General features: G+C 38.1%; 7 protein-coding genes and 2 long non-coding RNA genes across 13 annotated transcripts; 7 read left to right on the top strand and 2 right to left on the bottom strand.

The window, feature by feature from the left end:
• The first annotated feature begins 10,223 nt into the window (after nt 1-10,223).
• On the top strand, nt 10,224-13,242 carry LOC121998018. The gene is made up of 4 exons (XM_042552735.1): nt 10,224-10,590; nt 11,729-11,936; nt 12,569-12,626; nt 12,706-13,242. Exons 2-4 carry the CDS (start codon nt 11,740-11,742, stop codon nt 12,967-12,969), a joined length of 519 nt encoding a protein of 172 aa, XP_042408669.1. The 5' UTR covers nt 10,224-10,590; nt 11,729-11,739; the 3' UTR covers nt 12,970-13,242.
• Nucleotides 13,243-13,428: 186 nt separating this feature from the next.
• LOC121995308 (calmodulin-binding receptor-like cytoplasmic kinase 1) lies at nt 13,429-16,266 on the bottom strand. Its single transcript, XM_042549081.1, has 10 exons — nt 16,097-16,266; nt 15,421-15,993; nt 15,307-15,330; nt 15,098-15,208; nt 14,692-15,027; nt 14,507-14,622; nt 14,169-14,429; nt 13,893-14,093; nt 13,767-13,808; nt 13,429-13,686 (listed from the first exon to the last, which is right to left on the bottom strand). The coding sequence occupies exons 1-10, from the start codon at nt 16,179-16,181 to the stop codon at nt 13,681-13,683; spliced, it is 1,755 nt and encodes a 584-aa protein (XP_042405015.1). The 5' UTR covers nt 16,182-16,266; the 3' UTR covers nt 13,429-13,680.
• A 24,042-nt stretch (nt 16,267-40,308) lies between these two features.
• On the top strand, nt 40,309-42,497 carry LOC121998000 (transcription factor bHLH77-like). The gene is made up of 8 exons (XM_042552710.1): nt 40,309-41,137; nt 41,219-41,446; nt 41,549-41,614; nt 41,683-41,751; nt 41,826-41,894; nt 41,985-42,143; nt 42,215-42,281; nt 42,345-42,497. Exons 1-8 carry the CDS (start codon nt 40,334-40,336, stop codon nt 42,368-42,370), a joined length of 1,488 nt encoding a protein of 495 aa, XP_042408644.1. The 5' UTR covers nt 40,309-40,333; the 3' UTR covers nt 42,371-42,497.
• A 4,970-nt stretch (nt 42,498-47,467) lies between these two features.
• LOC121995307 (pirin-like protein) lies at nt 47,468-48,959 on the top strand. Its single transcript, XM_042549080.1, has 7 exons — nt 47,468-47,502; nt 47,577-47,710; nt 47,789-47,827; nt 47,899-47,927; nt 48,005-48,067; nt 48,143-48,246; nt 48,343-48,959. Exons 1-7 carry the CDS (start codon nt 47,468-47,470, stop codon nt 48,812-48,814), a joined length of 876 nt encoding a protein of 291 aa, XP_042405014.1. The 3' UTR covers nt 48,815-48,959.
• Nucleotides 48,960-48,975: 16 nt separating this feature from the next.
• On the bottom strand, nt 48,976-50,172 carry LOC121998023. Of its 3 annotated transcripts, XM_042552739.1 has the most exons (4): nt 49,913-50,118; nt 49,558-49,830; nt 49,347-49,496; nt 48,976-49,251 (listed from the first exon to the last, which is right to left on the bottom strand). In XM_042552739.1, exons 2-4 carry the CDS (start codon nt 49,708-49,710, stop codon nt 49,195-49,197), a joined length of 360 nt encoding a protein of 119 aa, XP_042408673.1. In that variant the 5' UTR covers nt 49,711-49,830; nt 49,913-50,118; the 3' UTR covers nt 48,976-49,194. The 3 variants fall into 3 exon arrangements, with proteins under 3 accessions (XP_042408673.1, XP_042408675.1, XP_042408674.1); XM_042552741.1 differs by having other exon boundaries at nt 49,347-49,487; nt 49,558-50,172; XM_042552740.1 differs by having other exon boundaries at nt 49,009-49,242; nt 49,558-50,104.
• A 262-nt stretch (nt 50,173-50,434) lies between these two features.
• Nucleotides 50,435-69,677, top strand: LOC121997988 (phospholipase D gamma 1-like). Its single transcript, XM_042552693.1, has 10 exons — nt 50,435-51,926; nt 52,912-53,028; nt 53,948-54,142; nt 56,778-57,023; nt 57,106-57,174; nt 57,281-57,428; nt 59,861-60,009; nt 68,212-68,379; nt 68,680-68,877; nt 69,151-69,677. Exons 1-10 carry the CDS (start codon nt 50,487-50,489, stop codon nt 69,442-69,444), a joined length of 3,024 nt encoding a protein of 1,007 aa, XP_042408627.1. The 5' UTR covers nt 50,435-50,486; the 3' UTR covers nt 69,445-69,677.
• A 491-nt stretch (nt 69,678-70,168) lies between these two features.
• Nucleotides 70,169-88,147, top strand: LOC121997994 (probable trehalase). The gene is made up of 11 exons (XM_042552702.1): nt 70,169-70,938; nt 71,655-71,774; nt 82,542-82,657; nt 82,762-82,862; nt 82,936-83,045; nt 83,678-83,750; nt 84,978-85,142; nt 85,248-85,335; nt 86,364-86,463; nt 86,577-86,790; nt 87,821-88,147. Exons 1-11 carry the CDS (start codon nt 70,367-70,369, stop codon nt 87,905-87,907), a joined length of 1,746 nt encoding a protein of 581 aa, XP_042408636.1. The 5' UTR covers nt 70,169-70,366; the 3' UTR covers nt 87,908-88,147.
• Nucleotides 88,148-134,354: 46,207 nt separating this feature from the next.
• On the top strand, nt 134,355-136,952 carry LOC121998031. Of its 2 annotated transcripts, XR_006116427.1 has the most exons (5): nt 134,355-134,645; nt 134,733-134,771; nt 136,457-136,525; nt 136,600-136,683; nt 136,790-136,952. It is a non-coding gene; the product is annotated as an uncharacterized LOC121998031 (long non-coding RNA). The 2 variants fall into 2 exon arrangements; XR_006116426.1 differs by having other exon boundaries at nt 134,359-134,645; nt 136,600-136,952.
• A 5,258-nt stretch (nt 136,953-142,210) lies between these two features.
• LOC121998025 lies at nt 142,211-143,928 on the top strand. 2 transcript variants are annotated; one of them, XR_006116418.1, is made up of 3 exons: nt 142,237-142,396; nt 142,703-142,810; nt 142,958-143,928. It is a non-coding gene; the product is annotated as an uncharacterized LOC121998025 (long non-coding RNA). The 2 variants fall into 2 exon arrangements; XR_006116417.1 differs by having other exon boundaries at nt 142,211-142,396; nt 142,703-143,928.
• Nucleotides 143,929-144,179: the final 251 nt, after the last annotated feature.

Below are 144,179 nucleotides of genomic sequence, written 5' to 3'. Positions count from 1 at the left end.
AAGTTTTTTTTAAAAGAATTTTTAACGTTTTTTTTAAAGAATTTTTAAAGTTTTTAAAATAATTTTTAAAATAATTTTTAAAGTTCTTTAAAATAATTTTTAAAGTTTTTTTTAAAGAATTTTTAAAATAATTTTTAAAGTTTTTAAAATAATTTTAAAAGTTTTTAAAAATAATTTTTAAATTTTAAAAGAATTTTTAAAAAAAAATTTAAAGTTTTTAAAAGAATTTTTAAAGTTTTTAAAAGAATTTTTAAAATAATTTTTTAAAGTTTTTTTAAAGAATTTTAAAAATAATTTTTAAGGTTTTTAAAAGAATTTTTTTAAATAAATTTTAAAGTTTTTTTAAAAAAAATTAAAATAATTTTTTAAAGTTTTTAAAATAATTTTTAAAGTTTTTTAAAAGAATTTTTAAAATTATTTTTAAAGTTTTTTTAAAATAATTTTTTAAATAATTTTAAAGTTTTTTTAAAAAAATTTAAAATAAATTTTAAAGGTTTTTTTAACATAATTTTTAATTTAATTTAATTAATTTTAATTCAATTTTATTTTAATTGATTGAGTCCTTAGTCATCTCACCCGATCTATGTTTTTAATCAGGGAATCCTATAATTTCGTGAGATGAATTAGGTTCAATTTTAGAGTTTGGTTTAACTTTGTATTAGATTCAGGTTTAGTTTTGGGCTCAACAAATAGGCATTCTCTGGATAAACTTCTGGGTTATGGTGAGTCACTTGGACATCATTAGAGTAACCATGGCTTCGAGGTTTTCCAAATAGTCCTATCCACTAAACTTAATACCAAATCTTGGTCTAACTAGTTAGGATCCATAAAGGGTAGCTTCGGTTAGTTCCATTTAGTCAAATGCACCAGGTCGAAGCCATATCTTCCTAGACATGCATAGACTAAGTTTCCCTAACGTACTATCATCCAAAATTTCACCAGTACCATAGGTCAAGTTAAACTTGGTCCCTTTCTAACTAGTCCTAATTACCATGCCGGGTAGGTTCGTTTGGGTTACCCTGTCGGGTAGGTTAGTTTTGAAGGTGCCAGCTATTCTGGAGCCTCCCCCTGAATTATTGACCTTTATTTTTTATTTTTAGTTCTTGGTTTATGTCTGTTATTTTTATAGTTATTATTGACTTGATGATATCCTAAGTCTTGGTGGGGTTTAAGATATTTAGATTTTGAATTTGTTGGTCTAGGTTTGTATTTTGGTTTTTGAGTTGATTTGTTTAATTTTACATAATATATTTTTTCTTTAGGTATGTAGTATTGGTTAAGTCCTACTTGCATGGTTAAGCACGCTTACGGAACCCAAGCTTTACTTGATTGTTTGTGTTGGATTATTAACAATTTAAATGTTCTATTTGAACTTGACTTGTAGCCAAGTCCGGTTTTGTTGTAAATTACTTTTTGATTGTTTAAAATTAGATCTAAATTCTTAGATCTTGTTATAAATTTTTCTAAGAGATATTTTAATTTATTAATTTCTATTTTTAGTGATAAATTTTCCTCTTTAAGAGTTAGGTCTTGACTTGGATTTGAATTTTTGATTTGTTCCTTGGGGTTTTGATTTTCCTCAATGAGCAATTTGTTTTCTTTTTCTAATGTAATTAATTTACTATTCAGACATGCAATAATTTTAAAAAAAAAATTCTATCCAAATTAAATTTTACCTCTTCGGGACCTTCGGAAACGAGTACGGACTCGTGGCTCGATTCGAGTTTGGACCCGTCTTTCGATTCTTCGTCTAATTTGTCTTCGAGGGCCATCAGCGCGAGGTGGCTTTGGTACTTCTAATCTTCGGCCTCCGATTCATCCGAGGAAGAGTCGTCCCAAGTCGCTTTGAGAGCCTTCTTCTTGGATGTCTTTGTCTTGTCGCTCTTCAGTTTCAGGCACTCGTTCTTGTAGTGGCCCTTCTTGTTGCATCCGAAGCAAGTCACGTTTCTCGGTTCGTTTGGGGAGTTGATCTTTTGCAGGTCCTTCTTGTTGAAGCTTTTCTTTCTCATGGTGAACATTTTCCTTACCAGATTCACCAGGCATTCTTCTTCTTTAGAGTCCTGGTCAGACTCATCCTCAACCTTAGGCTTGGTCTTTGTTCTTTCCTTGGATGAACCTGCAAACAAGGCTACACCTTTCTTGGCCCCGGCGTTAGTTTGCTCGTGTAGTTGTAATTCACAAAACAGTTCATCTAATTTTAATTTAGATAAATTTTTAAAAATTTTGTAGGCATCCACGATAGATGCCCATAAATTATTACGCGGAAAAGCGTTTAAAACATACCTTATTAAATCCCGATTCTCCATTTGATGGCTTATTGCATGGAGTCCGTTGAGGATGTCCTTGATCCTCGCGTGAAGCTGACTCGCCGTCTCTCCTTCCTGCATTTTAATGTTAAATAATCTATTTAAAAGAAGGTCATGTTTTGTTACCTTGGCGTCGCTTGTTCCTTCGTGTAGTTCGATCAGCTTGTCCCATAACTCCTTAGCGTTTTGATGTGGTCCTACCCGGTTCAGTTCTTCCTTAGTCAATCTGCATTATAGTGTATTTAGGGCCTTGAAGTCTGTTAACGCTTTCTTCTTCATGTCCGGAGTCCACTGTTCTAGTTCCAGTGGGATTCCGGAGTTGCCGGCCGGCACCTTGTAACTTCTGGTGACGCTAAGCCATTGGTCGAAATCCGTCTTCAGGTAGACCTCCATCCGTTTCTTCCAGTGCGGAAAATTATCCCCGTTGAATAGGGGAGGGCGTACTGTGCTGAAGCCTTTAAGTTGAGACATGATTCTCCTTCACACAAGTAAACAAATAGATAAAGAGTCTCAAGACTTGGTCTTGGATTAGTAGTGCGGAATAAAATTAAGGTAATTTAAAAATTGAATTAGTGTTGCACCAATTCAGATTGATTGAGATGAAAATTTTTTAAAAAGATAATAGTACCAGTTTGGAATATTACGAAAAACTGAAAGCCAAAGAAACAGAAAAAAAAGGAACTGGTTTCACCCCCTGTCTGATTGGTGGTTGCACCAAATCAGAGCGATACCTGCTCTGATACCACTTGTTAGATCGTGAATTTCGCTAAGGGGGGGGTGTGAATAGCAATTAAAAAAAATTTGTAGAGCGCACAGCGGAAAAGTAAAGACAAAAGGCGTAAAGCAAGGCTAACAAAAGTCATTTTTTACTTGGTTCAGAGCCTGTGTCGACTCCTACTCCATGGCCCGCACACAAGGGTGCTTTTGATGGGCAATCCACTAGCAATTCGAAATAATTGTTTACAATTAAAGTACAAGAATGCTAATAGAAAAAACAATACTGACAAAAGGGAAGAATTAAAAGAATAGCGCGTTGTCAGAGTATCTTCGCAGCGTCACAGGAGCACAAGAGAGTGAATCATGAGTTGTTTCGCTGTTGTGTCGAGTTTCAACCTTTATCCTCCTTATATAGGAGGGCCGGGGTGCCTGGATCCTTTCGGGCGCCTTGAATATGACGTAGCCGAGCCAACCAGGGATCTCCACGAGACGAAGTGACGTTTGGGGATAAAATTCATCGTCGGGCGCCCGGACCCTTGTTTTCCAACAATTTCCTTCCTGCAAGAAAACGTTAGTCCGAGGCAAATATATACCCTACAAAATAGAGCGTAAGCACAGTTTATCATCAAATAAAATATTAATTAGATTCCGTCTCCTCGAGACCGGAATCTAGTCACGATCTCGACTTAGATATCCAAAATGGATCTAAGTCGGATCGACGCCTAATGTTCCCTTCCCGGGAATACGCCCTCACAGTCACTCCCCTCCAGTGACTTACCTTCACCTACCTGTCAGACGTCCGGTCATCCCTTCGATTCGTCTGGGCTTCGTGCCAGCTATCCGGTCAGCCCGTCGACCTAGTTGGACTTCATGCCAAACGTCCGATCAGCCCATTGACTCGTTTGGACTTCGTGCCAGCTATCTGGTCAACCCGTCGACCTAGCTGGGCTTCGTGCCAGACATCAGGTCAGCCCGTCGACCTGTCTGGGCTTCTCCTGCACACTCGATCAGAGTGTTAGATAACAATAAAACTAACTTAACCTATTTTGTCATTCATCAAAACTTGAGTTAAACCGTTAGTGCTAACCACACCAACAGAAAGGACGTGTCAGAAAAGTGTGCCTGATGCCATACTCGAACAATCCGAGTATATCCCTGACGTGACAGTGGAAGCTCCCACCGTATGATTCTCTGCCCGACCATGCAGCTTGTCGGTGACACTGGTCCCTAGAAAGATATCGCCAACTATCCCTTTTGTATGTTATTGTGCCGAGCGGGAGAGTCGCTCGGCCAGTTTGTCGTCTGGGTGATACAATGGTCAGGCCGAGCGTCCGCTCGGCCAATGATATGCTACCCGACTCCGTCCTGCAAGCGAGGGAGCCCTGCCTGTCGGGTCGAGACTGTGTCCACTGTTTAGCCGAGGGGGACGACCGCTCGCCCTTGTTCCTCCCTGCTTGAGCTTTATGAGCATCGGAAGCTCGGTATCTGACCGAGCTTTCGAAGTGTCAGACCAGCTACTCTTCATGCTGACCGGGAAGGTAGCTCGCCCGATCGGCCTCATGCCTAGGACGTTGACCACTTTGACCTCCTGCTGGACGGACCCCACCTTACCACCGGATCATTGACCAAAAACACAACCGATCAACATCTTCAAGTAAAGTCTGATCGGCATCTCCAAGAAAAAGCCAATCGGAAAAAATCAAAAGGGACACATCTAACTGGCAAGGCAAGTCCGATCAGCAAAAGTCAAAATAAGCATCCGATCGGAAATCCGAAAGGACCAAACTTTCAATCCGATCGATAGCTCCCAAATAGCTCCCGTTGTAGGAATTTTAAATTGTGGCAATTTCAGGCAGCAAATCCTTTTGGCATCTCCATTTGGGATAAATTTCATTCTATCATCCACTTGGCAGCTCCAACCGGCAGCTCAGCAATCCCAAGCAGCTTATTCATCCCTATTTAGCAACTTGAGATTATTCGCTCAGGTCAGTTCAATAGATAAGTTTAAAATTTGATTTTTTGCACTTTAAAATTTAAAATATATCCCTATTTTGGGTTTACACCACCTAGCTCCAAGGCATTTAGATTATACACCACAACTCCCAGCTCCAAGGTATTCAGATCATACACCGTACCTCCCAGCTCCAAGGCATTTGGGTTTTACATCATGCCTCCCAACTCCCAGACATTCGGGTCATACATTGTGTCTCCTAGCTCCAACGTATTCGGGTCATACACCATGCCTCCCATCTACCAGACATTTAGGTCATACACCATGCCTCTCGGCTCCAAGGCATTCAGGTCGTACACCGTGCCTCTCAACTCCAAGGCATTCAAGTTATATACTATGCCTCCCAGCTCCTAAGCAATCGAGTCATACATCGTGCCTCCCAACTCCAAGACATTTCAGTCATAGACTGTGCCTCCTAGCTCCCAAGCATTCGAGTCAAACACTGTGGCTCTTAGCTCCAAGGCATTCGGGTTATATACCGCGCCTCTACTCTCCAAGACATTTGGGTTATACACCGTGTCTTCGCTCTCCAAGGCATTTGGGTCATACATCGTGCCTCAAACACCGTACCTCCACTCTCCAAGGCATTCGAGTCATACATCGTGCCTCCACTCTCCAAGGCATTCAGGTCATACACTGTGCCTCCACTCTCTAAGACATTCGGGTTATACATTATGCCTCCACTCTTCAAGACATTCGGGTCATACATTGTGCCTCCACTCTTCAAGGCATTTGGGTCATACACTGTGCCTCCACTCTCCAAGATATTCAGGTTATACATCGTGCCTCTACTCTTCAAGGAATTAAGGTTATACAGTACTGTGCCTCCAACGTTGTGCCTCCACTCTCCAAGGCATTCAAGTCATACACAGTGTCTCCACTCTCCAAGGTATTCGAGTCATACACTGTGACTCCAACGTCGTGCTTCCATTCTCCAAGACGTTCGGGTCATACACTATACTTCTAATGTTGTGCCTCTACTCTTCAAAGCATTCAGATCATACACTGTGCCTCTTCTCTCCAAGGCATAAGGCCATACACTGTGCTTCTAACGTCATTCTCCACTCTCCAAGGCATTCGGATCATGCACCGTGTCTTCATTCTCCAAGGCATTTGGATCATGCACCGTCTCCAGTCTCTAAGGCATTCGGGTCATGCACCGTGCCTCCAACATAATGCCTCTATTCTCCAAGGGATTCGAGTCATACACCGTGACTCCACTCTCCAAGGCATTCGGGTCTTACACCGTGCCTCCAATGTTGTGGCTCCAATCTCCAAGGTTTAATCTTAGACTCTCGTGTCATTCAGTCGATTTATAAGCTTGCATGGCTCATGCACCCAACGACTATTCGACCGGTTATCCTAGACTCTTGCGCTGCTCGGTCAAGTTATAAATGAGCTTGCCCTCGTGGTTATGTCATAGATTCTCGCCCCAGCGGCGAGTCATAAGCATGTACAGCTCAGGCGCCCAATGACCATCCGATCGGTTATCCCAGACTCTCGCTCCACCTGACCAAGCTATAAGCGAGCATGCCCTTGCGCCTATATTCCAGACTCTCATGCACCTCAGCCGAATTATAAGCGAGCTTGCGCTCGCACCTATGTCCCAGACTCTCGTGCCGCTCAGCCAAGTTATAAGCGAGCTTGCCCTCGTGCCTATCTCCCAGACTCTCGTGTCGCTTAATCGAGTTATAAGCGAGCTTTCCCTTGCGCCTATGTCCTAACTCTCGTATCGCTTAGTCGAGCAATAAGAAAGTTTGCTCTTGCGCCTATGTTCTAAACTCTCGTGCCGCTTGGCTGAGTTATAAATAAGATTGCCCTCGTGTTTATGTCCTAGACTCTTGTATCATTCATTCGAGTTATAAGCGAGTTTGCCCTCGTGCCTATGTCCGAAACTTTCATGTCGCTCGGCCGAGTTATAAGTAACCTTGCCCTCGCGTTTATGTCTCAGACTCTCACCCAAACTGTGAGTTATAAACATGCATGACTCATGTGAATTATTCACTTGAGCATGGTTTCTAGCGCTAATTCACTTGGCATGACCTTCAACATCAATTCACTTGGGTATAACTCCTAGCATTTTCACTTGGGCATGACTCCCAACACCCATTTACTTGAACATGGCTCCCACCTGACCGGTACCCTTCTCCGCTCGCTCGACACTCATCACATATCATTGCTCGCTCAACACTCAACACATAGCACCACCCACTTGACATTCCTTACATATTGTCACCCAATCGACACTACTTACATATCGTCACCCAATCGACACTACTTACATATCGTCGCCCGCTTGGCACTACTTAGATATTGCAGCCCGATCGACACTCATAAATCACCGTCCGCTCAGCACATGTGTATCCTCAGCTGATCAACCCTCATCAACAAATCGCCGCCTGATTGACACTTATAAATCTCTGCCTAATCGGTACATGCGTATCCCCAGCCGATCAACACTCATCAACAAATCGTCGCCCGCTCGGTATTTATAAATCGACACCCACTCGGCATTCCTTATATATCGTCATCCGCTAGGCACTACTTACATATCACCGTCCAATTGACACTCATCATCACATGTTGCCCACTTGTCACACGTTTATACCCTGCTGATGGACACTCATCAACAAATTGTTGCCTGCTCTGCACTCATAAATCACCGCCTGCTTGACACAATCGTATACACAGCTGATCGACACTCATCAATAAATTTTCACCCGCTCGACACTCATAAATCGCCTCACGCTCGACATTCTCCATTTCCATCGCCTGTTCGGCATCGTGTTCAGTACTCGCTCGGTACTGTTACTATCGCTCACTTAGTATCGCCATAGTTACTCGCTCAATGTTATGCAACAAGTCCAACGGTCTAACTTTGTGGTCGAGAGCGATTCAGCCTTTATGATAGATTGTCTAGTTAGTGAGACTCGCATCTCCTTCGAATTGATTTGAAAGGGAGGCTTGTGATATGACATGTTATGAATGACCCCAAAGGTAATGTGAAGTTGATAGTCAAGATGACGTGACAGTCAAAATCGAGGTGAGGTTGTAGTCAAAGTCATGGTGTACATATCTGAATAAAACACCTCTCAGAAGCAGGATTCCTAGTATAAACTCGAGCGGCTATAGAGTCGACCGGACCTACGGAACTCAACTCCTCACTCATTAACAAGGTTTCCAACATAAACCTGGCTAGCTACAGAACTGGTCGGACCTACGGGACTCAACTCATCACTCCTCATGAACAGGGCTTTTAGCATAAACCCGGGCAGCAACAGATCTGGGCAGACCTACGGGGCTCAACTCCTCACTTCTCATGGGCAAGGTTCCTAGCATAAACTCGGGCGGCCACAGAGTTCGCCGGATCTACGGGGCTCAGCTCCCTACTTCTTATGGGCAAGACTCCCATCATAAACCCGAATGGCCACAGTGCCGGCCGGACCTACGAGACGCAGCTCCTCAGTTCTCATGAACAGGGCTCTCAGTATAAACTCGGCCGGTAATAGATCCAGTCGGACCTACGGGACTCAACTCCTCACTTCTTATGAACAGGACTTCCAGCATAAAATTGGTCGGTCATAGAGCTAGCCGAACCTACATGACTTAGCTCCCCACTTCTCATGGGAAAAATTCCCAGCATAAACTCGAGCGACCATAGAGCCAACAGGATCTATAGGGCTCAGCTTCCTACTCCTCAAAAGTAGGGCTCCTAACATAAAATCGGGTGGCCACAGAGTCGATTGAATCTAAGGGGCTCAGTTTCTTACTTCTCATGGGCAAGACTGTCATCATAAACCCAAGCGACTACAGAGCTAACCGGACCTATAAGACTCAACTCCCCACTCCTCATGAATAGGGCTCCCAGCATAAACTCGGTCGATCATAGGGTCGACCGGATCTACGGGATTAAGATCCTCACTCCTCATGAATAGAACTTCCAGCATAAACCCGGGTGGCCACAGAGCCGGCCAGACCTACGGGACTCAACTTCCCACTTCTCATGGGCAAGTCTCTTAGCATAAACTCGAGCGGCCACAGATCCAGCCGGATCTACGGGGTTCAGCTCCCCATTCCTCAGAAGTAAGGCTCCCATCATAAACTCGGGTAGCCACAAAGCTAGCTGGATCTACGGGGCTCAACTCCACACTTCTCATAAGTAAGGCTCCCAACATAAACCCAAGCGACCACATAGTTGATCAGACCTACAAGACTCAGCTCCCCGCTCCTCGGAAGCAAGACTCCCAGTATAAACCCGAGCGGCCACAGAGCTAGCCGGATCTACTGGTTCAGCTCCCAACTTCTCATGGGCAAGACTCCCAGCATAAACTCGAGCGGCAACAGAGTCAGCCAGATCTATGGGGCTCAGCTCCCCACTTCTCAGAAGCAGGGATACCAGTATAAATCCGGGCGGACACAGAGCTAGCCGGACCTACTGGGCTTAGCTTCCTGCTTTTCACATAGGAATGATTCTCATCTTAAATTCAATCGGTTTCAGACCGATCGAACTCCCTCTAAGAGATAATATTATCAGATAATTGTAAAAATCTATCAGAGAATGTTCTATTATTGACATATACATATAATGGAACCTTCCTCTACCTAGAGGAAGATTGTTATACATCATCCATTATTCGATATATTCAAATATCTGACCTTATCTGACGTCTTATTATTGTAAAACTTACATTAAAAGTATTTGTACTAGACTTTCATTTTAATATTCTCGTTAACTCTATCTATATAGATAGGTCAATTACTTTTAGCTTAAGGTCCACAACTCGCAACTCAAATTCTTTCTCCACCAACACTCCTATCATTTTATCAATAATCAATTCACACAGTTGGCAGACCGGATCACTCAAGTTGTTGCTCGTCCTAATGAATCTTGGATACACGCCAATTAACTGAGTCAAACACAAACGGTTTCTCCCTCTTCAATTCTGCGCTCTTTCCGTTGACGCTTCTGTAACGGCGTTTTGGTACCGTCTCCCAATTTGAAAGCAGTTAGAATGGTGTGAGACGGCCGTTGATCAAAAGTAACGGCGGAGCACGGCCCCGTGGTGGAATCATCGTATCGCGGCCACGCGCGCGTGGCTAACAGGGTGGCCGACCGAGTCGCTTCCCGACTCGGTCGAATCGAGTTTAATTAAGCACAAATACTGTCCTTAAAAAGGGGGTTAACAATTAGAGATTTATGAGATTGTTTGAATATGAAGAGGCATAACCTACGAGAGGCTCTCATTGCGGGTGTTGTCAGGCGGCGACGGGAGAGAGCATCTCGGCGTCGCTTGCGGCGACGAGGAAGAGAGAAGGGAAGGAGGAGTAGGGGAAGGTTTTCCTCGTTTCTCCTTCCCTCACGCTTTTCCAGCTTCCCCCCTCCCTCTATTCCCCTGCGAGTGGCTTCTCGGTGGGTGCGATGAAGAGCATCGGTATCTTCGCAGTACGATTTCTTAGATCCTGTTGGGATTTCGAGCAGCGGCTCGAGATCTGCTGATTTTGTGACTAAGAAGAGCTAGATCTGGCGTTACGGAGGCGTTTGGATTCGATATTAAGGTATAGAAGGGGAGCCTTCTTTTTCTCCCTGTGAGCATTCGAGCTGCGGTGAATACATGTTATTCTTTATTGCATACTGACAAAAATTTCTCGAATCCGCTATCGATATGTTAATTGTTATGTTGTTTCAAATCTCGCGTTACTCTTTTAGAGTTTCTGATATGTTTCTAATCTTAGCGTTACCTACAGGAATGATCCTTAGTTTGGATCTTGTAATCTATTGATAATTCAATATTCCACTGCCAGATGATTCACTTAAAAATCTGAAATTGGTTTACATAACAAAAAAAAACTAACTTTCTAGTGGCTATGCGTTGTTCTTTATTCCTAAGGCTCATGCTACGAGTAGCTGTAATAGTCTGTTTCAGAATTAAGTGGTTGCTACTTTTGGGTCAGACCTATAATTTCCAATAAGCAGTATATTATTAAGAACAAGATGTTGTCTTTGTATTTTTTTTTCTTTACAAAGTGAAGTTTGATGTTTATTGTATGTGAAAATTTTATAAACAGGTGGATAGGTTTTCTGCCTGTGTGAGTTTCTTTACCTTATTTATAGTTTATCTTATCTCTACGCCTATGTTGAGTTAGCTGATGTACTATATGTAGTAATTAATTAATTTATCAACTAATCTATTTATCATCTTTTGACTTGCTTGATAGAATAATTAATTTTTTTGTCCTATCTTTGACTGGAACTAGGTGAGAATTTTTATTGAAGATGTTTTGATGTATTTTTTTGGTGGGAAATCTTCTGTAGCCTGGTTTACCAAGAACAATGTTCCCTTAATTATATCATTTATCCACGGTTTTTAGTTGAAAAATCTTAAAATAACACAAGCTAAGAAAATGAAATCATGATACTGTCCTAAATCATCTATTGCTGGGCTAAGCTCCTTTAAGCCTTGATTTTGATGGATTAAATTGATAATGAATATGTATGTTTCAAGTTGAAAGAAAATACAAGATAAAGCTATTTCTTAAAAAAAAAAAAAAAAAGTAGTGGCAAGCAAAGTTAACTACAACTCTTGATATTTTGTGCGCTAATAGTGTCATTTAATCTGTAAGATTTTGTTACAAGTTTTCAATATCATTTCATGTGGTTTTTTTTAGTCAAATAATTCTTTGTTTTGTGATATAGGAAACATTTAAATGGAGAACTATCCAGGAAGAGTTAATGGTGCTGGACAATTTTATCCTGATCGAATTTCTGATAGAAAATCAAGGTTTTGGCAAATTGATAACCAACCAATTTCAAAATCTGAAGTTATTTGTCCTCAACCTTGTCGACCTACAAGAGTGTCTTGCTTAACTAATACTCTCAGTAGAGCTAGTTCAAAGTCAAAGGGGTGAGTTTAAAATATATTAATTTATTAGGTTGCTTGTTCTTTCTAAAGTTGGTATCGACTAGTATATAACAATTTACATGATGATCATGTGCAACAAATTTTAGCCTTCTTTTAATAGAATTTGAATCTTGTAACAGCATCAATTTATGGGAAATATTCATCTTTTATTTTATAGAGTTTGTGAATTGTGGTAATTTCCTACAAAGACTAATGTTTTCAGATACATCCCTACAGAACTTCACATTTTAGCCAGAATTTCACTTCCATTTGTAAGCGCACTGAGTGGTGATATATAAGTGTCTAAAATTTAAATGTTAAGCATCTGATGATTCATTCTCTGCGATGTTGCTTATTTGGTATGAATTGTGTTAGTAATTGAAGAAGCTAAATCCATAAGATAAAATATTGATATGGAGTTTTTTTCCATATGAATCAAACAGTATATGTAGTTCCTTAAAAAATATTTATATCTTCCTGTTTGAGTTAATCAATTTGAAAATTGACTTCATTTTACCTTGTGGTTGTTTCTTGTTTTTTATTTAAACTCCACAATCATTGTTTTACTTTCCCAAAGGTAAAAAATGATTATAAAGTGGAAAGCTTTCAGATGATAATGCTATTTTATTTTGCAGTGTGAAGCCAATGTACAGGATGGATTGTGCTGCTGAGATTCTTGATCTTTTGAACCAGGTAACTAACTCCTACTGTGTTGCATAATCTTTCCTTTCTAGTAATTGTTCTACAATATAAAATATTTATTTGCTGGCAGGATGAGTGGGACAATGATGGATTCTTCTGTGGTTCTCCTCCCGTGCGTGCCAACAATCCAGTTATCCATGACCCCCAGTTTGTCGTAGCATCCCAGTCCTTGGCTTCTTCCATCGGCAATTCGCCCAGTGTGATGCAAGCTGGAAGACTTGAGAGAGGCTCACCAACATGTGGTTCTTCAGTTGGGGGCAGTCCTAAGGTGAGAATTGAAGGATTTGCTTGCAGCAACCCGGGGAAGCATCATGTTGCACCAGCTTTAGCTTGAGCTCTTATAACAAAAAATCTTGAACTGATTGCCTGTGTAAATTTGCCATCTAGTCCCGAATTTCGTTATGTACCTTAGCGATCGCCGATGTCTAGTGATGATCCTATCCCAGCTGTTGAAGCTGTCGAAACACCAGTCTCGAGTCGAGTTTGGTTTTGTAAATATTTGAGGTTTTAAACGCAAGGTATGTGTATAGTAACCATGTCTTATCGATCTGGAAGTAATGACATGTAGTACGACATGCTAATGTAAATCTAAACAAGTTTCTCTGTATCAGATGTGTGATCCATCATCCAATTCTTCAGTTATTCTCTAATTTAATTAAATAAAAACATCTACTAAACGAAGGCTCCTCCTATAATACAAATGAAAACTACGTTACCTCATTAAATGCATGATCGTCTGTAGCTACTATTCACATGTTCTTTTATATGAAACAAGAGACCTGTATAATTTAGATTACTCCATGCATCAAAAGACTGTAAACTTGTGTAGCACAACAAAAAAAAGTGGAAATCAAACCCTAATCAACAAAGTTCAATCATCTATTCACAGACAACGAAGCCAGAAATAACCTAATTTTGTTACCAACAAAAAGAACAGCACTAGTCACTTCAACTTCAGCTACGAATATAATTCAGCCATGGAAGCGCGATTCCACTGATTTCCTCCATTTATTCTTTCCTTCATCCGAAGGCACTCCAATCTAACTCAAACCTATCCAAAAGAAACAGAATGATCTTAGATTCATGATAAACCAATGTTTTACTAGAATAAAACTCGTATCACTTCTCCACCTCAATTACTTCTGGAGATTGAAATTGTCTGCTTACTTCAAGCTGCATAGTAATCCATCATCACACATATATCAGTAGAAATAATAGAAATTTTAATGAAGAAAGACAAAGCGTTGTTGATCCAACCATTTTGTTCTGTGTGTTACTGCATGTTTTCTCTAGTTCTTCAACAAGGTCCTTGATCCGTGGACGCCCTTTGCTCGAACCTGACGCACAGAGAACAGCGACGCGCAAGATCGACTTGAAGTCGTCCAAGTTCACTTGTCCCTGGAGGCACGGATCAACAAAGTCAGTGAGCGGCCGCTTCCCTGACGACGCATCCCTGGCCTGTACGCATAGTTTTCAAGCAATCAGCAGATCAGCTGACAGATTAGACACTGCGATGCTACTTTGGTTTCATACCGCTCTGGTCAGAGAATCTCGTGCCTGGGTGTTCAGTTCGATCACTTTGCGCCCTGACAAAACTTGCAAGATCACGATTCCGAAGCTGTAGATGTCACTGGCGCAGGTGAGGTTTCCATTCGACATGTACTCAGGATCCATGTAGCCAATGGTCCCTTTGATGTCAGTGAAGCACTGGGTCTCCTTCATGCCCACCATCTTCGCCAGGCCGAAGTCGGAAAGTTTGGGTTCCATCTTCTCCGTCAGGAGAATGTTGGTGAGCTGAAAACCAAACACAAAAGACCGAATTCAATCAACTAGAAAGTTTGCCATCCAACAAGCTCCAGAAAAATCTCCACCTTGATGTCTCTATGGACAATGCATCCATCAGGGTGGGTATGAAGAAACCTCAGCGCAACCGAACAATCTCTCAATATCTCAACCCTTTTTTCCCACGGAAGAGAACTCTTTCCTCCTGCAGGAAAACCAAGTCAGTACTGCTCCGCCATGCATTCTGAGACCAACTGCTATGGCAGGACTATACTTAATTTCTGTGCCAAGTTGCCATTTGAGCAGAACTCGTAGACCAGAAACCTATCCCCATTCTCATCGCAGTAACCGAGGAGGGAGACGAGATTGTGATGTCGAACTTTGGAGAGGCCTTCGACTTCCCGAGTGAACAAGAGGTTGGTGGCGGCGGTGTAGATGTGCTTGATCGCCACGAGCTGCCCGCTGGGAAGCACACCTTGGTGGACTCGGCCTGCACTGCCTGCGCCCAGGAATCCGCCACTGCTATAGTTGATTGCCTTCTCAATCTCTGCTTTGGAGAATCGGTAGAGGCCGGACCATGCGCTGGTCTCTTTCTCTGCTGCATCGCTGCCTGCAACTTAAGAACATTTATTTGTATCATTAACCATGTTCCTAATCTCCGAATGAGCGCGCATGAGTACCTTTTTTGTGTTCGCGCCGTTTCCTAGTCTTAATGATCCTGTACAAAGCGATGAGAAGGGAAAACGCCATCGCTGCAATCAGGATCGCCAGTATGTATATGACCAAATCACCTGAGCAAGCAAGAAATCCAAACGCACGAGAACAGTTAATTAATTGCTAGATGCAATGATAATGGCGAGGAAGACTCTCAGTGAATCATGGCACTTACGCTTTCTACTCGCCGATGTGTCATCTAAAAGGAAACAAGAAGAAAAACTTGTTGAATTAGATAGCAGAAGTCGAAAGCTCAGGAACTGTCCACATGTGCGAAACAAAAATCTACCTTGGGAATCCATGGCCGCCAAGCACCGGTAGTAGTCATCAGTCCAAGTGTCGTTGGCGATCCTAGAAGAGGCAACTGCTGTAACGGTGGCGACGCTACAAACTGCCTTCTCGCTGTCATTGTCATCAACCTTGAAATGCTTGACGACGGCCTGTATCGCGTCGGAGATCCTATCGGTGCAGTTCGAACAAGCGGTCAGAAAGTTTACAGGATTGATCTCCGAACAGGTGGCGATGACGTCGAAAGCAGGGGCAACGATATCGGTAAGCGAGGAGGGAGTGAGGGCGGCGCAAGCAGAGTTCGGTTGGTGGAGTTGGTCGAACCCACAGGAAGTCAAGGAGGAATCGACACGGAGAGAAAGGAGGGCGGTGCAATCGTCCCACCGCTGCTGATCCAGAAGAATGGGTTGGTCAGGCGATGAGGAGTTGGCGACGGCTCTCGACAAGAAATTGAGGCCATGGCGGCAGCATCGGGTGGTGTTGACGTTGTTCCACACTCTCACTTGCCAAGACTCTGGATGAACACATTCGCCTACGGGACTGTAAGGGAAAGCCTTCAAATCCAAGCCGCAATCTGTCGGAAACAAATCTCAACAATTTATTCGACTTTTTTTTTTTTTTTTGTATAATACTAATAATAATTAACCAGGGAATGAAAAATCTAATGCGTAAAAGACCTGCAGTTAATTTGGTAAGCTGTTGCTGAGCTCCAACAATGGCGAGGAAGTAAGAGAGGATGCAGAGAAGCACTGAAATCTTCATATTCTTGTTCGCAGCTTGCTTTTGAAGATTGATCGAGGAAGCGACGGCGTGTGTACCTAAGCATGGAAAACATTATGATTTTGAGGAAGGAACAATCTACCCATTTTTTAGGCTCCAAGAGCTGTTGCCACTATATATAAAACTCTCTTCCTAATTGTTCTCGTCTTTTAGAGGCCTTGTTTAGATCGATTTCTCAGTACGTTGCATTGTAATAATACGGTTGAGAGCGAGATGTTTGGCTTCTCTCTACGTTTGCAAGTATTAAAGCATTCTATTATAAAAGATCATATTGACTTGCTCACGTCATGCCTGAGTCACCCTACCTTGCTACCCAGGATTAAGTTGTTGATTTATATACAACACTAAAATTGCATTCAATTTTTGTTTCTCTGAATTTTTAGTGTTGGAGCAGACATGCCCGTGCCATACAGATCTTCGACGAGTGCAAAAAGAAACACGATTGTGCCACCGGACACGAATTAGTTGTGTCCAGATCTATTGGAGCAGACATGCCCATGGCACGGGCATGCCCCGTTCTGGAACTCTAAGCTGACTCGAGCATGCCAATGGCACGGGTATGGTCAGGGACACAACCGTGCTATGCCTTGTGCTGGAGGCGTCGAGAAGTTGCAGGATTTGTAGGATTTTATGGTGTTTCCTGTAATATATGGTATTTTAAGATCAAAACTATCATGTATAGCTTGGATTGTATAAATAGAATAATTGCAATTGATCTAAACCTAATTCTAATAGAGAGTTCTTGGCTATTTGTGGAATAGATACATCGCTGAACCAGGTAATTCGTTGTTGCTTGCTCTCCTCTCTCAATTCATCTTCCTCTTCGATTTTTTCTTCAGTGATTCTTTTTGTTTGTTGTGGCACTATCTCAACAATTGGTATCAAAATCAAGATATTATATTTGAGATCTCTTCTGTGAAATTTGATATGGTAAAATTCGACAGAACTAGAAATTTCAATTTGTGGCAGGAGGGGGTTAAAGATATGTTGGTGCAACAAAACATAATAAAGGTGCTAGGTAAAAAGAAACAAAGAAACTAGAAGCGATGAAAAGGTCAAATTGGGAGGAACTACACAAGCAAAAGTGATAACAATGATTAGACTTTGTCTAACGAATGATGTGATGTATTATATTATGGACGATGAATCATCGATGAAAGTTTAGCAGAAATTAAAAATCGATATATATTCAAATCTCTGACAAAATAGCTCTATCTTAAGTAGAAATGGCACATATCTAAGCTAACATATTAATCTTTTCAATCAAATCGTAAATGATTTGAAATGGGTTGATATGAAGATCGAGGACAAGATGCTAATTATGTTGAATTCTTTATTGTCATCTCCTACATACAAGTTTTTCGTTATGACTCTAATGTAAGGAAAGGAAATCCGAAGAAGTGACATGTGCTCTTTTAAAATTTATCAGCAGAAAAAAGCTAGTGATGCGACATCTCAAACTGAAAGACTCATTGTGAGAGGTAGCCAGGAACGTGGTAGGAGTAAGGCCAAGTGCAGAGTAAAGGGTCACTTTAAGAGATATCATCCAAGGAAAAAAGCAAGTCACTCAGAGAGTAAAGACGGTTTATCGAAGACTGCAAATATTGTAGAAGAAGAAAATTCAAAGAGTGGGGATGGTGACATGCTTTCTGTTTTGTCTAGTTCAGAGCAATTGTCAGATTCTTGGATCTTGGATTCAACATGCTCACATGATGCCTAAAGGTTGATAAATTTTGGTTATATTCTTATGGGCAACAATGCATCGTGTAAAGTCATTGGAATAAGAAAGGTTAGAATTAGGATGTTTGATAGTGTGATCATAACATTGGGAGATGTTAAACATATATCATATCTAAAGTGATCCTGATTTCATTGGGCATGTAGGATGATAGCGGTTGTTATTACAATCTGTGAGCCAAGTAATAAAAGTCAGTAAAGATGTTCTGATAGTGATGAAAGAACATAAACTAGCAAGGAACATCTATAGATTGCTTGATATTACAATTGTAGGTGGAGCTATCGCTATAGAATTTGAATTAGATAAGACAGTCTTGTGACATATGAGACTGGGTCACATGAGTGAGCGTGAGATGCTAGATCTTCATAAAAGAAATTTATTGAAAAGTATTAAGACGTGCAAACTTGAGTTCTGCAAGTATTGTGCTCTTGGAAAATAAAACAAAGTGCAGTTCAAGACAACTACACACCAGACGGAGGGAACTCTGGACTATTTTCATACAGAGCTCTATGGACCGACTATTGTAGCATCACATGGAGAACATATATATTTTATGAGTTTCATTGACTATTTCTCATGAAAAGTTTGTGTACTTCATGCTTCACAAGTTAGAAATATTCTTAAAGTTCAAGATATGGAAAACTGGAATAGAGAACTAGACTAAAAAAAGATCAAATGTCTTAAATGAGATAATGATACTGAGTATATAGATTTAAAGTTTCAAGAATTTTGTGAGCAACATAGAATTAAGAGACACTTCACGGTTCATATGCCACCATAGCAAAACGGTGTAGCAGAAAGGATGAACAAGATAATAATCGAGAGAGCTCAATATTTCAGGTTAAATACAGGGCTTGTGAAGAACTTCATAGCAGAGATAGTAAACATGACATGTTTTTTGATCGATCGATCACCGAGACAACACTAGATGACAAAGTTTCAAAGGAGGTATGGACGAGAAATCTTATTGATTACTCTAGTCTGAGAGTATTTGGATGTCCATCCTACATGCATGTTTCTAATAAAGACATGTCAAAGCTAGATGCAAAGTTTGGATAGTATATTTTTCTAGGTTATTAGAAAAGGATTCCATGTTTCAAGCTTCGAGATCCGAAGGTAAATAAGGTGATGATTAACAAAGATATGATATTTGATGAAAGCAACAAGGTAAAAATTACCATACGTAATTTTTATCAAAATTTTTAGAAATACTAAAATTATCATGCACATTATTATGAAAATTCTCAGAAATATTATCATGATTAAACATATTATTTCTGTAAATATTAAATTTACTAACCTTATTCAAAATTTTCCTTACTGGCAGTTGTTCTTATAATGTTTGAGGTCTTGGCATTTGAAGCACTTAATGTGCTCTTTACTCCTCCTAGCTCTTGACATTAGTTCCTCCTTTATCGCCGATGATATCATCCGAATCTTAGGAGTAAGTCAGTGGCGCTCTCTCTTCATACACTTAAAATAAATAATATACAATTTAAAATTATACCTTTCTTAATCTTCTCTCCTTCAATCTTTGGCCTCTTTTGCTCTCTTGACAGATAGTCCGATCGAGAACCAACAGGCTTTGATATCAATTATAGATCCGTGGTCATCGATAGAGAGAGGTGAATATCGACTGTCGTTCTGTGCTCATTTCATTGTGTTTGTTTGATCTATCAAATTAATATGTAACGAAGTATACAATAACAAAAATAAAATAGAAAATATGAGGACTTTTACTTGATTCTTATCCCCCATAGTTAGTACATTCAAGACATACACACTCAAGTGTGAGTCCACTAGTAATCTCCTTTCCGGAGGCGGAGAAACTCATCTCACAAGTTGTATATACAAGCACAAGTATGAAAAGTAAAACACATATACAATATAAAAGCAAACCAACTAGTCCTTAGTCGGTCCGGAAGTCCTTAGCACAGCGTACTCCTCTTGGAGCTTCCCCGATCGCATGAGCAGCGTGTTGTAACCTTTATTTCGAGTATAGAGTAAGAAATAATTGATAGAAGTGATATCTGATGCTTTGATCATGATTGCATATATAAAGTATTTTCAGGGTACCCCCAGCTTAGCGTCTATCTGCCCGAAGTGGCTGCAGATTATATGATTGGACTCGGTCTATTCCAAGGGCTCGGACGTCGGGGGTGCTCGGAGATACTCGGGGTGCCTAGATCTAATCCAAGCGCCCAAAACTGTAAGGGATGCCAGGAGCATTCCGGGGTGCCCAAAACACCCAAACCTATCCGGGTTGCTAGCTGCATCTGGTTTGTGTCTGTCTGCTCCCCCAGCCTTGCTTTTCACTTTAGGTTCCTACAAGACAAGTATACAACAATAAACAAGTAACCTAAGCATTAACTATAGTCTTTCTGACCTACTAAGCTTACCTTCTCTACCTAGGGCTTACTCCCAAAGATTTTCTTTATCAAGCACTTGGTCACTCTTGACATGCTTGGACTTACTTTTACCTAATCTTAAATTAAGACTTGTCACTTGGTATATTTCTCATGTTATATGAGAAAAAAAAAATTAAGTGTCAAGGGTAAAATTATAAATTCTTAACTTACTGGATTTTATCACAAAAGTGTAATTAAAATATCTCATATGAACTTTTCTCTTTCTCGTGACATTTTCTTCCATCTCCTATTTATATTCTTTCCTAAGCCCATCTCTAACGATGAGTGGGCTTTTGGCTTTTTCTTGTGGCCCCACCACAAATGAAGAAAAAGACTTAGAAGCTGAGTTCAAAATATCAACGGTAATTTATCAAATCACGCACCTAGATATCTTAATTGACCAAAAGGCATATGTTACTTTGGTATTTACCAAAGGACGCACTTTTTCAAGTGCACTTCCCTTTTTATCCTTCTGACCAATCAAACTTTTTTTTTTGTCGTTTTTCTTTTCTCCCTCTTCTCTTTCCTATCTCCTCTTTCATCAATGACATTTAAAATTTAGTTAATTTTTTGATAACATTTTAATACATTTAGATAAACTAAAATAAACTATGAATAGTAAATTTGAACTCCTTGCAACATCAAGAATCTACAGGAACTGAAATGGGTGTAATCTGAGGTCTCTAGGTCCATAAGTGGGTTTCGGTCAAAACCCACTGATGGACCTAGAGAGCTTCGATTGCACCCATTTCAGTTTCTATGGATTCCTGGTGTTGCAAGGAGTTCAAATTTGCTATCCATTATTTATTTTGACTTTTAGAAGGTGTTAAAATACAAGAAGAAAGAATCAGCAAAAAAAATTCATATCAGGCCCACGTTGGGCCTGATATGGAATCATATCAGGCCCAACGTGGGCCTGATATGATTCATATCAGACCTAACGTGGAGCCTTTTTGCTGATTCTTTCTTCTTATATTTTAACTGTTAGGACCTTCGGATGCGGCTAGAGAGGGGGGGTGTGAATAGCCGACCCCAAATTCTCGTTTCTTCCTACAATTTGAGTTAGCGCAGCGGAAATAAAAGATAGAAACGAAACGGAAGAATATCAAACCTCAAACGCGACGATATAACGAGGTTCGGAGATGATACTCCAACTCCTCGGCGTGTCCGTAAGGTGGACGAATCCTATCAATCCGTCGGTGGATGAGACCCCGGAAAATCGGCTAATAAAAACTCCTTCTGGGTGGAGAAACCTCGGCACAATCTCTCTTGCAATAGCAAGATCAGAAATACAACAAGAAGCCAAGAAAAATATGAATGTAAAAACACTAGTTTGCTTGCCTTCTCGTCGACTGTTGATGAAGCAGCAACTTCACGGATGCCAACCACAGCAGCAACTGATCAGTTGGAGACCCAGCCAAGGGAAGCTCACACGAAGCTTCAGTAATAGAGAGCTCAGCAAAGCTCAGATCGCAGGAGCAAGAAGAAGTCAACCATAGAATCTCTAGAGGCCCTCCACCTCCACCTCTTGATTTATATGAACCTGCGAAGAAGACACAGAAATCTAGCCGTTGTGACTCAATGGCTAGACCTGGACCGATCAGGCTCCACCCTGATCGGTCCAGGCCGGATCTGATCGGTCAGGGGACTGATCAGGCCCTAGGCTGATCGGTCCCCAGACCGATCCCAACTCTCACAGAGAGTTGGTTGTCGAGCCCTGATCGGTCTGTGGATCGATCAGGCTATAGGTGGATCGGTCCACCGACCGATCCCTCCTATTCCTTCTCCCAATCTGTTTGGTTACTGATTGGTCACCAGACCGATCAGATGACCCACAGTGAGAATCAGTGTATCACTGGATCGGTCAGCAGACCGATCCAGATACCCATAGTATACTGGATCGGTCAGCAGACCGATCTAATTTCCCAGCCTTAAACCTAAAACCTTCCTGATCTAGAGAACGAGCTACCGAGCCCTCTCTGACCTAGTCCGGAGAACGAGCTACCGAGCCTTCTTCGACTTCCACGTCCGGTCCAGAGAACGAGATACCGAGCCCTCTCTGGCCTAGTCCGGAGAACGAGTTACCGAGCCCTCTCCGACTTCCACGTCCGGTCCAGATAACGAGCTACCGAGCCCTCTCTGACCTAGTCCGAAGAACGAGCTACCGAGCCCTCTCCGACTTCCACATCCACTCCAGAGAACGAGCTACCGAGCCCTCTCTGACCTAGTCCAGAGAACGAGCTACCGAGCCCTCTCCAACTTTGTCCAGTCTAGAGAACGAGCTACCGAGCCCTCTCTGACCTAGTCCAGAGAACGAGCTACCGAGCCCTCTCCGACCTAGTCCGGAGAACGAGCTACCGAGCCATCTCTGACCTCTCATGCCAAGCTTCCATACTTGGACTTTTCCCGTGCCAAGCTCCCTGCTTGGACTTTTCCGTGCCAAGTCTCCATACTTGGACTTTTCCCGTGCCAAGCTCCCTGCTTGGACCTTTCCGTGCCAAGTCTCCATACTTGAACTTTTCCCGTGCCAAGCTCCCTGCTTGGACCTTTCCGTGCCAAGTCTCCATACTTGGACTTTTCCCGAATCAGGTCAACTCAAGTTGGGTCAACCAGGTTAACCTTGACCAAAGGTTGCACCCACAATCCCCCAAGTTCCTATTCTTGTCAAACATCAAAATATAACTACTCCATTCTTGTCAAACATCAAAATATACCTCGAGCCAGGTCAACTTGAGTCGGGTCACCCAGGTCAACCTTGACCTAAGGTTGCACCAACAATCTCCCCCTTTTTGATGTTTGACAAAAACCATAATCAAGTTAGGTTAACCCGATAACCTAACTTAGGTTTTCCAATAGTTCTCCAATGTTCTTCCTTGAACATTCTCTGAACATTCTCCCCAAACTCCAATGTTCTTCCTTGAACATTCTCTGGACATTCTCCCCCTTTTTGACACACATCAAAAGGAGTGAATCAAGGTCAAAAGTTTTTTCCTAATGAAAGTCTCATACCTTTCATTGAAACCCTTAATTTCCCCCTTGATACTAAAATCAACAATCAACTTAGTGATAATCCCATATCACTCATCCTCAAAAATCTTGACAAGTAAAAACTCCCCCTAAAAGTCAACTCCCCCTTGACCAATAGGTAAAACTTCCCCTAAAGGTCAACTCCTCCTTGACCATTAGGTAAAACTTCCCCTAAAGGTCAACTCCTCCTTGACCATTGCACTAACAATGTCTTGGAGAGTTTCAACCTTTAGAAATCTAAAGCACCAACTTCCATAGCTGAAATTTCAGACAACAGTCGAAAATCAGCATTTTGGCATGCTCTGATCGGTCACCAGACCGATCAGGACTCCACTGGATCGGTCACCAGACCGATCCACACTGCCCTGGATCGGTCCAGACGGTCACCAGACCGATCAGAATCTTCTCTGATCGGTCCACAATTCTCTGATAAGAATTTCTGATTTTTCTCCCGAAATTCAGAAACCCCTAAAAAATTATATAAAATTTCTAAAATTGTAAAATTTTGAGGATACATTACTCATAACATATATTATCATGGAAAAATATTTTTCTATGAAAATAACTCCCATTTTTTAATCTTGATACAAAGTTCGAAAGACTTTGAAATAGCTCAAGGTTAATCTATCTTTGTATCAACTTGCTCAATGATGAATGCTATTACTAGAAAAACTTCATCAAGGTTTTTCAAATCAATTTTTAAATGATCTTAAACCATTCAATTTAGGATCACAATCTTAGGGCTAAATATACATGACTTGTACACAAGTTTTCCCTATGATCCTCAAATTCGAATTAGGCTCATCTAGGTACAAGAACTATGCACCTTGATCCTAACTCATAATCCTAATATCTCACACACATCTAAGGTGTATCAAACACATCCAAGTCAATTTTGATGTGAGATATGGGTTTAGGTCATCTTAAGCTAAGTTCTCATGCATTTTCTAAACAACAATTTGATCTCCATATCAAATTGTGTTTCTATCCTTAAATCAAATTAATTGATCATAAATGCAAGAGATGATGACATGGCATAAAATAATATCATAAGTGGAAACATGTGCCAATGTCATGATGTAATGTCATCAAGTATGAAACTTAAATAAGGCATGACATATAACTAACCTAAGCATTATCATGACATTTCAAATGATAATAAATATGATGTCATGACATGGCATATGACAAACAATGTATGGCAAATAACATATAAAGGTATAGAAAATACCTAATTCTAGCCTTAGTTATCATTTTTGATAATTTTGATCATTTTACTATAAATTCTATATTCCTAAGTGTAATAGACCTAAAATCATATACTAAAGATTTTTAGATCACTATGTGCCAATTAGATTGACCCTAGAAAACTCCTCAAATGTGGTTGGCACATCCTAATCACCTTAGGAATAATTTTTAATTTCATTTTCAAGGCTTGATTACACCTTGAAAATTCCTAAAATACCACCTTTTGCCATGAGTAGGTTAACTACCTATCCAATTAAGGTTGGCACACCCAAAACTATCTAGCGTGAAGGAATCACACTCCTAGGAACCCAATACCTATTTGAGCTCATTGGGTTCACTAAATATTCACTAGGGATGACTTCCCTAGCAACCCTCCTAATGACCCTCCTAGGCTTTAAAGCCTTGGTCATTTGGGACTCATCAAGATCAACTCTAGGGGTGACTCCCCTTGTGACCTTGGTGATGGTCTTCTTATCCCTAGGTCTTGTTCCATAATCGAATGGAACATTATGATAAGCGGGCTTGACCACTTGAGACTTAGGTTTGTGACCCAAACCTCTCATATCCTTGGGCTTTGATTTTTGACCCTTAGACCCTAGAGTTGACTTCTCCAAATTCTTAAGAGCCTTTTCTAAAGTGTCAAGTTTTGACCTCAAGACTTGATTTTCCTTCTTTAATACCTCAAGCTTTAATTTTCCATTTTTCTTTGAGGTATTCCTAGGCATATGTCTAGTTGTTTTGGGATTCCTATCTAGGTTTTCCTTAACCTTAGATGAGTTAACTCTAGGGTTGGCATTTCTAGCATTGTCCTTATCTAGGCTAACATGTTTGGCACCTAAGCACATGTATCGGTTTTTATGGTTATCATGCTTATCACTATTGACAATTGCAATAAAACTACTAGCATGTGTCTTATTAGAATTGCAAGAATGTGCCTTAAAGGATACCTTAGGGTTTGCCTTGGCTCCCCTATAGATGTGCTTGGTCTCTTGTCCTTGTGAGGTTGCCTCCCCCTTGGACATTGACTCCTATAATGTCCCCTTTGCTTGCATTGGAAGCACACCACGTGCTCCTTGCCCTTGCGTATCGGGACTCCGGCTTCCTTGACTTTTGGTGCCGGTGGAGTCTTCCTAATCCTCTTTGGACATTTACTTTTGTAATGCCCATATTCCCTACACTCAAAGCACATTATATGTAATTTACTTAAAATTAAGTTGCTTGAGTTACCTAGGGTTGAGGATGGATATAAGCTCTCTCCTTCATCCCTTCCGGAGGTAGAGGCTTCTTCTTCTTGCTCCAGTCTTGAAGAAGAACTCTCCTCCTCTTCTTCCTTAGATGTTGAGTAGCCCTCAACTTCTAATTCCATACCTCCATGATGTGAGCTACTTGGCTCACTTGACTCCTCTTCATGACTTGAATTGGAGCTCTCCTCATGGAACTTAGCCAAGTTGTTCCATAACTCCTTGGCATTGTTGTATCTACCTATCTTACACAAGATATCATTAGGTAATGAAAATTCAAAGATTTTCGTTACCTCGTCATTGATTATGGATTGGTGGATTTGTTCCTTCGTCCACTTCTTCTTCTCAAGAGGTTCTCCTTCTTTATCCACCGGAGGAATAAAACCTACTTGTACACAATTCCAATTTACTAGGTTAGTCAGAAGAAAATACTTCATATTTCCTTCCAATACGCGAAGTCATCGCGATCGTAGAAGGGTGGAATCGTGACGTCTTCTCCAAGTTGATCCATTCTCTAGCTCGTGCTCCCCCGGGTGTTAATCCGACGAAGAGCGACCTTGCTCTGATACCACTTGTTAGGACCTTCCGATGCGGCTAGAGAGGGGGGGTGTGAATAGCCGACCCCAAATTCTCGTTTCTTCCTACAATTTGAGTTAGCGCAGCGGAAATAAAAGATAGAAACGAAACGGAAGAATATCAAACCTCAAACGCAACGATATAACGAGGTTCGGAGATGATACTCCTACTCCTCGGCGTGTCCGTAAGGTGGACGAATCCTATCAATCCGTCGGTGGATGAAACCCCGGAAAATCGGCTAATAAAAACTCCTTCTAGGTGGAGAAACCTCGCCACAATCTCTCTTGCAACAACAAGATCAGAAATACAGCAAGAAGCCAAGAACAATATGAATGTAAAAACACTAGTTTGCTTGCCTTCTCGTCGACTGTTGATAAAGCAACAACTTCACGGATGCCAACCACAGCAGCAACTGATCAGTTGGAGACCCAGCCGAGGGAAGCTCACACGAAGCTTCAGTAATGGAGAGCTCAGCAAAGCTCAGATCGCAGGAGCAAGAAGAAGTCAACCACAGAATCTCTAGAGGCCCTCCACCTCTTGATTTATATTAACCTGCGAAGAAGACAAAGAAGACATAGAAATCTAGCCGTTGTGACTCAACGGCTAGACCTGGACCAATCAGGCTCCACCCTGATCGGTCCAGGCCGGATCTGATCGGTCAGGGAACCGATCAGGCCCTAGGCTGATCGGTCCCCAGACCGATCCCAACTCTCACAGAGAGTTGGTTGTCGAGCCCTGATCGGTCTGTGGACCGATCAGGCCATAGGTGAATCGGTCCACCGACCGATCCCTCCTATTCCTTCTCCCAATCTGTTTAGTTACTGATCGGTCACCAGACCGATCAGATGACCCACAGTGAGAATCAGTGTATCACTGGATTGGTCAGCAGACCGATCCAGATACCCATAGTATACTGGATCGATCAGCAGACCGATCCAATTTCCCAGCCTTAAACCTAAAGCCTTCTTGATCTAGAGAACGAGCTACCGAGCCCTCTCTGACCTAGTCCGGAGAACGAGCTACCGATCCCTCTCCGACTTCCACGTCCGGTCCAGAGAACGAGCTATCGAGCCCTCTCTGGCCTAGTCCGGAGAACGACCTACCGAGCCCTCTCCGACTTCCACGTCTGGTCCAGAGAACGAGCTACCGAGTCCTCTCTGACCTAGTTCGGAGAATGAGCTACCGAGCCCTCTCCGACTTCCACGTCCGGTCCAGAGAACGAGCTACCGAGCCCTCTCTGACCTAGTCCGGAGAACGAGCTACCGAGCCCTCTCTGACCTAGTTCAGAGAACGAGCTACCGAGCCCTCTCCAACTTCGTCCGGTCTAGAGAACGAGCTACCGAGCCCTCTCTGACCTAGTCCGGAGAACGAGCTACCAAGCCCTCTCCGACCTAGTCCGGAGAACGAGCTACCGAGCCCTCTCTGAATTCATCCAGTCCAGAGAACGAGCTACCGAGCCCTCTCTGACCTCCCATGCCAAGCTTCCATACTTGGACTTTTCCCGTGCCAAGCTCCCTGCTTGGACTTTTCCGTGCCAAGTCTCCATACTTGGACTTTTCCCGTGTCAAGCTCCCTGCTTGGACCTTTCCGTGCCAAGTCTCCATACTTGGACTTCTCCCGTGCCAAGCTCCCTGCTTGGACCTTTCCGTGCCAAGTCTCCATACTTGGACTTTTCCCGTATCAGGTCAACCTTGACCAAAGGTTGCACCCACAATCCCCCAAGTTCCTATTCTTGTCAAACATCAAAATATAACTTCTCCATTCTTGTCAAACATCAAAATATACCTCGAGTCAGGTCAACTTGAGTCGGGTCACCCAGGTCAACCTTGACCTAAGGTTGCACCAACAATCTCCCCCTTTTTGATGTTTGACAAAAACCATAATCAAGTTAGGTTAACCTGATAACCTAACTTAGGTTTTCCAATAGTTCTCCAATGTTCTTCCTTGAACATTCTCTGAACATTCTCCCCAAACTCCAATGTTCTTCCTTAAACATTCTCTGGACATTCTCCCCCTTTTTGACACACATCAAAAGGAGTGAATCAAGGTCAAAAGTTTCTTCCTAATGAAAGTCTCATACCTTTCATTGAAACCCTTAATTTCCCCCTTGATACTAAAATCAACAATCAACTTAGTGATAATCCCATATCACTCATCCTCAGAAATCTTGACGAGTAAAAACTCCCCCTAAAAGTCAACTCCCCCTTGACCAATAGGTAAAACTCCCCCTAAAGGTCAACTCCTCCTTGACCATTAGGTAAAACTCCCCCTAAAGGTCAACTCCTCCTTGACCATTGCACTAACAATGTCTTGGAGAGTTTCAACCTTTAGAAATCTAAAGCACCAACTTCCATAGCTGAAATTTCAGACAACAGTCGAAAATCAGCATTTTGGCACGCTCTGATCGGTCACCAGTGTTAGAGTGTATACTAAAAGCCTAGCTTTTGGTATAAACATTTATCTAGAAATAAGAATCACATTGGTCAAATGACTACATTTATGATAAATGTAGTTGTTCAATTAATTTATATTGTACATAACATGGTGTGTGGTGTCACACACAGAAGATCATGTTATCAGTACCTTATAAATTATAAACAGTAGCTCACGACCAAGATGGAAAGGAACAAACCATTGGAAGGTCGTAGTGTAATTAGGTATTAGTTTATCTTAACTATATAATTACACTAGTACACTTAAAGTGTATTGAGTAGGACCATTTGAGGTCGTTCCTTTTATACTGACTTCATAAAGGAACAAAGACCTCAGTTATTATGGAAGCGTGTGCTCTTAATCCTAATATAATAACAAGCACATATATTTGATATTTATTTCTTTAATTTATCAATGGGTGAGATTTAGTTCAATAAATCAATAAGCCCGATAAGTTGGGAAATGATATCACTTATAGTGTGTGTTGTTGATTATAGAAGGAAACTGTGTCCTAGTGATCTAGGTTGAGAATGTCCCCAAGAGGAGCTCATAAGGATTGTCATGTTAAACCCTGCAGGTGGACTTAGTCCGACATGACGATGAAGTTGAGTGGTACTACTCTTGGAGCTAGATATTAATTAAGCGAGTTGTCAGTAACTTACTTAATTAGTGGACATTTGTTATCTTAAACATAGGGAGACTAACACACTCATGATAAGAAGGAGCCCAAAATGTAATTTGGGATTGGTGCGGTAGTTTAATAATAGTTCTCTAGTGGAATGAATTATTATTGATAAAATTAAGTTGTGTGTTCGGGGCGAGCACGGGATGCTTAATTTTATCGGGAGACCAAAACCAATTCCTCCTCCCGGTCCCTATCGTAGCCTCTTAATTATAGAGTACTATACCCACCTATACCCACCTTCTTACCCATCCTATAGGAGTCGGCCAAGCTAGCTTGGAGACCAAGCTAGGGTCGGCCATGGGTATGTTCATGGGTGAATTCATGTGGCCGACCCTATTAAATAAAAAGGAATTTTAAATTTTAAAATTTTTCTTATGTGGATAATATAATTTAAAAGAGAGTTTAAAAATTTAAATCCTTCCTTTTATAAGATTCTACAAAAGATTAAGAGAAGAGTTAAAATCTCTTTCCTTATTTGTAGATTAAAAGATTGATTTTAATTTTGGTAAAAACTTTCCTTTTAATTATATTCATGATTTAAAAGAAAGTTTAAAAATTAAAAATTCTCTTTTATTAGTTTCTACAAAAGATTAAGAAAAGATTTAATATCTTTCCTTATTTGTAGATTGAAAGGAGATTTTAATTTTTAGAGATAACTTTTATTTTTAGAAATTATCCACATGTTTAAAAGAAAGATTTTAATTTATAAAATTTCTTTTTATTAACCAATCATGAAGGGATTAAAATTATTGGAGAAATTTTTATAAATTTCTAGAAACAAATTAGGAAGTTTTAATTTTTGTTTTAATTAAAACTCTCCTTGTTTTGGGAAGAAGAGTGGCCGGCCATTATAATTTGAAAAGAGAAAATTATTTTAATTAAATAAATTTTCCTTTTCAATGGCAAAAGAATTAAGGAAGTTTTTATTAAATTTTCCTTATTTGTCAAGACCAAGGATTATAAAAGAGGGGGTAGAGGAGGCTTCAAGGTGAACAACTCTATTCTATTTTTCCTCTCTTTTCTCCTTGGGTGTGGCCGGCCCTTTCTTTCCTCTCCTCTCCTTTGTGTGGCCGAAACCTTCTCATGGTGGAGATATCTTTGGTGGCCGGATCTAAGAAGGAGAGAAAAGAAGCCTCTTTTCTAGCATCCCTTGGAGCATGGTGGTGGTGGCCGAACCTCTTCATCCTAGGAGAAGTTTTGATGGCCGAAACTTGTAAGGAAGAAGAAGGTGCTTGGTGGTTCTCATCTCGGAAGATCGTTGCCCACACAACGTCCGAGGTTAGAAGAGGAATACGGTAGAAGATCAAGAGGTCTTTCTAAAAGGTATAACTAGTAATTTTTATTTCCGCATCATACTAGTTATTTTTGGAAATAATACTAAATACAAGAGGCATACGATTCTAGTGTTTCGAATTTGTTTTCGATATAGTGTTTCTTTGTTTTTTTTCTTGTGATTTAATTGTTCTTTTCGGTTGACCTAAAGTTATTTTAGGAAATTAAATATTAGCTTTCTATAAAAAGTTTTGTCTAGTCGGTGGTGGTTGCTCCCATATCCAAGAAGGTCATGTGCCTCGCCATGTCAGTACTGGGAACCAATTATGGAAATTAATATTTAATGGAATTAATAACTTAAGGTGACTTGGGTCGAACGTGTTAAGTTCCGCAGGAGATCCAAGTCAAAACCTAAAAGAACAAATAGATTAAGTTTTGGATCAAACGTGTTAAGTTCCGCAGGCGATCCAAAATTTAATTTAAAAGAACACATGGTAGCTAGGAAAAGGTTCAGACCTTTGTACAAAATTTTTGTACAGTGGAACCTCTAGGTTTTCCGAGTAGCAACCAACAACCAGACTGATCAGGACTCCACTGGATCGGACACCAGACCGATCCACACTGCCCTGGATCGGTCCAGTGACCGATCCAGACTTCCCTGGACCGATCAGAATCTTCTCTGATCGGTCCACAATTCTCTTATAAGAATTTCTGATTTTTCTCCCGAAATTCAGAAACCCCTAAAAAATTATACGGAATTATACGGATCCCCTTATCCTTTCTCCCGAACTCCATTGCCTCCTGATCGGTCTACAGACCAATCAGTAATTCTCACAGAGAGTTACTGATTGGTTACTGATCGGTCTGGTGACCGATCCGATAACCATAGTATCACTGGATCGGTCAACAGACCGATCCAATGCCTATGTAGGTTTAGAGCTTCCCAGCCCTAAACCCTAAAGTCTTCCTAGTCTAGAGAACGAGCTACCGAGCCCTCTCTGACCTAGTCCGGAGAACGAGCTACCGAGCCCTCTCCGACTTCCACGTCCGGTCCAGAGAACGAGCTACCGATCCCTCTCTGACCTAGTCCGGAGAACGAGCTGCCGAGCCCTCTCCGACTCCGTTCGGTCCAGAGAACGAGCTACCGAGCCCTCTCTGACCTAGTCCGGAGAACGAGCTGCCGAGCCCTCTCCGACTCCATCCGGTCCAGAGAACGAGCTACTGAGCCCTCTCTGACCTAGTCCGGAGAACGAGCTGCCGAGCCCTCTCCGACTCCGCGTGCCAAGTTTCCATACTTGGACTTTTCCCTTCCACCTGATCAACCTTGATCAGTAATCAATCTGAGTTTAATTAATATCTGATACAAACTTAAATCAGTGTCAACATCAAAACAACGGCCAGGTCAGACTGCATCAACAACAAAGCCATCTATATAATGGTAAGTCTAAACATATATGTCGTAGGCATAATACTATTAGACAACAACTCTCAACGAGAGTTATCACTGTTGACTATGTGAAGTCAAAAGATAATCTAACAAATCTATTAACCAAAGGGTTAAACAGAGAGTTAGTTGTAAGCTCATCGCGAGGGATAGACTTAATGCTAATGGGAAATGTTAGTGCAAAGAAAATCCAACCTATGCAGACTGGAGATCCCAAGAACTAGGTTCAAAGGGACAACCTAATTGTATCGATAAAATTACTCATTGTGGGGGAACGACCCAATAGATCAATGAAGGATATAGGTTGAGCATATGACTTTTAATGATCCAAGAAGAGTAATATGGAATACTCGTAAGAGATCACCTATATGAGAAAGAAGTGGGGTCGCTTTGAAGAGAATTGGAGGCACAATTCTTAGAACTTCTCACAAAATCAAATGTGTTCATGACCAAGAATGAACACACTCATGAGAACTAAATTATATCAGTGAGAGTCTTGGGTGAGATATGTCAATGTTTATACAGACAACAGAACAGCTCAAGGACATCGTATCTACTGTTAGCCAGTAAACAAACAAATCTTCACAAGCGAAGGTTCAAAGGGTAAAATCTACCTGTCCTATACTAAACTCAACTGTTGAATGCTATCACAGACTATATTTTCATTCATGTGGGAGATTGTTGGATATATGTAAATAGAGAAGAGGTGAAAAAGGAAAGAAGTTTCATTGTAAATGGGACTTTAGTTTCACATTGAGAGTTTCAAGGCATATTAGTTGGTTTTTATTGATTCACATGCATTGATGATGTGAACAAATGCATAAGAAGAAACTCTCTCTCGTGCGTGTTGGAACAGGTAGGGCCGACAAGAGGGAGATTGAGTTTATCTGTCAAAAAGTAAGATAAAACCTTTCTTGACCGTTCAACTCAAATTAGCAGTAATAGTATAATTAAAATAAACAACAAGAAAATGAAAGAAGAGACGCAGGGTTTACTTGGTTACAATCTAGGTGGTTAATTCAAGGACAAATGAAAGCTCTAAAAATCTCCTTCGGTGAAGGCGGAGAAGCCTCTTATATTCGTTAATTGCTCAGACTATTGCTAGGAAAATAATACAGGAGTTGCATTATATTTCCTAGGTCCAACGGTCTTTTTATAGCCCTTGGAAAATCTTATCTGTGGTATGAAGGTGTCTTCCATAGGGCTGGAAGGCACCTCCAGCGAGGCGACAAAGGATAAAACTTTATCCTTTAGCAACTGTTAAAATTAGCCTAGTCGAAGGCATCTTCCATAGGGCTGGAAGGCACCTTCGTACTGTTCATCGAAGGCGTCTTCCAGCCATGGAAGGTGCCTTCCACAGTGAAGGCGTGGAGGCGACTTCAACTCCCTTTGAAGGCGCCTCCAGCAGCATTTTCAGCCTTCTTTTGATCTCCTACTGTTATGATTGTTGGGTGATGTCGGTGAACCGAAATAGGGCTCACCCAAATCCAATTTCCGGCCTTCTCCTCAAGCAGGCTTCCGCTCTGACTTCTTATCCCTCGGACCGCTGCACGCATCCTTCTCGTCCGCTGGTGTACTCTTCTGCAGCACCTCATCCCTCAAATGCACCGAGCCCGTCGACTCTCTCCCGTGCCATCATTCTCGCTAGTCGCGTCTTCCGCTCGACTTCCCATGCTCCTAAGCTCCTATACACTTAGACATAAGTTTAAATACCAACAGGACCTAACCTAACTTGGTTGATCACATCAAAACTACTACAGGGTACCAATAATCTCCCTCTTTTTTATGTGAACAAACCCAAGTTAAGTTAGGGTAATTAAAAAAAATTCTAATTTTTGCAAGTAACAAATTTTCTAAGTAAAATTATTAGAAAAATATTCTAAAAAAAATTACTAAAAGAATTTTTCAAGTAAAAATTTTTAATCTTTTTGCAAGTACCCTATAGACTTGTTCTTCCCTACTCCTCCTTTTGATCACATTAAAAATGGGGTTCATTTAAAAGTCTAAGGATAAAAAAAAATTCTAACTGTTTTAAAAAGATAAGAATTAATTAAAAAATATTAAATTAATTTTTAACAAAGAATTAAGATATTTTTATAACTTGTAAATGCTTAATAGTTACTCAATTAAATACTTATTTCAATAATTAGCTTCCAGACTGTGGCGATACACTATGTCTTCTTGGATATTGGAATAACAATCACTTTCTAGACAAAGTCTCTTAAATAAATTTAATATTTAATTTACTCTGAAAAGTCATAATTTAAAAACATTCAATCCAAATATGATTTTGGAATCCAATATTGGTTCCTTCCTACTGAGTTAATTAAACATTTCTTAGGTATGTATTTCTGTGAAATTTTCCTAATTTAACCCTTATGGTATTTAAGGTACCAATTCAATCTACTATATTTTCTAATATATTGAATATTTAAGCATGTATGATTTTTCAAATTTTCTATTTCATTTTTCAAGCTTTCATTTTCATTTTTTATTTTAGCATAGTCTTCTAATCGACAAGATTTAGCTAGAGTTGACTATAATTCTTTAACTTCTTTTTCTAATTTACAACAATTCTTTGTTAATAATTTAACAAACTGAAATAATTTATCAGGAGGAAGAGACCGTACCTGACTTACCTTGTCGATCCCGTGATCCGAAGCTCTCCTTGAAGTTCTACTTTCTTTCGATGTCACTCCCCCTTCATCGATGCTTTCAATGCTCATTTCGGACGAGCTTGCTTCGTCTCCTTCTTCTTGGTGACTTGCCACTAGCCAAGTCCGACGATGGCTTCAATTTCTAATTCGGTCGACGTTTCGTCCTATGTTGCCTTCATATTCTTGTACTTATTCGCTTAGGTCAACTTCTTGTTCTTGCTCTTATCCTTGTCTTTTAATTTAGGACAGTTATCTTTCACATGCCCTTCTTCATTGCAGTGGTAGCATTTGATCATTCTTTTTCTACCCTGCACTTGATTAAATCTTTTAGTTTTAAATAACTTTTTAAATTTACGTACCATTAGTGTTATTTCATTATCATCGTGAGAAGATTCTGAATCTTGTTCGTCCGCCTTTGCCTTTAAGGCAATGTTATGCTTCTTCTTTGGACCTACACATCTCATTTCATGGACTTCAAAAGTTGAAAATAATTCTTCTAAAGTAGTTGAATCTAGATCCTTAGATATATAATAAGCATCTATTAATGATGCACATTCAATATTTCTAGGGAATGTGTTAAGAGCGTACCTTAGGAAATCTCGGTTACTTACCTTTTCTTCGAGATTCGTGAGTCCAGTGATGAGCTCCTTGATCCTTGAGTGAAGGTATGCAATGGTTTCACCTTCTTCCAATTTGATATTACTGATCTAGTTTCTGAGCAGATCCCGTCTCGCGAGTTTCACTTCCTCGGTTCCTTCATGTAGTTCCAGGAACTTCTCCCAGAGCTCCTTTGTAGACTCATAGGCTCCAATCTGGTTAACTTCTTGTGGCGGTAAGACGCTTAGCAGATGGAACTCTGATTTGTTGTTTGTTATGAAATCAACCTGCTCCTTTTTGATCCAGTGGTATTTTTCTTTACCTTCGGGTGGTACGAAACCAAATTCCATTATTGAAAGTAAATCAAAATCAATTTTGAAAAATACCTCCATCTTCTTCTTCCAGTTGGTGAAATCCCCCTCGAACTTCGGTGGGTAGATGCTTGATCCGGCCATCTCGTGTGCTTCGTTCGGCGGTTAGTCCTGCTGAAGCAAACTTGGCTCTGATACTATAAGTACCTCGTGGAGGTTTTGATGTGATCAACCGAGTTAAGTTAGGTCCTATAGTTATTTAATGTCTTGTGTCTAAGTGTGCAGGAACTTAGGAGCACAAGAAGTCGAGCGTAAGACGCAGCTAGCGAGAAGGACGACACGGGAGAGAGCCGACGGGCTCGGTGCGTCCGAGGGACAAGGTGCTGCGGAAGAGTACGCTGGCGGACGAGAAGGAAGCGTGCGGCGCTTCCGAGGGATGAGAAGCCAGAGCGGAAAACTGCTCGAGAAGGCTGGAAGTTGGGTTCAGGTGAACCCTATTCCGGATGGCCGAAATCACCGAAGCGAGCGGAGCTAGAGCAGAAAACTCAGACCGAGGCGAGCAGAACCAGAGCAGAGGACCCGGATTGAAAATTTCAATCATGTTGACTTTGTGGGTCCGGGCGCCCAGAGTCCGGGCACCCGAAACCTAAATTTTATCACCATCAATGTGGACTTTGACCGACATGTCGATGATAGAATTCTATCCCACTCCAGGCGCTTGGAACCCTTTTAGGCGCCTCGACCAAGACTATAAATATAGTCATGGTCCCAAAATCTAGAACAACAAGTATTTTTGATAAAAAAAAAAAAAACACTTGTGCGCTTCTCTTTGTTAGTTTAGCTTCATTTTGCTGTGCGTTAATTTTTGTAAAGAGACTTCTCCGCCCGAAGGAAATCTTCATAAGTGTGCTTCATTTTCCTTTGATTAGCAATCTTCTGATTGCAAATCAAGTAATTCTCTTTGTGTCTCTGTCTTTTTAATTAGTCTCTTAGTTCTTAATACAAGTGTTCATAATTAAGCTATAAGTCAAGAAAGGGTTGAGTTTGTTTGTGCAGGACAATTCACCCCCCCCCCCCTCTTGTTGCCCATCAAGGGACCTACAGATACGACTTGTTGGAACAGGTAAGGTCGGTAAAAGGGAGATTAAGTTTATCTGTCAAAAAGTAAGAAAACACATTTCTCGACCATTCAACTCAGATTAGTAGTAATAGTATAATTAAAATAAACAACAAGAAAATGAAAGAGAGACGCAGGGTTTACTTGGTTACAATTTAAGTGGTTGTTAATCCAAGGACAAATGAAAGCTCTAAAAAATCTCCTTCGGTGAAAGCGAAGAAGCCTCTTACACTCGTTAATTGCTCAGACTATTGCTAAGAAAAGAACACAGGAGTTGAACGCGCCTCCAGCAGCATTTTCAACCTTCTTTTGCTCTCCTGCTACTCCGATCGTCTGGGTGATGTTGGCGAACTGAAATAGGGCTCACCCGAACCCAATTTCCGGCCTTCTCCTCGATCAGGCTTCCACTCCGGCTTCTCGTCCCTCAGACGCACCGAGCCCGTCAGCTCTCTCTCGTGTCGTCCTTCTCGGTAATCGCGTCTTCCACTCGACTTCTCATGCTCCTAAGCTCCTGCACACTTAGACACAGGGTTGAACACCAATAGGGCCTAACCTGAATTGATTGATCACATCAAAACTACCACGAGGAACCAACAATGTGTCGGTGCCAGGGGGTGTAAATTCAGGGCCTAAATTGCACTGAACCAAGTTGACTCGTGTGTCAGCACTACTTGCGCGTGCTGAATGTCGGACCAATCAGGGTAAAATTTTTCCAAGTGGAATGAACCAATATTTTGCCACATAAATCATTTTGTTGCATATTTAAGTGTGTAAATAACCGAGTGAAATGTTGGTGTTTCACAGCTCAGTGAGTAATGATCATTAATTGATCATTAGTATTGCCAATTGGTCTGAACTCCTATATAAGGAGGCTGCGAACACAAGCAAAAGACACACACGGAAAAGCTTAAGCTCTCCACCTACGTTCCCCCTCCTCCTCTGTTGTGCATCTCTTGCTTGACAGGGTACCAGTGATAGCAGTCGAGTGTCTCTCAGTTCGCCGTGACCACCAATACTTGGTGTGTATCACGATTAACTATTGTATCTTGGAAAACAGACGACTCGAGAAAACCTCGAAGCACGGCCGAATGTGGGGTGAATCTACTTTAAGAAAATTGCATCCATTGTAGGCCTCGGTTCGCTTCACCAACTCGGCCGCTATGCTAGCTCAATCGCTCTACTCGCTTGGGCCGCTCTGTCGCTCGGGCTACTCTACATTTAGGTTGCCTTGTCTTTAGGTCACCCTGCCTTCTATTGTTAGGCTGCTCTGCTCGGTCGGCCACTCGGCCTGGTCAACCTGATCTGCTACTCTGCCCGTTTGACCACATTACTTGGTCGATTGTTGTGTCCAATCGGCAACTCGGCTTGGTCGGCCTGATCTACTACTCTACCTGCTCGACCACATCACATGATCGACTGTTGTGGCCAATTGGCCACTTAGCTTGGTCAGCCTGATCTGTTATTCTGCCCACTCGACCGTACTACCTGGTCGGCTTCTCTGCCCATACTACCCAGTCGGCTTCTCTGCCCGGTCATCCACTCAACTTGATCAATCTCTCTGTGACTCGGCTACACTGCCACTTGGCCCCCTCAGCCTGATTAGCCGTTATGCCTGCTCGGTCGATCTACTTGTTCGACCGCTCTACCTACTCGGTCGCTCTGCCTGATCTGCCCGTTTGGCAAAACCTGCTCCTACTGATAGCCTGAAATTATTAGCTCAAGTCATCTCGATAAATTAATTAAATTTAATTTGATATAATTTAAATTTGATTAACTTTCTAAAATCTTTGATAGATTGCCCAACACTTATATAGGAAATCTTACCGTTGGTAGCATATTTGAGTAATGGTCATTCAATGCTCGAAGGATAATGCTTAGGTAAATTTTTCTGGATCGGCTCGATATTCAATGTGTGTAGAACGCTAATCATCTAAGTTTAGTGGAATTCAAGTCTTGAATTTGTACTCCTATGGACCGTGCATGGGAAAAATTTTCTTCACACATATTCCTAATTTCAATAATTATGATTAATCATAAATCAACTTCATAGCTACTCAACTTCTAATATGAGATTAATATCCCATTACAATGGAAGACATTTTCATTTATCACTTTTTCATTCACATTTGAAATGTTTCAACCCAAACTTCCAGCCGTCACGTCGCATGAGAAAACCATATCACTGATCCATAAACAAAACACCTAGCTCTCTCTAATCATCGTGCCTTTTGATTCTTCCTGCCACGGCCTATAATAAAACGTAAAACTTCACCCTTTCCAATGACACTCCCTTATCCGGAGGGAGCCGAATGCCCCCTCCTTTAGCTCCTTTAAGCTACACAACACATGCCTCTATGTATTCCAATGATTGAACTGCATGTTATCCGCCACAGTGAGGGGGGTGGACTTACGCTTGAGGTGCATGAACCTTAAAAGGTCTCAACCTCAGGGATGGAGCTTAAGTTGCATCAGCCGTCAGGTTGTGCACATCGATAGATGATGGATGTGTGTGGGGAATGGGTGAGCAGTTCTTCTTATATATGATTAAGTTGAGCGATGCAGAGTGGTAGTTAGATCTTGACCAGATTCTCTCTCTATCTTTCTATTTATTTATTGATCAATCTTTGAATTGGGCCTTCCTGCTACTGTACTAGACAATTGGAGGATATAATTTGAGCTCCTTTAACAGATTGATGATGCTGGTTGTCTGAAGAGGTTTTTGACCTTGTGTGAGATATTAAAATGGCGAGATGGCACACAATCGAAAGCCATCACCTCTTAAGAGATTAAAAAAACAGTGCCACATGAGAAGTTTGGTGAGAGCTAAAAGTAAGAGCCAGCTCCTCTTCAAGAGATATTGAATTTTAGACTGTAAAGCGAGCCTTGATGCTTCATCCTCTCTCTCTCTCTCTCTCTCTCTCTCTCTTTCAGAAAACAAAAACTTGAAAGAAACAAATTAAGATGATGGCACTGATCGATCAAAGTCTAAAATTTGAAGAGAACAAAAGACAACCGACTGTGCGTCTGTCCGTCCTTTTGCTCAAGAATGTTGTTCAAGAAATATGTGACTTTGAATGCCAAAGAAGTTAATCGTGTGTGGCCACACCGAGACATGGCATGTCTCTGGCTACACCCAAAATAAATAGTAGCTCTGAATTAAATAGTGTAACCAATTCATTAATACATTAAAAAAATATTATTATTATTATTTTAATAAATTATAATAGACTAGATGATCTAAACTTATTTATTTTTTAAAAATATAATTAATCAAGAATATAATAACTGGTAAAGTGAAATTACAGTTACGTCCTTACCTGCTCTGCCATCAAAATCGCTCCTCTCGAACTTTCCACTGAATTTGTCCCTCTCCCTTCCCGATGGAAAAGGAAACTTTTTGGAGCTCCAACGGACATTCCGGCGACGGCCAGCCACCGCCGGCGATGCGCTCTGGCTCGTCCAAGCAATCAGCGCGCTGCTTTCATAACCTCATCTGGAAGCAGCCTCTGACCCACGACGCCGACTTGGAGTCGGCGCTCAGCTCTCTTGTCTCGTCCCCGGCGCCGTCCCACCCGATGCTTTCATCCGATCGCGCCGTCATAGGAGAGCTCATCGGTCGGATGGAGACCATATGCAACTCCGATGAGATGTCCACGGGCTCTCAATGCCATAGCGCCAAAAATTCTTGCTACAGCAGTCCCTTGAACTCCCCTCCGCGGCTTAACCTTTCCGCCGTGGATCACCGACATGGCCGGGGAGGCCTACCAGTTCTCTTGAATCCAGATACTGGAGCCCTCTGCATGCCGTTCTCGGACGACCAATGGTTTGCGGATCGAACCGCGAGTCTTTCTCGCTGTGGAGGAATGTTCTCCCCCGACTTCGAAGGGAAATTCCGGCTCCCGGAGACTCCCGTGCAGCTCCCGGGGGCCTCGAGCAGCAAGTCTCTCACTGGATGTCGTACGGGCGGCGCCCAACTGGAGATGGAGACGAGGTCTCAATTTGGAAGACTTCTAACACTGCAGGGGGCGGAGGTCGGCGATGGGCAAGAGGAATCGTCGACCTCCGACCGGGTTACAGCGGAGGCAACTTCCTTGAACTTGAGAGGGATCAGCGACAGCAATTCGAAAAAAAGAAAGGTCCCTGCAAAGGATAAAGGAAAGGAATCCGCCACCAATCTTCCAAATGTACTATCAAATTTCCTGTCCATGCTGCTTCTTTCGCCAAAATTTTTGCAGTTAAATTTAAATTGACAATTTCAAGTGAAGATGGCAGAGAATTCTGATGCGAAGAGATGCAAATCAGGCAAAACAAATGACGCCGTAGAGAATTCTAGTGCTGCAGAGGAGGCCACGACGAAGACTGAGCAAAACGGAGATACCGGTCAGACATCCAGCAAAGATTACGATAGTAAGCCACCTGAGCCACCGAAGGACTACATCCACGTAAGAGCAAGAAGAGGACAAGCCACTGATGCCCACAGTCTAGCTGAGAGAGTGAGTAGACAAGGAATCAATATTCATCAGCCACTTGTGTTTTCTGTTTCAGAGAGACTGCAATATTGCAATGGATTCATCGCGCTCTTTCTCTTTCGCCAGGTGAGAAGAGAGAAGATCAGCAACAGGATGAAGTTCCTGCAGGATCTCGTGCCCGGTTGCAACAAGGTACTGAACTCGCCGCCTTGCGAGTTTCAGCAATTTCAGATCTTTCCCTACTAAAATTTGGATCGCAGGTTACTGGTAAAGCCGTAATGCTCGACGAGATCATAAACTACGTGCAGTCGTTGCAACAGCAAGTCGAGGTATGAATCAGAGTTGCAGATCGATCTTATGAGCTGGAAATTTTACCTGAATCCCTTTTATTCTGCTCTTTCAGTTCCTCTCCATGAAGCTGGCCACGCTGAATCCTCAATTCGAAAACATGGAAAACCTCCTTCCGAAAGAAGTAAGTTTCTCGCAATCTCCCCGTCATTCTTCCTTAGTTCATCAGCTCAAGCGATTCCAACCTTACTTCGGTGTGTACCTGTTAATTTAGAAGTACCAAGTGAGTGGGGCAACGCCAGGGCCACTTTATCCATCAGAAATGGCCATTGCAGCGTATCCATGTGCAGACCTCGAAGCCCAGTTCTTGAATCCTCAGACTCAAACAATGCAATTAGCTGCCATGGATGGACTTGCGGATGCTACCCCTCAGGTAAATAAGCCTAGTGCTTATCGATCATCTAACTAGATCTTTAACAGAAGACTGTTTAATTATCGTTTCAGCTTGCGGAATTTTGGGAAGGCCTGCAGACTGCTGCTCAGATCAGCTTTGGACACGACCATTTGTGTGGTAAGTATATGGAATAGCTCATTTTCTGGTGCAGAACTCTGATTGGGGCGTCTGTATAACCAGGAGACTGCTGCAGAACAAGATCATAAACTTTTAAGGGCGAATATTTCATTTCTTCTAGCACGAGGTTTGTAACAATTGAAAGCCTGGGAGTGGAGGAGCATTGTATGAAAAATATCTGATTTGAAATATATTGAGGCAGTGTTCTTTATGTAATGCTTCTGACGATAGTTGGCTGATGATTTTTTAAAATAGCATTATTTTTTTTTACCGATTAACCGAAAACGTCAATTGAACGGATTTAATGCGCGATGTGAGGGAAGCAATGACAAGATACATTCCTCTTAGGGCTTCTGCTGATTTCTAAAGATGTTTGTGAAACGGAAAAGTTGAAAAAAAAATTCTAGTATAGTTGTAAGATTTTAGGATTTTAGGAGTGAGTGAAATTTTAAATTTATTTTTTCATTTCAAAATTAATAATACGAGTGAGATATTAATTATGGTAAAAGGTGAATACGTTCATCCTCAACGTCCTTATCAATCTGTCCGAAGATTAATACGGTGGAGATAAATCACGGGCGGTTACTAGCCTTTAGAATAGTGACTAGCACATAAGATGAGTGAGATATTAATGATGCATACAAAAGTTGATAATGTAGAGTTCATTAAAAAAAAAAAATTCAACTTTTGTAGAGTTCATAAAAAAAAAGTTACGGGAACGAGCATATTCGTCTTTTGGTACAATAAAAAAAAACTATAAGTATGTTTTTTTTTTGTTTTTTTTGTGTTATTGAGAGAGTGGCACAAAATTTTGTTATTAATGAATCACATATGTAAGTTTGTAAAATATTTATTTTACGTAAGAAAGTTTCAAAATAATTAAATCATATATTTATTTTTGATTTTATCCTTATTAGTCGAATGGTATTATGGAGCAGTCGAATTGATTTAGTTCTGTATTAAACATCTAATTTTTAACGACTGAGTTTTGAAATCAGTCGAACTGATTTATCTTTTATTATTTTTTTATTTTTTAAAAATTAAAATTGATTTTAGATTAAATAGGTTGATAAACTAAATAATCTCGGATTGATATGAAACTAGTTCATATATATGTGTTCGTGATTATATTCATGCCCTCAAATGTCAATTTAACGTTTCGTAAAACCAGCTGATATAGGTTATGATAGATCGGCCTGGTGAATGAAGGAGGGGTTTAGATCAAGGGAGATAAAAAAAATATATTACCGGGCGACCTTAAGCTGAGCGAGCGCTCACGCTCTTATATATATCTCAACCGGGCTAAAAAGCTCGCCTGAGCGTAAAGGTATTTTGTCTTATATATAATTCTTATCATATTACCGGCCGACAACGGGCCGAGTGAGCACCCACGTGCTCATATATGTTCGACCGGGCTGTAAAGTCCACCAGAGCATAAAAGTATTTAGTCTTATATAAGATTCTTAGCATATTATCGGTCAATCGCAGGCCAAGCGGGCGCCCCATGCGCTCATATATGCTCGGCGGGGCAAAGTCCGGCCGAGCGTAAAGACATTTTGCCTTACATGCTCTCAACATATCACCGGTCGACTGCAAGCTGAGTGAGCACCCACGTGCTTATATATGCTCGACCGGGCTGAAGAGTCCGCCCGAGCGTAAAGACATTTTACCTTATATATAGCTCTCAGCATATCACCAACCGACCGCAAGCCGAGCGAGCACCCACGTGCTTATATATGCTCGATCAGGCTGAAGAGCTCGCCCGAGCCTTATGACACGTTCCTAATATACGGTCGGCTTGAGCGATCGACCGAGACATATTTAACAGAAAGCATTCTCAACAATATATACGACCGACTTGAGCAACCGACTGAGACATATTTAACAGAAAGCATTCTCAACAGTATATATGGTCGGCTTGAACGACCGACCGAGACATATTCAATAGGAAGTATCCTTAACAGTATATATGGCTGGCTTAAACGACCGACCGAGATATATTCAACAAGAGGTATTTTTAATAATATATATGGTTGGCTTGAATGATCGACTGGGACATGTTTAAAAGAATATTTAACGAAAAATATCTTCTAGAAGCTTCTTCAATTATAATAACATGTCACCGTTATAAATACAAGTCATAAACGACAAAATGGGTACATCTGGGGTACAGAAAATATTCCTTGAAGGATTATTACACGAAGTATAGAAGATGACTTCATCTCCTAACAAACTTTATCGAACCGGGGACCACCTCACGACTACGGAGGTCACGTGAGGTGGTATAAAAAAGGGAGGATCTTCTCCGTTGGCAGGGTACGCAAGTTCTAGCATTTAAACTCTGTTTTCACTTCAGTTACTCCTCTTCTCCTTCTTCTTCTTCCATCTGTGAGAGGAACTGACTTGAGCGTCAGAGGACCTAACCAGGGATCCTCACCCCGGTCTTAGGTCACTAACGCTTTGTTAGCTCGTCTCATTGTGTGCAGGAGCGTTGAGGAGTTTCTTCAGATTTTCGGAGTTCGTCTTTATCAGAGGTCATCATCATTCATCGAAGTCATTGCTTATCTTTGCATATTTCAGACAGGATCACCGGCTGATGTACCAAATGATCTCAGATTAACATGAAGCAAGTTCTTATTGTTCCTCTACCTCCATTGATTATATCTATACCCTCAAAAGTCAAGTTGACTTAATATATTAAGAGTAATGATTCATTGAACACTAATATATTTGAAAAATTTAATTCATATTTAAAAAATTATTACTCTAAATATATTAAGTTAAATTGACATTTGAGGGCATAGATATAATCAGAAGAGGTAGACGAACATATAAAAACTTATTTCATGTTAATCCGAGGTAATTTAATCCATCAACCGATTTTGGGCAAAATCGGCTGATGGACCAAATGACCTTGGATTTACATGAAATAAGTTTTTATATATTTGTCTACCTCTCTTGATTATATCCCTGCCCTCAAACTTCAATGTGACCCAATATATTGAGAAAAATAATTTGTTAAACATAAATATATTTGAAAAATTCAATTAGTGTTCAAAAAATAATTGTTCTCAATATATTGGGTTAAATTGAAATTTGATGGCATGAATATAATTAAAAGAACTAGCCGAATATATAGGATCTAGTTTCATATCAATCCGATATCGTTTAATCCATCAACTGATTTTGAACACGAATTAAATTTTTTAAATATTTTTTATTTTAAAAAATTATTGCTCTTAATATATTGGGTTAAATTGAAATTTGAGAGCATGGATATGATAGGGAAAACTAGTCGAACACATAGAATCTAGTTTCATATCAATCGATTTTGTCCAAAATCGGTTGATGGACCAAATGACCTCAGCTTAACATGAAATACATTCTTATATGTTTGTCTACCTCTCCTGATTATATCCATGTTTTAACTTTAATTTGACCTAATATATTGAGAATAATATTTTTTTTAACATGAATTGAATTTTAATCTAAAATCGATTTTGATTTTTTTAAAAAATTTAAAATAAATCAGTTTAATTGATTTCAAAACTCATTTAATTGATTTGATTAAAAATTCACATTTCAATATAGAACCAAATCGATTTGATTTCTCTATAACACTAGTCAACTGATAAAGAGTAAAATAAGAAATAAGTATGTGATTTGGTATTTCAAAATTTTCCTATATGAAATGGGTATTTTATAAACTTATGTACCTAGTTCAGTAAAAAGTTGTAAATTTTTATATTTTTTATGTGGTATTAAATTGATATATTGGAGAGTAAAAAAAAATCATATAAAGCTCTAATCTCCAACCCTAAGCCTTTGAATTTTATTTTGTTCTAGTATAATTTGGGTCAAAACTATATAGCCCCCTAGGTAATGCAGGTAATGTAGCAGTAAAAGGCATGATGGTTAAGTTATGTAACAGGGTTTAATTCTCTCACACAATAAATTATACACTCGCGATGCTCGAACTACTAATGATATTGGACCACCATGTGAAGAGTAGCTTGTGCTTTTGAATTTACCCAATGAACAAACCAAGAGGAAATCTGCTCACCTTTAAGATTAATCAGACGGAGTTGATTTTGCTGATGCTAAGTTGATGTATCACTAGCAATTCAACAATAATAATAATAATTTAGTCTTATCCTATTAGATGGTATCGACTATATCATTTTAAATTTTATCTCTTACTATATAATCATTTATAGTTAAATAAATTTTACCATATTTTATTATTATTAAATAAATATTTTTATTTTTTTCTTTCTTATTTAATATATTTATCTATTATAATTTTATATTGACTAATTGAAATATTTATTAATCATGTAAATATACATCTATTATTTTAAATGTGTCTATCAATATCAGTACTTTCAAATTTATCGTGAACCAAGAGGCAACCCTGACATAGTATTACCTATACATGGATTTTTTTTTAAAAAAAATATATATTAAATTTTGATTAAAAGTGAGTATTTTAATATACAAAGTATTTATAGTAATTTTTTATTAAATTGGAGAAATTTTATTTATGTTGTCACTACAATTGTTACCAAAAATGGAGGATCATCAAAATCATTGGAATAAACGGAAGCTAAATATATGGAATGCTATTTTTTGTTTGTCATTATGGTATGCTATTAATTATATATAATTTTTATGGGTGTACCTTCCTAAATTTATCCTACTAATAATTAACTCCTAGATATATATATTATTAAAATAACTAGAAAATATTAACTGATAAAATTCATCATTATCACGTCTTTGGATTTTTTAAAAAATAGAAAATATTTTTTAAAACAGTTACAAGTATTTTTTTAACAACTATATATATTTCTTTAATTTCTTTTTTTGATGGTTGCTTTAATTTTGACAGTCATTTTGCTATCAAATGCATTATTTTGCTTCCTCAGTTTCCATATTGTTAGACTTTCCCCTCCATTTCTATTAAATACAAAGATCTAAACAAATAAACTTCCCTATTTGCGGAATTACATTTTTTTTTATTGAGAGATTTTCTAGGTACATCTCCTTTATTTTGGTTTTCTTTCTGATCCTCTTCATATCTTCGGGCTATATATTGCATTCTTGATAATAAGATATAAGACAAGCAGCAGGATCTTTCCTTCTCTCCCTGATTCCCATCTCTCCCTCTCAAAGGGATATAGAAAATGGACCACGAGACGCCAAGCCTTGAAGTTCCCAGGCAAATCATGAAGGTGGCCTTTGCCCAGCAGTGTCCGCTAGAGAGCGATGACATCACCATCAAGAAAAGTATAGGAAGGTGCTCAGCGTCATATTCCATTTACTTCCAATCCTCTCCTTTAAATTCCATGTCAAGAAGTGTCGGTGTTGGAATTGCAGGGAAGATGCTAAATTCTTGGATCCTTTCATCCTGTTAGACGAGTTCACTGGTTTGTAAGAAAAGAAGAGCCCAGTTTGTGTTCAAATTTGAGCTATTTCTAAAAGTTTCAACTTTTTTGTAATTGCAGTCTCTTCACCTGCTGGATTTCCGGATCACCCTCATAAAGGTCTGTACTGCTCATGTCTGTCGTGTAGTTTACTTGTCAGATATCTGAAAAGATCAACAATTCCTTGACAGGTTTTGAAGCAATAACTTACATGTTAGAGGTAATAGCTAGCTAACGACTTATCTCTGTGAAATTTATGAAAATTGTGATTGGCGTTGAATTGTACTGTTGTTGCAGGGAGCCTTTGCTACCCAAGACTTCAATGGGCACAAAAGCATTCTGAAAGCAGGAGATGTGCAGGTGATTATATTGTTTCCTGCAACTCATCAAATTTCGCCTCTGAATTTATTGATGTGTGATTCTTTCCATCTTCAGTGGTTGAACACGGGCCGAGGGATCATTCACTCTGAGATGAGTGCCGCAGAAGGCCAAAATAAAGCATTGCAGCTATGGATCAATCTCTCCTCCGAACACAAAATGTACTGTTTTCACTCTTTTGTTTTGTTTTATTTTGTTTTTTTTTTCTTTGGTTCATGTTGTTGATGGGAATTGGCATTATTGATTCGTAAGAAAAGGCTGGAGCCACGGAGCATGGAAGTCGAGAGCAGGGACGTGGCCAGGGTCGAGAAGGGAGACTTCAACGTTGCCGTAATCGTCGGAGAATCGCACGGTGTACGCTCGGCGGTCGACACTGTCACGCCGATCATGTTCCTGGATTTTACGCTGAAGCCGGGCGCGCAGGTCCGCCAGGGCGTTCCACGGTCGTGGAACGCCTTCGCCTACGTCCTCGAGGGGGAAGGGGTGTTCGGCCACCCTAGCGCTCCGCCCGCAACGGAGTTTCAGGCGGTGCTGCTGGGCGACGGCGACGGGGTCGAGGTTTGGAACCATTCGTCGGAGAAGTCGCTGAGGTTTCTGTTGATTGGCGGCCTGCCGGTGGGGGAGCCGGTGGTGCATCGAGGGCCCTTCGTCATGAACACCGAGGCAGAGGTGGAGGAGGCGATTCAGGACTTCCGAAACAACCGAAATGGATTCCAACGAAGGAGCTAGTTAAAGAAATTATACATTGAAAAATTAGAATAAAATAAAAGATGGCAAGAACAACTTGTGATCTCACTTGGAATTTGGATGCCCATCACTTAATTGTCTTTCTTAGGGTAAATTATATACTTTAGTTTGGTTTTATTATGAGATAAGGGAAAGTTTGACAATTGCAAGAGAAAACTGGCGCTTAATCAGAGAAAAAGATCAAAGAGTTCCAGTACACGTTTAAATAATTGGGGAAGTCACAGGGAAAACCAACACCACCACTATAGCAAAATACACCAAAGAGATGTTCCTCCCTGCTGTCGAGATGAAATGACTGTCTGACGTACAGCAAACTGAATGCAGAAGCAAGAAACGATCATGACACTCGTCATACAAATCTGCTAGGCAACACAGCTGAGGCCCAGACAAGGTGGCCACAGCCTCCAATTCTGCGTCCACTCCGACACACCAAAGAAAAAAAACAAAACAGTTCAAGATCGGTGGAGTCGACCATGGTTAGTTATTGAGTGTTCATGAGTTTAGTTTACGATACCCTCTTTGGCTTTCGGCAGATGAGCTCAGGTGGGATCTTGTAGAGATCCTCGTCCACGGCCTTGGGAGCTCTCCTAGGCATCCTCTCTGTCGCCACTCTCGCTTCACACGCTCGCTGCTTCCCCTCTTCCCCACGTCCTTCCTTCCTCACCTGAAATATCCTTCAACACAATGCCTGATGCAGACGAAGGTGCGCGTGTAGAATTCCATACCTTCTTTTGGCAGACGACGGGTTTCACCGGGGCTGCCGCTGCTTCATACTGGACAAGCTCTCCATCTGTTGATTCAAAGCGCTGAGTGATGGGCAGACCGTCGGAATAATCCCAGTTGCCAAACGCCGGAATCTGGCGCCTTCCCCTCACCATCTCTTGCAACCACTCAACAATTTAGCCGCTCATATTCATAGAGTAGCATTCTCTTCTCTTCTCTTCTCAGGTACCTGTTGGGCGGTCTTTCATGCATAGCTAAATTGTAACAAGATGCATCTGTTGATTTGACACGACTGCAGTTCAGTCCTCTTAAAGTGGAGGAGCAGGGCAGGCTTAATTAGAAGGGAAACTGTCCTACTCTACGGAAGGCCCGGTCAGCTCGATCAACGCGCTCTCTCTCGCTCGTCTGCTGGTGCAGAGTGCGTCTGGATGTAGAGGTCTTCTTCACCCACTTTCCCGTCGCATGCCCACATGTGAAACCTTTACCTCGAGGATATCACGTTTTACGAATTCAAACAAATCAACAAAGGCACTGCGATGTGCATCGTTGGATTGTAGGAGCTTCTTTTTAATGAAAAACTAATATAAAGCAGCGGCGACGAGTCAATCATGCCGGTTGGACCATCCGATCGTCCAATATAAATAATATAGTTGTTTAATATAAAAAAGTTTTTTTTAAAAAAAATAATGATTAAATTGGGTAGAAAATCATAATTCAATGGTTTGTCTTTCTTCGGTCAACTCAAATTTTGGGACATCCCATCCCATCGCAGCCGTTCAATGCGAGACTCATCTACGGCTAGAGACAAGTGCCAGAAACGACCCTCCACCACAGCCAAACCAACCAACAAGAACTAACGCACCAAAACAATATGCGACCGGAGGCGTTTACTTTCTTTAACGACCTCGGCGCGCGCGCGCTCTCTCTCTCGATGGATCATCGTAAGAACGACGGCGATGCATACCCTCACGGCTTTGGCTTCCCGTATCAACAACATCCGCCCCCTCGCCACCTCTTCCCCTCCAATTCCTTTTCCGGCGGCGGCTCCGTCGCCATCCCTCCTACTTTCCAGCACATCAATCACTCCGGCTCCTTCCGCCATCCTCCTCTGCCGGGGCCCTGCCCTCCTTACCACATTCCCCATTTCGTTCCCTTCGATCCCAATCCCCCCTCTTTCCACCACCACCATCACCAGATTCACCACCACCACCACCACAGTGTTGTCTTTCCGTCTCACTCCATCAGCTTCTCCGATTACGAGGCGTCATCCCAGCATTCTAGGCATGCATCCTTGGCCACCTCGTCGCCGATCGAGGTTCTTCCCGATGGCCGCCTCCAGGATATGGTGGTGTATGGTCACCCGGTCACCTCCCTCCATGGCAGCTTTTCTTCCCCTCACTTCGCGACTCTCCCTAGCCCCTCCGCCGGATCGCATCGCCTTCACGGGGCAAGCTTCGATGGGCAACCAATGGTTCCTTTCGCCGGCCGCAAAGGCCAGGCGTCCCTAAAGGTGCTTCTACTCCACGGAAGCCTCGATGTGTGGGTTTGTGAGGCGCGGTTCCTCCCCAACATGGAGCAATTCTCCAAGACTCTGGGAGACATGCTCGGTCCGCGGCTAACCAGCACCTTGAGCGGTAAGATGAGACAGTTGCCGTCGATCACCAGCGACCCCTATGTCACCATTATGGTGTCTGGCGCCACGATCGGCCGTACCTACGTGTTGAGCAACACCGAGAATCCTGTTTGGATGCAGCATTTCAATCTCCCAGTAGCGCACCATGCTGCTGAAGTTCAGTTCTTGGTCAAGCACAACGACATCGTTGGCGCACAACTCATTGGGACGGTTTCTATCCCGGCAGAATGGATTTACTCCGGTGAGAGGTTGGAAGGATTTTACCCAATTCTTGATTCAAATGGGAAACAATGCAAGGGAGGAGCTGTTCTCAAGTTATCAATTCAGTATTTCCCGGTGGCGAAGCTCACCATGTACCATCATGGGATTAGTGCTGGTCCTGCTGACTGCGGTGTACCGGGAACATACTTCCCTCTGAGGAAAGGTGGGAATGTCACACTTTACCAGGACGCCCATGTCTCAGATGGTTGCCTTCCAGAGCTGAAGCTTGAAAACGGGATGAATTATGTTCATGGGAAGTGTTGGCGTGACATTTATGATGCAATCAGCCAGGCCCGTCGCTTGATTTACATCATTGGATGGTCAGTTTTTCATGCAGTTCGTCTGGTAAGGGATACTGATCACGATTCATGCCCTACTCTTGGGGATCTTCTTAAATCCAAGTCTCAGGAAGGAGTCAGGGTGTTGCTTCTTGTGTGGGACGATCCAACTTCGAGGAGTATTTTGGGTATTCGTACGGTAGTGCCAATTATCCTCCATTATTTATTTGTTTCTTCGTTTCCCTATGCTAATTTTGCCCTCGAATATTCATCTTGAAGAAGTGTTCTCAGTATCCCTCAAACTTATGTGAAATTTGGATTTACAAACTAAAAACTTAGTGTGCAAAACCAGGGTACACTTTTACTGAAGACAACCTGAGTGTGGCAAATGAAAACACTTACTTCTTTCTTTTAAAAGAATGCAAATATTGGTAGAAATTTTTAACAGCCACTCTATGCCTTCCTCACTTATTCATTAAACTCAAAATGGCACTTTCCATCTTTACTTCTAGATATTTCTTAAATGATGGTAGAAAAAACAAGATTATTATTGTTCTTTTAACTGTTACATAGGAATCTGTATTCTTTCTTATTTGATTTGTCTGTGTTTTTTATTTTCCTTATGTTATTGATTCAAGTATATGTGAGTTTGTGCACTTTCCTAGATATCCTTGTGACACAAATAGCTTTTTCTTGATTAAAACATAATTGTATAAGTAATTAATTGCAAAGAAGCCACTTTTTTTTTTTTTTGCAGGATTGGTTGGTTCATATGGCCTTATTCCAGAATAGCTAATACATAGTAATGTTACCTTTATGCACAGAATCAAACAATCATTGAAACTTCCAAATTACTTATCTTGTCTGATTTATTTGATCGTGTCTACCAGCTTGGTAATTTGTGTCTTATGTGATTTCCTTGCATGGAGTCATACATGCTTGTTGTATAGTTATTACTCATTTCATCAACACAATGTTGTTGTTTCATATGACAAGGCTTCCTTGGTCACCCGGCAGATGCTTATAAATCATTCTTCTTGCCTACAAATATTCTTCTCAACAAAAATAATATATTCCAACAAAAAGCAAGTAGTATTTTGTATGCTTTATTATTCTTTCATTGCATTTGATAGTGTGGAAGTTATTGTCGCTTCCCAATTTTTCTCACACTATAATATATGCAGAGTGGTGTCATGGGAACCCATGATGAGGAAACTCGTCATTTTTTCAAACACTCCTCTGTGCAAGTGCTTCTTTGCCCTCGTTCAGCTGGGAAGCGGCATAGTTTTGCTAAACAAAAGGTTATTTTCATGTATTATGTAATCTTTCATCAGTTAACATATAATTAGCTTCTTAAATCCATGATTCTATGTTTTTTTTTTCACTCTTCATGCAACTTCAAAAATGCATGATTATGCATATTTCAATTTGAATGCGCTACTGATGTTCGCTCCTTGAACTATTTATTTCCCACAGACTACAATTTGTCGATGAGAGTCTCAATCCTTTATTGTAATAGATGATTGCTATCAAATATGTTCCCTTTCTTAATACACACTAGCATATTAGGTGGAAATGGTTCAGTTTCGACCAGATCTGTAGGAAATGAATGTGTAAAACTGAAGTCTCCAAGTTATATAGATTGCCGTTTCAGTTTTTATTTAGTATAATGCTTGCAGCATTTAGTTTCAGAATTGACTATGGCATTAGACAAATAACAACCTGAATGCAGATGCACTATAACGTTTATTGTATTTAACGTGTCAGCTAAAGTGAGTTAAATTTAAATTAGCTTAACTTTGATAGCATAGAAGGTACAATCAAGATTAAGATAGGTTGAGAAAATCTAGATATATGTAGGAAACTTAGAACAAAGTTACTGACATATTAAACACTGAGTACCAATGAACTATGAGATCTGTTGAGAATTGGAAGCTACATAATGAAGTCGAAATCTGTTGAGAATATATCTTGCCATGTGCGACTACATTTGAAAGCATCTAATTGGATCAAATGGAATTTCTGAAGAAGAAACATTTATTGTAGACTTGTACTATTGCAGTATAAATTGAATAACCAAAACTTGAGATTAAGATAAAGTGATACACCAAACTAACAGAGATAGCATAGGTTTTCTTTACCATGTATTATGGCCTTTTTGATTGACTCTTCTATAAAGAAATTTCACAAGAGAAATTAGTCTGATGTTCTTGATATCAGGAAACAGGAACTATTTATACCCATCACCAGAAACAAGTGATTGTGGACACAGATGCCGGTAAAAGTAAAAGAAAAATTACAGCATTTCTTGGAGGGCTTGATTTATGTGGTGGGCGGTATGATAACCAAGAACATCCTTTATTTAGGACATTACAGTCATTGCACAAGGACGACTATTACAACCCTGCTTTTGCGGTAATATTCCATTTTTCCTCATTGATTATGTTCTTGCAACTTGATTACGGTTTATATTTTTTTTCAGTTAAGGGTAACTGATTGAATGTTTTGATCTACTATAAACAAGCTGGAAAAGATGAAAGGTCTAGAGCCCAAAGAAAATCATCATATGAAATTCTACCTTAACCTACACCTACATGTTTATCACTATTCATACAAGAATCTACCCTTAAATTCTAAATACAATCCACATGTCTCCAGGAAAATTTTAAGTTTGACATTTATCGAAATTGAAGCTCCAAATTGCTTCAAACTCATCATTTAGGTGCACATAATCAAGCTTACCATTCGTCTAATGACTTGCACTAAATATTATAATTACATATCCAAGAAAAAGCCATCATCATGAGCCAACATAAGCTTATTATCAAACATCAAAATCACATGATTGAATTCAATCACAATTGAAGATCCAAGATTCTCTAATACAACCTATTGTTGCACATCACATGATATGCCATGTAAAGGCTATAAAGCTGAAAGTATGTTGTTGCCGTGAATATCCACTCCCTACAGCATAATTTTAGATCATTACCTTGTTGTATCTAGATATATATAAGATGCAAAGTGTTGACCAATGGAATTCACATATCTCCACAATGGTATGATATGGTCCACTTTGGGCCTAAGCCCTTGTGGATTTGTTTTTGGGCTCTACCCAAAAGGTGTTATACCAATGGAAATATCTTCCATCTTATAACCCCTATGATTTTTCCATGTATTTTCAATGTGAGACTTTGATTGTAATCCCAACAATCCTCCAAGGACCATTATACTCCAATCAAGGCCACTCCTTTCCATTGTGTTTGGGAGCCCACGCCTTATGTGAAATACTGGGACCACTGACAGATCTTTAACCCTCCTCTATCATAAACCAAAATTTCCAGTTTCGTTGAACTTCATGACTTCAAATTTTGCATAAGAGATCTCAGACACGATGCCTTAGCTCTGATGCCAGTTGTTGACCAATGGAATTCACATATCTTCACATTGGTATAAAATTATCCACTTTGGGCCTAAGTCCTCATAGATTTGTTTTTAGGCTCTACCCAAAAGGCCTCATATCAATGGAGATATTTTCCATCTTCTAACCCCATGATATTTTTCATGTATTTCTAATGTGGGACTTTGATTATAATTCCAACACAAAGTAAAATGGTTAATCATTCATTTGGGTCTATTATCAAAAGTTATCATGTTTCATATGACATTTATTTTGTTTTACAGTGATTAGCATGTATAATGATTGGAAATCTCGTGTCACCCCACATGCTAGGATTAAAATGCACCATTCTAGTAAATTACCAAATTCTAGTACTATTCATAGGTAACATCTCTTGTGCTACTCATGCCAATCATGTCAATGCATCTTTGTGACACACATTGACGGGTGCCAAGATGAATTTAAGTAATATCTATTATTTTTTATATGCTTTGTTTTTTTTAAAAAAAAAAATCAAATTCACTTGATTATCTTACTACTATGGTCTCATCTCAAAATGAAAAGATAAGTGGAAGAAAATTAGATGACCGAAATTTATTTTAATTCATCTTGGCACTTATTGAAGTAAAAATGAGTATGAAGCACTTTTAATTCAACTATAATTGATATATTCTTATTAAAAGTAGAAAATAAGTCAAAGAAGATAAAATGAGAGAAACCATTAAAATTCATCGCAGTACACTTTTACATATATTTCAAATGTATAGTATTGATAGTGTATAGCACAATAAAATTTTAATTCCATTAAATATCTAATTGCTATAATCTTATTTTTAGAATTAAACAAACTAAGTGAAAGAGTATTATAAGAATAAAGCTCATCTTGACACACATTGATGCGGGCAAAGTGTGTTGAGCGTCAGCATAGTATGGTGTTGAAACTGGTATGTTCCAGCTAGGTACTATGAAACTCTTGTAAAGAGCAGCAAGTGTTTAGTCCTTGGTTGTGATGGACCATTGCTTGAACACCTTAGCTAGTTCATATAAAACTGTCTTTTTTGAGTTGGCAACATTCACCAATGAAAATAATGATCAAAATTATTTGTCATTGCTTCGAAATTGAGATAACATTATATAATGAAATGTGGGTGGGTAAGTCGCCAAAAATTATCAACATACAATATCCAGGAGCATTTTTTTCCTCAAAAAAAAATACAATAAAAAAAACATTTAGAGCGATCTGTGAACCAAGAGTATTGTTGTTGGATGAATATTTTAATTGATAGACAACTACAAAAATGCAGGAGTTGAAAAATAAAATTATTAGTTGTGAAGAACTAAATTGTTGATGAAAATTACTCTAGATATCCTATTGTTGGAGTTCTGAAACATTAATTTTAACTTGCATATGAAATTTTCATTCTTCAATTTTGTTCCTTGCCGTAAGATTTGTATTAAACAAAAGTTCTATGGCTAAAGAGTTTCCTAACAAATGCAAAAACTTTGACCTATAACTTATTGGTGATGCTAGCAAAGAAAATAGCTGAATAGCAGAAAACATATATCTGTTAATTTATTTGAAGGGTGATATTTTTGCGAAGCTGGAAAGTAAAACATCCTTCCAAGTTTCTAACATGTTTCCATTTATAGAGTTCTGATAACAAGGGCCCAAGACAACCATGGCATGATTTGTATGCTAGAATCGAAGGTCCTGCTGCATATGATGTTCTGATGAATTTTGAGGAGCGTTGGTTAAAAGCAGCAAAACGTAATGGAGTCAAAAGGTTGAAGAAATCTGATGACTCATTGTTGAAGATTCAAAGAATTCCCGATATCATAGGTTTAAGTGATTTAATGTACCTGAATGATAATGATCCTGAAACTTGGCATGTCCAGGTAGAATCTATCATTATTACTAGCCATATCTGAGCTTCTTAAATGATTTCAACGTTTTAAAGGGATCTTTGTCTAAACACAGGTGTTCCGTTCAATTGATTCTAACTCTGCTAAGGGTTTTCCTAAAGATCCGAGAGAAGCAACTCACAAGGTATACATTTTGTGAATCCAGTGTATCTCCGCATGCATGTCCTTGTAACATATACTGGAGTGCCAGCAGTTGAATAATGATAGCTGTTCCAATTTTTATCCAACAGAATCTCATTTGTGGGAAAAATGTTCTTATTGACATGAGCATACATACAGCCTATTTGAATGCTATCCGTTCTGCACAACACTTCATTTACATTGAGAATCAGTACTTCCTAGGCTCATCCTTTAATTGGGATTCCAACAATGACTTAGGTAAGCATATTTCACTAGCTCTATTTAGCTAAACCTACTTCAGGTATCACCTTATTTAGAAAGAGTATGACTACTTGCTCTTTCTTGCTTGAAGTGATTAATGTCTTTCAGTTTTGTTGTTAATTTATGCATTTGTTGAGGGAGAAAATGCATAAGCCTTGTATCATGTAATTCAGTATGTTAGTGTTTTTCTAATTAATCATTTATCCTTTGAATTGAAATGTTTGATATTTTTGAAAAATGAATATAGAAAGGATCTCGATATGGGGATGCAATTTACCCTTTTGACTCCTAATTGATATGAAAAGTGGAAATTAGGTTCCATCTGTATTTCAATGCACCAAATACTTTTTTTATGACTATGAATTAATGGTAAATATCATCTTATGTGGCAAACGTAAGTAACTTTTGAATTAATACTGAAGGATTAATATTCCAAGAAATTTCTAATTCACGTAATAAAAAGTAACTTAGTTTGAATATTATTAGTGATAAATGGATAAAATTCATGTATAGGATTCATATGGTTCACTTGGCCAATTCTTTAACATCTGTTTTACATTTGACCATTAACTTAACTATGAGTCATTATGATGGCAAAAGGCGAATATGCTCGTCCCTAGCGCCCCCGCCAACCCATCCCAGGGCCAACACGGAGGAGGTAAATCACGGGCGACTACTAGCCTTTGAAATAATGACTAGCACATAAGGAAGACATTTACTTTGGCTTTGCCGAGATTCGAACCCCATACCTCATGATGACAACACCTCATGTGCTAGCCACTAGACCGTCCCGAGGGGACTAACTATGAGCCATTATGATTCATCTTTAGTCACTGTGTCAAAAAACTTCGGTTCTCCTAACTTACATTGATTGTGCTTCAAAATTATGAAAAAGACAAAAAATGTCTTGATAAGTTATTGTTCATGATGAATGGCATACATGCACATTAGATTGATATGAAAGTGGTTTGAATGACTTTTTCTATGTTTTTTTTTACTAAGAGGAACTCCACTCTAAAGAAGGGGTGGAAAATTGACTCTCAAGTTCTAGATGCTAGCTCTTTAATTTAGGTGTAGCGATAGGTAGGGAGTCCTACTACTGATGAAATTGATTAAGGGTGTGAAAAATACTTTCCTTCTGCCTAAACAAGAATGTATATTTCTTCCCCCTCTTAAATGGCATTTGTTTGGACGATAACTCTCTTTTAGAGTGAAAGCACATTATATCCCTTTTTACTATTACTGTAAAATTCAAATTCTTGAGGTGACACATATTTTGTAAGCAAACTCTAGCCAATACCATTGTCTCACAATTGTTACATTTTCCTGAACAGAAAATAGTGGACTATCTCTCTGTTCCAGCGCAATACTGACATATGGGCCATGCTATCTTCTCTCTTAGTTAAATTATTTATGTAATTTTTTTACTTATGAGGCTGCTAGTTATGTAACAGTTGATTAGTTAATGTTTTCTCCAATATAATATCATGTGTTGTGCTGGGAGAGTTTTGGTTCTATAGCATGGCAGAGGCAGACTACAGAATCACTTATATGCTGCCTTTTAAGAGATTCCAAAAGGCACGTTTTCTCCCAAAACTTGAATATGGACCAACTTCCTTGTCGATTATTTAGGCATTTTGTGAAGTTATAGAAGTTTTTAAGTATCACTGGTGATGCATATAAAAATTACCAATTATGTTCAGTCAGTTTAGTCAACAGTTATAAAGCATAGAGGGACAGGTTGGATCTGCCTAGGCTCTTGGGCAATGCGGCATTCTACTGTTGTGGGTACTTAAGGGGCCACATAGAAAGAGACCTTTTTTGAAAGGAGATTAACAACTAGACAACAGCTTATTGCTATCCTCATGTGGTCAATTCTTACTTCTTGGTTATCACCACTGCGGCAGCATTGGCCCATATTGTTATCATCACACCTCCAAAATAAACTTAAACTCCACTTCCTACCAACCTTTACAACCGCTAAGATACCTAATTAAACACATACCCGTTCGCTTAAGATAAATTGCTTGCACCTCAACCCACTTTACCCAAGCTTTTTGCAGCTCAGATGAACTAAGCCTAACCCATACCCTCACTTAGTATAGCTCTTCATAATTTGGTCTTTTCTAGCTAACTTTGGCGACCGAGGTCCAAGCTAGATCAAGAGACCTGTAAACTTCTATATCATTTTACTCATAACAACCAATTATCCTATTTATTTATTATTTTTTGTGTTTTTATAGGTTGCTCTAAGAAATTCTACAGGATTAGAAATAAGTAGAATAATTAATGCTTCTGGGATTATTTGGATTTGTTCCTTCGAATATATCTTTTCAGCTAATTCTGTTTGATGCCAATCAATGTGCTGATTATTTATGATGATAATTTTTCTTTTTTAACTAAATGCATAAAAATGATTTCTTTTGCAGGTGCTAATAATCTCATTCCAATTGAAATTGCCCTGAAAATCGCAAACAAAATTAAGGCAAATGAGCAGTTTTCTGCATACATAGTTATTCCCATGTGGCCTGAGGGAAATCCAAACAGTGCCCCAATACAGAGAATTCTCTACTGGCAGGTTATTTTTATCCATCTTAAATGATCTAAGATAGACATACATCTTCAAAATAGTAGTTTAGTTACTCCCTTACAATCTGATTAAGTATGCAGAGCACTTGCCAATCAACAGGAAATTAAATGTTATATTGATTATTTCCTCTAGTTCTTATTTTTCTCTCAATCTCCTCTCTTTCTTCTTCTCTTACACCCTTTCCTTCTCTTCGATTTCTTCCATAAATTTGAACTGTTAACATTTCCAATCAAATCATCAAAGAAAATTTTATCAAGATTGTGATGTGGACATGATTTAATAAGCTTGCTAATATGTCAAACAAAATTAGGTGTGTAATATAATTGAAACTAAGATAATAAAGATGGAGTTAGAGTGACCATGCTAATGCTTTTACCAATGAGAGAGGCCTGCTGTCAAGAGTAATATTGGGAGGTTGTGAAGGTGAAAAAGGGTTGAAATGAAGAGATATTATTAAACATATACTGTTAGAAATCTAAATCAAGAATAGGGAGATTTAATCTTGAGGTATGTGCTAGGCAAGTAGTGGATGTACTTTGATGGAGTAAGGAAGTTATAAGCTTATAGGACACTCACTCGGGTAAAATAGGGTCTACATGTACACTATTCATTCTATTTCAACACGACATCTTCACTTATCCTTCAAAGGTAACATTTACTAATCTGCTGATTTCCAATAAAGGTAACTTGATAAATGAAGCATATATGCGTTTTTTGCATCAAAGTGTCTTTATTAGTCCATTCACTATAAGAAAATCATCATTTTACAATAGACGATTTGGTCGCTATTTCCTTGATTGCTAATGGTTAGTGATCGAAATTTTCAATTATGAAGCTAAATTAGCGACCAAATTGAAATTTAGTTGTTAAATTTAGTGAATGAAATGAGAATTCAGTAGTTAAATTAACGACTAAATTAAAATCAGTCGCTAATTTTAAAAAACTTATATTAATTTAAAATGAAAAAAAAACTTTAGTAACGGAAAGAGTTATTCTATCTGATGTCGCGATAAGGGAGAGTCCACCTGTCACGGGTCAGTTGACATGGTGTCGGTCAAAGTCAAGGCGGTCAACATCGGAACTTACGGAAAGAGTCTGTTTATCCCGATCGGCAAAGGAATAGGCCGAGTAGTTCACCCGGCCGGTCAGACGAGCAGATCAGATGAGCGGACATTATGGGCCGATCGGATGAATGAACAAGCCCAGGGTCAGATATTCAGGTCGGCAGGAAAGCGGACCGCTCGGGCCGCCCGTCCGGCGTAAGGAATGACACTGGAGGAGGGAAAACAAAAGAGAACACTCCATCTGTCATTAATGCACAAAAGTCAAGACAAAGAAAGACATGTTGTATAATAATAAAGCAATACAAGCAGTATTATATTTGCACAAAAATAAGCATGCAATAGACAGATAAATAAAGGAGTAGGGTTTAAAATATAGTTATCCGGTTGAAGTGTCGGCACGCCGACTGTCCTTAGAGAATTTATTGTCGCCTCACGGTGCAAAGGCTCTCCGGCAAAATTCCCCCAAGATCCGACAACCGCTCATCTCGTCCGTAGGTGCATTCCAAAACGGATGCGACACTCGGACCCAACCTCAGATCGCCGGAAGACCAAGCCTCAGGACAAGAAAGACGAGAAGAAAGCGGAAAGAATCGCACAGAGAAGGGAGAAAGCCCGAGGCTTGAGTGAAGAATAGAGGTGCTGCAAGTCCCCTTTTATTCACTCTGAGAAGGTACGAAGCACTGCTTCGCTAGCGAGGAAACGCGCCTCAGTGTCGCATCCGCGTCCCTTCCTCACGCGCGGAACAAAACCGAAGTCCGCGTCCCTTCCTCACGCGCGGAACCAAACTCTGGTTTGGTTTTGGTTCAGACCGAACCAGAACCGGAAACCAAACTGGTTTGGTTCAGACTGAACCAAACCAGCAAAAACAGACCGGGCCGCCCGTGAGCGCAAGGCCCACGGGCTGGGGATTTGCACCCCCCCTAACGCGCGTACGTGACGCCCGCCCCTCGCCCGCGCATGCGTGTAGGTCCTCTTATCATTGCTAAGCAAGGATGGAAGGGCTTCCTATATAAGCCCTTCCAAGCTTCTCCACTTAGCAATGTGGAACTAAAAACACTACCAAAAATGCTTTGAATTTAAAACAAAATTCAACAATCCCCCACAAATTTAAATCATTTCGGTTAGAAACAAAAAACAAAAAAAATATGTCCTGAGGCTAGGTTGCAATGAGATTTTAGTGAAAATACCTTCCGGTTTGAATTTTCACCTAAGTACACCAATCTTATTCACATAGGTTTGAAGTGAACTAGGTCTTGAACTTAAACCTTTTTATATGTGAAGTCAAATGGTAACAACTCATCACGGGCGACGGTTGAATCCTTCTGGGTTGGTGCATTACGGCCATGCCACCGAATCTTGTTTCATAAGTGCTAGGGGGAGTTGCCTAGACCCCCCACACTGCGGCCACACAGTTACACTTACATAGGTGAGTTCTCCAAGGATGTACTGCGAGCATCCTGTCAATAAGACCTTGAACTCATTAAGAGCCTCCAAGTTCATCCTTACTAGCAGTCAAGCATCTATCCAGGGAAGAGACTATGAGATTACATTTCAATCAATTTGATGCTTACGGTTCACCCTTATAACTTGTTTATACCACATTGAACCTACTTCTTGGGATCTCCAATCAGATAGGTTGGGTTGCTGACCAGGATAGGCCTCAGTCCCATTCCCTTACTGGATCTCTTGATTTTCTCGGAATCAAGTCCTTTTGTGAGTGGATCAGCAATATTGTCTTTTGAACTTATGAAGTCCAATGACACCACTCCAAGAGACACTAGCTCACGAATAGACTTCAATCTTATTCGTACATGTCTCTTCTGTTTCTGGTTATACTTGGAGCTTCTAATCTGAGCTATTGTTGTTTGATTATCACAGTGTACTGAAATAGAAGGTATTGGCTTTACCATCAAGGAAATTTCTGAAAGAAGACCCTTAAGCCAATCAGCTTCAGTTACTGTGGTATCTAAAGCACACAATTCTGCCTCAGATGTAGATTTAACATACCTGCAAGCAACTGCACCGCCTCCAAGTGTAAAGACATAACCAGTAACGCCTTTACACTCAGTAGTATCTGCTATCCGACTAGCATCACTATATCCCTCCAGGACTGCAGGGAATCTCCCATACCACAAGCCCAAGGATATAGTACCTTTTAGGTATCTGAGTACTCTGTCTAATGCATCCCAATGCGTTCTGTCCGGACAGCTGGTAAACCTGCTCAATTTCGTTATAGCAAAAGAAATATCAGGTCTAGAACAATTAGCTAAATACATTAAACTACCTATTATTTGTGAGTATCTTAATTGAGACACTGCCACACCACTATTATTCTTGTGGAGAGTTTTTGAAGGGTCATATGGTGTGACAACAGATTTAACTTGGCTATAACCATATTTCTCTAATACTCTCTCAACATAGAGTGACTGAGAAATTGTTATTCCATCAGTTGAACGAGTCAACTTCAGCCCTAAAATCATATCAGCACAACCCATATCCTTCATATCAAACTTACCACTTAAGAGGGTCTTAGTCTCATTAATAATAGAAAGGTTAGTTCCAAATAGTAGAATATCATCTACATATAAACATAGGATAATACAATTATCACCTTTCATTTTAGTATACACACATTTATCAGAGTCATTTACTTCAAAGCCAAACGATAGCATAGCTCTATCAAATTTTTCGTACCATTGCTTTGGGGCTTGCTTCAAACCATAAAGAGATTTGACTAACCTACAGACTTTATTCTCATTTCCAGAGACTACATATCCCTCAGGCTGATCCATATATATCTCTTCTTCTAGATCTCCATTTAGGAATGCCGTTTTGACATCCATTTGATGGACCTCAAGATGATATATGGATGCTAATGCGATTAACACTCGGATTGTAGTAATTCTGGTAACAGGAGAATAAGTGTCAAAATAGTCAATCCCTTCTTTTTGTTTGAATCCCTTAGCAACTAGGCGGGCTTTGAATTTATCTACTGACCCATCAGGTTTTAGTTTTCTCTTAAACACCCATTTACATCCTATAGTGGTACACCCAGGAGGTAAATCTACCAACTCCCAAGTGGCATTAGAGATAATAGAGTCCATTTCACTTTTAATAGTCTCTTTCCCGTGTTTAGCTTCAGGAGAAGCCATGACATCTCTATATGTCACAGGATCACCTTCTATATTATAGGTGATAAAGTCCTGGCCTAAATTCGTAGACACACGTTGCCTCTTGCTCCTTCTCAGTTCTGTATACTCACTAGATTCATCTAGTCTAGAGTGACTTGAGGAAGGTGTACCCACTACGGATAATGGGACCTCTACGGAAGAAGGCTCATTTCTAGTAGAAATACTAGATTGAGGTGTTCTCGTCTTCATAGGAAATATATCCTCAAAAAATGTAGCATCGCGAAGTTCTACAATAGTATTTGCATCTATTCCAGGAATTTCTGATTTAATAATCAGGAACCTATATGCAATACTATTTTGAGCATAACCCAAGAAGATACCATCTACGGTCTTTGGACCTAGTTTTTTCCTTCTGTGTTCAGGTACTAGTACCTTTGCCAGGCACCCCCACACTTTAAGGTATTTCAAACTTGTCCTTCGGCCTTTTCAAAGCTTATATGAGGTTTTATCCCTTGACTTCATTGAGGACTCTATTTAGCACATGGCATGCAGTGTATAGAGCCTCCCCCCACATAAAGTTGGGTAACCCAGAACAGCCTAACATGGAATTAATCATATCTTAAAGGGTTCGATTTTTTCGTTCTGATATACCGTTGGATTGAGGACTATATGGAGCAGTTACCTCATGGATTATACCTGTATCTTGACAAAATTTTTGAAACAGGTTCGAGGTAAATTCTCCACCCCTATCAGACCTTAACCTCTTAATAGTTTTATCGGTTTGATTCTCAGCTTCAGATTTAAAAATCATAAATTTATCTAAAGCTTCATCCTTGGTTTTTAGCAAATAAACATAACAATAACGAGAGTGGTCATCAATGAAGGTAATGAAATACCTTTTATGGTCTCTCGTTATTACACCGTTAAACTCACAACAGTCAGTATGAATCAATTCTAAAATATCAGAATTTCTATCAACTGATTTGAAGGGTTTACGGGGTTGTTTATATTGCACACAAATTTCACATTTTTTCTTATCATTTATAGCATGCTTAGGGATCATGTCAAGATTCATCATCCTTTTTACGGTATTAAAATTGACATGTCCTAATATGTCATGCCACAGATCATAAGACTCAATGTTATATGAACAACCAATATCAGAAGTTTTATTTAAAGTAGCATTTTCTACATTGAGTTTAAATAAACCTTCATTAAGGTAACCTTTTCCAATAAAGGTTCCTAAATGTAATATTACAACTTTATTACATTTGAAGTTCAACTCATAACTAGCACGGATTAACTTTGATCCGCTAATCAAATTCCGACGGACTGCTGGAACATGATGCACCTCATGCAGTGACAGGACTTTTCCAGAGGTGTACCTCAGGTCAACTTGTCCTATCCCAAACACCCTGGCTGCAGAATGGTTCCCCATGGTCACGAAAGTACCTTCAATTACCTGATAAGTAAGGAAGGCAGAGTGATCAGCACAACAGTGTACATTAGCACCTGTATCAACTAACCATTCATTGGGTTGATAGATCAAGTTTAGTTCGGGTTTGAAAGTAACAAACCTATCGCTGGTGTCGTCACTAGCAGTCACGACATTTACTTGTGCCTTGGTGTTGGATGTATTGCTTTGGTTCTTGTCCTTTCGCTTAGGGCAGAATTTGGCATAATGTCCAACCTGTCCACATGCCCAGCAAGGCTTAGGTTTGGTTCCAGTTTTCTTTTGAACCTTTGGGTTGGGTTTCATCTTGTTCTTCATTTTCTGAGTTTTGAATTTCTTCTTGTCAGATGAGACTACTACATTTGCCTTTGGAATAAAATCCATAGGCATTCTTGTATCATCATTTTTATGTTGCTTCCGATGTTCTTCTTCGATATTTAAGGCAATCATCAAATCTTCTAGAGAGATTTTACCTCTCCGATGTTTAAGAGTCATGCCAAAATCTTCCCAACTCGGAGGCAATTTTTCGATGATAGACAAGACCTGAAATTTTTCAGGTAATGACATATCTCCTTCAGCAAGACCATGAATTTGAACTTGGAATTCATGTGTCTGCTCAACCACAGATTTGCCTTTAACCATTTTGAAGTTCAGGAATTTTGCCACAGTATACTTTTCTAAACCAGAATCTTTGGAGTTATATTTTTTATCCAAAGACTTTCACAGCTCTTTAGCTGAAGAGGTTGAGCAGTACACATCAAATAGTGCGTCTGAGAGGGCAGACAGGATTCTCCCATGGCAGAGATAATCCCTTTGCTTAAACCTCTCTAAGGCAGCACTACGGGCAGGTTCCTCTTCATTAGGTGAAGGAGGGTTTGTTTCTATAACGGAGAATAGCCCTAGCGTAGTAAGCCAAAATTTCATCCGTTGTTGCCAACGTCTGAAGTTTTGCCCGTAAAATTTCTCGGGTCTAGCACTAGCCTCATCAGATCCTATTACCCTATCATTCATCATGTCTATTGATACAGGCAATAAATTCTCTAAGAATGTTGTATAATAATAAAGCAATACAAGCAGTATTATATTTGCACAAAAATAAGCATGCAATAGACAGATAAATAAAGGAGTAGGGTTTAGAATATAGTTATCCGGTTGAAGCGTCGGCACGCCGACTGTCCTTAGAGAATTTATTGCTGCCTCATGGTGCAAAGGCTCTCCGGCAAAATTCCCCCAAGATCCGACAACCGCTCGTCTCGTCCGTAGGTGCACTCCAAAACGGACGCGACACTCGGACCCAACCTCAGATCGCCGGAAGACCAAGCCTCAGGACAAGAAAGACGAGAAGAAAGCAGAAAGAATCGCACAGAGAAGGGAGAAAGCCCGAGGCTTGAGTGAAGAATAGAGGTGTTGCAAGTCCCCTTTTATTCACTCTGAGAAGGTATGAAGCATTGCTTCGCTAGCGAGGAAACGCGCCTCAGTGTCTCGCGCGGAACAAAACCGAAGTCCGCGTCCCTTCCTCACGCGCGGAACCAAACTCTGGTTGGGTTTTGGTTCAGACCGAACCAGAACCGGAAACCAAACCAGCAAAGACAGACGGGGCCGCCTGTGAGCGCAAGGCCCACGGGCTGGGAATTTGCACCCCCCCCCCCTGCGCGCGTTAATCGCGCACGTGACGACCGGTTTATGGATTTTCGGCTCGAACCCCCTAAATCCACTCGATTTGGGCTTGGCCCGCGCATGCGTGTAGGTCCTCTTATCATTGCTAAGCAAGGATGGAAGAGCTTCCTATATAAGCCCTTCCAAGCTTCTCCACTTAGCAATGTGGGACTAAAAACACTACAAAAAATACTTTGAATTTAAAACAAAATTCAACAAGACATTCCATCTATCATTAATGCACAGAAATCAAGACAAAGAGGCCTTCTTCCGACAATTAATATCATTAAATAAGGACAAACGAACGATCACAAAGAAAGATATAAAAGGGTACGCCAGGTACGAGGAAAAGGCAAGATTTTCTATTTTCGTAATCACTTATTCCCTCTTCTTGATTTTGACTTGAGCGTCGGAAGGCCAACGCCAGGGACCCTTCCCTGGTTTGGTTTTGTTTTGCAGGATCGAAGTCTTCTTCCTGTCAGTGGTCACCCCATCCCCGGCTTTCCAACTTCATTCAGACAGGATCACTATCGTTAAAGTTAACGACCGAAATATCAATCGGTCATTATTTTGCAACCGATTTTCAATCTCAAAATAGCGACCGAATTTTAAAAATTGATCGCTAATGATAAAATAAAATTTAATTAAAATGAAATAAAATTAACGACAGATTGGTTTTATTCCGTCATTGAGTTGCAATCGAAACCTCTAATCGGTTGTTAATTAGCAACCGGATTTAAATTAGGTCATTAATTCTATCGTAAATTGACGGTTTTCTTGTAGTGATTTGCGTTGTCCAAAGTTTGGTGTTTATGGACAATACAATTATCTTATCTATGTTGCTATTGTTTTTGGCATTTAATAATGTGATGCTTTCCTGTTTCAGAAAAAAACTATGCAAATGATGTATGAGATAATTTATACAGCCTTGAAGGAAGCTGGTCTTCATGATACATATCAACCCCAAGACTATCTAAATTTTTTCTGCTTGGGTAACCGCGAGGCTCCAGATTTAGCTAATGATAACCAGAATGCATCAATAAATAGTCCTCAGGTAAACTTCTTTTCTTATGCATAGATTCTTACTTTTTGTAAAAAATTTCAAGTACTCTTTGATGTTCTTTCTTTAGGTTTTGTACATCTGCTTTCAACTATGACTTTAGGACGGTTTCTTTGTTTTTATTCAGTTAATATGAGGATTTTCACACTAAATCTCTTGGCTTCCCATTAATTTAGTCCTACATGGAATCTGTTGTGTGGCAGTGCAATTTTTTACCAAAATGTTACAGACTTGCATTCGTAAATGTTCTCCAGTTCATAATGCATTAGTCTTTGCGTGTGCTGATTTCATCAGGGGCGTGCCAAGAAGAACATGCGATTTATGATCTACGTACACTCAAAGGGTATGATAGTGGATGATGAATACGTGATATTGGGGTCGGCAAATATCAATCAGAGGTCGTTGGAAGGTACAAGGGACACGGAGATTGCAGTAGGAGCATACCAGCCACAGTATACATGGGCAAGAAAAATGTCTGGTCCACGTGGAATGGTAAGCTCTCAAACTCCTATTGAATTGTTTAAAGAAACTTAGAAATTTATACATTTCAGCGTCTCAAGGATACAGAGATCATTAATATCCATCAATAATCTAAGGATATGGTGATATCACGGATGATGGATGCATATACATTAATTAATCTATAAGAGACTATTCTAAAGATGATATTTGTCCAGCATGATGTTAAAGATGGTTGGCTGGATGATACGTCGATCTCGTTTATGGATTAAATTGTTAAAGTGAAATCACGGTCAAAATGTGCAGATTTATGGATACAGAATGTCTCTATGGGCTGAGCACATTGGATTCGTGGAGGAATGCTTTACGCGTCCAGAAAGCCTTGAATGTATGAGACGCGTCAATTACCTCGCTCAACAAAACTGGGAACAATATGTGTCTGATGAGATTACTGAAATGAGAGGGCACTTGCTGAAGTACCCGGTGCATGTAGATAGCAAGGGCAAAGTGAAGCCTCTCCATGGATGCGAGACCTTCCCAGATGTCGGTGGCAACATCTGCGGATCATTTTGTGCCATCCAAGAAAACCTCACCATTTAGCCTAATTTATACAAAGGCAGAGAGAAAGCTTTCACAAATTCAGGGAGAAGATCAATTTACATTCTCTCACCCGCAGAGCAGAGGAGCTGCTGTGCCATGTTGTCCTCCTGTGCTCATGACTAAGATATGATTATTCATACGTGTAACACGGAATATACCCGATATAGTATTCTGTAAATAATAAATATTGCTCAATTAAAAGCTTTTGTATAGAAGTGTATAGTTATTGCTCAAGCATAAGTTAACATCCATTTAGCCACCACCTGCAATATTCGGGGAAGACTGACACAACCCCATCATTCAAAGTAGACATTTGATAAGGCGCAATTTATTTTCTTATTCTATTTGTTTTTTAAAAAAAAGGTTCTAGAAGGCTGCAATAATACAAAATGTGATGATAGCTGATATATATACAACAACAGCAAAGTCAAATTAGATAACTGCAAAACAAATAAAATAAGACTGAAAGATTAGTTGCAGTAACGATGACTTGATTTTAGTTAAATTAGTCAAACAATGCGACTTTCACGAAGTTTGAATAAAAGAAAATATAACGAAACGCGGGGAGAGAATTTTTTGCCCATTGGTGGGATGGGACGCGGTGCTACATAATTCGTGCGCACTATTCACTCCGATTCGACGACCAAAGTCAACCACCATCGCGCAATATCAAAAAAAAAAAAAAAAAAAAAAGTGAAGTTCCAGAAGCTTCTTCTCTTTTGAAAGCATCGCCAGGGTCGCCACCGATCGATCAGGCCAAGTGGAAGCGCTAGGTCAGTCCGCTGTCCACATCGCCGGCGGCAAGACTGGGCGTAGCAGTCTTTACTTTTCCCCCAATAAAATCCCCCCAACCAACCCCTGGACGACTCTACCTCTCCCGCTTCTCCTCCCCTCTTTCATCTCCAAACCCAAACAACCGCGCATGGCTCGCTCTAACTCCGCCTCCCCCCTCGCCCCCCTCCTCCTCCTCTTCCTCCTCCTATTCGCCGCCACGGATATGGCCGACGCCGTCCGCTCGACTCCCATCACTCCACTCATCGCGTTCCTCCAGTCCCTCCAATCGGCCGCCCTCGCCTCCCTTGGCTCCTCCGGCTTCGACCCCAAAGTCTACGTCGATCTCCCCCTCAAGCAGGACCTCGCCAGCACCCAGGCCGCTTTCGACGCCCTCCCCCGCGTCGACGGGGTGGTGCCGGCCGCGACGCTGCAGAGATACGTCGACGAGTACTTCGGCGCGGCCGGGTCGGATTTGGTGGTGGCACAGCCGGTGGACTTTGTGGCCGAGCCGGAGGGCTTCCTTCCCAAGGTGGAGCGCCCGGAGGTGAGATCTTGGGCGCTGCAGGTGCACGCGCTGTGGAAGAACTTGAGCCGGAGGGTAGCGGACGAGGTGCGGGAGCAGCCGGAGAGGCACACACTGCTACCGCTGCCTGGCCCTGTTGTCGTGCCAGGTTCGAGGTTTCGGGAGGTTTATTACTGGGATTCCTATTGGAGTATCAGGTCAGGTACTCCATGTTTTCTATTTATTTATGTATTCGTACTGTAGTGTGCTCATTTTATGGTCCATAGTTTATAAATATCAGGATGGTCATTTTATAATTCGTACGGTCATCTAAGTGTTAATTTGAATATTAATGAAAGAAAAACGAGAAATAATACGTGAAGGGAGGAGGAACTTTTAAAAATGGTTTAGATAACAACTAATAACTAAGGAGCAGGCTTCCTAATTCTGTTTCATTTTCTATGAAACAGAAAGAACTTGCTTATTTTAGATTCTAGTATAAAACTAAAATTTTATTGTACCATTGTTGGTTAAGTGGTTCACGACCTTACTTTTGTGTTTTAAAGAATTTGTTTTTTAAAATATTGGTAGTGCTCCATTTACAAGGTTGCTTCAAAAAAAATTATGATAGGGTAAGTACCCTACCATGCCACGACTACTTCTGCCCAGATTAAATGGGCAAAATTATGATAGGCTACTATCCTATAATTGTAGTTATATTGATGCTTGTGCTTGGTGTTATCCCTCCAATTCAATAGATCAAAATAATGATAGGTGTTTCTTGTTTATCAAATGAGCATGACACACAAATATATTGTTATCATAGTCAATAGTACATTTACGACTCTCTTAGAACTTTCCACGGCCATGCAAGTATTACATTTAGGAAAATCATGTGAAAATAGTAACATCAAGATGTATATCTTTTACGCAGGGGCTTACTTGCAAGCAAAATGTATGAAACTGCAAAGGAAATAGTGCGAAATCTTCTCTCCCTTGTTGAAACTTATGGTTTTGTCTTGAATGGTGCAAGAGCATACTACACTAATCGAAGGTTAGTGTTTTTAGCTCAAATATTTACATTGGTCTAAAATATATTCATGTTTATTTTTTATTATGTAGCCACATCTATCTCTTTTCAATAGTAAAATCTGGACAAGTTCAAATTTGTTTTCATTTCTATGTTTAGAAGAGCAAGTCCTTGCAATCTGGTCTGCTAGTTGCTGTAGTAGGGCAGCATTTGGTTTTATGGTTGTTGCTAGTTCATCTAGTTCATAACAAAAATGACATCATGTTAGCTGCTTCTTGGGTTTTGTTATGTGCAATTTTCAATTGTTTTAATTCAAAGCACTTGAGAAATACACCTGAGAATTCTAGGAAGCCTCTAGTATTATTTTAAAGTTAAAATAACCTGATTTGATGATTTGAGTTGTTAAGGAGATTTTTTTGAGAAAAGTATACTGACCTTAATAATTTGTTTAATAAAAGCCGGTTTCAACAATGTATAAACACGAGTTTGCCTAGTGACATGAGTGAGAGATGTGATTTGGTAAAATCAACTAACGGGTGTGTTCTAGACTCAATCAATCATGAGATGACGGTTCCTTCCAATTTAAGATTTTGCTTTGACTACAATTTCTAGTTTTTCCAGATATGCTGTGAACTGCTTTATTTGCCCCTTTTTTCTTGAGAGAGAGAGAGGGAATCAGGCTTTTATGTTTGTTCGACACTAACTCACAGTCAATTCCTATGTGGGGGATGACACAGGAGCAGCCAAAGTAATTTGGTATAAGGAGTGGCAGGAGGGTTGGTGGCTCTGGGTGACAAATCCATAGACAACATATTGTCATGTGGTGAAGTCATGGGTGTTTATTGCTGAAAAGGGTTCAGGAGGCAGATCAGTGGCCAGGTGAGTCAGTTTTGATGCTGACAACATTCTTGATGAGCTAGGGAGGTGTCGAGCCTCCAGTGGTCAAGTTTGACATGAGGACAGGGGTGCGAAATCGGCATCACTTGGTATGCAGTTTCGGAGGTAGAGCAGATGCAGGGACTCAAGTGATTGGATCGCTGGAGATCACGAGAGCCATGGGTGGTGTTTAGGAGGTGGGGCTCACGGACAACCACTAGAAATGAGACTTAGGGATGGTTTTACACACTGCATAGTCTGGAAAATTTGATCAAGGTTGTTAAACTTGGATTAGATAAAAGAAACCACCACTAGGGACAAATGAATGTTGGATTAGCTAAAAACAAATTAAGAATTCATCTCTGACACCACTTGATTCAACACAAACAGTTTGCACGATAAAAAATACAAAGTCAACTGACCGAAGAGGAAAATATTATTAAATTTAAAGATGATTAATTACATGGTCTATTAACTCCTTGATGAAGCAACTATAAAATTATTTTTGGTAAAATAACTAAATTTAAATAACATTAGACATTTAAAACAACTAAATTTTATTGTCAAATCAAAGCAAATCCTAATTTTATTTGCTATCAGTTTGCTTCTCTTGCTGGGCAATGTGATCAATCCCACCTAGTCAGTATGTTGAATCATCATCCAATCAATATCTCAAATAAATACATTGAATCCAACCTACAAACCCAAGTTTACCCTATCAAAATTCTATACTTGGTTAGCTAGCCTCATAAGTTGATTTCAATAAGTTTAATTGAATGTTGACCTAATGTGTTAGAGTGTATACTAAAAGCCTAGCTTTTGTAAACATTTATTTTTGAAAAAAATAATCACTTTTGGTCAAAAATATCTACATTTATGTTAAGTGTAGTTGTTCAATTAATTTATATCGTAGATAACATGGTGTGTGGTGTCGCACACAGAAGATTATGTTATCAGTTCTTTATAAATTATAAACAGTTGCTTACGACTAAGATGGAAAGGAACAAACAATTGGAATAGTCGTAGTGTAATTAGGTATTAGTTTATCTTGACTAATAAATTACACTAGTACACTCTAAGTGTATTGAGTAGGACCATTTAAGGTAAGTTCTTTTTATACTGACTTAATAAAAGAACTAGACCTTAGTTATTATGGAAGTGTGTGCTCTTAATCCTAATATAATAACAAACACATATATTTAGTATTTATTTCTTTGACTTATCAAAGGGTGAGATTTAGCTCGATAAATCAATAGGTCCGATAAGTTGGGAAATGATATTACTTATAGTGTGTGTTGTCGATTATAGAAGCAACTGTGTCCTAGTTATCTAGGTTGAGAATCTCCTCAAGAGGAGCTCATAAGGATTAGGGGTGTCAATTCGGGTGGGTCGGGTCGGGTTGGGTCGGGTTGAGTTTTTTTTTAATTTTTTTTAACTCAACCCAAACCCGACCCGAACCCGAGTTCAACCCAAAACACCTCAACCCGAACCCGAACCCGAACCCGACCAACCCAATCAACCCGAACCGACCCATATAACCCGAAAATCTTATTCAAAACAACTTTTTTGGGCTATTTTCCCTATAATTCTTCACTTTTATCTCAATACTCCATCATTATCATACAAACATGATATTAATATACATAAAAACATCTAAATTTTTAAAATAAAATTTGATTTAACCCTAAAAACCCCCACAAAACCCTATATTTAAGTCAACCCGGGTTAACCCGAATCCGACCCGACCCAACCCGAAATTTTTTTACTCTCCAACCCTCCAACCCGAACCCGACCCGAACCTGAAAATGGCCAACCCGAACCTGATTTTTTTCGGGTCGACTCGGGTTGGGTCGTCGGGTCGGGTTCATTTTTGACACCCCTAATAAGGATTGTCGTATTAAACCCTGCAGGTGGACTTAGTCCGACATGACAATGAAGTTGAGTAGTATTATTCTTGGAGCTAGATATTAATTAAGTGAGTTGTCATTAACTTACTTAATTAGTGGACATTTGTTATCTTAAACACAGGGAGACTAACACACTCATGGTAAGAAGTAGCTCATAATGTAATTTGGGATTGGTGCGGTAGTTGCAACAATAACTCTCTAGTGGAATGAGTTATTGTTGATGAATTTGAGTTGTGTGTTCGGGGTGAACACGGGATAAAATCAATTTCTTCTCTAGGTCCCAGTCGTAGCTTCATTAGTGCCTTATAAACCACTCATTAAAAGCTCATCTTGGTGTCCAAGAGAGGGCCGACCCAAGGCTTGGTGACCAAGCCAAGGGCCGACCACCATATCCTCTTAAGGGGCCGGCCCCTTGCTTGGTGCCCATGCAAGAGGGGGCCGACCACATTAATTCAAACAAGGAGGGCATTTTGAATTTTTAAAATTTCTCTTTGTAGAATTCTATAAGTTTTAAAAGAGAGATTTTAAATTTAAAAATATTCCTTATTTGAATTAGGCCACATGGTTTAAAAGAGAGTTTAAAAATTTTAAAACTTTCCTTTTTTAACCGTCCTCATGGTTTTTAGGAAAAAGGAAGAGAAGTTTTAAAATTTAAATTTTCTATTTTTGTAACCATGTTAAAAAAGGAAATTTTATAAGATAAGTTTTAAATTTTAAAACATGGTTTTAATTTTTAAAATTTTTCTTTTTTAAAATCCACTTTAGGAAAGAGAGCATGTAAAATTTTATAGGAGAATTTTTTTTTTAATTTTATAAAAAATTTTCCTTCCCCTTGATGATGTGGCTGACCACCCTTGCTTGGTGCCCAAGCAAGGGGCCGGCCAAAATAAATAAAATTAAATCATCATCCAATTAATATTTGATGATTGATTTAATCAAAAAGAAAGAAAAGAAAAAATAAAAGGGAAAAGGAAAAACAAGAGAAAGATTTTAACTTTTGTAAAAAGTCTTTCCTTATTTGCCTTGAGCAAGTAATATAAAAGAAGGGGTGAGGAGATCTCAAGAGTAATCAATTCTTATTCTCTTGGTAGAGACTCTTCTTGTGGCCGATCCTCCATTCTCTTCCTTTCCCTTTGCTCTCTTGTTCCCTAAAGGTGGTGGTGGCCGAAACATAGAGAAGGAGAAGAAGACTATTGGGTGGTGTTCATCTTGGAGGATTGTCGCCCACACGACGTCCAAGGCGAGGCGAGGAATACGGCAGAAAATCTCGAGGTTATTAGCATACAAAGAAAAAGTATAATTAGCAATTGTTTTCCGCATCATGCTAGTTATTTTTCTTTGTATGAAATTTAAATACAAGAGGCATTAGATCTAGTTTTTCGAATTAGTAATTCGTGTTTGTGTTTTTCTTTGTTTTTCGAATTTGTGATACGATTGTTCTTTTTGGTTAAACCTATAGTTATATAAGGAAACTAAATATTAGCTTTCCTTAAAAGGCTTTGTCTGGGCGGTGGTGGATGCTCCCATACCCAAGAATGCCATGTGTCTCGCCATGTAGTCCTAGAAGCTAATTTTGGAAATTAATATTTAATGGAATTTATAATGTAGTTGGATTTGGATCAATAATGTTAAGTTCCGCTTGCGATTCAAATCTAAATCATTAAGAACAGATAAGTTAAATTTGGAATCAATGATGTTAAGTTCCGTCTGTGATTCCTAATTTAACTTCTAAAGAACACAATAGGTTATTTAGAAAAGGTTCGACACTTGTACAAAATTTTTATATAGTGGAACCGGTACGATCTTCCTAAGACTAACCAACAATTGGTATCAGAGTTAGGATTTAACTCTGTGTGTTTTGGTTTTCAAATTAATTATGCACATGTCATGCATAATTTAGGCAGGATAATAGTAGGATGTGCTAACTTTGTGGTTACAGGCTCCAACTATTATAACATTTAGATATTGTGTGTGATTGGACCCTTGGGCATGTTAAGGGCATTATTTGGTGTGTGCATGATTGTATGTATTAAATATAACAGGAGCTGTATTAGTTTTAGAATTTTACTTTTTTGTTTGATCTAGAATATATATACATTCCTTTATGGAATATAGGATCGATATATATAAAATTCTATTTTTGTCGCGGATCGTATCTTTGCGAGACGTGGTGCTATTGGAGGACCAGAGGCGCAGCGGAATAAGAAGCAAGATAGATGCAACAACTCGACCCGACTGTGGTGGCTAAAGATGACAGCAGCTAGGGTTGGAGCATACTGAAGATAGTGATAAAAAAGACCATAATAGTTGGGAAATTAATTTCCAAATTTATTGCTTTTATTTGTGACGTATATGTGCATGTGATGTATACTAGCATAGGTTAAAATTCCTCACCTTAAATAACTAAGTGGGAGAATGATTTTTAAATAAATTCCACGGTCTCCATTACTGGTTTGTAAGTGATGCAAAAAGCTTGCGTGTTGACTCTGAGTGCCTCCTTCCACAACGGATGGGTTTGTTGCGGATCATTAGATCAAACTTCTTTTATGGATGGTTATAGAAAATTATTTAGGAGCGTGTGTTCTTCTCCAACTGAAGGGGCGCAATCCTATTTAATGGACTAAGTATCAAGTAATGATATACACTTAGACGCATTCAATAGTATCCTCCTCAACGGAGTCACTGCTATTGTTTTGCGTGACCAAAGTAAAACTAACTATTAATTTTATTTGTCATGAAGTTAGGATGACAAGATAATAAAATTAATGGGTTATACCCTCTTCTTACAAATGTTGAATTTGTATACGTCCACACTAACATGACATGCAATATTCACGGTGTTTTTGAGATGTTGGTAAATTTAAATAGTATTGTTTGAGGAATCAATATTATTTTAAATTTAGAGTCCTGACCAAAGTTTATTTTGTGATTCTTAGGATGTCTTTCAACCCATTGGCTATTATACTAAAAGAGAATAAACTTACTGGTCCCAACTATATAAATTGGAAAAGAAACCTGGATATTGTCTTAACTGCTGAAAGTTATAAGTTTGTACTGTTAGAGGTATGCCCAGATACACCTAATGATGATTCTACCCTAGAGGAGATTGAGTATCATAAGAAATGAGTAAAAGCAGATGAGATGGCGCGGTGCTACATTTTGGCTTCAATGTCAAATGTATTGCAACATCAGTATCAAGATTTATCAACTGTTTATGATATAATGAGCAATCTCAAAGAACTCTTTGGGCACCTGAGTCGGACTGTTAGGCAAGAGGTAATGAGAAAATTAATGACAGCCACCATGTCTGAGGGGACGCCCGTATGAGATCATATCCTCAAAATGATGGCTTATCTAAATGAAATACAAGTCCTTGGAGGAGAAATCGATGGAGAAACCCAGGTCGATATAATTCTCCAAACGCTACCCAGAAGTTTTAAGCAGTTTCGCCTGAATTATAACATGAATAAAAGGGAGTATACATTGGCGGAACTTCTGACAGAAGAACTACAGGCAGCAGAAGGAATGTTTTGTCACAATTCTCAAATTCATTATGCTGAAAATGATTCTACTTCTAAGTCGAAAGGCAAGAAGAAGAAGAAACAGGTCTATTAAGCAAAAAAGGTGAATAAACCTCAGGGTACAGGACAGAAAGCTGGAATGAAGAAGTCGAAGGGCAAGTGCTTCATCTGCAAGCAGTCAGGATATTGGAAGACGGACTGTTCTCGTAGAAATCAGAACAATAAAGGTATATCTCATACTCTAGTAGTTGAAACATGTTTAGCGGTGTTATTTACCAGTACCTGGTGTGTAGATACAGGAGCCGCTGATCATGTCTGCAACTCTTTCCAGGGTTCCAAGAAACTCGACGACTATTTGAAGGAGAAATAACTGTCTACATGGGCAATGCTACTAAGGTGGCGGCTGTTGCAGTGGGAGACGTCTACTTATCTTTTGAAAGGAATAGAAGTTTGGTTTTAAAAAATTGTCTTTCTGTACTCAGTTTTAGAAAGAATTTAATTTCAGTTTCTAAACTGTATTTGGATGGATATTCTGTTTCTTTTAGTAACAATGTGGTTATAAAGAGGAATAAGGTTATTATATGTTCTGGTGCATTGATTGACAATTTATATACTTTAAATCCAATTTCTCCCACAATGCAAAATATGAAAATTAATAACACATCTTCTAACTCTAATAAGAGAAAAGAACTTTCGGAAATGAATCAAACATATCTTTGACATCTAAGGCTTAGTCATATTAACTTAAGTAGGATTTAAAGACTTGTAGCCGATGGACTCTTGGGCTCATTAGAGTTGGAAAACTTTCCAATCTGTGAATCTTGCTTGGAAGGTAAAATGACCAAAAGACCTTTTAAGGCTAAGGGGTATAGAGCCAAAGATGTGTTAGAACTGGTTGATTCTGATTTGTGTGGTCTTATGTCTATCCAGGCAAGAGGTGGTTATAAATATTTCGTCTCCTTTATAGACGATTGTTCAAGATACAGATACATTTACTTGATGCGCCGCAAGTCTGAATGCTTTGATAGGTTTAAAGAATATAAGGTTGATGTGGAGAAACGTCTTGGTAAAAATATGAAGACATTACGGTCTGCCCGTGGTGGCGAATACCTCTTTGGAGAGTTTAGGGATTACTTATTAGAGGCCGGGATTCAATCCCAATTGTCTGCACCTGGTACACCCCAACAGAATGGTGTAGCAGAACGAAGGAATAAGACTCTTATGGAAATGGTTAGATCGATGATGAGTTATTCAGAATCACCAAATTCGTTTTGGGGTATGAAACAGCAGTATACATTCTGAATATGGTACATTCTAAAACAGTTCCTTCTACTCCCATGGAATTATGGAATGGGCGTAAGCCTAGTCTGAATCATATCCGGATATGGGGTAGTCCAGCACATGTGCTGAAGGGAGATACTGACAAGTTGAAATCACGTACAGAAGTATGTCTGTTTGTGGAATATCCTAAGGGAACGAAATGGGATTTGTTTTATAATCCTAAAAATCACAAGATCATTGTAAGCACCAATGCTCGATTTTTAGAGGAAGATTATATAATGAACCATAAGTCCATGAGTGAAATTGTACTAGAAGAAATAAGAGAGGACACATCTACTTTAGTATCAACAGTACAAGATGAAGTACCACAAGAGACTGCAACACGTGTCACACATGATACACAGCCAGAGACAGTGCCTCGTCGTAGTGGGAGGGTTGTAAAGCAACATGAAAGATTCATGTTTTTGGGAGAGTCTTCGGACTTGATCCCGGGTAAACATGAACCTGATCCTCGGACATATGATGAAGCACTCCAAGATATAGATACAGTATCTTGGCAAAAGGCAATGAACTCTGAAATAGAATTTATGTATTCTAATAAGGTCTAGGAGCTTGTAGAACCACTAGATGGTGTAAAAGCCGTTGGGTGAAAGTGGATCTACAAAAGGAAAAGAGGGACGGACGGGAAGGTAGAAACCTTCAAAGCAAGGTTTGTTGCTTAAGGGTACACTCAGAAAGAGGGAATCGATTATAAGGAACTTTTTCACCGGTAGCCATGCTTAAGTCTATTCGGATACTCTTATGCATTGCCGCTCATATGGATTATGAGATTTGGCAAATGGATGTCAAGACAACTTTCCTTAACGAAAGTTTTGAAGAAAACATCCATATGAAGCAACCAGAGGGGTTATTGAAAAAGGCAAAGAGCATCTAGTGTGCAAGCTGAATCAGTCCATTTATGGACTGAAACAAGCTTCAAGGTCTTGGAACATCCGGTTTAATGAAGTAATCCAGTCATATGGATTTATTTATAAGAAGTGTAACGAAAACGTGGTGGTATTTCTTGTACTATACGTAGATGATATTTTGTTAATTGGCAACAATGTCAAAGTGTTATCGGACGTAAGGGTATAGTTATCTAAACAATTTGATATGAAGGACTTAGGAGAATGTGCACACATTCTTGGGATCAAAGTCATAAGGGATCGCAAGAAAATAATGTTGTGCCTATCTCAAGTTTCATATATAGATACAATCCTTGCTCGTTTCAGCGTGCAGAACTCCAAGAAAGGTTTCTTACCTTTTAAGCATGGAGTAGCTTTATCTAAAGAGATGTCTCCGAAGACATCAAAGTAGATAGAGGACATGAAGACAGTTCCTTATGCTTCGGTTGTGGGAAGCCTTATGTATGCAATGTTGTGTACGAGACCTGATATTTGTTTTGCTGTGGGCATAGTTAGCAGATATCAGAGTAATTCTGGACAACGACATTGGACTGCTGTAAAGCATATATTGAAGTACCTGAAGAGGATTAGAAATTATATGTTAGTTTACCAAGCAGACGATTTGCTCCCTGTGGCCACCATATCCTCTTAAGGGGTCGGCCCCTTGCTTGGTGCCCAAGCAAGAGGGGGCCGACCACATTAATTCAAACAAGGAGGGACATTTTGAATTTTTAAAATCTTTTCTATGTAGAATTCTACAAGTTTTAAAAGAGATTTTAAATTTAAAAGCTTTCCTTATTTGAATTAGGCCACATGGTTTAAAAGAGAATTTAAAAGTTTTAAAACTTTCCTTTTTTAACCATCTTCATGGTTTTTAGGAAAAAGGAAAAGAAGTTTTAAAATTTAAATTTTCTATTTTTGTAACCATGTTAAAAAAGGAAATTTTATAAGAGAAGTTTTAAATTTTAAAACATGGTTTTAATTTTTAAAACTTTCTGTTTTTAATATCTACTTTAGAAAGAGAGCATGTAAAATTTTATAGGAGGATTTCTTCTTTTAATGTAAAATTTATATTAAATCATCATCCAATTAATATTTGATGATTGATTCAAACAAGAAGAAAGAAAAAGAAAAACAAGAGGAAGATTTTAACTTTTGTAAAAAGTCTTTCCTTATTTGCCTTGGGCAAGTAATATAAAAGAATGGGTGAGGAGGCCTCAAGAGTTATCAATTCTTATTCTTTTGGTGGAGACTCTTCTTGTGGCCGGCCCTCTCCTCTCTTCCTTTCCCTTTGCTCTCTTGTTCCCTAAAGGTGGCGGTGGCCGAAACATAGAGAAGGAGAAGAAGGCTATTGGGTGGTGTTCATCTTGGAGGATTGTCGCCTACACGACGTCCAAGGCGAGGCGAGGAATACGGCAGAAGATCTCGAGGTTATTAGCATATAAAGAAAAGGTATAATTAGTAATTGTTTTCCGCATCATGCTAGTTATTTTTCTTTATATGAAATTCAAACACAAGAGGTATTAAATCTAGTTTTTCGAATTAGTAATTCGTATTTGTGTTTTTCTTTGTTTTTCGAATTTGTGATTCGATTGTTCTTTTTGGTTAAACCTAAAGTTATATAAGGAAATTAAATATTAGATTTCCTTAAAAGGCTTTGCTTAGGCGGTTGTGGATGCTCCTATACTCAAGAAGGTCATGTGTCTTCACAATGTTGTCCTGGAAGTTAATTTTGGAAATTAATATTTAATGGAATTTATAACGTAGGTGGATTTGGATCAATAGTGTTAAGTTCCGCTTGCGATTCAAATCTAAACTATTAAGAACAGATAAGTTAAATTTGGAATCAATGATGTTAAGTTCCTTCTGCGATTCCTAATTTAACTTCTAAAGAACACAATAGGTTATTTAGGAAAGGTTCGACACTTGTACAAAATTGTTATACAGTGGAATCGGTACGATCTTCCTAGGACTAACCAACATAATGAAGCAAAGTAATTATGCTAAGGAAAAAGGGGCTGAACAGTTGGACAACATTGTTTTGGAAAACAAAATATCTGGACTTATTTATTTAATTTCAGGCTAGATTCCATAAAAAGTTTAATGTTCAAGCAAATTTACCAATTAATTCTGTTTTACTTGGAAAAGTTTAAAGTTAATTTATCAACTAATCCTTTTTTACTTGTGATTGAATTTTATGGTATTCATGATTGTTCTTATAATTTCCATCATGAAATTTAATCATATTGGCACTTTCTGCAGTCAACCACCATTATTGAGTGCAATGGTATTTGAAATATATGAGAGAACTGGTGATATGGAATTTGTTAAGCAAGCTGTCCCTTTGTTGCTTAAAGAGCATAAGTTTTGGAATTCAGGTTCACATTTGTTGTAATTTTATAGTCAACCTTGTTTTTTTAACTATTACCAATTATATGATTTCTTTTGAAGACATCTGTTCTTGTTTGAAAAAAATTGACAGAGGTTCACAAGGTGACCGTACAAGATGCTCAAGGCCACAAGCATTCTCTCTACCGATACAATGCTATGTGGGACAGACCCCGGCCAGAATCTGGCACTATTGTATGTTAACCACTGTAATTTCTCAGTTGATCACAACTTTTTGATAAATACTAAAGTTATTACCTTCAAGTAGGATGAAGAGTCAGCATCCAGACTTTCATCTGCTGCTCAGAGGAGAAACTTTTACCACCAGGTTGCTTCAACTGCTGAATCAGGATGGGACTTCAGTTCACGTTGGATGAGGTTTTGTACTTGTAAATCATCCTGAATTTGCAATTCAGCTCTTATTTTATGCTTTATGGTTTTGCTGTTGTTACTTTCACTTAGAGCTTAGAAATTTGATTTGGTTGTGTTTGAGTTATACAAACAAATTAAACTTAAAATGTTGATATTCTGACTTTGTGTAACACCATATACAAGAATGATAAATTCTCTTGACATGTACAAACCATACCAGTATTGGAAGATAAGGATGCACCGATTGCCTTCTGCTTTATGTCAAACATTCCCCCAACCAGAATGTACTAACAAACAGAACAAGGTTTAGGAAAAATTAAGTCATATAGTTTTCTTACTGTTTTCACAATCTGACATGCGATCTAACACATGGGCCAATGAATATCAGTGCCTTACATGTGGAGCAATTTTTTGGGATAAAATACGCATTCTTCGTATCTTAGAATCTATTCATTTTACTTTAGGTTATAGACTTGTACAGAGATTTCACCTTCTACTGAATGATCTTGGTTAATGTGAATCTTCTAAGATGGAAAGATCCATCTACATGCTCTATTTTCTCAATATATTCATTAACTTATGATATTCAATATATATCGGTCTCTCAGATTTCAATTGGAATTTTTTATTTGCTGCAGAAATTCATCCGACTTGACAACATTGGCAACTACATCAATAATACCTGTGGATCTAAATGCTTTCATATACAAGGTATCATATGGATAAACCTTTTCTACTATACTTGAATACAAAATGAAGCTTTTATATGGCCTCTTAGTATATAGGATGCTATGAAATATATTTGCATTTTCTTTGACATTGTGCGGCAATTAATAAAATATTATCACATCTAGGTGTGTCTCTATCTTATTTTCATCAAAGATGTCTGCCTTTTTATCAATTCACAAATCACAGTAATGGAAAATATCTAATGGATTGTGATAAAACTTCATATACAATGATCCTGTGGGAGCACTTTAGCAGAAGACAATTTTCCTTCATGATTGATATTTTCCTGGTAAAGTCAGGTAGTTTAGCACTTCAAGAATGCTCAAAGGTATCCCCAGATGTCAGCAAGACGAAGGGTTTCTCTGTTATATGATAATACACAAGAATTCTTTAAGGCTATAAGGACCTTATGCATTTTCAGGTAGATTACAACCTGATGCAGGTGCCATGGTAAGTCGAGAAAAACTGATGTTCAACCTGTGACCTTTCTTGAGATACTGGAAAGAAATCGCTTCATTTTGGCAGTCTGCATCATTGTGGCTTCTCTTCAAGCATTTATACCATCTGGTAAAAATTGTCAGAAGGTAAGGAGTTTGCAGATGGTGGCACCGGCAGGACCAGGCTTCGACCTGACTCTGTTTTCTGTGGAGATGCTGCAACTTATACGTAGCTTTCTTTATGCTGGAGTCTGAACCCAAAGAATGTGTGGAGGCTCAGGTGTGAGGTTGGCGGGGAAGGATAGGTCTACCCTTCGCCGGAATACAACTCACTCCAATCACCTCTTCTAGCTTCAAAAACTCCATGATATTGAAAACAATGACAGAAGCCACCACTCTGTCCTCAGTGTCGAACACACTCCATTATAAGTGCCCACCTGAACCTATTTAATTTACCAATTACCATGACAAAATTAAGTTTTGATAAAAACAGCTATTGTAGTTGGTGTCGTGAGTTTCAGATATTTTGATGAATTCAGTTTTCTTGTGTAGCATATTGGTGTTTGTGTGAAACTTGGGAGGGCAATGGAGGTAACTCTTTCCACAGGCAGCGACTCTAGCTAATGATCCATTAGTTTGCCCGGAAATTTATGGTTGTTCAAATTTTAGGGCAAATTGTAGGAGTTTGCATTTCCTTAAATTGTATGGATAATTGAGGTGCAATTGTGCTCTTAACTAATACCTGAAATAATAATTTTGTTTATTGTAATAGATGGAATATGACATATCCTACTTCTCAAAAATAATTGGGGATAGTTCAACCTCAGAAAAGTTCGCAGCAGCTTCAAAGGCACGCATGGCAGCAATAAGATCAATATTTTGGAACTCAGATATGGCCCAGTGGTTGGACTACTGGCTTATGACTAACAACTCCGAGGTGCTTTCTTATACACCTTACAAAATTTACCGCTGAAACTAGAAATATGTTTTACTTACAGCATCACAGGGGATTACATTTTCTTGTTAATCTTCTGCCATACAGAAATCTCAACGGCAGGAAGTGCACCACCAAAACCATCATATATTTGCATCAAATTTTGTTCCTCTTTGGATTAGGGCATATGGTTCAGGTATGACTTAATCTTTCTGAGGCATCATCATTAACTTAGTAAATAGCGAAAATGTGTGTCACGGAATGTTAACATTCTTTTCTACTTTTTATAACTGAATATCCAATATAGAAGGTTGATATTATAATCATTCCAATTTAGAGTGATTCTGGTTTATAGATTCAATAACTCCTTAGTGTTTTAAAGTATTAAAAGGGAAAACAAGTATTGTGTTTATCTAATCTATAAATATGAAATGAGTTTAACGGTTGTACCACATTTTCCCATCTAGTCATGAAGTTAGATTAACCTTATCGTATATTCCATTGAGAAACATTTTCCAATCATATCACATTCTATCATACTTCTATCTCTGAAAACGTGAGGGCATTTCATATGAATATTAAAATTAAAGAATTTTTGTTGCATTTGAGATGAATTTTTCCTTCTGAAATATTTATTTGTCTTTCTATGCATTTACTCTGTGGACTGTGGACATGAGATTGACTCACCAATTGAAGAGTTAGGAAGTTAATTAGGTCTCTTTTTGACGCATTGTGGTCAACAAACAGCTTCTTGATGATTTCTCTCTCCAATTACATTTGTTTGTTACCATACAATTTAGTGGGCACTTATAACTGGAGCTCAACAGATCCACTTGATATGCATGCTATATTGGACTGCCTTCTTTTCTAAATGTTTAAGCTAATGGTGGGTTTACTTGGGCAGAAAGAAAGGAGGGGAAGAGAGAATAACAAAATTACATATGGAACTCTATTATTTTGTACATTTTTTGTGTGACCTTCCCTCTCCTTATATCTTCGTCCAAGTAAATGAACCCTAAGTACTATGAAGTTGTGTGGTAAAAGAAGTATTTAATGCTGGATCTTTCTTTCCATGCCTTCTATTATCTAAACACATTCCTCTAATTTTGTTGAGCAATAGGATGCATCATTTTTCATTGTGATGAATTTGTTCGTGAGATTTGTCTCCATCTATTGCATTGTTGAAAGAACAAATTTTAACTCTACCTTTGAATACACGTGCAGATGGCAAAGAGTTGGACAGAGTTGTAAAAAGTTTCCAAAACTCTGGGCTACTTCACTCTGCTGGAATTGCTACTTCATTGACAAATACTGGGCAACAATGGTTAGTTGTTTTCATGGCATGGGTATTAAGGAATTGAAAACATGCATGCAGTATGAACAATTTCTTAATTTATGAAGAAAATTGAATGGAAGCATTTCTTCATTCATGGGCAGGGATTTCCCAAATGGTTGGGCACCGTTGCAACATATGATAGTGGAGGGATTGGCCAACTCTGGTTCAAAAGAAGCCAGGTCATTGGCGGAAGATATTGCTATTAGGTGGATCAGAACAAATTATGTTGCATACCAGAGAACTGGAGTAATGCATGAAAAATATGATGTCCAAGCCTGTGGAGATACGGGAAGCGGCGGGGAGTACGCGCCCCAGGTAACACATCTAAGTATTAAATTTGTTTCATGTTTGGCAAAGCTAATAATAATGAGTAGACCTAATTTTACCATATAAACTTTGTCAAACATTCTCAACACGCCAACTTAGTCCAACCTCCTTGCACAAGAATGCCCAAACAAAATCAAAGGAAGTTGTGATGATACATTAAAAATTGTGTAGCATACCTACTACAAGCTTTGAAGTAGATGAATGGATTATGGGCTGGTTTCACTTTCCAGTACTCGTTGTGCTTGGTTGGATGGAAGTGAGAAGAAAAAATATTATTGTTTGTTTATTTACTTGGAAGAAGAGAGGAGGAAGGAACTTAAAATGTAGAAACATTCCATTTTATTTTCGATCAAACCATGTGAAGGAAAAGAAGTCCAATAAATACAACAAATTTATGTGGTGTTACCTAGGGGTGCAAATGAGCCGAGTCGCTCGTGAGTTGCTCGCAAGTGGCTCGGTCAAAGCTCGACTCGAGCTCGAATTTGACTGAGCTCAAACCGAGCTCGAGCCGGCTCGTTTAACATTCGAGTCGAGCTCAAGCTCATTTAACACTGGCTCGAGGGCTCATCGAGCCTATTCGAGCCAGGCTAAAATTCAATATTCTAATATTTAAAATAATTATTACTTTAAAACAATCTAATAAGTTGAGGAGGTGTAGGGTGTTTGTGGCTAGAGTGTTCTATTGGGTTGCTAGAGGTTGAATTTTCAAATCCTAGTTTCCACAACTTGTTTTTCCATTAAAATTCATTTTCGAGTTGAGCTCGAGCCGATCATTAAATGGTCGAGTCGAGCTCGAGCTTAAATTCTGAAACTCGCTCGAGTTCGAGCCGAGCCTCTTCAATTTTCTTGAGCTCGAGCTAACCCAAGCTCAAGCTCGGCTCGGCTCATTTGCAGCCCTAGTGTTACCTCCGGTTCAGTAAAGCAAATTTGATTAGTGAATGTGGCTGGAAGATGATGTAATATTTTCTTTGTTTTCTCTCTTATGTGGCTGTTGAAACTTTACTCATTGTGTCTGCAGACTGGATTTGGTTGGTCCAACGGCGTAGCTCTCGCATTTTTGGAAGAATTTGGTTGGCCGCATGATCGGGCAATCGATTGCGATTAACCTGAGCAAAAGGTGAAACAAGTCGACTATTATGGTTGGCATGATTCATATGGTATATCGTATGTGATTCATATAGTTTAATTGAATAAGGCTATCGACCTTACTAGATGTCCCCTTTCAGTAGTAAAAGAAGACTTATTATTATAATGTTCTTATATTTGGTAATATTCACTAATTTGTGTTGGCTGTTATTTATTTATTTTGCCATAATTCAATTCAATCACGATGTTTTTAAATTTAGTACTATTCGACTTCCGAATTTTAGCTTTTGTAAATTTACCTCCTCGTCCATTTATTGAGAATGATATTTACAAATCCTTCTACTTTTTCTATTTGATCCTGCACATTATCTATAACTAAATAGTGTGGAACTGGTCGGTGGAAAATTTTACTAGAATAAAGTTGGTCATCTCAGGTTTAGTGGCACTTTGTTTTAATAAAAAAAATAGTGTGGAATCATTTTAGCTATCAATGTGATCGGTTATGACTTAGGGGAGTTTAGGGGGTGTATTTAATGTTCCACTTTTAATTATTTTGAATGACTTTCCTAGATTTTAAAAGTCTAGGTATATTTAATCTATATTTTTATAAACTTTATAAAATTTTAGAGGTATCTAAATTAGATTTTTATAGAGCTTTAAAAAGTCACATGGTATTTAAATTTGACTTTTTAAGATTCTATGAAAATTGTTTGATATTCAAAGTTTTAATAGATTTTCATGGATTTGTTTACAAATCTTTGGATACAAATTTTAATCAATAAGAGCTCTTCAAAACATTTGGTATAATTTTAAAAATAAATAAAAGTTTTTTTTTTACGTTTGAGATTTCTATAGATTTCAAATTATTTTAATTTTTTTTATAAATAAGTCCTTTCTCTTCTCGCATTTTGATTTTGATTATTTCTTTGATCTTAAAGGTCCTGTACTTATTCAACCTCTCGACGGCCTACATCAACTTCTCAGCATGTATTTTATGTGAAGCTGAGAGTCCTTTGAAATGTCATTTTCCGATGTTATAATGGCAAAAGAATAGATCAGAACGGTTGGAATGGAGCAGCAGTCACTTGTAGTCTTTTCTTTGACGGTAGCTCACGACGACAGGTAGGTGGAGATTTTTTCTCCGGTTGCTTGTGATGGGAAACAATGTGGCATCCGGTGAAGCCGACAGTGCATTAGAAAGGAGGAAAACAAATAGAAAAATTATTTAAGATGATCGGTGATGCTTCCATCGGCTACTTGCGAGCAGGTCGAAGTCGAAGTCGATTTGGACAACGACACTGCACGTAGAGGAAAGAGAAATTTGAGATATTAGGTTTTAATATAAAATATATATTAATAAATCAAATTAATTCTCAACTTAATTAATATATAATTTAATAAAGTTTAATGAAATTCGTTCTAAAATAATTCTACAAAATTTATTAAATTTTAAACATTTCTAAATAAATTTATATATTTATATTTATTTATTTTAATAATATTATTACTAATCAAATTTATCAATTCAATATTTTATTAAAAGTTTGACGAAATTAAAGGGTAGACCAACATTTCATAATAATTTAGATCTAAATTATAAATAAAAATATTTAAAATTATTATAATATATTTGGATTTAAAATTATATTATTAAAGTTTTTTTTAAGTGAGACGTTATATTCTCTTTGTTTTTAGCCAAAACAAGATAAAAATATAAAAAGTTGAAATTTTTTTTTATGAAAAAGTATGCTATTTATTATTTTATTAAAAAAATAAATTTAATTAGGTATTTTAGGTTTTGTTTGAAAATAAATATCGTGCGAGATTATGACCGCCTACTCTTTTTCAAAATTTAATACATCCATTTAAATCTACAAATTTTCATGAATTTTATAAATATCTATAAAAGTCTTGTAAAAAAGTCTATAGAACTTCATAAAATTCTTTGTACAACTATAAGAGATTTTATAAAAATCAATAAAAATCTATCAATTTCATAAAATTCTATTATTAAAAAAAAGTCAATGAAAATAATTTTTATATAGTCTCATCTTTAAAATTTGGTTGGCACCTTTTTTTCAAGCATTTAAGTCCCAAGTTTGCTAAGTCAAAATTACTTTTTTAAATATAGTGGCAACCCACAGATTGGATTAGCTTTTATTATAATTAAATGAGTTGTTCTGTTCAGTCTATAATTTTTAGAGGCAATCCTTTATTATTAAAAAAAATATATAAAAACATTTAAAAATTGAAATTTTACAAATAATAAATAAATAATATTTATCTTTAAAATTAAAAAAATTTAAAATTAAATACACAGGATGAAGAAATTCAAAAAGCGGTTGGAACTAATTACTAGTTTTTGATTAGACCAATTATCATCTACAAAATGTGTTGCAATATATCTATACAATTTTGCATTAATAGTAGTGATTCAAACACTTAAATTTAATGCTATTCTATATTTATGATATGGAAAATTATTAATTAAAATTTATTGCTATTCAAAAGCTATTTTGAAGAATTTTACTATTTAATTAAAAATTTGTACCTTTAATAATTAATTTTAATGAAATCCTAAATTAAATTACTTTTAATATCTTTTTCTTTTCACACTAAAAATAATTTTAAAACTTATTAATAATTTTTCCTATATATAAAAATAATTTTAAAATATTTTTTCTAGTTATTTTTATATAAAAAATATGCACGGCTATAATTCTCTTTAATTGTACATCTTAAGATTAGAAACATCAGAAGATTCTATAAATATCTTGGACTAGTAAAATTAGAATATGTTTTCGGTCTTTTGGCTAATGTTAAGTAGTATATGTTTTTATCCGTTTAATATTTTATATAAAAATTTAAATTAATTTTTTTAATTAGAGAGTATACTTAGTAATATTTAATTGAAGGTAGAATTTATAAGAGTGAAATAAAAATAAATGAAATAGTAATGTTTGTTCCTCAGTTTTCCATCCAATTTCATTTGAGTGTGTGTTGATTAATCCCCTAAACTTTAAAATTAATAACATAATCAGGGGCGTCAGTCTGGCCAATGAAAACCACATGCATAATGTATAAGATTTTGGATCATGTTTCCCTAGGACAAAACCTCTAACACTTCTTAACGCTTACCTTGCCCGTAGTAAGGTTGTCATCCTCTAATCTTAAATATACAAGATTCGAAGTTGCTCCCACATGACTCCACGATGAGTGTGTGCATTAAATGTCTTAGTAATTTACTTATGCAAAGCTGGGTCATCTATAAGTTTCCCTCTTGCTAACTGAACCAATATTTCAACTTAATAGGGAATCAAAGTTTAAACCAAGAGCAATTTGTTCAATCAAATAGAAGCTTTTCTAAGAAAGCAAAAAAATATGAGTACAATAAACAGTTACCTTAGTTGAGATTGTTCTGAGTAGTTAATTACTGTTAGATATTTTTCTTTTCAGAAAAATACAGGTATATTGATTTTTGATATTGAGATTCTGACAATTAGATCCGATTAGTAATCTCAACGATTGAGTCGATAACTCTAACCAATAGAGTTCTCTTGACATCCTCTTTCAGTTATCGAAGTACCCTTTCAGGTAAAATACATATCCTTTTTGGCATTGTCGTTATCGATCTAATCTCGTCGGTCGTCAAATTATCTCTTCGGATATCGACACAACCCCTTTGGGTAAAGTTATCCCTAAAAATAAGAGTATTAAGGTTGAGATGAAGGCTAGGTCTTCTTTTCTTAAGACGATATTGTCCCGTCCAAGCGCTTACGGTTTATTGACAATCGTCTCTCAAAATACAACAACTCGCGTCTCAAAATAGGAGCACTACAAATTTCGAGCCCTGTCGAACTTTCGAAGCGTTGAAACTCTTAAGAGAGGAGAGAGAAGAGAACCTCAAGGAGAGAATTCATAATTTAGAATTGAGTGCATTGAGTGGAAGGAATGAGCTTTGTTTTATAGGGATGAAGGGTTACTCTCATGAGGTGAAATATTTCTTCCAAGAAATCTAAAGATATGAGATGTGTCTTTTTCTTTAAACCTTTTTCATTATAATTAATTAATTAAATTAATTAAATTAATTAATTATTTATTTAATCTATTATAAATACTAATTAATATCATAATGATTAATCTTTTAATCAATTAATAAATTAATCAATGAAATTAATTATAATTTTATACTACTCGATGGTTCTATTTACTCGAATTAATGTTCATCTATAAATCCAACTCGTACGCGAATCAAATTATCCTCCTATCAAATTGGATAAATCCTTCATTAAATATTAATTTCTCATTCACTAACAAAAAAATTATGACAATTTACTCATTAAATAACCATCTCATCTGTATTTATCACCAAATTAATTTTCCAATAATTACAACACGACTTCTTATCTGTATAGGTCAAGGAATAAATTTTTTACTAGTAATTTTGTTTAAATATTACCATTTAGTTAAAAGTTATAGGATAAACATTTATAAAATATTTGAAAACACATTACATGGATTATAAATCAAAAGAATAAATACACATATTTTTTTATAAAAAATTGTCAATGTACTAAAGGATATCTTTAAAAAATGAAACAATAATATTATAATTTAAACAAAAAAAGCTTTAATAATTCATTACCACATTTAATGGAATATAAACATCTTTGTAGTAGCTTAAGCACATCATAATTCTATCAGCATTGTATTTGCTACAGTTGGGTATGATAAGAACAAAAAACAACAATGACAAGATGTAAATGCAAACTATATGTGACTATATGTGGAAATTTATTGAATCTTTGTTAACACTACAAGAAAATTCGGTCCGAACTAAATTCGGTAGCTATATTACCTAATTTAGCCATCATATTTAAATGTGGTCACTTAATTACTGAATTCAATGATCAAATTTAAATACGATGCTAAAATAGGTGGATCTAGCGATCAAATTTTAATTTCGGTCCTTATTTTGTGGCCAAATTAAAATTTAGTTATTAAATTAATGACCGAAATTAATTATTATCGTATCTAATATCGTGTAGAGATCAAAATTGAATTGCGGTCACTAATTTAAGGATTGAAATTAATTTAATTTACTTGCAAAAGTAAGTAGGCAAATTCTACAAATTGAACACAGATAGTCTTTTATTTAGCGACTTAATTAATTTACTTTATTCGTTAAAGCTGGTTATTTTTGTTGTATAAGATTTATGTTCAAAACATGTCAATGGAATCCTACTGAAATGCTGGTTGTCATACCTTTTTCATCTGATCTTGCATTGATAGGGTTGTAAACACATTATTCTGCATAAACAACATTTCCTAAGGTAAATCAAATTACATCGTTTTTTAGGCTATATTCATTATTTATTGTTCATCATCTAGTTTTATTGACAGGTGTAAGATAGTTTACTGATAAATTATAAATCTTTAGGGGTACACAAGGATATATTTTTTTTAATCACTTTTCATAACACTAATTAATTATAAATTTCATGGTTCTTGATCTTCTTTAATCACAATCATCCAAATATATGTGAATTTCAAATAATACTCCAAGTCATCAGACTATACATACAATTAGACAACCAAAAAATATATATTCCTATTTGTTTGATGTTTGCCAACAGCGATAACATTAATCAGTGTTAAATTTTTAAGGATAAGTATCTTCTGGATAAATGTTGATTTACCTTTCATAACCATCCAAGTTCATCCAAGTATACTGAGTTTACAAGGGCATTGTTCTTATAGACCACAAACAATGATAGACGCCTCTCTCTTAGCTCTTCAAGATTTGGAAGCTGCAATTGGATACGTAATTTACATTTAGCATTGTCCAGGTTAAATATGTAAAGCTTACACTTCCAGTCTCTGGATCAGTACATGTGGCATGCAAACTTTATATGTTCAAAATTTTCAACTACTTTCTACTGCATTAATAATGGAAAATTTGTTCAATACACTATTAACTAATTTATGATGTTAGAGTGTCATAAGCACATTGGAGATAATTATTGGGTATCAACTACTTTTGTGTTTGACTAAAGAACGGTCGGACAATGCTAGTAATTGAGTAATCGACAGCTTCTGTCTCTTTTTTATCATCTCCTATCTTGATTTTATCCTACAAACTATATTTTCCAACTAGTGTGTATCAGCTAACAATTTTCACCTTCTTTAACTACTTTTAGGAATGATTGTAGTTCTGGCTTAAAAAATAATTATTATTTATTTTTAAAAAATATTTAGATTAACTTTTTTTTTAATTATTTTTAGTTAATAAATTTTATAGTATTATTTTTACAAAATTGATCCTCTGTTTATTTTTTTAATATATTATTTAATTATTTAGTTAATATATTTAATGTCCAATTGCTCTTCCACAAAATGCTGCACTGAAACCGACGCCAACGCAAAAGGGGAAGTGCGCAGTTTAGCCTAAGTTGACGCCAATAGATTCGTCGACGTCAAGCGGCAGATTCATCATGGTGGTTATTCCCATCGGTTCTGCCATAGCCTACTCTAATATATCCTCTTTGACCTAACCTCTATGTTGGACAATCTGTTACCAGATATATTAAAAAATTAACCAAATTTAAATTCAATTTATCTGTCGAGATAATCTGAGTTGATAAATTTAGGTTTCCATCAAGGACGGGTTTCTACCAAGTGCAAACCACACAGTAGTCGAGCGAGCTGTGAGGTAGAGAGACCAAGCGAGCGAGTGGAAAATCAACCGAGTCTTAGTAGATGAGTGAAGCACAGTTGCCGACCGTGTGCAGCTTTCAAGTGGACAATACAATAGAGTGGCTGATTAGGCTGAGTGGCACAGAGTAGCCGAGTGAGCAGGACAACATTAATGATCATTACTCGTCCTATGAAATGCCAACATTTCATTCAGTCATTTACATTCATGTGGGAAAATGTTAATTGTTCCATTTGGACAAATTTTGGTCCTATCGGTCTTGCATTTGATGTGCACGGGTCATGCTTCCACACGAATCAACTTGATTGAGTGCAATCCGAATCCTGGATTGCACTCCCTCTGCGTACCTATGCGTGAGAGAGAGTCTCTCTCCATACATTTGTTCATATCATCAATATATTTAATCAATATAAACCAACTAATATACCTTGAAACTCTCAATGTAAGAATAAAATCTAATTCGCAATATATATATATGAGCCAATTGATGGACTTAATGATATGTTTTATCCATACCGATTGGAACATATCAATTTATATCATTACATCCGCAACATTTAAACCGTAGTTCTGTCCAAATAAGTAAATAGACAAGAGATGATAGCAATTCAAAGCATTCTTGTGAAAATTAAATCCAGAATTACAGAAGGCTATAATCACGTGGATGAGAAATTTGACTGAATTCATTTTAATCTCACACTATCCATTCTTTCTATTCAAAATTTTTCCCCAAAAATACATAACTAAAACCTCATCCTCCGTCTTTCTCCTACTTAGAATTATGATATATCAAGATCAAATTTTATATCTATATCCTACCGAAAATTTCAATATATTAAAAAATCATATGGATATCATCCTAAAATTTTAATATACCAAAACTTTAACATATAAATTTTCAACATAATATAAATTTTATACGGTTTACATTTAATTTGGATATTATTATGATATATCAAATTATTATATTGCATACTGAATTAAATTTTTTAATATATCAAAATTTTAATATAATTTAATATATTTAAATATGATATGTGTGATATATTAAAATTTTAAATAATTTTTATATCAATCTCTCTCCACTGCTCGCCGATGCCAATCTCCCCCACCTTGTATCATTATGAAACCCAATCTGTGTAATTAGATTTTGTCACTGACCCCTAGAACTGTTCGACAAAATTGATAATCACTAGAAAAAAAATTATGTTGCAAAGATTTTATCACAAATAAGAAATATAAAATAAAAAGATTTTATCATACTAAGATTTACTGAAAAAGGAAAATTATAGAGTATATATAGTGGTATAGGATTATCACTAAAATCAAATGTGAAAAAAAAAATCGTCGTAATCCCTTCAACTTCAAGTGCATTCTGGATTGCGAGCCCATTATATATTCCATTGCTTAGATACGATTTTCTTCATAGTGATATTGGATCCTCATAGCGACAGATGGTTCGGTGATGGGTTCAACGACAAGCTCGACGATGGCTTTTGAATCCATGTTTTAATATTCTTTTCCTTCCCCTTCTCGCTCCCCTTCCATCCTCCCAAACAAATAGAAAGTAAGTATACAGGCATAATTATAACTAAAATAATTAATCATAATTATTAAACAATTAGAATATTTTCTAGATCATTATCTAAGGTTAGACATACATGAAATTGAATTAAATTAAAATTGAGTTAGAAAATAAATTAGCTTATTGTTCAAATGAATATTACAAAAAAATGTAAATTTTAGAGAATAAGTGGAAAACTTAAATTAACTTTAGAAAAGTTTACTATTGGATTTTTCAATCAGAATTTGTTGTAAAAAAACCAAAAACTAAAATTAATTGAAAATATTAGTATTTATGACGATCAAGTTGTAATTTCAAAAATTTTAAGGGCTAAATTAGAAAAATATTTTTAAAAATTGATTCCTCAAATATATTTACTAAATCCATTAAGTATGAATTTATTTTGGATGTGTATTTTTTTTTTTTTGACCATTTAAATCTTAGGATAATCAACCACAAACAACAGTTTATTTAGTGAATAGCTTATATGATAAAATAATTTTGTTCAAAGTTTTTTTTATGAAACTTGTGCTTATGTGAAAATATGTTATGGGTTATTAAAATTTTTATAATTTTTTGTTTAGAAATTTTTATATAATTTTTTAAAGAAAAACATGATTTTTGGCATTAGATATTTAATTTTTGGAAAATAAAAATGAATTTTTATTGCAAATACAATGAGGTTTTTTTTTGGTAATTAGGGCCCAAATTTTATGATTTCTAGATGTTTAAAAAAATTTCTAAGTAGAATCATCAATATTGAAATTAGAAAAATAATGAAAATTTAGTAGAATCATCAATATTGAAATTAGAAAAATAATGAAACAAAATTTTCATGAAAAAAATATTCTTTCATGTTTATTGAAATTTGAAAATTATCGAAAAAGAATTTTTGATTCATTAATTTTATGGGATAGAAAATAGTATGCTCGAAAAAGAATGAAACAAAATTTTCATGAAAAAATATTCTTTCATGTTTATTGAAATTTGAAAATTATCGAAAAAGAATTTTTGATTTTTTAATTTTATGGGATAGAAAATAGTATGCTCTCTTAATAAATATTTCAAAATTTTCCATTATATACCAATAATTTTTATAAAATTTGAATTTATGAATCCATATTTTTTATGTTATCACGGGGAGAAATGGTTAATTTAGGAGAAGAATTTGTATAAGAATTTAAAAGGGGGAGAAAAAATATTGAACGAATTAATATTTAATAGGGGGCAACCGATCTGATTTCATAAAAGTTTTTCATTAATCACTAGAATAAATCAGAAAGTACTCACGATTAACAATTTAAAAATTAATTATTTCATAATTGAGCGCCCTATTAAAGAGAGAAATGTATAAATGTAGGGGAGCAATGTTTTTAATGTTTGGATTGATTTACTATTTGTGTTTTATATTTATCTAAATGTTTACCCTAACTTGAAGTACAATTTTGATGTGTTATCAACTAAGGTTAAGTTTTACTATATTTTTATGTGTGTTTAAGTGCATAAAGATTTAAGAGAACACATATATCCGATGGCGCAAGTTCTAGTGCAGTACAGTGAAAGGTAATATGAGATATCCGAGAGATTGAAAAGGATGAGGAGCATTGAAAATTACAGATCTTAGTAAAAGACAAAAGTAAATGCGAATAATGACACAAAAAAAAAATTGACGGACTCATTGTATCTGAGAGATAGAGAGTTATAAAAAAAATACTTCAGTGAGACACGCGAAGCCGAGAGAAAACATGTGTAAGGTAAGCCAGTAAAATAAGAATTGAGCGACTTGTAATTGGAAGAGAATGATTCATCTCTAAGCAAACTCAAGTATAATTGACTGAATAAAAAAATCCGGTCGACTAAAAAGGAATTCGGGCCAACCAGATAACCAACGGTTCCATCGACCAATATGTTGATAGTGGATGGTAACTACACTTGTAATTACCATGACCACCCACATGCAGTTGATAAAACTGCAAATTTCCATTTTTATAATGGCATTCCTTCAAAAATACTGGCTGATAAGAAATATAATCCGTGAAAAGGAATATTCAATTACTGATGATCCGCTACATGAAAACATAATAATATATATATCTCTGTGCCGGTCGATGGTTGAGTCTCTTTTATAATATTATTTTATGTCTATATCTATCAAGTACTTTCCAAAAAAACTTATTATATAATAATTTACAAACTTATTATATAATAATTTTGTCCGTAAATTTTTATGATTTAATAGTTTAAAAGTTTTAAAAGTATAATTTACTTATAGAATATCCTTTGTTTTTTGTAACATAAAATATCAAAGGCCCGTCATAAATTATTTTGACCAATTAATTAAGGAGGTATTTGGTTTAGGCTAATAGGAGTGAGGAATGAGAATGAGAATAATTGATTGTCATTGTTAATGTTTAGATTATAGGAATAGGAATAGGAATACAAATAATGAAATGAATCTTTGAAATTGGATAATAACTCATTCCCATGTACCTCCCTTTCAATGAGTCATTATCCAATTTTCATCAATCAAAATATTCTCTTATTCCAAAAATACTCTTGACCTAAAATTAAAATTTTCTCCCTTAATATCAAATATATATATATATATATATATATTTCTTTCATATCACTTCTCTCTCCTTGTTCTCTCTCATCATATTTTCTCTCTCATCATTTTATCACACACTTTCTCTCTCCTTAATCTCTTCTATTACACTCTCTTTCCTCTTTTTTTCTCATTATATTTTTTCTCTCATCATACTTTCTCTCCCATCACATTCTCTTTTATCTTTTTTTCTCATCATACTTTCTCTCTCATCATATTTTCTCTCTCATCACACTCTCTTTTATATATATATTTTTTTTTCTCATCACGCTTTCGTTCTCATCACACTTTCACTCTCCTCAATCTCTCTTATCACACTACCTCATTTTTTTCCTCATCATACTTTCTCTCTCCTCAATCTCTTTCATCACACTCATTGTTTTTTTTCTCATCACACTTTCTCTCTCACCATACTTTCCCTCTTCTCAATTTCTCTCATCACATTCTCTCTCATCATTTTTTTCTCATTATATTTTCTCTATCTTCATCCTCTCCCATCATACTTTCTCTCACATTATATTTTCTCTCTCATCTTATCTCATCATGCTCTCTCCTATCACACTCTCTTTTCTCATTTTTTCTCATCACAGTTTCTCTCTCTTCATTCTTTCTCATCATACTTTCTCTCTCATCATTCTCTTTCATCATATTTTTCTTTCCCATTCATCTTTCTCTCACATTTAATTTTTTCTCTTATTTTCCTTTAAGGGTAAAAAAGAAATTTTTGATTTATTCCGATATGCAACTAACCAAACATTACTTTTAAGAATACTATCCATGCGCATACCTATTCCCATTCCACAATACAATGATTCTCATTCCGATTTCTATTCCTAGGAAAGAACCAAACACCCCCTAAATTATTGGTATAATCTGACCAACCCTTACTTCCGAAAAGTACCCAATCAATATTTATAAATACAGTCGACGACTCAACTTTCACTCAGCTTTTTGTTTGAACTGCACGCAACTAGGTGTCTAGCATGTCCAATCGGACCATATGTCCGATCAGTTGAAGCACATGATCGAGGTAATTGATACTTGACTTCATTATTGATTTGAAATTAGGCTTCGAGGCTAGACCGGTTGGACGGCCCAATCGGACAAGTGTATATCCTTGGCTTAACATTCTGTCCATGCACAAGATTGAAACTCACGGCTCAACCGACCTAGAGATCTGATCGAACATTCTCTTATTTTGAATGATATTTATCATCCTTTAACTCATATATCAATCGATCTTCTAGAGTTTGACCCACCACCTTAAACACCGTATCAATATATTACAATTCTTCGTGTCATTTTATTAATAATGGTATGTGTTGCATGTGCTTCGAAATCAATGGAAAAAGGAACTTGAATGCATTTTTTTTTCTTTCTTTCTTCTTGCATGCTATTGCAAGATACTGTAGATATCCCATGAGTGAATTATTATTTTTTTTGCATGCAATTGTAAGGTTACAGTTAAAATAACTTACTGTAAAATGCAGTATTTAGCATGCGATTTGCATTTACAACAATATAAGTGTTTATACATTATGTGAGGGATCAAATAGAAAAAGTAGAAGAGTTTCTAAATAGCACTCACAATAAATGGACGAGGAGGTAAATTTACAAGAGCTAAAATCCGGAAGTCGAATTGTTCTAATTAAATTTAAAAACATCGTGATCAAATTGAATTTTGGCAAAAATAAATAAATAACAGCCAACCGAGCCACAAATTAGTGAATATTACCAAATATAAGAACATTATAATAATAAGTCTTCTTTTAGTACAGTGTACAGAGAGGGGCATCTAGTAAGGTCGATAGCCTTCAATTAAACTATATGAATCACATACGATATACCATATGAATTATGCCAACCATAATAGTTGTATAGTTTCACCTTTTGCTCAGGTTAATAGCAATCGATTGTCTGATCATGCGGCCAACCAAATTCTTCCGTCGGACCAACCAAATCCAGTCTGCAGACACAGTGAGTAAAGTTTCAACAGCCACATCAGAGAGAAAACAAAGAAAATATTACATTATCTTCCAGCCACTTTCACTAATCAAATTTGCTTTAACTGAACCGCAGGTAACACAACGTAAGTTTGTTGTATTTGTTTATTGGACTTTCTTTTCCTCCACATGGTTTGATCGAAAATAAAATGGAATGTTTCTACATTTTAAGTTTCTTCCTCCTCTCTTCTTCCAAGTAAATAAACAAACAATAATATTTTTTTCTTCTCCATCCAGCATTCCTGCAGCTAAGCACACTGGAAGGTGAAACCAGCCCATAATCTATTCATCTACTTCAAAGCTTGTAGTAGGCATGCTACACAATTTTTTTAATGTATCGTCACAATTTCCTTTGATTTTGTTTGGGCATTCTTGTGCAAGGAGGTTGGACTAAAGTGACATGTTGAGAATGTTTGACAAAGTTTATATGGTAAAATTAGGTCTACTCATTATTATTAGCTTTGCCAGAAACTAGTGAAGGTGTAAATTTAATGATAGAAATAAAAAAAATAGAAAATAATTATTTCGGTATGATCTTATTAATGAAGCCAAAGGTTTATTTATATAAATTGTCTAACTAATAATGGAAATATTAAATATGACATATAATAATAATAATAATAATAATAATCATAGTAGTGAATATAATAAATTTAAAAATATTATCTTTTGCTATCAATCTTTGATCAAGATGTCAAATATGATAAATCTCGATTGATTGAAATCAATTCGAGATCATTTTTCATAACCGCTTTCTTTATTGTTATTATTGTTGGTTCGGTTAGCATGAAATACAATCGAAAAGTAAACTGTAAATTACTTACATGGATCTCCTGATGAACTCGTTGAAGATATCGTCGAAGACGTCGCTGCTGCTGTCGCCGAGAAGATCACCACTCGGAACCTCCTCGAACTTTTTCACGAACCAAATCCCAGCCTCTGGACGTTCTCTAACGCTCGTTGATCACCTAACAACTTCATCCGCTCTCTGATTACCTTCGCAAACTTTCTGCTACAATCTCTCATTGCTTGGACGCTCCTCTTATAGGAAGGTCGAGGAAGACGAAGGGGAAAGGTCGCCCCTTCGTCTCCTTGGCGTTTGCAGCAACGAGACGTTTGCAGCAATGAAAGAGACGATCCCCTTTGTCTCCTGTAAGGCCTAACATCTCCCACTCGTCCAAGTCAATCCATAAGGTTATATGGTCACATAGACCATGTCAGTCGCATAGACTACAAGGTGATAATGTCACGAAGACCAGAGCAAAATTAGTCACAAAGACCAAATAAGTCACGTAGACTTTATAAAGATCAAGTCACGAAGACCAGAGCATAAAATTTTGTCACAAAGACCATAAAAGAACATCCATTCCATACATTATGGAAAATAGTTCATGCGACAGCAAGCACATTGAACATTCAACTGCTAAGAAGATTGTCACACCTTACTTAGCTGCTCCATAGAACGAATCAGAAACATAAATGTCCATAGAACGAATCAAAGACATAAATAACTTGCCTTTACCCCAGATTAAATTATTTACATCATTCTGAACATCTCTAATCCCTCATATTGACTATATGTCAAGAGCATGTTTAACATCTCCAATCAAACAAATTATTCACAATTACATTTTATGTACTGAACTAAAAATGTAACTGGTATCAGTGAATAAATGTCACAGATATAAATCAATCTTAATCTTCCTTTTTAGCTAGAATCTATTCATTCTAATCAGTCGCTTTCCTAGTTATGTTCCATAGACTGAATCATCCATAGCCAATAGGAAACATGCTAAAGTAGCAGATGTTAGGATCGGTTGAGCTAGAGGGGGGGGGGATGAATGGCTGACTTCGTTTTCTTGATAAATTTGATCTTTCGCAGCGGACACTTGAAGGCAATGCTAACTCTTGTATTTACTTGGTATCCACCTCCTTAAGGAGGTGACTAGTCTAAGGATCCACACCACCGTCACCCTTTCCACTATCAAACTTCTCCTTCTCGGACTAACACCGAAGGTGGAGAAACCTTACAAGACTTACAAGTCTCCCTTTCCAAGAGAAAAAATCACACTCACAACAATGAGGAAGAAAAGAAAGATTACAAACTTGAAATGTTTCTTCCTTGTGACGTGAATCTTGAAAACGTGCGAAGATGGAAAGCTTGATCTTCAATTTCTTGAGAGATCTTGAGCACTTCAAAGATTGATCACACTAGTGCAATAAAACAGTAGTTTTCTCAAGGATGCCTTGTTTCTTTTTCTTCTAGCTCTTTTAAATGATGAGAAAACTAGCCGTTTCTCACATCATTATCGCCATGGATCGATTGGGATTATAATTTAATCGATTCACAAGTATATGTTGGAAGCCATTGCGTCAAGATCAACGGCGTAGATTACTTCACTTGAACTTGAATCGATTGGTGCAGTGCTTGAATCGATTCAGACATATGCTCGTGAAATCCAAAATTGCAGTGACACTGTGAATCGATCGACCGATCAATTAAGTGACTTCAATCGATCGGCTGATCGATTCAGGAGGCTTCTGTGCTTCGCACAGAAGCTTCCTGGATCGATCGCTCGATCGATTGGTTCCCCGATCGGCTGATCGATCCAGAAGCATTCTGTGCTTCGCGCAGAAGCTTCCTAGATCGATCGCTCGATCGATTGGTTCCCCGATCGATCGGCTGATCGATCCAGAAGCATTCTGTGCTTCGCGCAGAAGCTTCTCGATCGATCTGCCGATCGATTGACTTTCTTCCAATCGATCGACTGATCGATCCAGAGGCATTCTGGCTCACATCCATATCTAAATCGATTTACCAATAGATTTTTGCTAAGTAAGCTTAACACGCATCCAACCTTCTGACTTGCAGGAACTTCTCTTTCCAAGAATCCGGTCCTCGACCTTCTTGGACTTCTCTTGCCTTGCATTCGGTCTTCTGACCTGCAAGAACTTCTCTTGCCAAGAATCCAGTCCTCGACCTTCTTGGACTTTTCTTGCATCCGGTCTTCCGACCTGTAAGAAACTTCTCCTGCAAACTCACAATGCATGTTAGATCCAATGTATTAACCTAAACTTAAATAATTGTCAACACATTGAAACTTCCAGGGCAAGGGCATGATTGCACCAACAATCTCCCCCTTTTTGATGTTTGACAATCTATTTAAGTTTAGGCTAATTTTCAATACACTATAATAATACAATGATAAATAATGATTGCAACTACGCTGAAATTTATCTGAAATAAACATAAGCAATAAGCATAAACATAAACAGTCAGCTTGAATTTCAATTTTAATTAAATTAAGCATAAACTTCAACATATGTCTCCCTCTTTGCCAAATATCAAAAAGAAGCTAGATCCACTCCCCCTCAATGGGTGCAAGAAGCAAAAACAATATACTAGAAGGAGACTCTCCCTTAAACCAAAACACCATAGAGAAATTATGTATATTATAGACTAAAATTAGTTATTCCAAAACACATATGTTCAACCGACAAGTCATACCATGTACACAAAATACAAAATGGTGTCGTAGACGCACACTACAAACTAAGAGACACACAATCAAACATCCATACAGAAAGGCCACACTAGATGTCATAACGGAACATAAAACTCAATCATGTCGCCCTCAGAAGGAGCAGAAGGAGCAGCAGCATCAGTAGGAGCAACAGGACTCCTGGAAGAATCAGCAGGACCAGGGGGCACATCCTCTGCCGGAGGAGGGAGCTGAGGAGAGCGACCTGATATCCACGAGCGCACCAGCTCGGTCAAAGACTCAACACTCGTCCGCAGAGTGACAATCTCAGTCCGCATCTCAGCAACAGCCATAGATAGTTCTTCAAGACGAGTGTCCATAGTCTCCTCAAGCATCTGAATCTAGGTAGCGACAGCAGGATCAGGAGAGCCAGGTGCCTCAATGTCCGCCTGAGGATCAGCAGCCACTGGAGCCAGTGCTTGTCCTGCCTCCCGAGGTCGAGCTCATGGTCCCTCACCAAGAGCACGTTCGTCAATCCATCTGATGCCATCCGGTCCAGCCACCATACCAGTCTTCGTGAAAGATCGCGCAAAGATGCGGGAATACGAACTGTCATATGCTGTAGCTTCCCTCGGGAGACATTTACCTCCATGGACTCCAACCAATCGATAATGATATTTCCAAAAGACATATGAACTGTTTGCTGCACAGGCTGGGTGAAATGAATGATACAGTAAAAGAGTTCAAGGTTTTGTTGAATTCTCCATCTTTCCTTCACCAATCTTACTTAATTTCAGACCTGTGATGCAAGGAGTTGAGACTGGGTTTGCATGTTCCATCTTGAACCTTTTAAGAATTTGAGATGCATAGTATTCTTGTGAGATAAAAGTTCCTTCTCTCATTGTTGAACACTAATGCCCCAAAAATGATGCAACTCATCCAAATATGTCATTTCGAACTCTCTCATCATAGAGTTTTTAAATTTTGTCAATATCTCCTGATTATTTCCAATAAAAATCAGGTCATCAACATAAAGACTCACAAGTATAAAACCGCCTTCAGAATTTTGTTTGATATAAAGTGTACGTATGTTTAAAAAGATATCTTTGAAAACCATATTTAATAAAATAATCATTAATTCAGTCATACCATGCACGAGGTGATTGCTTCAACCCATAGAGAGCCTTTCCGAGCTTATATACTTTGTCCTTATCACTTATTTTCACAAAACCAGGAGGTTGTTCTATATAAATTTCTTCTTGAAGAAAACCATTTAAAAAAGCTGACTTGATATCCATTTGAAATAATTTCCAACCCTTTTGAACAGCAAGTGCACTAATTAATCGAACTATATTAAGTCTAGAAACAGGAGCAAATACCTCATTGAAATCTTCACCTTCTTTCTGTTTGTATCCCTTTGCAACCAATCTTGCTTTGTATTTATTAATGGAGCCATCTGGATTTGTTTTAGTCTTAAAAATCCATTTCACACCAATCGGAGATTTGTATGGTGGCAAAGTAGTGAGCTCCCATGTATCACTTTTCTCAATGGAGCTTATCTCTTCATTCATGGCATGCAACCATTTCTTTTCTTTTGATGCTTCTTCATATGTGATTCGATCTTCTCCTACAAAGAAAGCAAAATAGACTTGATCTGTCATATTTACTTCTTCAGTCACATCATAAATGTCTCTCAAACTTCTTGTTCTTCTTTGTGATGGTGATGGAGGCATATTTATTTTAGGAACATCAGGTTGTGGTGATGAAAAATCATCTTCAAATTCAAGAATTTCCCAACTTGATGAACCTGCCGAATCTGAGAAAACATAAGAAGCTTTTTCATCAAAGCGGGCATCCCTGTTAACCACAATTTTTTTTGTTTTTGGATTGTAAAGCTTGTAAGTTTTGCTTCTTTCGCTATATCCAATAAAAATGCATTTTTTAGATTTGTCATCAAGTTTAGTTCTTAAAGCATCAAGAATATGAGAATATGCAAGACAACCAAAAGTTTTTAAATGACTAACATTTGGTTTCTTTCCGTACCATGCCTCATTTGGAGTAGAATTTTGTAACCTTTTTGTCAATGATATGTTGATTAGGTAGACGCCACAAGAAGCTGCTTCAGCCCAGAATTCAGCTGATAAAATTTTCTTCTTCAACATGCATCTGACCATGTTCATGATTGTCCTATTTTTTTTCGTGACACCATTTTGTTACGGTGTATACCGAGCTGTCAATTCATGTCTAATACCATGGTTTTGAGAGAATTCTTCAAATAAAGAAGATTGAAATTCACCTCCTCAGTCACTTCTCAGATTTTTTATTTGATAACCAAAAAATTTTTCCACTTCATTTTTGAAGATTTTAAAGCAAGAGAGAGCTTCTGATTTTTCTTTAACAAAATAAATCTAAGTTTTTCTGGTGTAGTCATCAACAAATAATAAAAAATATATGTTATCTCCGAGAGATGGTACACGCATAGGTCCACAAAGATCTGTGCGGACAAGTTCTAAGGGTGAATGTGATTCCCACTTAGATTTAGATGGGAATGTCTCTCGATGTTGCTTTCCAAGCTGACACTCTTCACAGACTTCACTTATTCCATCAATTTTAGGAAGTCCTTGAACAATATTTTTACTTGCTAACTCCTTCAAACTTTGAAAATTCAGATGCCCAAATCTGTCATGCCACAACTTGGAAATTTCTTCATTAGCATAAAGATAACATGCAGCATTTATAATATCCAGTTTGAGAGGAAATAAATTATTTGCGCCCAAACTAATCTTTGCTACATACTGATTTTTCTTCTTCATGGTGCAATACTTATCAGCAAATTGAATATCAAAACCTTTTCTCAATAAATGACCAACGCTAAGTAGACTACTCTGTAAACCAGGAACATAAAATACCTCAGACATTTTGTCAATTTTTCCAGACTTTGTTTTGAAAGAGATTTCTCCTACTCCTTTAATTTTGTAGGACTTAGCATCTCCAATAGGTACTTGCCCATGGTTAGCTTCTGCTACGGTTGAAAATAAGCTTTTATTACCAGTCATATGCCGACTTGCTCAGCTATCCAAATACCAAATATTTTCAATATTTCCATCACTAGCAATCAGTAAAGTTTCAGAATTTTGAGGTTCATTTTTATGTACTAATCCAACTTCACATTTTTTCTCAGGATATTTTTCCCAACAATCATTTATTTTATGTCCTGGCTTATGACAATAATGACATTCAATATAAGGTTTTGTACCTTTGTAATTTCCACATCCTCTTTCTCTTTGGAAATTATAGGAAAATTGTCTCTCCTCTTTTTGAGACTCTTCTTTTCCATTTTCTTGTCACTGCTGGTAAGAAAATCTACCATCTCTTCTTTGATTCCGACCTCTTCCACGTCCACGATAAGAGCCACGACCTCCCATGGATGTGAACTGGGATTTTAAAGCTTGATTTGATGTAGAGATAAGAGGACTTCGTTGAAGAATTCTAACCTCATGAGCTTCCAATCTTCCTTGCAAACTTTCCAAGGACATTAGTGAAATATCTTGTGATTCTTCAATAGCAACTACCACATGATCAAATTTGTTTGTTAGACTTCGTACGATTTTCTCTACTACCCTTTGGGTCTCCATAATTTCTCCGTTTGATGCCATTTGATTCACAATGGAACTGGTTCGTGTGAAGTACTCTGAAACATTTTCATTGTCTTTCATCTCTAATTTTTCAAAATTTGCTCGTAGAGATTGTAAGCGTACCTTTTTCACTTGGTCTTGGCCAGAATAAGTTGTTTGTAGAATCTCCCATGCTCTTTGAACACTCGTTACTTTTGAAATCCTTTCATAAACTGAAATTTCAAGGGCTTGATAAATTTGAAAAAGAACCTTTCTATCCTTTTGCTTCTTGTTCTTCAAAATATTTCTTTGTGGTTCGGTTAATTAGTCTTCCTCCTTCGGTACTCCTTCTTCAATAACACTCCATAAGTCTTGTGATTCAAGACATAACTTCATGAGAATGCTCCAATAATCAAATTTTTCACCATTGAATCGAGGCACAAGAGAAACAAGATTGTTGCCCATCACTCTGATACTAGATTGATGGAAGATTAACCAAGGAACAGAGTCTATTTAGAGGAGGAAGAAGATTAAGAGGAAGTCAAACTTTGTTGGTTTTACTAGCATATGTTGTTGGTGCAGCAGGGACTGGCAAGAGGGGGGTGAATTGCCTACAATAAAAAATTATACCCTCCTCAAACTTTCAACTCTAAAATAAAGCAACACTAATAATTAAAGTAATTAATAGAAAAGAAAAGAGAGACGACTCAGCTATTTGACTTGGTTACAATCGAGACGGTTGTTAATCCAAGGCGGTGGAAAGACACACTAAAAGAGTCTCCTTCTTTGAAGGCAGAGAAGTCTTTTACACTTTAAGAGCGCAGAGGTTGCTTAGAAAAGAATTACAGAGTTGATGATTTTCGTTGTCCATTATTCTGTTCGAGACCCCTTTATATAGGGGTTCCAAGACTCATCCAGAGCCCTTGATCTTCGGGATTAAGGTTTGACTCGAGAGGGGGATTGGTCGACCGATCCCCAGGTTCGGTCGACTGAACCTGATGAACTCTCCCAGCTTTCCGTCTGGATGCAGGCTCTGTGGATTGAGCTTAGGTTCGGTCGACCGATCCTTACGTTCGGTCGACCGATCAGCCAACGGTCTCCCTGAGCTGGCACGATCAGCACGCTCGACTAAGTCTTCTGGTTTATCTCTGGTTCGATTGACCGATCAGAGGGTCCGGTCGACCGATCAACCAACGGCTGGTTGCTGACGTGGCTGCTGGTTGCCAACGACTGCCTTTTGTTGATAGGGGTTAGGTCAAATGATCATGGCGTTCGGTCGACCGAACACTTGTCAAGTCAACTCCTGGTTAACTTGCTCTGGTTCGATTTGCTCGGGTGATTTAGCCAACCGGAATAGGGCTCACTCGAACCCAATTCCTGACCTTCTCCTCGAGCAGTCTTCCATCCTGGCTTTACATCCCTCGAATGCCGCGCACGTTCTTCACGTCCATCGATGTACTCTTCCGCAGCTCTCTCATCCTTCAGATGCACCGAGCCCATCGACTCCCTTCCCGTGTCGTCCTTCTCACTAGCTGCGTCTTCCGCTCAACTTCCTGCGCTCCTAATCTCCTGCATACTTAGACATAGGGATCAGACAAATAAGACCTAACCTAAACTTTGTTGATCACATCAAAACAACCACGGGGTCCAACATATGTAAAACAATACATGTTCTTCTCCTTTTATACACTTTTGAGTTGCTTGTAACACACACCAACATTAAAGAAGACATAAAAGACAACATTAATTTGTGACTCTTTTAAAACCAAAATTATTGTAGGAAATGAAGGGTTTTGTTAGGAAGTTTTATTGTCACTTAATCTTCAACGTGCAAGGAAGATGAAGATGAAGAGGTTTTTCTTGGGAAGTTAAATTTGGTTTAATTAATCCATCAAGGGAAATCCTTGTCATCAATTATGTACTTGAGGATATTATTTTTCACAAAGTAAGCTGCATTAGATCCTCCATGTCCGTCAAAACCTGAAAATACTAACTGCTTTATCTCAGTATCTGACAACAGAATTCTAACTGAAACAAAGATACAAAGTTGAAGATGGTAGGAGCAATAAATGGCATTAACCATGTAGGCAACGAGCACACTATTTCTTGAAAAGAAGCCTATGAATGCGTGAATCTAACTATAGATAACAGAAACTCACTCCATAGAAAGCACCAGGAGATGGGAAATTGACTGAAGCTCCAAGATGACTGACTAAATTATCAATGCAGATATGCTCGTCCTCCATTCTCGACTTTTGCCCAATCTCTGAGCAACTGCCAGACCTGAGCACAGCTAAGAAAGCAGTCTTACCTTGCACAGGAGATATCAAAGCAAGAGTCCCCAAATCGAAGCCCTATAAAATTTAGGAAATGGGAGTGCCAACATATCAATTATACGTGCAGATTCTTACACTGCCATAGATTAAGTTTAAAGGAAGAAACAGTAGTGTAGCGACCAGGCGGGCAGTGCTTCTGATGACTCTGAATCTCCCTTGTCAGTTGTCACCGCTTAGCGAAGATCCATTGTCTTTACTTCTGACATTTCTATCCAACATTGTCAATGGCGGAGAGACTCCATAGTCCTTCACAGATCATGTGATTCCTAGAAAACTTCCGTGCCCGGTGCCCCGATTAGATATATATTTCTAAGAGTGAGTATTCGGTTAATTCGGTCCATAAATTAACCGAAAACTGATTTAGTGTTGACTAGCCGAATCAAATCAAAATTTTACTAAAACTGAATTAACCGAATTAGTTATTTCAGTTAACACCGAATTAACTAAATTTGTTTAAAATAACAATAAAAAAATTTATACAAAATTAATATCAAATTAATCGAATGCTCACCCCTACCTATTTCATTTTGTACCTAAGAATCTCACAATAGAGTAATCATATGTTTTAGTCTCCCTTCAATCCAATAATTATCAATCTGTCTGTGTCAATTCAATCAAATAATATACACAACAATAACCACAATAATTGAAAAAGCAGAGTAAGGAGATAAAATTTTTAGGAAAATAAATAGTATTTAAACTATTGGCTTACACAAAATGCATACCAATCAATAGCAGTTTTGATTCAAAAATCCAAATTACAAAAATGTCAAAGAAAAAGATTCTTGCTTCACAGTCTTCACAGTTGATTAACTTTCTTCAATCCTCAATGTCACTAAATCTGTTGTGCTTACCCATGAATATAGGTAGCCGAGAGCCCACTGGACGGTCGCCGGTGGGATTGGAGGTCGGTCTGGCGGCGTTGGAAGGTCCGGTGGCAGAGGATACTGTGGACATCGACACCGCTTCAGAGATCAGCCTTGTCGCGGCATCCGAGGCTGCCGCGGCAGTAGCAGCAACTAAAGCTACCGTGATGGCAGCCTCAGCTGCCATTCTCAGCATCCTGCGGTGGGAGAAAGATTTTGCTCGTTGGCGGCGGCGGCGGCGGGATTCGGAGGAGGGAGCCATAGAGGAGGTCGAAGGTCGGTTGAGGGAACGACTGTGGGGTTTTAAATAGGCTTATGCCCCTCATATATATTTATTAAAGAGTTAATTCTTAATTTAGTCCCTCATTATTTGACGTGGTCCCGATTTAGTCTCACATTTTTCAATTAACCAAACTTAGTTTTTCAATTTTTGAACGTTCTCCCAAATCGATACTTCAGTCCAAATCCTTGTTAAAATAGATAGGAAGACTTATTTAATCAGTGGAAGTGGCCTATGTGTTGCTTTTATTGTTACATTATTTCTCCAATTCTGGAGATGACCTAGATATTGCAAGACTCATGCCTTGTTCAACGATGTAAGGAGAGGCAGTATATTCTTGCCGCTGTTGCCATTCTTTCTCCTCGCTACTTCCATTTCACCCTGCAACATGTCTTCCCTCCCCTCCCATCATTTTTTTTTATTATTTTGATTTTAGCTTATCATTCATCTGTCACTAAGTTTCGTCAATGATTGATTGCTATAGGCACTTGGTAGAATTTAAGCTTACCTTGTTTCACATTCTCTCCTTTTCTCGAAAAGATTTACTCTTGCTAATGTTCCCACTAGGTTACGCAGATTCAATACCTGTGTCCTACTTTGCAAAAGAAAAAAATATGCTAGTTTTTTATGTTATTTTTGATGGATCGAAAGCGCTAGAGGGGGAGGGGGGTGAATAGCGCTCGTGGCTATTTCATTTTTCGAAATCGTAAAAGCTTGTTCAGAAATAACGCAGCGGAAAGTAAATAAAGTGGACACGAAGGATTTACTTCGTTCGGAGCCTGTGACGACTCCTACTCGAAGGCCCGCGATCGTTGATCACTTCCGGTGGGCAACAACTATAATTCGTAAAAGCTATTACAAGCTAAGTACAATTTAAGCAGAAAAGAATATTGTACCGACAATAAAAAGACTAAAACTGAAGCTCCGGGTTGTCGTTGCAGCACTTCTGAGTCGAGACGTTAGCAGCTTGTCGCACGGAGAATGCTTAGCAGATTGTTTCTTTAAGGTTGCACCTCAACCCTCCTTTTATATGAGGTTCCGGGCGCCTGGGACCTTTCCGGGCGCTTGGAGTGTGACGTGGCCAGCCAACCAGGTTGTTCCACGTCGCGAAGTCGCGCAGGGGATAAAAGTTGGTCCCGGGCGCCCGGATCCATCCCGGGCGCTCGGACCTCCTTGTTCCAGGAGTCGCTTCTCCTGCAAAACAAGGTTAGTCCGAGCAATTGCATACCCTGCAAGACAATGTTAGAATATGATAATTCATAAGTGAAAAAGACCTGACAGTCTTCAGACTGTCCGAGTCTGACTTCGGATTTCCAACCGGAAACCCTAGGTCGACCCGACGCCTACTGTTCCCTCTACGGGGAACGCGTCCTCACCTACTCCACTCAGGAGATTTACCAGATGCCAGTCCGGTCCTCCAGACCGACTGGACTTTTCGCCTAGGGTTACCCCCCTAGGACCTAGGGTTACCGCCCCCTAGGGTTTTTCTCCACCTAGGGTTATTGCCCCCTAGGACCTAAGGTTATCGCCCCTTAGGGTTTTCCTCCACCTAGGGTTACCGCCCCTTAGGACCTAAGGTTACCACCCCTTAGGGTTTTTCACCTGCCTAACCGCAGCTAGGACTTTCCAGAAACACTCATTCAAACATGTTAGATCACACACTAACTTAACTTTGAATTCTTTGCCATTATCAAAACTAAGGTTCGATCGTTGGATGCTTCCCGCACCAACAATTTTGTTTTTGAAGTGCGAAAGGGAAGCTTTAAAAGTTTGTAGAGTTGGAAGTTTGATCAAGAGCCCATATACTCCCTCATTAAGCATTGCCAAGTAATTTTGACTATTATTTTATTGTAGTATTATAGCTTTTGTGTGTACATTTAAAAATTGTAACCATGGAATATTGACTATATTATGTAGACATAGTTGGCCTTGTTAAGGTGACTTGTGTTAAAATGGTTAGCCTTTTGAAAATTTTAATCTTTTAATGCAATTTATACTTTTACTCATTGGAAATAATGTTTTTTAAAATTTATTTTTAATGTAGGGCAAAATATATGTTATATTTGTTGGCCGTAAACCTGATATTTATGATAGTTAGGCAGAAACACATAATGAAGTGAATAAATTTAATGGTGCTTTACACAAATCATATTAGAGCAAAGAAGAGGCAGAAAAAGATTATGACGCAATTTTAAAGACACAGTCAAAATAGTCTGTAACTGCTTCATTTAATTTTAGTGACAACAATTTTTTGACTTCAAATTCAAATTTCAGTTCAAGTTCAAGTACAACACCTAACGAATCTAAAAAAATTGCTAAGCTACAAGATGCTCAACTGGAGTTAGAACGTGAGAATCATGGTGGCAAAAGGCGAATACGTTCGCCCCCAACGCCCCCGCTAACCCGTCCCAGGGCTGACACGGAGAAGGTAAATCACGGGCGACTACTAGCCTTTGGAATAATGACTAGCACATAAGGGAGACATTTACCTCGACTTTGTCGAGATTCGAACCTCAGACCTCATGGTGGCAACACCTCATGCGCTAGCCATTAAACCGTCCTGAGAGGAGTAGAACGTGAGAATCATGATCACACAACAATAGTTGCGAAAATATATGAAAAGATGGAACTTGTTATTGTTACTACTCAATTATGTGATTAGTTAATGTTATTCTCAAATATTAATATTTGTATTTTATCACTCGTTACCAAACTAAATGATCTATTAGTTATGATTTTAATATTTAATGGTCCCTTTTATCTTAAGAAATAAGCAAGTGATATGATTTTTTTTAAAAACTTTTAATTACCATAGAAATGATTTTTTTTTTGTATTTTAAAGAAATGAACCATAAGGCTATGTCATAGGTTCTCTCTGCCATAGCATGTACAAAGTAAGATTATGCTTCTTGGTGCATTTAAATAAAATGGATTTGTATAAAGTTAATATGCTAGCATTTTATTACTTGAATCAAGGAGCATAGTCTACGTGTATTAGAAGATCCATTTTACCTTTATACAAAATTAGGTTGGAAGAAAGCTAATAATGAGCAAGTTCCCCATGCAAAAGCTAGTGCAAAGTACTCACCAAAACATATATCTATCATTCCAAACCATAAACTCCAACACTAGCTAAAACATAGAACCTAACTAAAACATAAGAACCATCAGCACCAAAACAACCACTTGTACCAATACATAACCACCACTACCAAAAGTAAAACATAAGAACCATCAACACCAAAACAACCACTAGTACCAATTATATACAACCACTAGTACTAAAAGTAAAAATCCAAAATTCATAAAATAAGCAATGATCATTTCTTGCTGACAGAAGACTGTGATGACGTTATTCTCTTCTTCTTCAAGATATTTGGGCTAGACCTAGGCTTTGACACTGCTTGAGACATTGATTGAACTTGTCTGCATGAATCACTTAATATCGATTGAAGTCTAGAGATTGTGGTATAATTTCTACCACCTTTGACAAACAATGGTGTCTGAATGATGTAGATTAATCCACCTAAATTCATTTCAACAATATGTTTAATAATTTAATACATGGAAGCAAAAGCATAAAATGTCATCAAGTAAACTTACATTCACATTAGATAAGGTGTTCGAGCTCCCTCCAATCTGTATCTCAATTGTTCTTGGTTTCTTCACGTTTATTCAATTTTATGAATGTTAACAAAACTTTAAGAAACTATTTTTAGAGAATGTTTTTAATTAACTTGTAATTTCTCCCTTGCGTTGAGTACCAAATCGATGTTTGTTGGTTGGACATTGCTTTGTTGTGAATTTGCCTCTTGTTTTGTGTTTCTGTCATCTGTACAAGTCCTTTGATTGTGACCTAAATGACCACATCTCTTGCATTTGTTTTGTCTATGTGGAGCTTTCAATTTGGTATGACTTTTTGTTGGAGGTTCATTAAGTTCTCTTTTTCTCAATTTGGCCGGTCTTCTAGCTTTATTCTTGTTATAAACTGGAGGAAGTGGAGGTGGAAACAGACAGTCAGGACACAAATCAAGCCCATTAATTGGCATTATCAATCTTGAATAACATTTCTTGTAAGCTTCAGTCTTGTAGTAGTGACTAACAAAAGCCTTAGAGTCTTCGTGTTTAGACCAAAGTGCACATAATGCATGCTTTCATGAAATACCTATTAAATCCCATTGTCTACAATTGCAAGAATTTGTAGAAAGGTCCACCATGTGTTGCTCCTGACTGCTTGTTGCCTTAATTTGGAAGTGCATATCATTTGATTTTATAGGAATTAGTTTGGCAACCTCCAAAGAAATTTTAGCTAAGATAGCTCTTATCCTTGGACAGTTTCTTATATTCCATTTTCCAACCTTCTCACGATTTAACTGAACATTAACAAATTTTTGATTGCTTCAAACACTTCAATTATTGACTTCTTTCTTGTATCCAAAATCAAACTGTTGAATCACTCACACATATTATTTAACAATATGTCACATTTGGGGATAGTGATGAAAAATGTCTTACTCCAATGATTCTCATACTTTTTTGCTAACTACTCGTATGCATTACGATCAATCTCATTCGACTGCTGCATCCTTTTACGAAATTCATGGCCTCTCATCGCCTTTGCAGCATCCCACAAAGCATTTTTAATGGCCATGCTTTTATATCCATCATTTTTCATGTTGTTATGCATGTGTCGTACACAAAATCTGTGCTCAACATTCGTAAACAAACTCCCCAAAGCAGGAATCAATCCTTTCTATTTGTCAGACATAAATGTCCATGCATAATTACTTCCCAAGTTTATGTGAACATCTAACAATTGCAAAAACCACATCCAAGTATCTTTTGTTTCTCCCTCAAATAAGGCATAACATATTGGGAATATGTTATTATTTGGATCCAATCCCATAGTTGACAATAACTATCCATCCGTTTTTGATTTCAAAAAACAACCATTAACACCAATGATGGGTCTACATGGATCTTGGATCCTAACTTGCATACAGAAAAGCAAATATACATTCTTTGAAACCTTGGTTTAACTGCATCCTCAGTCAACTTCAAAATAATGGTGGCATCTCTATCAGTCTGTTTCAACTCAGTACAATAATTTCTAATTTTACCAAATTGCTCCTCAATACTTCCCTTGACCAAACTCAATGTCTTTCTCTTCGCTAAGAAGCCACTTTCCTAGAAATCTCTGTATTCTTCGATTCACAGAATCTCATTCTTGAACTCAAGGCTTCCTAACTTGGGATTTGTCATGAATTTTTTTGAAAATTGTTTTCCCTAATCAAGTTGAGGTAATGTATTTATTTTCAACCCCCTAAATGCAATTGTTGTGTTTCTTTTCCAAAGTTTTAACTTGCCAACACTTGTCATTGGTCATCATTGAAACATGAATTAACCATCCAAAATCATTGTTTCTGCATTTTGCTCTATGCCTCTTCCCATCATTCTTTACAAACATAACTGACATTCCTTTTTTGATGCAATGATGCTTAATTGTAAATTTTGTTTCTTTCTTCGAATTAAAAATCAGCCCAAGCTTCAATTGTGGGTTTTCGGAATCAATCTTCTTATCATAAATAGGGAAATCTCGTATTTCATCATCATAATAAGAAGTTAATGTATCCCCAAAACCATCATCATTCCCACAATCAACATCCCCTTCATGTTGTTGCATCATATGAAGCAACTCATCAGATATGTATCCATCTTCAATCATGACTTTCTCTTTACTAACTCTTGTATCATAATCCACAAAAATTCCAAACAACCTATCATTTTCATCCAAATCATAATCACTTTCTTCAAATTCATTAACATTTTCATCAGTATTATGTATTTAAGATTCCATGACATCTGTCTCCATCCTAATCAGTATGCTCCCCAACCTGATCATCATTCTATTCAATGTATATCTCAACCTTATAATTGTAAGACCGTTAGATTCGATAGAGGGGGGGGGGTGAATATCGATTCGAAAATCTCGAGTTAAGACGCAGCGGAAAAGTAAAGAAGTAAAGAGATGAACACTGTTGATTTTTACTTCGTTCGGAGCCTGTGACGACTCCTACTCGAAGGCCCGTACTCCTTGAGTACTTTCGTTGGGCAATTCACTAGCAATTCGGATAATTACAATTTACGTACAAATATTGCTAATGAAAAGAAGGAAAACAAAGCTAACCGACAAACAATGAATTAAAAAGAGAGCCGGAGTGAGTCGTCGGAGCTTTGTGAATGTCGTTGGAGCGCAGGGCAGCAGAGTGATTGGACTCAGAGTTCTCAGCAGACTGATGTATTGAAGCTCCCGGGCTTCTTTATATGCTCGCCCGGCGCTGGATCCTTCCGGCGCCTGAATGTGACGAACACTCCCAACCAAGATGCTCCAAGTGTCAACGCCGTCCTGGGGATAATTGCCTCCGGCCGCTGGATCCCTCTTCTCCAGAAAGGCCTGTTCCGGAGCTTCGCGGCGCTGTTCGACCCCTACAAAACAGTGTTAGTCCGAGGCAAATAAACCCTGCAGCACAGTTTGTTGGCACATTTTTACAGATACGCTAAGTAATAAAAATTAGCATCAAGAGTATGACTTAGATTCCGTCTTTCCGAGACCGGAATCTAGTCACGATCTCGACTTAGATATCCGAAATGGATCTAAGCCGGATCGACGCCTAATGTTCCCTTCCCGGGAACGCGTCCTCGCAGTCACTCCCCTCCAGTGACTTACCTTGCTTACCTGCCAGACGTCCGGTCAGCCCGTCGACCCGTTTGGACTTCTTGCCAAGCGTCCGGTCAGCCCGTCGACCCGCTTGGACTTCTCGCCAGCTATCCGGTCAGCCCGTCGACCTAGCTGGACTTCTCGCCAAGCGTCCGGTCAGCCCGTCGACCCGCTTGGACTTCTCGCCAGCTATCCGGTCAGCCCGTCGACCTAGCTGGACTTCTCCTGCACACTCGATCAAAGTGTCAGACAACAACACAACTAACTTAACCTATTTGTCATTCATCAAAACCTGGGTTAGACCGTTAGTGCTACCCGCACCAACAATCTCCCCCTTTTTGATGGAATGACAACCTGGTTAAGTTAGTGAAAGCATATGTACGAAGCAACATGCGTTTGTGTGGTTTTAAAGTCAGTTTGTGTTTTCAATTTGGTTTAGCTAACTTAACCACCTAACCCTCCTCCCCCTTTGGCATTCATCAAAAAAACAGGGGTAAACAATCATAGTGTAGAGTTATTGAATAACACTTAAACAACCATAGTTCAGAATTTTAAGGACAAAAGTACAATTTTTCAATTCAAAAAATCAAGTTGACTTGGGGGAGTATAAAGTTTTGAAAACTTGTATAAAGCAGTAGTTTTTAGCTTTTAGAAAAATTGCTAAGTTTAGATAGTTTAATTTTCAGACATAAGTGTATAAGGTCTAAATTTCAAGATTTGAATATTCAAAACAAGTTTCAACTTTGAAACGCTTTTTAAACATAAGTTTTTAAAACCAAAATTTCAAAACTAAGTTTAAAAAATATATTTTTCAACACTAAGTTTGTAAAAGATTCAATTTTCAAAATCAAGGAAAATGATTTTGAGAAGCTTAGTTTGTAAGCTAATTTTTGTAAAGTTTAACCTTCAAATTAAGTAAAATCAAATTTTTTAAGAACTAGATTCAGGACAAATTTCAAAGTAAAGTTAAATTAGTTTTTCAAAATCAAACTTTCAAAGTTTAAAAGTACTAGATTCAAAACTTTCAAACTTTCAAATTTTTGTAAAAAATTTCACAATTTTAAACAAGTTGTTTTTAAACTTTGATTTTCAAAATTACGTTTAAAATTCAATTTGGAAAACTAAGGTAGTTTTATTTCTCCCCCTGAATTTGATACTTAACTTTAACCAGCTGTCTAACCAATTAGGTACTAACTAACTATCAAAAGATAGTAGCTTTCACTTGGTTAGTCAGATAAAGTTAATTATAATCAGTCAGTGTTTGACTTGACTGATGAACTTTAATCTGATTAATATCTGAATTGTATTTAACGTCCAGACTTATGCTGATGCACTGAAATAAGCATCTTAAGTCTAGACAGTTGGCCTATGCATCTCACCCCTTTCTATGTTTGTCAAACACAAGCAAGGTAACCCTAGGGTGTTGGTGAGATGCTCAAAAACTAGTCCTATGGGTACATGCTTTCTAAGGATGTAAAACTAGTCTAAGGCCAAAACTGTTTTTGAAAGTCTAAAAATGGAAAGTTTGAAAACAACCAAGTTTAGCCTATAAGTTGATAAAATCATTTTTGAAAGTATTTTTGAAAGATCCTAGTCTATTAAGATAGAACATATGCAATGTAAGTTTGAAGTGCCACTAGATAAATCCAAAATATTTTACAAGTAGTGTAGCTACAGAAGTAGGTCATCACTAAAGCTACTGAGATGATGCAGGGGGTGGTCCAGATTCCAAGGATCGAAGAAGTGCTATCAGCTCAGTGTGTCGGGTGTCCCCGGCAGATCGTAACTCGGCAACCTCTCGCCGTATGTCCCGATGAAAATCGGAGTTCTCCTGCTGGAGACTCGCCATGGCTCTCTCTAGTCCGGTCATACGGTCGGCTAGAGTGCGGGGAGCGTGTCGTGGTGCTCGAGCTGGGGGTGGTGGTGGAGCCGGTGCGGCTTCCTCCGGAAATAGTGCGAGCATGAACTCGTCCATTTGTGTGTCTAGATCGGGCTGGTGTTGTGCTCCCCTCCGCCAAGACATAGTCCCGTCATCTCTATCTATGTGGATGCCGGCTAGGGAAAAGTTCCGAGAGGATATAACATCGAACTCGGTCATATGGGCAACGTCTCCTCTAGTGACATCAATGTGCAACGAGGACATATAGGCTGTCAAAATGTGACCAAATGGTATATGGACTCGACTGTCAGTCACGAATCCGGCTGAGTAAATGATGGTGGAGAAGATATGTAGGCTAATGTCAATCTCTAACCTATGAATCAGGGCATAAAGTAAGAATGAATGGAATGGGCGCATCACAGCGATGTCCCGAGTAGTCAGTAAAATGCAAAGAACTACAACCCTATAAAGAGCGTAGTCCCGGACTCTAAGTTCTACTGATCTAAACTGTGTCACAATGGGATCTCTCTCTCCTCAAAAAAATACGAATACATCGTATCGAGAGTAATATGTGAGTAGGGATCGTCGAACGGAAGATCCCTCGGAGAGCACAAAAAGGAGCAAGTAGATGGACGCAACTCTAAAAACTCCTGATAGTCGAGGGGAAAATACGATATCAGTGCCTGCTGCCCTAGTGGTATAGGTGAAATCGCCTACTTTTACTAGGTTATTGCAAAATTCGGCACATAGACTTATGTTTATTGGACTGGTACATTCGACAAGGTTCCTTAAGTTATAGTGACCTATAACCTCTAAAGCAGAGGGACATGACCTAAGGAAGAACACTCTATCTATGCAGGTAGTCCTAATGGCTTTATAAATGGTGGACTCAAATTTAATCCTAAGTTCGTCTGTGGGAAACCTAGGGTATGTACTAGCATTGGAGGGTCCAACACCAGTATTTGTTCGTTTCCTACTGTATATAAAAAATATTAAAAAAAAATTTAGAAGACAAAAAAAATTTTAGAGAGGGGAAGAATGTTTTACCGAGGAGCCATCGAAAAAATAATATAGATTTGACGACCTCGGTTGAATCGCAACAGCGTCTTCACCACAAGAAAATTTTGATTTAGAGTACTTTCGCACTGAGGTTCAAAGTGAACCTTGGCAAAAGTGAGAATGAGTGGGGCAGAGGTTGGGGGCGCCTGCTGCCCCTTATTTATAGGGGATTCTGGGCGCCCGGATTCCTTCCGGGCGCCCGGGGTTGATTTAGGGCGGGGCGCCCGGATCCCCTCCGGGCGCCCCGGAGGGGAATACCAGGGGCGCCCGCCCCTGGTTTTGGACTGACATTTTTTTTTTTTTTTTTTGGGTTTTAGGTTTTGGAGTTAAGTTTTAAAATTAAAATTTTGAAATTAATTTAAGTTTTAAAATTAAAAATTTGAAATTAATTTAAGTTTTTGAAATTAATTTAAGTTTTAAAATTTTGAAATTAATTTAAGTTTTAAAATTGAAATTTTGAAATTAATTTAAGTTTTAAAATTAACATTTTGAAATTAATTTAAGTTTTAAAATTGAAATTTTGAAATTAATTTAAGTTTTAAAATTAAAATTTTGAAATTAATTTAAGTTTTAAAATTGAAAATTTGAAATTAATTTAAGTTTTAAAATTAACATTTTGAAATTAATTTAAGTTTTAAAATTGAAATTTTGAAATTAATTTAAGTTTTAAAATTAACATTTTGAAATTAATTTAAGTTTTAAAATTAAAATTTTGAAATTAATTTAAGTTTTAAAATTAAAATTTTGAAATTAATTTAAGTTTTAACATTTTGAAATTAATTTTTAAGTTTTATTCATCTCACCCGATCTATATTATCAATAAAGGAATCTTATGATTTTGTGAGATGAAAGTAGTTTGATTAATTATGGAGTTTTGGTTTAACGTGTGTTAGATTCAGATTTAGTTTTGGTTTCCACAAATAGGCATTCTTCGGATAAATTTCTAAGCTTGGTGAGTCACATGGACATCATTAGAAGTAACCAACCTTTCGAAGTTTTCCGAATAGTCCTATCCACGGAACTTAGTACTAAATCTTGGTCTAACTGGTTAGGATTCGTTTAAGGGTAGCTTCGGTCAGTTCCACTTGGCCAAATGCACCAGATCGAAGCCATATCTTTCTAGACATGCGATGCCCAAGCTTCCCTAACGTACTATCATCCAAAAACTTCACCAGTACCATGAGTCAAGTTAAACTTGGTCTCTCTTTAACTAATCCTAATTACCTTACCGGGTTAGTTTGTTTTGGGTTACCCTGTCGGGTAGGTTAGTTTTGGAGGTGCCAGCTATTCTGGAGCCTCCCCCTGAATTATTGGCCATTAATTTAGATTTTGGGTTTGTGTCGATTCTTTTTATAGTTATAATTAACTTGGTGATAATCTAAATTTTGTTGAGTTTTGAATTTTGATTTTAATTTAGATTTAGATTTTAGTTTTTGATCTGATTTATTCAAGTTTATATAATGTATTTTATCTTTAGGTATATAGAATTGATTAAGTCCTACTTGCGTGGTTAAGCACGCTTTCGGGACCCAAGCTTGTTTAGTTGCTTTGTGTTGGATTAATAATGATTTAAAGGTTTTGTTTGAGTTTGACTTATATCCAAGTCCGGTTTTATTATAGCATGCCTTTTGGTTATTTAGAATTAAATCTAAATTTTTAGATCTTGTTGTGAATTTTTCCAACAATTCTTTTAACTTATTAATTTCATTTTTTAATGATAAATTCTCCTCCTCAAGTGTTCGATCTTGAGTTGGATTCGAATTTTTTAATTGTTCCTTGAGGTTTTGATTTTCCTCAAGAAGCGATTTATTTTTATTTTCCAATTTAACTAATTTTTTATTTAAACACGAGATAATTCTAAAGAATTTACGATTTAAGTTTAGGTATACCTCTTCGGAACCTTCGGAAACGAGTGCGGACTCGTGGCTCGATTCGGGTTTGGACCCGTCTTCCGATTCCTCTGATTCGTCTTCCGTTTCAGCTTCGCGAGCCATCAGCGCGAGGTGACTTTGGTGCTTTTGCCTTTCTCCCTCTGATTCGTCTGAGGAGGAATCGTCCCATGTTGCTTTGAGGGCTTTCTTCTTTGTTGACTTTGGTTTGTCAAGTTTCAATCTTGGGCATTCGTTCTTGTAGTGCCCCTTTTTGTTACATCTGAAACATGTGACATTTCTTGAGTCGGCTGGCGAACTGATCTTCTGAAGATCCTGTTTGCTGAAGCTTCTCTTTTTCCTGGTGAACATTTTCCTTACCAGGTTCACCAGGTGTTCTTCGTCCTCAGAGTCTTGATCGGAATCTTCTTCAGATTTGGGCTTGTTCTTCTTTTCTTTAGAGGAACCTGCAAATAAAGCTACACCTTTCTCGACCCCGGCGTTAGTTTGCTCATGCCGTTCTAATTCACAAAAGAGTTCATGCAATTTTAATTTAGATAAATTTTTTGAAATTTTGTAGGCATCTACGATTGATGCCCACAAATTGTTTCGCGGAAAAGCATTTAATGCGTACCTGATTAAGTCTCGGTTCTCCATTTGGTGGCCAATCGTGTGGAGACCGTTGAGGATATCTTTGACCCTCGCGTGGAGCTGACTTGCCGTTTCTCCTTCCTGCATTTTTATATTAAAAATTTTATTTAACAGCAAATCTCTTTTTGTTACCTTCGCGTCGCTTGTTCCTTCGTGCAGCTCGATCAGTTTATCCCAAAGCTCCTTAGCGTTTTGATGCGGTCCGACTCGGTTCAGTTCTTCTCGTGTTAGTCCGCAGTGTAGAGTATTGATGGCTTTGTTTTCAATTGATGCCTTTTTCTTTATATCATTTGTCCAGCCTTCAAGGTCTACTATGTTCCAGGAGTTGTCTACTGGAATTTTGTAAGCCCTTGTGACGCTCATCCATTGGTCGTAGTCTGTCTTCATGTAGACCTCCATTCTCCTTTTCCAGTACGAAAAGTCATCCCCGTTGAATAGGGGAGGACGTACTGTGCTGAAGCCTTCTTGTTGAGACATCTTATCCTGCACACACTAGCTTAACTGGAAAAAAATCCCAAGACTTCGTCTTGGATTATCAGTGTGGGAGAAATAGAAACTCTAAGTTGGTGTTGTACCAATTTAGATTTTAAATGCAACGAGAAAAAATCTTCCAAAAAGATAATAATATCAGTTTGGAATTGTTAAAAAAAATGATTTCACCCCCTGTCTGATTGGTGGTTGCACCAAATCAGAGCGGTACCTGCTCTGACCACTTGTAAGACCGTTAGATTCGATAGGGGGGTGAATATCGATTCGAAAATCTCGAGTTAAGACGCAATGGAAAAGTAAAGAAGTAAAGAGATGAACACTGTTGATTTTTTTACTGCTCGGAGCCTGTGACGACTCCTACTCAAGGCCCGTACTCTTGAGTACTTTGGGCAATTCACTAGCAATTCGGATAATTACAATTTACGACAAATATTGCTAATGAAAAGAAGGAAAACAAAGCTAACCGACAAACAATGAATTAAAAAGAGAGCCGAGTGAGTCGTCCTGAGCTTTGTGAATGTCGCTGAGTGCAGGCAGCAGAGTGATTGACTCGAGTTCTCAGAGATGTATTGAAGCTCGCCTGGGCTTCTTTATATGCTGCCCGGGCGCTCGATCCTTCCGGCGCCGGAATGTGACGTAACACTCCCAACCAGCATGCTCCAAGTGTCAACGCCGCCCGATAAAATTTGCCTCCGGCGCCTGGATCCTTCCAGCGCCCGAGCCATTCCGGCGCCTGACCATCGTTTCCCTACCTGCAAAACAGTGTTAGTCCGAGGCAAATAAACCCTGCAACACAGTTTGTTGGCACATTTTTACAGATACGCTAAGTAATAAAAATTAGCATCAAGAGTATGACTTAGATTCCGTCTTTTCGAGACCGGAATCTAGTCACGATCTCGACTTAGATATCCGAAATGGATCTAAGCCGGATCGACGCCTAATGTTCCCTTCCCAGGAACGCGTCCTCGCAGTCACTCCCCTCCAGTGACTTACCTTGCTTACCTGCCAGACGTCCGGTCAGCCTGTCGACCCGTCTGGACTTCTTGCCAAGCGTCCGGTCAGCCCGTCGACCCGCTTGGACTTCTCGCCAGCTATCCGGTCAGCCCGTCGACCTAGCTGGACTTCTCGCCAAGCGTCCGGTCAGCCCGTCGACCAGCTTGGACTTCTCGCCAGCTATCCGGTCAGCCCGTCGACCTAGCTGGACTTCTCCTGCACACTCGATCAAAGTGTCAGACAACAACACAACTAACTTAACCTATTTGTTATTCATCAAAACCTGGGTTAGACCGTTAGTGCTACCCGCACCAACAATAATCACTAGGAATATGGGGGATAATATCCATAACATCTGTGTCATTTTCCAAATATCTTCCATCTTTCAATATTTCTCCAAATTTATGTCAAAATTTGATAGACTGCATATCATCTATATCCTCCGATAACCCCACAATTCAATCATCCCTAAAATATCCCTATCAATATAGTCAAAATAATCAAATTGTCCACCAATATATTTTTTGTCATGAAGACCAAATTTCATCTCTCCATTATAATATAGCTTAATTGTAAGGAAATCTGGTTGACCTCAAAGTGCTAGAAAAATATGCAAAATTAATAATTAATAACTCAATGCATTAATGAAAATTATTACATAGTAAATTATCAAAACATTAAAACTTCATTTGTGTATATCTTACCATAATTTGGAGTGTGATTCAAGCAAGATTAACTACGTTGAGTCATTAAATAAGGGGAGAGCCAATGTGATATCAATAAATTTACTTCACGGAGAAGAAAATACTCTACAATGTACAGAAGCTTGACTTCTTCACTAGTTCTTTATCACTATGTTTGGAAAAGAAAATAATGGAATTACATTACCCTTCATATCAATGAGCATGAGTAAAATCATTTGGGCCCACCTGCCACATGCTCGCTCAGGATGCTGTGATTTACCTCCCTCGTGATGGCCTTGGGTCGGGTGCGCTGGGGGCGAGCGATTTCGCCTTTTGCCACATGAGTAAAATCATTTGGGTCCCCTCGGGACGGTCTAGTGGCCAGCACATAAGGTGTTGCCACCATGAGGTATGAGGTTCAAATCTCAACAAAGCCGAGGTAAATGTCTCCCTTATGTGCTAGTCATTATTCCAAAGGCTAGTAGTCACTCATGATTTACCTTCTCCGTGTTGACCCTGAGATGGGTTGACGGGGGCGCTAGGGGCGAGCATATTCGACTTTTTGCCACTATGACTAAAATCATTTGCAAATTCAATTTCATTCAAATTCAAAATGACAATCCATTTTTTTGTCAAATAACTTTGTACGAATTGAGTTAATGAAGTTCGGATTTTACATAATACCAATAAACGAAGTTAAGAAATGTTATTGTCGGGAACCTTATGTTTTCTATGTTACAGGATTTGAGGTGTATACCTGCTATGAAGAGCAAACACACAATAAAAGTTGACCTAACTTGCCAGAGTACCTCCAAAATCTCCGGTAGGTATGTAACAAAGGAGGGGTTTTTGATTTAACTGTACTTGCATAGTTATATATGTAACAGATGAATGATAAGTTAAAATTAAAATACAAAGAGAAAATGGTGAGAGAGGAGGGGAGGGGAGACATATTGGAGGGCGAAATGAAAGTAGAGAGGAGAAAGAATGATAACAATAGTATGAATACGCTACCTCTCCTTACATCGATCAACAAGGCATAAGTCTTGCGATTTCTAAGTCATCTCCAGGATTAGAGAAATAGGGCAAGAATAAAAGCAATCAGTCACTTCCACCGGTTAAACAAGTCTTCTTATCAATTTTAATAGGGCTTTGACCGAAGGATTGATTTGAAAAATATTTAAAAATTAAAGGACTAAATTTGATCATTAAAAAAAGAGAAATGAAATTGAGATCATATCAAATAATGAGGGACTAAATTAAAAATTATGTCATTCATTTATTAAACGTGGCTCAAGGCTCAAGGCCCAAGGCCTAAGGCCCAATTTCATGGTATAAAACTTGAGTCGGACTCCGATAGTCCTAATCGGTTCCGGGAGATTGAGGGCTCCGGCGAAAACAATCGCCAGGTCGTCGTCGACTGCAGATTTGCTGGGCAAGGCGGTTCCGCGCCTTCGGCGCGTCCAAACCCTTCCTCGTCGTTAGCAAGAGATCCCGCGACGGACTCTTCCCTTCGCCTCCCTCTTCCTCCTCCAAGTAATCAACTCCTTCTGTTCGATTCTACTCCTTTTATTGGATTGGTTTGCCTGCTGAGCTAGCATTTTTTCACTGCGTATTTGACAGATGCCGCCAAAGGGCTCCGCTTTCTGACATCACAGACGGCTGCTCGACTCCGTCTTCTTCCGGAACCATGATACCAGAAAAAACCATTCTTGATGACGACTTGGACGAGGCATTTCTGCACGAGGTGGACGCGATATGTGAAAAGAGGTCAACAGTGAAGAAGGAAAGGTTAGGTGAGGAGGCGGTGGAAAATAAGGGATGTGTAGTGGGCGGATACAAGGACTTGGGTTCATGTAGGTTGAGGGGTTTATTGGAGGTAAATTGCTTTTCCCCCCCTCCCCTAACACGCGCACCTCCCCTCCCCTCTCTCTCCCCCCCCCCTTTAAATGTCTGTTCTGCCCTTCTATCTTTTTTGATTTTTTTTTGATTTTTTTTAGTTTTATTTTTAAATTAAATTTAATTTATTAATTTTTCATTCATATTTATATATTTTTAAATTTTATTTAATTTTAATTTTTAATCAATTTTATTTATTATTTTTCATTAATACTTATATATATATTTAATTTATTTAGTTTTATTTTTTAATTAATTTTGTTTATTATTTTTCATTAATACTTATATTTTTTATATATTATTTAAGTTTTATTTTTAATTAATTTTCTTTATTAATTTTTAATATTTATTTAGTTTTATTTCTTTAATCAATTTTGTTTATTATTATTGTTATCAAAATTTTTAATTTTTTTTATTTTATATAATTTTTAAATTACTCATTTCCTGTAAATTACCTTCCTAATTTGACACTTAAATTATCCTCATCCAACTATTGACACATGTCATAATCTTATCTCCCTTTAAATCATCCCTCCCTCCAATCATTGACGCATAATGTTGGTGCAATATCCCTCAGGTCAAGGTTGACCTGGGTAACCAAGCTGAGTCTTGGTTTGGGTTTAGATGTTTGACAATAAGATATTGATTGAAGAAGAGTCAAGTAGGTCAAGGTTGACTGGATACTTGACTGGGAAGTCCTAACTGGGATGTTAGGCAAAATGAAAGTCCTGGTGAGTGAAGCCAGGCAGAAGGAAGTCCTAGTGAGTGAAGCTAGGCAGATGGAAATCCTGGTGAGTGAAGCCAGGTGAAAGTCCTAGTGAGTGAAGCTAGGCAGATGGAAATCCTGGTGAGTGAAGCCAGGTGAAAGTCCTAGTGAGTGAAGCTAGGCAGAGTGAAAACCCTAGTGAGTGAAGCTAGGTGAAAGTCCTAGTGAGTGAAGCTAGGCAGATGGAAAACCCTAGTGAGTGAAGCTAGGTGAAAGCCCTGGTGAGTGAAGCCAGGCAAGGGAAAATCCAGATGGATCAAGGATGATCGGACATCCGGTGTCGAAGTCCAAGTAGGTCAAAGGATTGATGGATACTTGGCATGAAAGAAAAGTCCAAGTAGGTCAAGGGAGTGATCTGATACTTGGCACGGGAAAAGTCCAAGTGGGTCAAAGGGATTGACCGGACACTTGGTAAGGGAGTCCTAGCAGGTCAAGGGAGTGACTAGATGCTAGGCATGACATACCAACAGGTCAAGGTTGACCGGATGTTGGTTTGGGAGGTTTAGGACTTGGTTTTGGACAAAAACCAAGTGCTGGATCGATCGATCGATCCAGTTCCTGGATCGATCGCTGGATCGATCCGCACCCCCCAATCGAGCAGCTTCCGGATCGATCCGTGGATCGATTCAGGTCCCAATCGATCGATGGATCGATTGGGACGCGGCCGCCGCGCGATAAGCGTGGATCGATCCGTGGATCGATCCAGCGCTTCCAGAACGAGGCGCCCGATCGATCCGTGGATCGATCCAAAGCCTCCCGATCGATTGGGAACATTGAATCGATCGGATCCCACCGCCGACATCGCTTATAGCTGCAGGCGCTCGATGGCTGAAGAATTTCACCGATTCACTCCAGATTACTCGCCAGCGCCTCAAAGATCAGTCGCCGTTCTTGAAGGATCTTGGAAGCTTTCCAAGTCAAGAGGCGGATCAAAGGCAAGAAGAGAAGCTAGGGTTAGGGTTTTCTGTACTCATTGTAAGCTTTGCGCTTGTATTTTGTTTCCCTTTCCTTTCTTCTTGTACTGAGAGTCTTGTAGGGCTTCTCCGCCCTCGGTAGTTACCGAAAAGGAGTGTTTTCATAGTGGAGGGTGCGTGCGTGGTGTGGATCCTTGGACTAGTCACCTCTGGTGAGGTGGATACCAAGTAAACCAACCGTGTTAGCGTTGTTGCATTTGTTTCTGTATTTTCCGCTGCATATTCTTGAAGAAACAAGCAATGCCAAGCAACGCCGAGCAAGAGCGAACGCGACGAGCTATTCACCCCTTTTGGTCCTAACACATAACACATGTCAGAATCTCTCACCCTCTTTAAATTACCCATCCTCCAACCACTGACATGTGTTACGTGTCAATGGTTGGAGGGAGGGATGATTTAAAGGGAGAGAAGATTATGACATGTGTCAATAGTTGGATGAGGGGTAATTTAAGTGTCAAATTAGGAAGGTAATTTACAGGAAGGGAGTAATTTAAAAATTATATAAAATAAAAAAAATAAAAAAATTTGATAATAATAATAATAAACAAAATTGATTAAAGAAATAAAACTAAATAAATATTAAAAAAATAATAAATAAAATTAATTAAAAATAAAACTTAAATAAAATTTAAAAAATATAAGTATTAATGAAAAATAATAAACAAAATTAATTAAAAAATAAAACTAAATAAATTAATAAATTAAATTAATTAAAAAATAAAAACTAAATAAAATTTATATAAAACTGAAAAAATAAGTATTGATAAAAAATAATAAATTAAATTAATTAACAAATAAAATTTAAAATATACTGAGAGTTATTTTTAAACAAAATTAATTAAAAAATTAAAACTAAATAAAAATTAAATGAAATTAAAAAAAAAAAAAAAGGAGGAAGCTACATGTGTCCTTTGGCAGGGAGAGAGGGGAGAAGAAGAGGGGTGTGTGTCAGACCGGGAGGGGGGGAAAAGCAGCTCTCTTATTGGAGGACGCTGACGATAAGTCTTTGAAGCTGCATAAGTAATGGGATTATTAGAAAAACGTTAATGACGCGCAGAGAGAAGCTGCTTGCAGTGACACTTCAGTCCTATTGATGATTGTTGCTGGTCCAGGAAGTGGAAAGGTATATCTCTTGGCTCCGTTTTCACTGAACTATACTTATTATTCTCCTGGTTTTGATGGATGCAATGGTTCAGACATCCACAATGGTTTGGCATGTGCTGACACTGCTCAAATAGGTATGTGGATCCTAATCATGACTAATATTAAATGATTGATAATATTTGTAAGGGTATTCATTTGCTTAGCTCCTTATTTGGATTGTATTCTCTCAGGGAATTGATCCATCCAACATCCTAGCAATGACTTTCACAATTGCTGCTGCATCAGAGATGAGGGATCAAATTGGAATAGTAGCTAGAAAAGCAGTTGCAAAAGAAATTGAAATCAGCACATTTAACTCATTTTGTTTTCAGCTTGCAGGAAACATGCAGAAAAGTGTGTAAGCCTGCGTACCTTTATTGTTTGCAAATTAATGCCTATATATGTATTGTTACTATCTTCTGCAATCCACCCAAAAATAAGTAGAAAAGCAAAACCACAATAACAATAGATAATTAACAACACAATTTTCATAGTTTGGCTAATAAAAAATATGTTAAAGAGAGGGAATCCATAGTTTATCTTAGAAGCTATGTCCAAAAGAAGCTTGATTGAAGAGACGGAGTCATGTAATTTTCTCTAATTTACATTCTATCATAAGTTTTTTGGTCAAATGCCCCCTGAATTAGTCACAACTAGACGAGGCTTGATTGATTCCAAATTCCAATTCAACTCCAACACTCTGGACTGGAATTGATCGAGTTTTTAGACTATGCTTGTGCAAGACATGTCCATTTGATTATTTCATTGTTTTTCTTAATGTTTTTGTAGTTCATATTGACACATTCTTGATTGGATTTCAAATTAGATTATCTTAATGTGTTTTTTTCCTGATGTTTTGTTTTCCAAAGATCTATATGTAACCTCCATGAAGTTGGCATTACCTTATGTTCCTTAGGACATTGTTACATATTTTGTAGGGAATCAAATCCTTGCTGTGCACCATTGTGGTGCAAGAACTTCTTTGCAAATGAAGATAAGGCCAATTCTTCGTTCCCCATCTTATTTTTGTTTTGTTTAGGTTCTTCATCAACATGTAAATCAGTTTGAGATTTTATTGATGCATCACCTAGTACAACTACAATTCCTTTGTTCAAAGCTTAACTACTGCTTTCCGACCTCCCAAATAACTTGTTTACAAGCGATTGATGAATATCCCCTGACCTTTCAATGTTTTTGCTTCTTTTCCTCTAATGTGCCTTCCAACTGGTTTCTTTGTTCAAACAATGCATGAAGTGCAATTTTTGCAAACACAGGTTTCATTTTAATTTTCCACATCTTGAAGATATAATATAATAAAGATTTATAGCTTATTATGATTTCCAATTCTCTTGTCCTACCTTTGACTCAACCCTAAGTCGTGCTTGTTGGGGTCCATCACAGTGAAATAAACTTGATCTGTCCTCGACTAAAAAGAGTACAATTAGAACAAAACACGCCAATAAAAATTAAAAAATGCATGAGCATGTCTGGTGACATGAAGCTAAGTTTGTAGGATATATGTAAAGAGTTTCAATGGGATTAATCTAATCCCATGTGTACAAATAATGGACTGAGGGTGGATGCTTCCCACAGTCATTAATAGTGTGAGCGACACGTGAGAAAGTCGTGTGACTACGCGGTGTGACTCCGGCGCGACCGCGGGGGTTGTGCGACCCCTCCGCGGCGGACACGAGGTCGCGCAACGCCTCCGCCGTAGACGCGGGGGTCACACGACCCCTCCACAACGGCTGTGAGGTTGTACGACCCCTCCATAGCGGCTGCAAGGTCGCATGACCTCTCCGCAGTGGCCGTGAGGTCGCATGACTCCTCCGCGCGTGATGCCTCTCTGTTGCTACGGGGCCTAGTATTGGGGTTGTGCCAATGCCAATCGGTGGGTGAAACCAGATGTTTTGCTTGTTTCGATTGGTTTGACACGGTATTTTAATCCCTGATCTCGAACATGCTGTATATGTAGCTTATGTACTGATTCTAATCTAAGAACGCAACTTTGTGGAACTAAATATTTCAAGTTGATTTTCAAATAAAATGGTAGTGGTGATGCTGATAATGATTCCCTGAATTGATAAACCCTAAATGGTTGTAAATTCTGGTTATTTTCTTTTATTAGAAATTTGTCAAAACAAATTGCTCACGTAATGGGAACTATGTAGCGATGAATCTACAAATGCTTTCTTTTGTTGCAACCTTTGTTTTATTCCCATTGAGGCCAAGAAAATTAAGGGAACCATTTGTTATTTGTGAATGAAAGATTTTCTTGCGACTTAAATCTGCAAGGTTTTCATACTGAAACTAATCTGTAAGGTATTACACAAAATTCTCTGCATGGTTTTCAAAGCTTATGTGAGCAATATGTCGTCGAGTCACTACATAACATGTGATCCATTATCATTATTTTTTTTTAATAATTATATTGCTTATAATATCATGGCATGAAAAAATAAGTTCACATATACCATATACTGCATCCAGTTAATCAACTCCATCAATCTTATAAACAAAAATTTAAACCACCATAATTAATTCTCAACATCATGTAAATATGTTGTAAAAGAATCTAAGCGATATAGATAATACACAAAAAAAACATAACTCAATGATTCATGTCAATGAACCAATGCCAATTTATATAACAAAATTACAAATGTTGTTCTGAGCGATATATATATAATCTCCTCTTGTTTGTTTGTTTGGAAAAAATAGTTTTATCTAAGCAATACCAACTTGAGCATGACTTAGAATCTAACCATCTAGATTGTTCTAGCCTGAATGATTCTTGTGCGATTGGAACCTTTTCAAAACAATGCCTATATGTCACTTTTTTTTAATCCTTAGTTTATCTCTAAAATTATGAATTATGCTTGAATATCTTTGTGGCTATTCTCCTAGGATACAGATACAGATAAACAAAGTGCATACTTACACTGTTAAACCTGGAGATAAAGAATGCATATGCAAAGGAACTAGAATCATGCACAGCTCAATTTATATCGTATTTTTCTTGTGTTTATCTAATATGTGCTTACAGTTTTTTGATTTTACTGAAAATTAGTATCATTGGCAGGTAGTTCAATATTTCATGGATGTTGTGTCAGTCTGTCAGATTTCTTGTCCATGCATTTTACTAATTCAGAGCAAGGTTCTAAAATTCGCTAGGTGCTAGTCGGGCACTGGACCAATGCCTAGCACCTAGGCCTCCAAGGTGGGGACTAGGTGCCGTTAGACGATTTACATGGTATCAACATAAATTATATAATAAATCATATTCTGTAACTCCAACACATTAACATCTAATTTAAAATGAGTTCAAATTTACACATCTAATAAAATATCACAAATTTATTCTACTTCTTCTCCATAATTTTCAACAACTTTTTCTTCATCGGACACAAACTCAATACATCTTTGTGATCCTCCTCTTCTTCTCTGGATGCAAAATTATACTCGTGAAGTTGTCACTCTAGAGCTTCTTTAGGGTTGTAGTTTTTCATCTACTCCTTTGCTTCATCAACCATTTACCAAGTGGTCTCGAAACCTAGTTCAACCTTATGATCTTCCCCATCATCCACAATCCAACCTTTGCATTTGAAACATCTTTTGCAATAAGGCCATCAACATTCCTTTTTTTTTTTTTTAATTTGTTCAACAATCTAGCATTAAATTGGATAAATACTAGATTGTTCAACTTGTTGACATCCAACCTATTTTTTTTCTTGTTGGACCAGAGTTTAGGGTTTATAAAACTTAAGCCCAACAAAAGAAAGGGGTTACGTTTCATTTTTTTAAATTGGACTTTAAATTTAAAAGCTAAAACTAAGAAAAACATGAAAACCTATACTATTTCCACGGTGCCTAGATGATTCAACTGATTATTCGGTACCTAGGCCCATTTAATCCCGCCTAGGGGCCAAGGGTGCCTAGGTTGGCCGACTAGCATATTTTCGATGCGGCTAGCTGATGCCTAGCGCCTATACGGCCTCCTAGGCCATTTTTGAGAACACTGATTCAGAAGATCAAAACATTAGCAAAGAAGAAGGTTGTTGACGCATACTCAAGTCCTTCATTGAGTTCATAACTTTGAGAGAAACAGAAAATTTTCGATCTAGTAGGCAAGAAAATAAAAACTCTGTTACAGTGACAACTATTCACCAGGTTCATTTTCTGTAATTAACAATGTTATTTCCTTCATATTGACGTCGATGGTTAGGATATAGCTGAACACATTTTTTTTTCTTTCAGTCAAAAGGTCTAGAATGGGATGTTGTTTTCATCGTGAAGGTATGCAAATGCATCTGCCAATAGAAATTGCAGCTCCATTTTCACTCAGTTTAAGTATTGTGCAATTTGCATTCCAAGTATTATTTTGTGTTAATTTTCTCTACACGTTTCAATGTATTTATTTTTTCCATCTATAATTGATCTCTTATGTTTCTTTGTGTTTTTTGTTTCAATTATTATCTAATATTAATGAATTAACAAAACTTGTAAGGGCAATCATGAGTTAATGCAAATTAAATGTGTGATAAAAGAAATTAATAATAATATTTTCATATGGAGATGGAAACCTTTTCTCCCTTCCTTTAGCTTGACTTTTTGAACTTCCTAAAGGTTCTTCCTTTTCCTTTCTTATAAATAAAATCCTCTCCCTTTTTAATGAATTCCATTTCAGATCTCATTGATCATATACAATTAAATTCATCAGAATAATAATTTATACTCGTGTGTGTGTGTGAAGAAGGCAAAAATGAAGACAAATTAAAGTAGGTAGTGTTAACTAAATGGAGCTTAGCCCAATGATTAGAGTTTGTCAACTAAGCAACGGTTGAGGGATGGTTGTTAGTGGCCATCTCCCTTTGAATGGAATTTGAGGAGAAGTTGATATTTTCTACAAAAAGGCCACTAGAACCTCAAACCAAAACACACAAAAACCATCTTTCTTCTTCTCGCTAAGTGCTCTTCGTTCTATTTAATTGTTAGTATCAGTCTGCTATAGTACGAAACAATTAATTTCAGTTAACTGTCTAATTATTATAGTCCTATTCTTAATCTAAATTTTTCTCGGCATGCATCAATGCAAGCCAAAGTGTGACCTTGTTAGTATAATGCAGTTCCAAAATTATGATTCCTGTTGAAGAATTTTCTCATATCCATCCTCCCATCTCCAATTCACCATTGTCATGATGTGTCGCTAGTTTGACATGAAACGGAAATAGACTGATTTTTATCTACCACGGATGGACTTGAAAAGGACAGGTAGTTGATGAAGAACCTCTTTATGAGACAATGTTCAAAAAGGTTCAGGGAGCAATATTGTAAAGCGTAATACCCTAGAGAAACACCACTTATCTATCTAATATTGTATCATACAGTTCTTTCAGAATGAAAACAAGGCCAACCATAGACATCAAATTTCAGTATGCACCATCATCGTAGCTTGACACACAATTAGTTGTTAGTAAAATTCCAAAATGCAAAAAGAATATCATTGTAACTTGAAGAGGAAAATGATATTGCTGGCTTGGCCTTGTATGACTCTGGACCTTGTGTCATCCTATCCAGGTAAGTGAAATGTAAGATTTATATTCTCAGGCTGGTGGATGATGACATGCTAATAGTTTAATGAATCTATTGCTTTGCAGCTGCTTGGTTTGTTCTGTGATCAGGGACTGTGTAGGAACCCTTTGCCAATATCAAAGCACAGGTTCAATTAGCTGGTGCTTCCAGCACCAACAAACTAGACATACAAGTGACATTTTCAAGTTGGGTGTATCTACTGTGGAACACATTCAGCTAATCGAGACTCGAATTTCTCTGTTTTTTTAAATAATAATGCCAAAACTCATGAAGATGTAAACTTCAACATTTTATTTCTGCTTTTGCCTTCTGATGTGGAATCTCATCAAGACTTTATTTATGTTTTAATAATGAGTTTGTTAGCATTTTGACGCTAGCGTTGGTTGTAGGCCAATGATAATGAAATTCCTTTGCTTCATGAATATAATGATGTTCACCAAGGTGCAACAACTCTTGAGGTGAGCCTTGTAATAAGTCTGTCTTTTCATTATATTCTTAGCTTTCTTCCCTTCGGAAATCTTGTCATGAATAGGAGCGTAGGCTTTTATATGTTGTTGCAATGACTCGTGCTCGAAAGAAGTATATTGTGTATGTCATCATGGATTCCAGTTGGCAGGTAATCATATGGCCTTTTCACTTTCACAAATCCTTTTATTATTGTTGGTCTAACGCTTCTGGTGCCACTTTCAATTACTCCAACCTTCACGTTAATGAAATTCCAGGTCATCTTCTGGAGACACAGGCGCTTTCAGTTGACTTTTCTTTTGGTTATTCTGATGATTTGAATTTATGGTTGAATTTCCTATTTGTACTAAACCTTGTTTTTCCTTCTTTTATTGTATTCTTGTCAGAATTTCAGATATTGGAGTATACATTCTTGATTGAGTATATGTTAGTTACTGCTTAGTTTGGCTGTTTATTGTGTCTTTTAATGATGGTTATAGATGTCTGTGCTGCTTTTCTCATCTTGCGCCCTATGTCAGGAACATGTTGTATTGATCTATTACCATTTTGTTTGTTTAATTTATTAGAGTGAGGCGGTCTCCCGAGATTTGGTAATTTCAAATAAAATTATTTCTAATTCAATGGGACTGGAAACATCAGATGAGAAGGTTCATGGAGATGTTAAGAAAATTGATGATATCTCCTGCTGTTTCGAAGGGATAACTGACATAGCCTTGAACAGTAGTTTTCTGAAGAGCTACTTCTACTTTTAAATAAGTGATAAATTTTCTTCAGGTTATTATCTATATTATTATAGTCATTAGGCGCTGCATGCTGTTGCTATCTTATCAGGTTTAACATGGAAGACAGATCCAGTGTCATTTTTATTTCATCAATGGGGAAAACGACCTGCATTTCAACATCCTAGCCGGTTGGTTGATAAGATGACTCTTGGAGTAATGTTCACTAAAATTTAATATCATTTCTTTTGTTTTTGGTAACAATCTAAATCATTCTTCTATTGATTCTGGTTTAATCCTGGATAGTTTTGTGTCAGCATTTTGTTTTTGTTGTGGATAGTGGAGGAAGATGTAAAAAGTTAGCCCTCTCTACTATATATGTATTAGATTAATTTAATTTACATTTAGGTCCTTGTATACATGCATAATCATAAGCATTGATATGAGTTATGATGAGCGGACTCAGAAAATGATAGGGATATTAAAGTCAAGGTGAGATGGCGTTCAAGATTTGGATAGGGTGATGTTTGGTACCTGGTTCTATTGATCACCCTGCATCAAAGTCCCAAAAACGTGCTTGAGCATCTCTCGAGCTGGATGTTCAGATAGGGCTGATCGGTTATAAATCCGATCGATTATAAGGTTACATGTGTGCACTCGATCGGGTAAATCCCCAACGAGCTTAAAGACACTCAACCTTATAAAGCTCTTAGTTTACGATCGGCTGAGTGAAGGTCGAACGAATATAAGGTTGCCTATGTACACTCGACCGAGCAAAACTCGAACGAGCTTTAAGGTACTCAGTCTTATAAAGCTCTTAGCATACGATCGATCGAGTGAAGGCCGAACGAATATAAGGTCGTCTATGTATGCTCGACCTTGCAAAACCCGAATGAGCTTTAAGGTACTCAGCCTTATAAGGCTCCTAGCATACAATCAGTTGAGCGAAGGCCGAACGCATATAAGGTTGCTTGTGTGCGCTCGCCGGGTAAAGCCCGAGCGAGTTTAAAGGCACTCAGTCTTATAAAACTCTTAGCATATGATCGATCAAATGAATGTTGAACGAACATAAGGTCGCCTATGTACACAAAATCCGAACGAGCTTTAAGGTACTCAATTTTATAAAGCTCTTAGCATACGATTGGTCGAGTGAAGGTTGAATGAACATAAGGTTGCCTATGTATGCTCGATTGGGTAAAACCCGAACGAACTTTAAGGTACTCAGCCTTATAAAGCGCTTAGCATATGATCGACCGAGCAAAGGCCGAACGGATATAAGGTTGTCTATGTATGCTCGACCGGGAAAAACCCAAACATGCTTTAAGGTACTCAGCCTTATAAAGCTCTTAGCATATGATCGACCGAGCGAAGGTTGAACGAACGTAAGGTTGCTTGTGTGCGCTTGATTGGGCAAAGTCTGAGTGAGCTTAAAGGTACTCAATATATGACCGGCTTAATGACTAGTCGAGATATATTGAATAGAAGATACTCTCAATATACGATCGGCTTAATGACCGGCTGGGATGTATTCAATAGAAGCTATTTTATACGACCAATATATATTTAAGAAAAGGTAGTCTCAATATACGATCGATTTAATGACCGACCGGAATATATTCAATAGAAGGTATTCTCAATATACAACCGATTTAATGGTCGGCTAAAATATGTTCAACAGAAGGTATTCTCTATATACAACCAGCTTAATGGTTGGCTGGGACATATTCAACAGACAAGTTGTCGACAACATTAGAATAGTTTGGCAAACTTGTCGAGGAATATTCTCCCTCGAACCATCCTCATTTATTAACTAGATAAAATGATATAGTTCTTGAGACATGTTATCACAGGCCCCAGTGATAAACGACAAAGGAAGTACATCTGGGGTAGAAAAAAATTCCTGGAAGGATAATTGCACGACGTCTAGGTTGTACTTTTCTCATCTTCTAACAGATTCTAACAAATCGGGGACCATCTCACTATCGTGGAGGTTATGTAAGGTGGTATAAAAAGGAAAATCCTCTCCGCTGACAAAGTACTTAACACAATCATTTGCATTTGATGTCCTACTTTCTGGCATTCTCTACTATTCTTCTTCCACTTTTGAGCGAGGAGACTAACTTGAGCGTCGGAGCGACTAGCAAGGGTTTCCCATCCTGATCTTAGGTCACTAACGCTTTGTTGGATCATCTGACTATGTGCAGGATTGTTGCGGAGTTTTTTCAGATCTTAAGAAAGCTCGCTATTCTTCAGTGATCCGAGCCAGCGCACCATCTCATCGCCTTCAGACAAGTAAGTTACATATTCTTGACAATCATCCTTAGCTCAAAGATATATATAAAATTTGATTTTATTACAAATATGTTTAATTCTAATAAGTCTAGGCTTATTAACAAATATGCTACTATCTGGAATTAATAAAAGATGCGGTAATCATTTTAGATGGTAGTTTCTCTTTGGCAACATAAAATTTAACGAATCATGGAAACCTTGGAAATAATCTTGCAAGGAGAAAGGGAATGTCACATAGAGAATATATCTTATAAAGGAGAATAGTAATATAATTTGAAGAATAATTCTTTTTTGATTTTTATAGTTTATTGATTTTAGTGCATGAATTTAATTGATGGATTAATTTACTTTATTTTGACTATTCTTATTTAACATTAGTTTGATACGTATATGCTTGATCTTTGAGTTGATCAGTTTATATCCATGCAATCTCAGTTTTTTTTTTCATATCTTGTAGTTGTACAAACGTGTGTGATGTATACAATAGGATGATTGACATTTTAATTATTCATATAATGTAGTGTACATACTTGTGTGGTGTGTACAATAGGCAGATGCTTATTTTATGTGATACATGACATGTAGTGTATACAAGTGTATAATGTGTACAATAGGAAAATGCTTATGTTAATTGATGCACATCATGTAATGTATGCACATGTATGGTGTGTACCATAGGAAGATGCTTATGATTTGTTATGTATATACCATGTAGTGTACACACGTGTGTCGTGTGTACTATAAGTATTACTATTACTATGCATGAAGCATAGTTGGCACTTGTTGGATCATTTCATACATATAGATATATGTGAGTGTTAGTTTATGATTCTGGATGTACCTATGTTTAACATGCTAGTTATGATTATGGATCATTGCTTAGAGTTCGTATACTCTTGATGATGTAGTTGGTTATTATGTAAGTAACTTTACACTGTGTTGTTGTATGTATATCTTGTGAACTAAATCTCCTACAATTGGATGACCCATTGTGATGTCGAGAGAGTTGACAGTGACCAGTATATTATGTCAACTAAGTCTCATACGAGTGGGTGACCCACTACGATGTTGAGAGAGTTGACAGTGACAATATATCCCCTCAACTAAGTCTTATACGAGTGAGTGACCTATTATGATGTTGAGAAAGTTGACAGTGACCGGTCTATCCTTTCAACTAAGTCTCCTACGAGTGGTTGATGATTGCCCCCACTATAATCTTGAGAGAGTTGACAGTGATTGCGATATATTTGTTATATTGTTTGTAACGATCCGGCTCCTCGGCCCCTTGGGCGGCCCAACTGGCGACCCAACCTTGGTCCCTTGGACGGCCACAATGGCGGCTCAATTGGTGACCCCTGCCACTCACTTGGCTACCAGGATTCATAAACTCTAGTATTTAACCTGGAGATCTAGAGTTCGAATCCTGGGGAAGGCAAAAATCCACTGGCCAGGGGTGGGAAGTCCTTGTGAGTAACGGCACGGCCGAAGGGTCGTCGGTTGACGACATAAGGGGTCGCCAGTTGGGCCGCCATTGTGGCCGCCCAAGGGACCAAGGTTGGGCCGCCAGTTGGGCCGCTAGTGTGGCCGCCCAAGGGGCCGGGTCGTTACAGAGACTATTCCTTATAACTCACCAAATTAGGTCTTTCGACCCCTGCACTGGATTTTTGCTTCGATTCGAACTCGAGACCTTCAGGATAAGTACTAGAGTTTATGAATCCTGGTAGCCAAGTGAGCGGCACTCACTTGGCTACCAGGATTCATAAACTCTAGTACTTATCCTGGAGGTCTAGAGTTCGAATCCTAGGGAAGACAAAAATCCACTGGCCAGGGGTGGGAAGACCTAATAAGTAACGACACAGCCGAGGGTCGTCGGTCGACGACATAAGGGGTCATCAGTTGCGTCGCCCAAGGGGCCGAGGGGTCGGGTCATTACATTGTTCTTCTTAAGTTGTTATACCCTAGGCTGATCACGGGGTATCCGTGATAGAGTGATCTCCCGCAGTTTGTAGCTAGATAGTTATATCTTGTCTGTCCACGGGTTATTTATGGTAGAGCAATCTCTTGTTATTTTGAACTATCCATAGGTTATCTATAGGGCGATCTCTCGAAGTTCATAGCTAAATAGCTAGATGTCTTGATCATTTGTAGTTTTATGAATGAGCGTTACTCCCATGTATAATGTATTATTTATGATGGAGCGTTACTCTCACCTATTGATATAGGTCCTTATACTTGTATAATCATAAGCATATTCTTGACAATCATCCTAAAGTAGCTCAAAGATATATAAAATTTTATCTTATTACAAATATGTTCAATTCTAGGAAGTCTAGGCTTATTAGCGAATATGCTACTAACTGGAATTAATAAAAGATGCGATAATCTTTTTAGATTGTAGTTTCTCTCCAGTAACATCAAATTTAATGAATCATGGAAACCTCAAAAATAATCTCATAAGGAGAAAGGGAATGTTACACAGAGAATACATCTCATGAAGGGGAATAGTAATATAATTTGAAGAATAATCCTACCATTGACCCACAATCAAGAAAAGATAGTCCCATAATCAAAACTTCAAAACTTTGTGACAAATATATATTGGACAACAATTAAGTATGTTTCGAATGTTTATGAGAAGAGTCGTTCTCTCACTGATCCAACGGGTAATCTATTATATTTTTCCCTAGTGAGTTGATAAATGGGCCAAGGCCTAAATAATTCTTTGGAATCGCGGCCAGCAGGCGAAGAGAGGAGAGATTGAGGAAGACAGCGACGATGAGCGGCGCCGGCTCTCCGGACTTCTTCTGAAGTTAAGCGCAACGCCTCGGTTACGTCACCTGATCTTCCTTCCAGGTATCGACTCCGTTCCTTCAAGTCCAGCCTCCATCATCTTCCTCTCCCCGTGCTACGAAAGATGGCCGATTTGACCGCACGGAATCGATTTCAGATGTGCTCGCCCTCGCATTTCTCCAGTTGAACCCCTCTGCCGAGGAGTTCGTTCCCCCCTCCTTACTATCGTCGGGTCTCTTGGCCATGCTTATTCTATTCTGGACAGGAGCGCGATCACGGTCCCTTGATCCGGATTTAATCTTCTGTAGTTGGAGGAAAAGGGAAACCTACTTGTCGTAATTGATTTTTTTTTTTTTTTCTTTTCCGCAGAGAAAGTACAGTTTGCTTGAGATGCGTAATAGGTTCGACAGAATTCCAATGGCTCAATACGGAGAGTCTATCAGGAGGTCTGTCTTTGTTTCTAATCTTCACCAGAAGGTATGCAGGGCGTAACTTCATACCTCGTAATCTTGTACGCGTTTTATATTTTTCTGACTGTATCCAACAATATGTTACGGGAGTGAGATGGTAGCTTGAATGAATAGTCTTGTATTTTTCTGACTCTAGTTACTTTCGTTGTCTTAGGTTACTGAAGAGCAGCTTGTTGAATCATTTAGATGTTGCGGGACACTAAGTTCCTCAATTGCACTAAGACAATAAGTTACTATATCTGTTGCCTCGCTCTTTCAGGATTACATTCACTGGAAACTAATTATTATACCCTGGCTATATGAATTTACATCGTTGATTTCATCCATTTTGACAGAGACTAGATGACTATGTACTTGACTCTTAGAACAACTAAAAAAGTAATTTGTTTGCATATTGTGATCAGAAGAAATGTATGCTTATTGTCCTAACAATACATGCTTCTGTGCGCCTCCTAAAAATCTCAAGACTAAGTTCAAGTTGAGGCTCGCACCATGTTAGAGCTTTCTCAACAAGTACAAAGTACAACGGATGTAGGAGCTTTGTGTTCACTTTGTGTTTCAATAATCTTGATTTTATTCTTGGAAAATAAAGGGCCGTATATAACCGATCCGAACTTGGATACAAAGCCAAATATCGATTCAGATCTTACTTGTCTTTACTAAATCAAACTAATAGAAATCTAGTCCAAGCATGAGTCTTTAACTCGAACTTGACTAATAAAGTTGGACTTAATTAATATTGGATCCATAATGATCAAATCATTACCTTGATAGATTTTATTGAGGTTATGATCTAGGAGAATTCAATAGAAAGACCATCTTTATTATTAGATAGATTTGCTTGATTGCCTGATTTACTGCTTTCCTTATTGCTGCCTAGATTAGGATTATTAGATAAAAACTTAAAGTATAACTTAAATATTAATCAATTCCTAGATTTCAAATTATAAACATCTCAAAAAAAAATTTATAAGGATTAATCTAGAAATGGGTGAGATGTAAGGATTAATCTATTAATTTACTTAACCTAACTCAAACTAATCAAATACTTAACCAAACTCATTCTTTTTTCAAAATTTAAATCTAATTATTTTTCAAAACTTAATTCATATTTTTAATTAATTTCTCAACTTGATTAATTTTCTTATATTAATGAACTTAAACTTTAAATCAATTTAAAAGTTAAGATTAATTTAACTCTATCTTACACGAACTCATAAAGTTTATGTTTTATATATAGAATGAGTGAGATGGAAAATAATTAGCTGAAATCAATCTATGCATTTAAAAATCTACTTAAGTTGGTTCCAAATTGAGTACTTTATTGGTAAAAAATAATGATTTGAATTAATGGATGTTGTATAGTAGGTGTTTCA

This window comes from Zingiber officinale, chromosome 6A, assembly GCF_018446385.1.
Source record: "Zingiber officinale cultivar Zhangliang chromosome 6A, Zo_v1.1, whole genome shotgun sequence".
Taxonomy (NCBI): domain Eukaryota; kingdom Viridiplantae; phylum Streptophyta; class Magnoliopsida; order Zingiberales; family Zingiberaceae; genus Zingiber; species Zingiber officinale.
This window is presented reverse-complemented; position numbering and strand designations above follow the sequence as displayed.

Excerpts from the sequence above, each read along its gene's own strand:
- LOC121998018 (XM_042552735.1), top strand. The coding sequence starts at position 11,740 with ATGGAGAACTATCCAGGAAGAGTTAATGGTGCTGGACAATTTTATCCT. Across the intron at positions 11,937-12,568 it reads GCTAGTTCAAAGTCAAAGGG|TGTGAAGCCAATGTACAGGA; the intron begins GTGAGTTTAAAA and ends TTTATTTTGCAG. Across the intron at positions 12,627-12,705 it reads TTCTTGATCTTTTGAACCAG|GATGAGTGGGACAATGATGG; the intron begins GTAACTAACTCC and ends ATTTGCTGGCAG.
- LOC121995308 (XM_042549081.1), bottom strand. The coding sequence starts at position 16,181 with ATGAAGATTTCAGTGCTTCTCTGCATCCTCTCTTACTTCCTCGCCATT. Across the intron at positions 15,331-15,420 it reads GGCGGCCATGGATTCCCAAG|ATGACACATCGGCGAGTAGA; the intron begins GTAGATTTTTGT and ends GTTTCCTTTTAG. Across the intron at positions 14,430-14,506 it reads TTGTCCATAGAGACATCAAG|CTCACCAACATTCTCCTGAC; the intron begins GTGGAGATTTTT and ends TTTGGTTTTCAG.
- LOC121998000 (XM_042552710.1), top strand. The coding sequence starts at position 40,334 with ATGGAAAAGGAAACTTTTTGGAGCTCCAACGGACATTCCGGCGACGGC. Across the intron at positions 41,138-41,218 it reads CCGCCACCAATCTTCCAAAT|ATGGCAGAGAATTCTGATGC; the intron begins GTACTATCAAAT and ends TTTCAAGTGAAG. Across the intron at positions 42,282-42,344 it reads TGGACACGACCATTTGTGTG|GAGACTGCTGCAGAACAAGA; the intron begins GTAAGTATATGG and ends CTGTATAACCAG.
- LOC121995307 (XM_042549080.1), top strand. The coding sequence starts at position 47,468 with ATGGACCACGAGACGCCAAGCCTTGAAGTTCCCAG. Across the intron at positions 47,711-47,788 it reads CCTGTTAGACGAGTTCACTG|TCTCTTCACCTGCTGGATTT; the intron begins GTTTGTAAGAAA and ends TTGTAATTGCAG. Across the intron at positions 47,928-48,004 it reads CAATAACTTACATGTTAGAG|GGAGCCTTTGCTACCCAAGA; the intron begins GTAATAGCTAGC and ends CTGTTGTTGCAG.
- LOC121998023 (XM_042552739.1), bottom strand. The coding sequence starts at position 49,710 with ATGGTGAGGGGAAGGCGCCAGATTCCGGCGTTTGGCAACTGGGATTAT. Across the intron at positions 49,497-49,557 it reads CCGTCGTCTGCCAAAAGAAG|GTGAGGAAGGAAGGACGTGG; the intron begins GTATGGAATTCT and ends AGGATATTTCAG. Across the intron at positions 49,252-49,346 it reads TCTGCCGAAAGCCAAAGAGG|TGGACGCAGAATTGGAGGCT; the intron begins GTATCGTAAACT and ends GGTGTGTCGGAG.
- LOC121997988 (XM_042552693.1), top strand. The coding sequence starts at position 50,487 with ATGGATCATCGTAAGAACGACGGCGATGCATACCCTCACGGCTTTGGC. Across the intron at positions 51,927-52,911 it reads GTATTTTGGGTATTCGTACG|AGTGGTGTCATGGGAACCCA; the intron begins GTAGTGCCAATT and ends TAATATATGCAG. Across the intron at positions 60,010-68,211 it reads AGAGAATTCTCTACTGGCAG|AAAAAAACTATGCAAATGAT; the intron begins GTTATTTTTATC and ends TTCCTGTTTCAG.
- LOC121997994 (XM_042552702.1), top strand. The coding sequence starts at position 70,367 with ATGGCTCGCTCTAACTCCGCCTCCCCCCTCGCCCCCCTCCTCCTCCTC. Across the intron at positions 82,658-82,761 it reads GCATAAGTTTTGGAATTCAG|AGGTTCACAAGGTGACCGTA; the intron begins GTTCACATTTGT and ends AAAAATTGACAG. Across the intron at positions 82,863-82,935 it reads GGCCAGAATCTGGCACTATT|GATGAAGAGTCAGCATCCAG; the intron begins GTATGTTAACCA and ends ACCTTCAAGTAG.